The sequence below is a fragment of the Lotus japonicus genome, chromosome 5, assembly GCF_012489685.1.
Source record: "Lotus japonicus ecotype B-129 chromosome 5, LjGifu_v1.2".
In the NCBI taxonomy this organism is placed as follows: Eukaryota; Viridiplantae; Streptophyta; class Magnoliopsida; order Fabales; family Fabaceae; genus Lotus; species Lotus japonicus.
In genome coordinates this window covers 52027587-52169150 of record NC_080045.1, presented here as the reverse complement: position 1 = coordinate 52169150, position 141564 = coordinate 52027587, and the positions used below count along the sequence as shown (strand labels likewise).

The 141564-nt window shown below is 36.2% G+C and overlaps 14 protein-coding genes and 1 long non-coding RNA gene across 23 annotated transcripts; 6 read left to right on the top strand and 9 right to left on the bottom strand.

Annotated features, from left to right (window-relative positions):
• Positions 1-3724: 3724 nt before the first annotated feature.
• LOC130719751 (protein FAR1-RELATED SEQUENCE 5-like) lies at positions 3725-4243 on the top strand. Its single transcript, XM_057570360.1, has one exon. The coding sequence runs from the start codon at positions 3725-3727 to the stop codon at positions 4241-4243; it is 519 nt and encodes a 172-aa protein (XP_057426343.1).
• Positions 4244-4324: 81 nt separating this feature from the next.
• Positions 4325-17880, top strand: LOC130719750 (protein FAR1-RELATED SEQUENCE 5-like). The gene is made up of 3 exons (XM_057570359.1): positions 4325-4481; positions 4588-5520; positions 17828-17880. The coding sequence occupies exons 1-3, from the start codon at positions 4325-4327 to the stop codon at positions 17878-17880; spliced, it is 1143 nt and encodes a 380-aa protein (XP_057426342.1).
• Positions 17881-29975: 12095 nt separating this feature from the next.
• Positions 29976-34305, bottom strand: LOC130721280 (uncharacterized). Its single transcript, XM_057572045.1, has 7 exons — positions 34054-34305; positions 33889-33981; positions 32883-33462; positions 32633-32781; positions 31800-31904; positions 30446-30944; positions 29976-30335 (listed from the first exon to the last, which is right to left on the bottom strand). Exons 1-7 carry the CDS (start codon positions 34168-34170, stop codon positions 30160-30162), a joined length of 1719 nt encoding a protein of 572 aa, XP_057428028.1. The 5' UTR covers positions 34171-34305; the 3' UTR covers positions 29976-30159.
• Positions 34306-37323: 3018 nt separating this feature from the next.
• LOC130721324 (late embryogenesis abundant protein D-34-like) lies at positions 37324-40032 on the top strand. 2 transcript variants are annotated; one of them, XM_057572098.1, is made up of 4 exons: positions 37324-37736; positions 38773-38850; positions 39019-39336; positions 39422-40032. In XM_057572098.1, exons 1-4 carry the CDS (start codon positions 37416-37418, stop codon positions 39587-39589), a joined length of 885 nt encoding a protein of 294 aa, XP_057428081.1. In that variant the 5' UTR covers positions 37324-37415; the 3' UTR covers positions 39590-40032. The 2 variants fall into 2 exon arrangements, with proteins under 2 accessions (XP_057428081.1, XP_057428082.1); XM_057572099.1 differs by lacking the exon at positions 38773-38850 and having other exon boundaries at positions 37325-37736.
• A 970-nt stretch (positions 40033-41002) lies between these two features.
• On the bottom strand, positions 41003-64085 carry LOC130721323 (uncharacterized). 4 transcript variants are annotated; one of them, XM_057572094.1, is made up of 44 exons: positions 63914-64085; positions 63222-63407; positions 62840-62929; positions 61879-61952; positions 61555-61710; positions 61075-61195; positions 60845-60900; positions 60516-60570; positions 60357-60413; positions 60150-60251; positions 59509-59589; positions 59354-59406; positions 58810-58879; positions 58480-58543; positions 56849-56997; positions 56627-56754; positions 56157-56214; positions 55986-56083; positions 55787-55874; positions 55587-55652; positions 55436-55495; positions 54560-54646; positions 54033-54219; positions 53770-53813; positions 53550-53681; positions 53333-53464; positions 53188-53240; positions 53049-53100; positions 50901-50959; positions 50624-50763; positions 50378-50535; positions 49528-49656; positions 49354-49439; positions 47981-48096; positions 47781-47893; positions 47484-47607; positions 47230-47351; positions 45580-45766; positions 45277-45496; positions 44210-44531; positions 43481-43620; positions 42577-42698; positions 42276-42483; positions 41003-41934 (listed from the first exon to the last, which is right to left on the bottom strand). In XM_057572094.1, the coding sequence occupies exons 1-44, from the start codon at positions 64016-64018 to the stop codon at positions 41838-41840; spliced, it is 4947 nt and encodes a 1648-aa protein (XP_057428077.1). In that variant the 5' UTR covers positions 64019-64085; the 3' UTR covers positions 41003-41837. The 4 variants fall into 4 exon arrangements, with proteins under 4 accessions (XP_057428077.1, XP_057428079.1, XP_057428078.1 ...); XM_057572096.1 differs by having other exon boundaries at positions 50378-50529; XM_057572095.1 differs by having other exon boundaries at positions 55787-55871.
• A 7694-nt stretch (positions 64086-71779) lies between these two features.
• LOC130717598 (benzyl alcohol O-benzoyltransferase-like) lies at positions 71780-75140 on the bottom strand. The gene is made up of 2 exons (XM_057567895.1): positions 74598-75140; positions 71780-72840 (listed from the first exon to the last, which is right to left on the bottom strand). The coding sequence occupies exons 1-2, from the start codon at positions 75063-75065 to the stop codon at positions 71953-71955; spliced, it is 1356 nt and encodes a 451-aa protein (XP_057423878.1). The 5' UTR covers positions 75066-75140; the 3' UTR covers positions 71780-71952.
• A 1218-nt stretch (positions 75141-76358) lies between these two features.
• Positions 76359-78175, top strand: LOC130720331 (uncharacterized). Its single transcript, XR_009013040.1, has 2 exons — positions 76359-76986; positions 77396-78175. It is a non-coding gene; the product is annotated as an uncharacterized LOC130720331 (long non-coding RNA).
• Positions 78176-86305: 8130 nt separating this feature from the next.
• Positions 86306-89193, top strand: LOC130716980 (uncharacterized). Its single transcript, XM_057567050.1, has 3 exons — positions 86306-86682; positions 87691-87790; positions 88943-89193. Exons 1-3 carry the CDS (start codon positions 86418-86420, stop codon positions 89013-89015), a joined length of 438 nt encoding a protein of 145 aa, XP_057423033.1. The 5' UTR covers positions 86306-86417; the 3' UTR covers positions 89016-89193.
• Positions 89194-89597: 404 nt separating this feature from the next.
• Positions 89598-92798, bottom strand: LOC130716978 (cysteine synthase-like). Of its 2 annotated transcripts, none has more exons than XM_057567048.1 (11): positions 92640-92798; positions 92352-92404; positions 92138-92247; positions 91968-92025; positions 91055-91318; positions 90830-90967; positions 90678-90729; positions 90506-90585; positions 90245-90304; positions 90051-90131; positions 89598-89953 (listed from the first exon to the last, which is right to left on the bottom strand). In XM_057567048.1, exons 2-11 carry the CDS (start codon positions 92388-92390, stop codon positions 89864-89866), a joined length of 972 nt encoding a protein of 323 aa, XP_057423031.1. In that variant the 5' UTR covers positions 92391-92404; positions 92640-92798; the 3' UTR covers positions 89598-89863. The 2 variants fall into 2 exon arrangements, with proteins under 2 accessions (XP_057423031.1, XP_057423032.1); XM_057567049.1 differs by having other exon boundaries at positions 92518-92786.
• Positions 92799-93476: 678 nt separating this feature from the next.
• Positions 93477-100208, bottom strand: LOC130716977 (cysteine synthase-like). Its single transcript, XM_057567047.1, has 10 exons — positions 100105-100208; positions 99863-99972; positions 99703-99760; positions 99259-99522; positions 99030-99167; positions 98877-98928; positions 94286-94365; positions 94089-94148; positions 93895-93975; positions 93477-93797 (listed from the first exon to the last, which is right to left on the bottom strand). Exons 1-10 carry the CDS (start codon positions 100141-100143, stop codon positions 93708-93710), a joined length of 972 nt encoding a protein of 323 aa, XP_057423030.1. The 5' UTR covers positions 100144-100208; the 3' UTR covers positions 93477-93707.
• A 1149-nt stretch (positions 100209-101357) lies between these two features.
• On the bottom strand, positions 101358-104739 carry LOC130718236 (cysteine synthase-like). 2 transcript variants are annotated; one of them, XM_057568766.1, is made up of 11 exons: positions 104720-104739; positions 104414-104478; positions 103949-104058; positions 103804-103861; positions 103192-103455; positions 102658-102795; positions 102497-102548; positions 102334-102413; positions 102099-102158; positions 101866-101946; positions 101358-101604 (listed from the first exon to the last, which is right to left on the bottom strand). In XM_057568766.1, exons 2-11 carry the CDS (start codon positions 104462-104464, stop codon positions 101503-101505), a joined length of 996 nt encoding a protein of 331 aa, XP_057424749.1. In that variant the 5' UTR covers positions 104465-104478; positions 104720-104739; the 3' UTR covers positions 101358-101502. The 2 variants fall into 2 exon arrangements, with proteins under 2 accessions (XP_057424749.1, XP_057424750.1); XM_057568767.1 differs by lacking the exon at positions 104720-104739 and adding an exon at positions 104636-104705.
• A 9677-nt stretch (positions 104740-114416) lies between these two features.
• Positions 114417-116841, bottom strand: LOC130721564 (2-alkenal reductase (NADP(+)-dependent)-like). The gene is made up of 5 exons (XM_057572366.1): positions 116541-116841; positions 116200-116377; positions 115389-115555; positions 115221-115303; positions 114417-114921 (listed from the first exon to the last, which is right to left on the bottom strand). Exons 1-5 carry the CDS (start codon positions 116772-116774, stop codon positions 114543-114545), a joined length of 1041 nt encoding a protein of 346 aa, XP_057428349.1. The 5' UTR covers positions 116775-116841; the 3' UTR covers positions 114417-114542.
• Positions 116842-118775: 1934 nt separating this feature from the next.
• LOC130720079 (2-alkenal reductase (NADP(+)-dependent)-like) lies at positions 118776-120751 on the bottom strand. The gene is made up of 5 exons (XM_057570682.1): positions 120359-120751; positions 120060-120237; positions 119780-119946; positions 119622-119704; positions 118776-119286 (listed from the first exon to the last, which is right to left on the bottom strand). The coding sequence occupies exons 1-5, from the start codon at positions 120590-120592 to the stop codon at positions 118908-118910; spliced, it is 1041 nt and encodes a 346-aa protein (XP_057426665.1). The 5' UTR covers positions 120593-120751; the 3' UTR covers positions 118776-118907.
• A 7640-nt stretch (positions 120752-128391) lies between these two features.
• On the top strand, positions 128392-138776 carry LOC130718768 (5'-3' exoribonuclease 4-like). Of its 3 annotated transcripts, none has more exons than XM_057569394.1 (22): positions 128392-128685; positions 128797-128899; positions 129564-129640; positions 129736-129927; positions 130106-130225; positions 130321-130383; positions 130475-130621; positions 130719-130883; positions 131066-131143; positions 131311-131397; positions 131508-131588; positions 131877-131972; positions 134412-134482; positions 135128-135256; positions 135332-135405; positions 135494-135534; positions 135630-135704; positions 136313-136464; positions 136560-136664; positions 136751-136826; positions 137107-137189; positions 137529-138776. In XM_057569394.1, the coding sequence occupies exons 1-22, from the start codon at positions 128479-128481 to the stop codon at positions 138136-138138; spliced, it is 2832 nt and encodes a 943-aa protein (XP_057425377.1). In that variant the 5' UTR covers positions 128392-128478; the 3' UTR covers positions 138139-138776. The 3 variants fall into 3 exon arrangements, with proteins under 3 accessions (XP_057425377.1, XP_057425375.1, XP_057425378.1); XM_057569392.1 differs by having other exon boundaries at positions 136557-136664; XM_057569395.1 differs by lacking the exons at positions 128392-128685; positions 128797-128899; positions 129564-129640 and having other exon boundaries at positions 129789-129927; positions 130047-130225; positions 136557-136664.
• A 1043-nt stretch (positions 138777-139819) lies between these two features.
• On the bottom strand, positions 139820-141285 carry LOC130718769 (probable transcription factor At3g04930). Its single transcript, XM_057569396.1, has one exon. It carries the CDS (start codon positions 141177-141179, stop codon positions 139998-140000), a length of 1182 nt encoding a protein of 393 aa, XP_057425379.1. The 5' UTR covers positions 141180-141285; the 3' UTR covers positions 139820-139997.
• Between the last annotated feature and the right edge of the window lie 279 nt (positions 141286-141564).

The following is a 141564-nucleotide window of genomic DNA, read 5'->3' as shown; positions in this document are numbered from 1 at the left end:
CATCCTGACCGAGGATCCTCAGAAACAAACGATCATTGGGTGGGGAATCATGCAATTGGAGCCCCTCCAATCCTTGTTCATATGCATACTTCACCAGTCGATGCGTAGCGCTGTTTCCACCTCTGTCCCAAAACTGAAATATTATTTCAGTGTTGTATACATCCTTGAGTGCCTCTGCATAGTGAATCTTGTAGACCAAAGCATTCAGAACACAATTCGTGCATCTTTTTTTTCATATTAACCCAGTCCATGCCATCCTCGTAGTCCGAGAAGACAGCGCGTGATTTTTCTAAAGAGGTGCGTATGAATTTATTTATAAAAATAGAAGAAGCTAGAAAAGATATTTTGAAATTTTGAAATAGTATAGGTTTTTTTTTTATTTACAGGTAGAAAATCTAATATTGTTATTTTTGAACGAAAATCTAATATTGTTATCCAAAATGTTGACCGCACAAGTTGAAGAAAATTGCCACGTTCAGAAAAAGTTGACAATAATCATTCTTAGAATGTATCCGATTAAGCTCCAATTCAGTTTCAAATGGTTGTTATTTTTTTCTTTACTTTCTATTTTAAATTTTCAAATATAGGTTTAGTGTATAATTTTCAAATAGATAGGTTTAGTGTATAATTTCATGAATTAGAATAGCTTGACACATGTTCCTCAAATTGTGGTAGCTCTTTATTGATGACACGCAAGATTTTGAAAACACTCAAATTATATTATATTAGATTAGATGTCTTACTAGAATTGAACTCAAATTGAGTTGCAAAAGTTAAACAAGAGCTAGCTATTCACAAAAAGTTTCTTTCCTCATATAGGACCACCCAAAAGCTATTCACAAAATTTTCTTCCAATAGCTAGCTATCTTAAAACACAGTATTAGCAACATCAATACTAGTAGATAATGGTGATGGAAGAGGTGCAATGTTCAGAGTTGTCCTGGCTCCTGAAAATAGAACATATCACAGTTAAGAAATCAATCTTAAAACCAATTCACGTTTTTGACCTATTTTTAGAGTTTTCTGGCCATTTTAGAGGTTTTGGCCGCTTTTTAGGGTTTTGTGTCGACTTTTTAGTTTTCTGCCGATTTTTAGGGTTTTCAGCTGACTTTCGGGTTTTCGGCCGATTTTTGGTTTTTCAGCCATTTTTTAGTTTTTGTGTCGATTTTTGAGAGTCGGGCTGATTTTAGGGTTTTCGGCCGACTTTTCGGGTTTTCGGCCGATTATATTAAGATAAAAAAAGTAAATGAAGGAAATTAAATTATATTACCCAAACAAAGAATTTTACAAGGGAATTCAATTGAATCAATTGAAAATTCCCTAGAATTTGAAATCCCTTGGATTTTTACAATCCCTCATCCAAACGCAACCTTATGTTTCTATATACATTTTCATATTATAACGGATCAAAAAAGCTTTTTATAATAAAGGATTGTAGTAAGTTTTCACAAGCTATTAGCACAAATGAGGCTGATATAATGGCAAGGAGTTGTTACGTGTAAATAGAGCTGAACAATATAGAAACTGAGTCGCACATCATTTAAACAAAATAATTTTTCAAACATCAACAAAGACAGGTTTGTTTCCATACCCCCTCTTTGGTTCTGATCAAGCCAGCAGTAAAATCCTTCTGTTAGGGAGGGGAGTCGTAACTCCTCCTCAGCAGCAATGGCAGAATTCAAGAAAAGATGATTAGACCTAATTTGAACTTTTGAATGAAACGAGAAGATACGCGACACAGTGAATTCAGAATGATTAAATCAAAAATTGAATCATGAAATAAAGTAACAGTAAAGAAAATGAGAGATAGAGAGAGAGTTGTGAGAAAGGAAATGGAGAAAGAGGAAACAGGGTTTGAATTACCTGAGAGAGAGAGAGAGAGAGAGAGAGAGAGAGGAATAGGGTTTTGAGAAGATGAAGCGAACCAAGGTATGTGACTTGCGTGAGAGAAATAGGGTTTTGAGAGAGTGTTTATACATTTCATAGCTGATGGAGAGTGCGACCTCTCTTTAACCAGAAAATTAAACCAGCTCTGTTTTAGACCTAAGACCATCATTATCCAATTTAAATTTTGGTAATGTCAGGTCATTTAAACCACTTTAATCAACTCTGCTCACTTTTTACTCCAACCCAGCAACTCTAAAAAGTTTCTTGTAAATCCAGTTATCTTTTTATTTGTTTTTTATTTATTTTTTAATCATTAAATTTGGAAGAGAAAAGTTTATCTAGAAAGAAAATTTGGAGCAAAGTTGCGGTGCCCACTAGGGTGGGGAAGTTATAAACTAGTCCACCGGTGGACCACTCAATTTGACCGGATTTTACAGGTTAGTGGGTTGGGTGGTGGAGTTTTGAGTATTTTGCAAATGAGGGCTTAGTAAATACCCAAAATTGTTGTCCCCAAACGCAATTAAATCCCCTTAGGTCAAATAAATCCCCATAGGTGAATTGAATTAAATTAGCTGACATTAAATCCCTACTTCGTCGACATTTCCTTCTCCGTCGACATTGATACACTGGCTCCAACCCTTACCCGAGTTTTGTCGTCGAACTTTTCTTTCCATTACCGGTTGGTGTTGCTCTCCGACGTTTCCATCCACAGTCATCCCCTCGTCTACTCTTCTCCTGGACGTTTTCTGTTTCGTACGACATCTATTCTGATCTGTTGTGTTATGTTATCCTTTCCGATCTCAGTCACAGGTTAGTTGAAATTGGAATTGCAGATTTAGTTGACATCGTATTCGTATTGATGATATGTATTTGGTTTTGGTTGAGGGGCATTTAGGGTTTAGATCATTGAAAGGATTTGGGTATTTATGTCAGTGTGCATTCTTTGGTTTGAGTATGTTTTTAGTTTAGGGTTTGAGTTCATTAAATGGATTTAAGTATTTATTACTCTGGGTGCATAATCATAACTAGCATTAGTTGAGCATTTTTGTAGTCTTGGTTAGAGGTAATTGAAAAAATTCGTTCATTGATGTCTGTGTGCACAATTTAAGGATTCATGTGTGTAATTATAATTAGAGATTTGGGTTTGACTTCATTGAAACGATTTACCCAGTTAAAAAACGGTCAGTATTTTGCTTTTGAAAGACTGTGTTTCTTTCCCTCATAAATTGTTTGAATAGACAGTGACATTTTCCTGCTGGATTGCACGAATTGATGGAAGACTCACAAATTCCTAGTTGGTGTTCAGATGAAGGTAATTTTTTTTTGCTCTTTGCTGTAATAAATATGATGTGGTTTTTTGTCTGAAATGAAATAAGAGGTCATCCTTGCAACCTTAGTGTCCAATATGAGTTCTGACTTGGTTTGATGGTCTAGGGTTTCATGCAACGGTGAAGGAAAAAGCAGTGGTGTTGCTGGAATTCTTTCATCACCGACACGTAGCACAACAGACTCAATTGGTGAGGATGAAGTGGGTGAAGGTGTTGGTCTGAATAGTATGGATAATGCTGCCAATATTTTGTGGGATTCTTAGAACGAGACAGAGTTTTTGAAGTATCATTTTATTGATCGGCAAGTAGCGTATGAGTTTTACAACTTTTATGCTAGAGTGAAGGGTTTCTCAATAAGAAGAAGCAAGATTTTGAGAAACAAGAAATATGTAATTATCAGGCAAGACTTTGTGTGTCACAAGGAAGGTTTTCGTGAAGAGAAAAACAGAAAGAGGCAAAATCGTAAACGTGAAACTAAAGTAGAGACATGGTGTGGATGTAGTGCAAGAATGAGGGTCCGGTTGTTGGCTAAAAGTGGTCGGTGGCAGGTGTCAAGATTTGTGGATGTTCACAATCATGCAATGTTACAGGGAAATCAATCTTCAATGTTACCAGCACATCGTAAGTTAAAAGTAGGCGATATAGTGGAGATGAATAGTATGCGAAAAGCTGGAATTAGCACCACAGGCATCTACAATCTGATTGCTGACCAATCTGGTGGTTTTGATAAAACTAATTTTTTGAAGGTAGACATGTTTAATCAAATGACAAAGCAAAAACAGAAGGAGCATTGTGATCCGAAGGCTGTTTTGGTGTATCTGAAGGGACTTGCTTTCGGTGATCCTAGGATGTATTGGTCACACCATGTTGATGAGAAGGGGAATTTAAAACAATTGTTTTGGGCTGACGGGATTAGCCGAATGGACTTCCAGGTGTTTGGTGAAGTTCTTGCATTTGATGCTACATACCGGAAGAATAAATATGGTTGTCCCATTGTTGTCTTAGTGGGAGTGAACCATCATTGTTAGACTATAGTGTTTGGGACAACAGTTTTGACAAATGAAAAGGAGGAAAGCTATGTTTGGGTCCTTGAGCAATTTATGGCAGCAATGAAGGGTAAAGAACCTACTGCAGTCATCACCTATGGTGCCCCTGCAATGCGAAATGCAATTACTCGAATATTACCTAAAGTTCATCATCGGTTGTGTGCGTGGCATCTCTTACAAAATGCTCAAAGAAATATTGGGGATACTAATTTTGTGAAAGGTTTTAAAAGATGCATGTTGGGAAACCTTAGCGTTAGCCAATTTAAAAAAAAAATGGTTTGAATTGGTTAGCGAGCTTAATCTTCATGACAATGCATGGGTGCAAGGATTGTATGAGAAGAGGCACATGTGGGCTACTTCTTTAATGCGGGGAAAGTTCTTTTCTGGTTGCCGAACTACATCACGCTGCGAAGGTATGCATTCCCAAATTGGTCGCATTGTGCGTTCCAGGAACAACTTACTTGAATTTGTGCAGTATTTTGAGCGCTATGTGGATTACATGCGTTGGAGAGAAGTTGATGCAGACTATAAGTCAGTGGTTGGAGATGCTACATTGCAGACAAACGTACGAGGGTTGGAACGATGTGCTGCCAATGTATACACTAGGACTGTTTTCCTCAAATTTCGACCCTGGCTACATAGTGGAAGCGTAATGAAGGTAGCAGCGATAAAGGAGACGTCATCATGTGTCATATACTCGCTGTATAAGTATCCTAAACCGGGTAAGCTGTGGCATGTGGCTCATGACGAAAAGCTGTCTACGTTTAGATGTTCTTGTCAGCGGATGGAGACTTTTGGGCTTCCCTGTGATCACATAATTGGTCTGCTGGTGCATCTTGACATTGACGTCATACCAGATTCTCTATTATTGCCAAGGTGGAATAAGGCAGCAAAAGAATGTATGAAAGTGAACGGTGAATCGGCCTTCAAATTCTGGGAGTCAACAGTTTTGGCTAGGTTGGGTTCCTTGGTCATGAGAAGCAGAGAAATGTTTAACTTGGGCTGTGAATCTATGGAGGACTATTTGGATACGGTGGATGTAATGGCGAAGCATGTAGAGAAACTGAAGACAAAAAATATTGCTGCCAAGGGAGCATGCGATGATAACGGTGACACCCCAAATGATGCGTTTGACAATGTAAAAAATCCTAATGTTATTAGGAGCAAAGGAGGTGGTGGAACCCCGGGTGGGAGTGGAAACAAGGCCAAAAGAAAGTGCACTGTTTGTAAGATGGAAGGGCACAACAAAACTACTGAAGGTATGAAAAACGGTAGAAAGGGGGGGTTTGAATAACGTTTTCAGAACAAAACTTCCACCTTAAAGATTTTGACAAATCTTTCAAGAACTTAAGTGCTAAAGATAAGAGATAGAAAAGCACACAAGGATTTTATCCTGGTTCACTTGATAAATCACTCAAGCTACTCCAGTCCACCCGTTAAGGTGATTTCTTCCTTCTTAGAATGAAGGCAATCCACTAATCAGGTAAGAGTTACAACTGCACTTGAAACCTACAAGTGACTAACAATTACACTGACTTAGCTCACACTAAGATTCACTCTCTTAGTCTTCTCTAGGATCCGATCAACCTTGATCTCCTAAAGGCAAACTATACAACTGTATATGAAGTTCTTGTTTACAAAGAAATTGCTTCTAAAAAGCTTATAGTAAACACAATGAATTTCAGGATGAAAGAAAGCTTAGAATATTTTGAATATGTCTTGCGCGTGTATGTTGCTTCTACTTAGTTTCTTCGCCGCTTCTTTCAATCTTCAGCCTTTATATATACTCCAAGGATTAGGGTTGAGCGTTGCATGGGAAATGCTACCGTTGGAGGGCAGTTCTGGAAAATCCAGCTTCTGCTGTGGCTGAGAACGTTAGGTAGGTCGTCAGGAAGGTACACTTGCTTTTGTACTTGGATAGCGACTTGACCTTTTAACCTAGGAGACTTCTGATCAGGGGAATACTTCATATTGGAACTTGTGAAGCTGGTTGATCAGAGTCAGAGGGAAAGCACAGATCCTCTGACCATTGTATCTTCTGATTCTGAACTCAGAGGGAAGAACATGGCCTTCAGAGTTTCTTGCTTCTGGACTTCAGAGTTTCCACTATTCAGCTTCTGGATCTTCAGAGTCTTCTACACCATCAGAACATCTGAACCTTCAGTGTTTCTTGGTTATCAGAACTTCTGGATCTTCAGAGCTTCTAGCGACTGAGTCCACATCAGAGTTTGTATAGCTTCAGAACTTCTGAAGCTTTTCCACTGTTCATACTGAACATGATGAATGCGAAAGCGTTGCTTGGGTCACTCTTTATACACAGTGCTTCTGATTTGTGTGAGATTGAGTTGAGGTCAGAGCCTGTAAATAGCACACTCAGAAAAACACGTTAGAGTACCACAATTGTTCATATCAAAAGGTTAACTTGTAATCATCAAAACATAGAGTTGTACTACTAGATCAAAACTTGATCTTACAATCTCCCCCTTTTTGATGATGACAAAACTAAGATTTTTGATGAACAATTCTTAAACATTAAACTGAATTCACTCAGAGTTTAGAGATATAGAATAATACTTATCCTGATGTGAATAGTTTATCTTGCTCATTCTGAATTCAAGTCACTGCTTGATTCTGAGCTTAGCTCCCCCTGAATCTAATACTTGATGAAAACGTTAGTAAAGTCTAGATTCTGAGCTAAAAAAATATAAGAGTTCAGAGTGAGAAGCTTATGACATAGATGAAAAACGAATAATCAGAGCGCATAAGTGATCAGAGTCATGGACAAGGTATCAGAGTCTTGGGTATCAGAGTCAACTTAGAATCACTTCAGAAGAAGTGAAATGTATTCCTTGTATTTGCCCAGTGACACATCTATGGTCATGAAGGTGGAACTCTTAAATTCTCCAAAAGAAAAATAAATCACACTAACACATCTTACACATCAAAAACTGGGTTTACTCCCCCTTTTTGTCATAAGCAAAAAGCTTGGGGTGTGAAAAACTTAGCTTGAAGTACAAGGTACTCCCCCTTAGAGAAGGTCTAAGTTTAAAGAAAATGAAAACGATGTAAGAATCAGAGTTAGGCGAAAATAAATAGAAGAGTTAATGCAAGGGATGAACGTTTACCACCGGTCAAGTGAGTAAATAGAAGGGTCAGTTACCAAGAACTTAACCTCGAGAAACTGTAATAGCATTAACTTTCAGAGAGAAAGTGAAGCCTATAAAAAGCGTTGGAGAGAAAGGTAAGCTTCACACCTCGAATAATTTTCAGTAAGAAAAAAAATGGCATCATACAACGTAGCACTAGAAGAGCTGAGGAAGAAGGCCTTTGAAGAGGACTTGTTCCTGAACATCAGGCATCCAGAGGGTGCAACTACCATCGCGGAGCTGACACGGACACTGCTGGAAGAGGACCTGCGTCCAGAGTTGGAGAGAGACCTGAAGGAATTTCTTGCCTTCGTGGAGGAGGTGCAAGAACTCAGCCGGCTTGAACTCAAGCTGCTGGAAGAAAAAGAAATCTTGGAAAAGAAGCTCAGGACTTCAGAAGAGATTCTGGAGAAAGATGAGCTAAAGGTCAGACTCAACAACATCCAGCATGTACTGGAGCGTCTGGAGAAGGATAGGTCAGAGCAGCGCCAGGAGTGCAGAAGAATGAGGAGGGATCCTCCATTCTAGATTATATGATGTAAAGAAATATGATGTAAACATAGAACAATGAATAAAAAAGACTTTTGCAAACATATGTGACATAAGTATATAGATATATATGCATATATAATCACAAACGAACAAAAGAGAATAAATAAATAAAAAGAAACAGAGTTTAACAAAAGGAAAACAAAGTTAACGAAAAAGAAGAAAAAGAAGAGATCCTAAAAACTAAGGTTTGTCAGTGCGTCTCAGAAGTTCCATCATCATGTGCTTCATCTCAATCAGCATGGATTCATGAGTGTCAAGACGTTGTTCCATGATGTCGAGTCTGGATGAGCTTGTCTGAGTAGAGCTGGAAGGAACATTCTGAGCAGCTTGAGGTTCTGGAATGGAAGCAGAAGCAGCAGGAGTAAACACAACTGGTGCAAGTCGCTCTGCCTCTGCCTCAGCTTCAAGACGCTCTGCCTCAAGTCTGGCTTGTTCAGCCTGAGCTGCTGCTTCACGTGCAGCTTCGTCTGCTTGTTCTTTCTTTCTCTGGGCTTCTTCAATAGCTTCAAGAAGCTTATTTCTCTGTTCGAGTTCGTGAAGAGCCACCCTCCTAGCAAGCCTTTGCTTTGCAGCCTCAATGCTCTGACTGCCCTCTGCATGCAGGAGCTGCATCATAATTGGAACTTGAGCCACTAGCCAAGTGCTCAGATTGTTCCACTCATCAGCCACATTTTCAGCATTCTCACTGAGATCAGTCTGACCGTGCACATTGCGGAGCCTCAAAGAGGCTTCATGATAGAAGATATTGATGCACTCAGAGAGAGATGTGGGTTGAAGGTGAGTATAGGGAATTATGGAGAGGTTGGGTTCAGGAGAGGCTGGGTGATTGCTGCTATGGGCTTCAGAGGCACCTTGTGGAGAACCAATGTTAATCATGGGAGCATTGGGTTCAGAGGTTCCAAGGTGAGGGTCTGAAGTTTCAACCAGAGGGTGAGGTGATCTAACCGAGGATTGGTTAGACACTGATTGTTCAGGTTCAGGGTCTGGTTGAATGGGCTCTTGTTGGTCAGGGACAGGGTGAGCTTGTTGAACTAAGGGGTCTGCCTCTTGGATAGGATTGGCCAAGATAGGTTCATCTGGGTCAACTAGACGTTCAGGTTTAGGGCCAGGATATCTCCTAGGGCTTGGACAGGTAAGGTAATACTCTTCCAAGGCAGATACCTTTTCTTTTCTAACCTCCATGAATTTTCTAATTGATTCAGAGGTATTGGAGGGAGGAGAGTCAATAACATTGGTTGGGAAGGATACAGGTGTGAAGGCTGTTGAAGAGTCTGTATCCGTGGTTCTGGCAGCAGGACGTGCTGATGCTCTGAGAGCAGAGTGATCAGACGTTCTGGGTTGTGGTTCTGTTTGGTTGGGCTCGGGTTGGTCTTGGACGATTGGTTCAGAAGATAATGGGTCGTACGGAATGGTAAGGAGAGATGTTGGTTCTTCTGACCTAGAGGTTGGGTTCTGAAGCAAATTCCAGAGAGGTGCTTCAGTAGGAGAAGGTTGAAAGAAGGAAGATCTTGGGGAATGTGGTGGAGAGGTGGTTTGTTCGGCTGGCTGGGATTCAGGAATAGGAGTGAGGGGATTTGAGGAGTGTTGAAGCAAGGCAGAAATAGGGAGTGCATCAAATAAATTCAAATCATCATCAGAAGCAAGTGCAGGCTTACTTGAATGTGCTGATGATCGAGTCACTCTGGCAGGAGGTTCAGTCCTTCTGACCACTGCAGCAGCTGGTTCCACCCGAGTAGGCTTCACCACGATTCTGACCTTCTTCTGCTTCTTCTTTGGAGGACCATCCTCACTATCATCATCATCACCATCATCAGGCTTTCTCTTTGTCTTCTTGACCAGAGGGACATCAGATTCTTCAGAGGATTCTTCCAGAACCATCTTCCTCTGAGCTTTCTTCTTTGGAGGAGAAGGAAACTCTGGAGCTGGCGGTAGTCTGCTGATGAAATCATCAAGGTCAATCTCGAATCCTTGAGCCCTGAGGTCTTCAACATAGCATCTGATGGCTTCAGGATGGTCTGCTTGAGTCCACAGAGGGTAGTCATTCAGAGGCATTCTTCTTCCTCTGATCTCAGAAGATGAGTCTTCATGAGCAGGAGCAATCTTCTTCTGGATTAAGCCCATCTTCTTCAAGGAGTTTGCAGTGAAGACATCACTGACAATTGTGCTCAAATCCTCTGTGCAACCAGCATCGATCAAATCTTGCACCAAGTTGCTTTCAATGAGAAAGTCTGAGAGCAGCCTCCCAAAAGGGATGTATTTGATTGCAGACTTGATGGAGGCGGTGGTGCGAGACTTCCGGATGCATTCCTTCAAGTAGGAGAACAGGAAGTAGGGAAGGCAGATCTTCTCCTGATCTTGGATGAAGAACAGCATCGCCTTCTGGTTGAAGTTGATGTAATCTGGGGAACTGCCCTTCGGTCTCTGATTGATGCAGTTGAGCAGGATCTTGTGCCAGATTCTGAGTTTGGGGTGAAGATCCATCACCTTGTAACTCGTCTTGCCCGGTTTGAAGGTGGTGTACAGGGCCTTGTTGACTTTGTCTTTGGTGATGGGTTTCAGCTTGGATTCCGTCAGTTGGAACCGATACCCATAAGCAGTTTCTGCTCCTAGCAGATTCACGAATGACTTCTCAGTGATAATGATCTTCCTGCCAAGAATGTGAGAGACCACCTGAGTGTCATCGCAGTCTGCGTGCTTCCAGAATTCCTTTACCAATTTCTCATACACCGGTCCTCGAAGTCGATTGAAATAGTTTCCCCAACCTTGAGCTTGGACTTCAGGACGAAGATCATACCCATTTGCAGCCAAGTTATCGAGGTTGAATCTCCATTCTGCCAGGACTTGGAGTTCCTCAGGAGCAAATACGCAGTGAACGGCACAGCCCCGTTCTGCAATAGGAACAATCTGCTCTTGAACTTGAACTTGTTCTTGTGTCGGGTTCTCAGAGCCCCTTTGACCCGTTGCCAAACCAACTTCCATGTGAGGGAACTGAGGTGCATCTGCAGTAGATCTTCTGGTTTGTCTCACCATTTTGAAGAGGTTGAAGGTTTGAGGTAGAAGATGAAGTTTGAAGGATGAAGAGAGATCGAGAGAGAAATCAAGAAAGAGGCGGTTTTGAAAAGCAGAGAGTGCGAGAGTGAAAACCGGAAGTGAACGAGAACGTGTGTGTATAGTGGGTTTTATCAAATAACCGTTGTTGATTCAAAAAGCACTGTAAGATCAATGGTTGAAAATTAAAGATAGATAGTAACAGTAAAATACACAATCACACACAGGAGATAAGCATATCTACACGCAATCATAACAGACTGTCACACGGGCACAAGGAATTATGCATCAGAAATTCTGACACACGTGTTGTTGTCTCAGCTTCAGAGTCAGTACCAGTGGGCACACACACTCTGATTGAGTTACCTTCTGGACTAGACATCTTCTGATCAAGAAGTATCATAGTCAGAGGTTCTGATCCATCTTCACTCTGGACAAAAGTCCATGTTTAGATTTTTCAGAATAAAATTAAATCTATCCTCTGCTAAGGGCTTTGTAAAGATATCTGCCCATTGATGGTCAGTATCAACAAACTTCAGAAGAAGTACGCCCTTATGCACATAATCTCTAATGAAGTGATACTTTACCTCAATGTGCTTTTCCCTTGAATGCAAGATAGGATTCTTGCTCAACGAGATTGCAGCAGTGTTATCACAATAAATTGGGATATTGCTCTCAAGGATCTGATAATCCTCCAGCTGATGTTTCATCCAGAGCATCTGAGTGCTGCATATTGCTGCTGAGATATATTCTGCCTCTGCAGTTGATAGTGCAATGGTTGATTGCCTCTTGCTTGCCCATGAGACTAGATTGCTTCCCAGAAATTGACAATTTCCAGAAGTACTTTTTCTCTCTGTTCTATCTCCAGCATAATCAGCATCACAATAACCTGAAAGCTTATACTCTGATGTTTTCTTATACATCAAGCCAAGGTTAGTGGTGCCTTTCAGATACCTTAGGATCCTCTTAACAGCAGTTAAGTGGGTTTCCCTTGGATCTGATTGGAAACGAGCACATAAGTGAACACTAAATAATATGTCTGGCCTAGATGCAGTTAAGTATAGAAGTGAACCTATCATTCCACGATAGAGCTTCTGACATACTTTACCACTTTTATCTTCTTTCTCCATAATGCATGTAGGATGCATTGGAGTCTTGGCCACTGTAGATTCCAGCATATTGAACTTCTTCAGAAGTTCTTTAGTGTACTTGCTCTGATGGATATATGTTCCTTCTGGTGTTTGATCAACTTGTATTCCCAGAAAGTACTTTAATTCTCCCATCATACTCATCTCAAATTCAGCCTGCATCATCTCAGAAAATTCTTTGCATAGAGATTGATTAGCAGAACCAAATATAATATCATCAACATAAATTTGCACAATTAAGATATCATCTTTATAAGTCTTGCAAAAAAGAGTTGTATCTACTTTACCCCTTACAAACTCATTCTCCAGAAGGAATGAGCTAAGTCTCTCATACCATGCTCTGGGAGCTTGCTTCAGACCGTAGAGTGATTTCTTCAATTTGAACACATGGTCTGGTTTCTTTTCATCTTCAAAACCTGGGGGTTGATGAACATAGACTTCCTCTGAGATATAACCATTTAGGAAGGCACTCTTTACGTCCATCTGATGTAGAACTATGTTGTGATTTACTGAGAAGGAGATCAACAGTCTAATTGCCTCCAGTCTTGCTACCGGAGCAAATGTTTCAGTGTAGTCTATTCCTTCCTGCTGGCTGTAGCCTTGAGCAACTAGCCTTGCCTTGTTTCTGACTACTTCTCCTTTCTCATTTAGCTTGTTTCTGAATACCCATTTCGTTCCAATAACATGGACACTCTCAGGCTTCTTCACTAAGCTCCAAACATCGTTCTTGGAGAATTGATTCAGTTCTTCTTCCATGGCCAGAATCCAATCCTTGTCCTGAAGAGCTTCATCTATGGACTTGGGTTCAATTAAGGACACCAATCCTTTCAGACTCAGCAAGGTCTCTTCAGAGGGTCTGAAGGCAGATCTGGTTCTGACTGGTTCATCTTTGTTGCCCAGAATCAATTCCTTAGGGTGAGCTGCAGTGATTCTGCTCTTCTTCAGAGTTTGTGAGTTAGAGGGACCAGCTTCTTCCTCTGGTTCATCTTCCTCTGGCTCAACTTCCTCTGGAGCTTTGCCTTTGTCAGAAACATTAATGCTTAAATCTGCAAACTTTTCAACTAGCTTTGACTGGTCAGAGTCAAGCTTATCATCAAATCTAACATGAATAGATTCTTCAATAGTCTTAGCATCAGTATTATAAAATCTAAAACCTTTAGATCTATCAGAATAACCAAGTAATAGACACTTAGAAGACTTAGCATCAAATTTATGCAATCTATCCTTAGTATTGAGAACATAACAAACACAGCCAAAAGGATGAAAATAAGAAATGTTGGGTTTTATGTTCTTCCACCATTCATAAGGAGTCTTATTCAGAATTGGTCTCACAGAGATTCTGTTCTGAATGTAACATGCTGTATTTACTGCCTCTGCCCAAAAGTGCTTAGCCATGCCGGTTTCTTGGAGCATGGTCCAAGCCATCTCCTGAAGAGTTCTGTTCTTCCTCTCAACAACACCATTTTGTTGAGGAGTTCTGGGACAAGAGAAATCATGTGCAATTCCATAGGAATCAAACAGACTCTCAAACTTGTCATTCTCAAACTCTCCACCATGGTCACTTCTGACACGCACAATCCTACAAGCCTTCTCGTTTTGCACTTGAGCAATGAAGGTAGAGAACACAGCATGAGACTCATCCTTGCGGGTTAGAAACTTTACCCATGTCCAGCGGCTATAGTCATCAACGATAACCATCCCATATCTCTTGCCACCTATAGACTCAGTTTTCACTGGTCCAAACAGGTCGATATGCAGAAGTTCCAACGGCCTTGAGGTTGAGACAACATTCTTTGCCTTGAAAGGGACTTTTGTGAATTTGCCTTTCTGACATGCTTCACAAAGAGCGTCTGAAGCGAACTTCAGATTGGGTAAGCCCCTGACAAGGTTTAGCTTGCTCAGCTGAGAAATCTTTCTCATACTGGCATGCCCTAACCGTCTATGCCATACCCACTGCTCTTCATTAACAGACAGAAGGCACTTCACATTCTGAGCCTCCAACTCAGATAATCTGATCTTATAAATGTTGTTCTTCCTCTTGCTGTTAAACAGAACAGAGCCATCGATCTGACTTACAGCCCGGCAGGACTTTTGATTGAATATAACATCATAACCCTTGTCAGCTAATTGACTTATAGACAATAAGTTATGTGTTAAACCGTCTACCAATAAAACATTATCAATGCATGGACTACTATCTACACAAATAGTACCAGTACCAACAATTTTACCCTTTTCATTTCCTCCGAAGCCAACTTCGCCTCCAGGCTTAAGTTTCAGCTCTCGGAACATACGCTTTTCTCCCGTCATGTGACGCGAGCATCCACTGTCCAGATACCATGATTGGTGTTTCAGTGGAGCTATCAAGGATATCTGCAACATAGATGATCTTGTCCTTAGGTACCCACTTTCTGGGTCCTCTTTTGTTAGTTACCCCAGAGGTTCTGATCACCTTGGGTGTCTCAACATAATATTTTAAAGGAATACTTGCATGATATTTAGTCATAGAGAAAGATCCCTTTTTAAGAGGATGTTTAGCAACTTTAGCAGGTACAGGATCAGGCAATATGGTACCAGAGGGAACAAAGCATTCATACAAGGATTTAGCTTTAGACACAGAAGGCTCATTTCTAATTGGTTTAGAATAGCCAATGCCATGCATTCCATTTCTGCTTACGCCATAGATCATTGAAGCCATCAAGCTTCTATCCACGCTTTTAGCTAGGAATCTTTGAAAAGACTTTTCATACTTAGATTCATTTCTACAATCAGAGGCATCACAGGCAACAATTTCTTCTAACTTAGCAATCTGGTTCTTAAGCACAGAGTTAGAATTTACCAAAGCATGATTTTCATTTTTCAAATCAGAAATAATTTTCTCATGTTCAGAAGGAGTCTTAGAGACAGCAGATAAGTTCTTTTTCAACTTTTTATGCTTAGACAATAAAGAGTTATACTTATCCATGATATCAGACAAAGCATGTTTCAGTTCAGAGGTAGAGAAGGAAGCGAATACCTCATTTTCATCGTCTGAGTTAGAATCTCCTTCTGATTCTGAGTCAGAGTCAACAGCTTCCTTTGACTCTGCTCCTTTGTCTTTGACAATGGCCATGAGTCCTTGGACTTCACCATCAGAGTCAACATCCTCTGACTCTGATTCATCGAATGTCACCATCAGACTCTTCTTGGTCTTGAAGTGCTTCTTTGGCTTCTTGTCTTTCTTCAACTTTGGACAATCACTTTTGTAGTGCCCAGATTCTTTGCACTCAAAACATGTGACTTCCTTGATTGAAGACTTCTTCTGGCCTGAGGACTCATACTTGCCTTTTGCCTTTCCAGAGCCTTTGAACTTGCTCTGCCTGTGCTTCCAGATGCGGTTGAGTCTCTTGGAGATCACAGTCAGCTCATCTTCATCAGAATCTTCTGATGCTTCTTCAGATTCTTCTTCTTCAGCTTGAAGAGCCTTTGACTTCTCAACCTTAGCCTTTTCAGATTTGGATTTCAAGGCTATGGACTTTTTCCTCAGATCTTGCATCTCTGAGCGTTTCAGCTCATGGCATTTCAAAATGCTGATGAGTTCTTCTAAACTCATATTCTCAACGTCTCTCGTGAGCTCTATTGAAGTCACCAAAGGCATCCAGCTTTCAGGAAGACACCTGATGACCCTTATGACATGATCTTTTGTTGTGTAGCTCTTGTTGAGAGGTCGTATGCCAGCTACAAGCAATTGAAATCTGGAGAACATTTCTTCAATGGACTCATTTGGCTCCATGATGAAGGATTCATACTTTTGGATCAAAGACAATGCCTTTGATTCTTTGAATTTCTTGTTTCCTTCATGAGACATCTTCAGAGAATCAAAAATGCCTTTAGCAAACTCACGATCTGTAATCTTCTGGTACTCCTCATAGGAAATAGCACTTAGAAGAATTGCTCTTGCTATGTGATGTTGTGAGTACAGCTTCTTTTGATCTGCAGTCATCTCTGACCTTGGGATCTTCTTGCCATCTGCATCAACTGGACGCTCATAGCCATCCACAATAATATCCCAGAGATCTGCATCGAAACCCAGAAAGAAACTTTCCAGTCTATCTTTCCAATATTCGAACCTTTGACCATCGAACATAGGAGGCTTTGCTTTGTAACCATCTCTTTGAGTTTCACTGGTGGTGGCAGCCATTGTTTTTCACACCGGCCCGGATCACTGAACACTGTTAGGTGTGGTAATCAGAACTTGCGCTCTGATACCAATTGAAGGTATGAAAAACGGTAGAAAGGGGGGGTTTGAATAACGTTTTCAGAACAAAACTTCCACCTTAAAGATTTTGACAAATCTTTCGAGAACTTAAGTGCTAAAGATAAGAGATAGAAAAGCACACAAGGATTTTATCCTGGTTCACTTGATAAATCACTCAAGCTACTCCAGTCCACCCGTTAAGGTGATTTCTTCCTTCTTAGAATGAAGGCAATCCACTAATCAGGTAAGAGTTACAACTGCACTTGAAACCTACAAGTGACTAACAATTACACTGACTTAGCTCACACTAAGATTCACTCTCTTAGTCTTCTCTAGGATCCGATCAACCTTGATCTCCTAAAGGCAAACTATACAACTGTATATGAAGTTCTTGTTTACAAAGAAATTGCTTCTAAAAAGCTTATAGTAAACACAATGAATTTCAGGATGAAAGAAAGCTTAGAATATTTTGAATATGTCTTGCGCGTGTATGTTGCTTCTACTTAGTTTCTTCGCCGCTTCTTTCAATCTTCAGCCTTTATATATACTCCAAGGATTAGGGTTGAGCGTTGCATGGGAAATGCTACCGTTGGAGGGCAGTTCTGGAAAATCCAGCTTCTGCTGTGGCTGAGAACGTTAGGTAGGTCGTCAGGAAGGTACACTTGCTTTTGTACTTGGATAGCGACTTGACCTTTTAACCTAGGAGACTTCTGATTAGGGGAATACTTCATATTGGAACTTGTGAAGCCGGTTGATCAGAGTCAGAGGGAAAGCACAGATCCTCTGACCATTGTATCTTCTGATTCTGAACTCAGAGGGAAGAACATGGCCTTCAGAGTTTCTTGCTTCTGGACTTCAGAGTTTCCACTATTCAGCTTCTGGATCTTCAGAGTCTTCTACACCATCAGAACATCTGAACCTTCAGTGTTTCTTGATTATCAGAACTTCTGGATCTTCAGAGCTTCTAGCGACTGAGTCCACATCAGAGTTTGTATAGCTTCAGAACTTCTGAAGCTTTTCCACTGTTCATACTGAACATGGTGAATGCGAAAGCGTTGCTTGGGTCACTCTTTATACACAGTGCTTCTGATTTGTGTGAGATTGAGTTGAGGTCAGAGCCTGTAAATAGCACACTCAGAAAAACACGTTAGAGTACCACAATTGTTCATATCAAAAGGTTACCTTGTAATCATCAAAACATAGAGTTGTACTACTAGATCAAAACTTGATCTTACAACTACCTGCACCCAGAACAGCCAGAACAAACGCCAGAAACAATCTACAATGGCAGGCCCATTTGATTCACAGACTCAACCATCAGGAGGTGCTGTAGGTGGTCAACAATAGCAAGGTGAGGTAAATAAATTGATAATTATCAAGTCTGTGAGCACATAATTTCCATTGCATCCAGTATAATTGTATTGATTTATTGCAGGTTTGTCAAGGGTGCATGAGGAGAATTATTATTATGTAGTTGAAGCAAAGTGAATGTAGTCTCCTTACCTTACTGCATTGTAATATTTACGATTATTTTTATGTTATTAGTTTAGTACTGGCCTATGTTATTTGTAAGGTGTGTTCCATTTGTAATATTCAGGACATATTTGCTTATGTTGTAGTGTTTAATATATCATGGTTGTAGCAGTTGTCTACCTATTTGTAACAGACAATTTCTTTTTAAATTGTTCATGCTTAGTGGACGTAAAGGATCTTTTTAAATTTTCCATGCTTAGTGGACGTAAAGGATCCCATTATTTGTTGGACTGATTGTCAGCATGTCCAAAATGGGTGAGTTGAGTGCTATAGAGCCAAAGGCACAAGAGAATTGTGTGGGGTTTTTGTATGGGTTCAAATGTGAACATATTGTGGGTTTTCTATATGACAACATTTCATCATTACGAAACAAAGCAATCCTTCAATACTCAGGACATGATACCAAATCTTATTACAGGATTATATATGGTGAACAGGTGAAGGATCAATAAGCGCTTCTTCCAGTTCTTCTTACGTGACCAAATAACTTGTATAGCATTTGGATACCAATTTCAAATATTCCATTACTAAGGATATGATACCAAATGTTAACAGAGAAATAAAAATGGTGAAGGAGCTATAACTACTTCTTACGTTACCCAAGAACTTGAATAGCATTTGGAGCACCCCATTTGGATGACAATTTCGAGTCCTATTAAGTACAATACTTGACAACCACACAACATACAAATTCCGAAGGATATGTTACTAATTCGAATGAGTATAAATAACAACCACACACACAACATAGAAATCAAGATGGTCCTCTTGAATTACAGACATAATCAATTAGAATCTAACATGTTCATACGCAGCATAGACCCCAAGCCTTAAATGTACATGCAAAAGGGCCAAAGTCTTGAACAGCATCTCATGTGTTGTACACTAACTTCTTGTTCCTAAAATTCAAACTTCACATTACATAAGCACAAAAAATGATTTGAGTACCACAGCTCATCATAGCCAAAGTGTATTCTTCACCAATTTGTGATACCCAAAATTGAGTAGCCAATCCAACTACTCCTCATAACCCACTTCATTGGCCCAGTGTTTTTCTGCTTGTCCAGTAACCATTTCCAGAAATTCATTGTGTGGCCCATTCATAAGGGTCATGGTAGCCTTCATTCTCACAACTTTGTCCTCCACCTGCAATGTAAATTTTGCCAAGAGGTCAGAATATTTACAACACATGTGTAATAGTACATGAAATGATGATATAAATTTACCCGAGGAAGCAAATTTGACATGAACACATCATCCATTTGCATCCACTCCAACGTGCATATGGCCGAGTGTTGAGTGCTACAAATCCAAGGGTAATACAAGGAATTATATGTGGAAATAATAGACAAACACAATACAATATATGTGCCCAATTACCTGGTAGTGTTGTCCTTACTAGACCTTGCCTCTTCAATATCCCATGTCCCAAGCTCAAAGTGACCTTTAAGGTAGTTATGAGGGTAGTATGATGAGAACATCATGCGCCCAATGACTTTGCCCTAACAAAAGTTTAATGACAATAATCTGTTAAGGACATTATACTTTGACATCTATAGTATATCTTGATGAAGCTATCATAACTATAATTACATACAATTGCCCTTATAGATTTCTTCCTAGCATGTGTTTGAAGTGAGTTGAGGCAGGAGTCAACCAAGTACACAATTGTCTCATCCATGGATGCAACCATTAAATACCAGTGACCATTTGGCTCCATAACAGGCACATATATATGTACAATGAATGACGAAAAGTTCTTATTTCTCACATTGATTTCAAACAAAGGGTGCCCAATTATAAGTATAACTTACATATTTTAGAGTGGGAAATGATGCCATCCATTTGGTTGCAAACTGAGGAAGGAGATCCTCTGCCATCTTCCCCTTTAATACAGCATCCTGGTATTGAATATCTATTAGGTATGGGTAATTAACGGGGAATAAGAATTTACACGGGAGACTTTAAATATCAGTAAGTAAACAGAAGTATTATAGCGAATTGTGGTGGCAAGATCCAAGCTGGCTAAGCTTTGCAGCCATGAGCTCAATAACCTGAGGAACAATACTGTTAATATGTACATATTAAAGTTGGGGAATGTCACGCAACAAATCAGGGAAATTGTATTTCCAACCTTCTTGTCAATCACTTGGTCAGGGCAAAGACTCAGAAAGATTTCTCTTGTCCCTATGGAAGACCCTATTTTCAATAACTCTTCACTGCAAGTGTCATGATTGTAACATTCCATTGCTAAACCTTTGAGTAAATATATTTTCAACTAAGCATGAAATACTTGTTGTAAGAGTTTGTGCACTAAGTTATACCTTGGGTCACCATGTAACTGAAAGACATAGGCACATAAACGCAGGTCAGTACTTGTTAAACCCATCTCCGGGGTTGTTCGAAACTTAGTATCCATTCCCTGTGAGTAATAAAGGTTAACTTGAAGATTAGTACATATTGTAGTCAACACACACATGACATATGTGAATTGTGTAAGGTCATTTGAAATTGCAAGCATTGTGATGTCACATTTGGAAGTGTAAGACCAATTTTCTTAGAAGATTTTTTCGTGTCTGCTTATTTGTATGATGACCTTCCTATCTTTGTTGGTCTGGATGTTGGGGTGTTTGAGGTGCCCACATTTTTCCCTTTGTTCTTCCATGCCATGTGAGGACAACACCATTAATGCCATCATAAAAAATCAACAAACACCTAAAAGCAGTACCACATGTAAACATATTAAATCAACTTTCCTAGTATTGACATAAGTGAACAACCTGTTTCTTGTCTTCATTAGGTGCTTCCTTGTTGGGTGTTTCATTAACACCAGAAGTCCTTTTCCTTGTTTGCGTGGGTGATTCAACAATTATACAATCCTCATTATCTGAATCAGACACGTCAAAATCAACCTCCAGTGACTTTAACAAACCTTTTCCACATGACAAGAGTTTTGTTGTCGTGGGTTTCTTGACACAAGTTTTAGTTTTTTGGCTGCCAGATTTTGAAGGTTTTGCAGCACTCATATTCAGACCCTGGATAGGTGTTTGCTTAACATTTGCATCATCGCCGTCAGACAATGTCAGGTCCACGCACATGTCTAGCTTCTTTTTCACATCACATATAGTGTTTGCATCTCTGGGTTGTAGTTTTGATGCAAATCGAGGAAAAGCAGCAATCGGTGTCTCAGAGTCAAACCCAGCAACACTTGTGTGTTGTGAACAGCTCCCCTGAAATACGTTGGGTGAAGCCTTTATGCCATCTTTGTCGACTATGGCGTTTTTAAGCAAGCTGCTTAGTTTGACATCAAGAGATTGTAGAACCTTTGAGTTGTTGGCTATTTCGTCATCAATCCTTCCCACGTGCCTATTCATCGCCTGTGGGCAAAAACCAAGCTTAGCATGAGTTGTAGACACCAAAATGTTAGTATTCTGAGTAGTTTTCCACATTAGTTCTTACCTTCATGTAACCAATCAGACTATTCAACGCCTTCAGGAGGGTGAATAAACCCTCAAGGAAATCTTTTCTCCCAACATTATTCAACTGGCAAAAAATGGGTGAGTTACAGGTCATGGAATCAAGTTTGAAGTGAACATAAAGGTTGTTGAACATGTCAGTTGGTGCTAGAAGGGATTGAAGTTTGAAGAATGATACCATCTCTCGCAGGTCATGCATTTCAGCCTGAGCATCAGCTTCTATTTGTTCCTCTGTTTCAGCCTCTGGGTTCCTTGCAGCAGCTTCTTCAGCTTCAACATCCATAAACTCTCTCGTTCCACTGGTTCCATGTTGGTGACCTCTGAGAAAAAACCCCTTGTTTGTTACAAAATCATGTATGTAAATCTCAATAAGCAACGAAATTATATTATTAATCAGAACATACCTTGCCATCTTCAACGCACAAGGAAGGACAAGAGCTTCTGAGATGGTTCTAAAAAATGATATGAGGATAACCATTATGACAATGAAGATCTTTAGGATCTTCTCTTGCACCTCTGTAGCCTAACCCGTCAGTCTAGGAAGTGACATTTACACTTAGACATTAGTTTAAAGTTTATTTGAAGCTCATGTAAAATAACACGGGTATCCACCCAGTCAGCAAAGGTATGAAGAATGTAAGACTAGTCAAGACCTGATAATAACACTACTGCAATGCATGCATTACACGACCAGTTGCATCATAATTTGGTACATATTAGATAGGTTCCAATTCATGAAGTCATACATGATTCAAACTAACTAACTACAAAATAAAAAAACTAAACCTAAACACAATTAACAAGGCAAGTTAATCCTTCTTCAACTCTGGGACTTCACTTCAACTCTGGGACTTCTATAACGCACATAAACCTCATTACTTCAAGGATGCTCCAACATACCTCTCAAGTCCAAATTCTGTTGTCTTAGGCTTGAATTTTCCATTTCCAGGTCAAAGTTTTCAACCTCAAGGCATTGAATTCTTTCATTCTTCAACTTAAGCTTATGGTGGTTGTAGTCCAGAATACCTAGATTATAAGATGTCTCCAACCTTGTTAGCCACTTTAGGGAGACTTGTTCCATTGCATGGTAAGGAGAAGTCTCATAAGGTCCAACTTCAACTGGTGTGCCCTCTATCTTTGGTGAACGCAAATAAAACATATAACTATGGTGTGGTGTGTCGTTCAAAATCTTTGGGGGATATGGATAAAACTCAGGTGTTTCAATGCCCAGTACCTTGCAGGCTTCCACCAACCATTGTTGCATGCTAAATGTAAGGACAGGTTCATCACCCTGCGTCCCCTTTGACTTTCCTTGCGAGGCTTGACAATTCATATCTTCATCTGTACATCAGTAAATGGTGGCTAGTCAGAAATAATAGAAAAACTCAATACATTAGAGACTAATATGGGATCATCATGCTACGTAACTCATTTTGCACGGTGTTTGGACCGGTGTAGGGCTGATGAAGTCGTAGCCAGACCTGGCATGAGCACCAACATGATGTGAGGTATGACTTTGTCCAAACTGGTTATCCTTTGAGGTCTGGCTTGAATCTGCACTTGAAGAGTAAGCATCTAAGGCTGCCTGAGCTTGTCTTAGAGTGGGAAAACTTTCATGCTTATTGTTTTTGAAACAAAGCACTTCTTCTTTGGCTTCATCCCAGGAATTGTAAATACCAGGGTTTCTTCCACGATACACAACGTAAAATCTGTGCCCCTTAGCAGACATGGTTGAGCACTTTGGATCTTAGTGGTAGATGAAGCAAATGGGAAGGATGAGTGTATATCTGTGTATGAACCTAGCAGTGCAATGAACAAATGGTGACAAATGGGTTCAGAGTGTTTATAACAATTAAATTGGACCCACCCACCTTTCTGGCAACTCAATAATGTGAGGTGGAAAAAAGGGTCAACAATCACGTGCTTGGTACTTACTGTGGCAGGCGAATATTGTGCTTTTTGCAGCCGCCCAATGTGTAGTCCCTATCTATCAAGTCACAGTTGCTTCCTTTGGAATCCACTTGAACGTTGGGTGGGAAAAATTGAAATGCGTTGCAGCTTAATCCAAATTGAAGTCCAAATTGATTCTAGAGGTAAATTGATTATGTGGGATAATTGATTACAAAAAATGGATAATTTAACATACACAACTAAGTGATATAATGTCCAAAAATTGATTTTAGAGGATAATTGATTATGTGGGTGTATCTTAGAATAATTGATTATTTTTTGTGGGATAATTGATTAAAAATAATGGATAGATTAACATACACAACTAAGTGATATAATGTCCAAAAATTGATTTTAGAGGATAATTGATTATCCCACATATGAGAATGATACAAGTCTCTTAGGGTTCAAATAAGAGATCGGCAGTGAAAGATAGCACAGATGAGAATGATACAAGTCTCTTACGGTTCAAATAGGAGATCGGCGGTGAAAGATAGCACAGATGAGAATGATACAAGTCTCTTAGGGTTCAAATAGGAGATCGACGGTGAAGGATAGCACAGATGAGAATGATACAAGTTTCTTAGGGTTCAAATAGGAGATCAGCGGTGAAGGATAACACAGATGAGAATGATATAAGTCTCTTAGGGTTCAAATAGGAGATCAGCGGTGAAGGATAGCACATATGAGAATGATACAAGTCTCTTAGGGTTTAAATAGGAGATCGACGGTGAAGGATAGCAAAGATGAGAATGATACAAGTCTCTTAGGGTTCAAATAGGAGATCGACGGTGAAGGATAGCACAGATGAGAATGATACAAGTCTCTTAGGGTTCAAATAGGAGATCGACGGTGAAGGATAGCACAGATGAGAATGATACAAGTCTCTTAGGGTTCAAATAGGAGATCGACAGTGAAGGGTAGCACATATGAGAATGATACAAGTCTCTTACGGTTCAAATAGGAGATCGACGGTGAAAGATAGCACAGATGAGAATGATACAAGTCTCTTAGGGTTCAAATAGGAGATCAGCGGTGAAGGATAGCACAGATGAGAATGATACAAGTCTCTTAGGGTTCAAATAGGAGATCGGCGGTGAAAGATAGCATAGATAAGAATGATACAAGTCTCTTACGGTTCAAATAGGAGATCGACGGTGAAGGATAGCACATATGAGAATGAATCATTTACAGAATTATCTAAGAGCGACCTAACATGAATAAGGGAACATATACCTAAGTGACAAATAACATCAACATAATTAACAATTTGAATGTAACATGTCAAATATTGTCGAATATTCAATTATTATTAAATATTACCACTTACTTTATTTTTCCCATTTTTCCATTTCACATATCGATATCAACATAAACAAGAAGTTGTTGGTCACTTATTTATTTTTTTCATTTTTCCCAGTTATTTATTTAATCCATTGCAATTAGTAAAAGGGCCACTGGACCAGAGGCCCAAGCAGTTTTTGCACACACAAAACGTAAATCGGGTTGCCCGGGTTGCCACCCGTTTTGGCTACTTTTTGTAACGCCACATAAGCCTAAATGGCAGTAACAGGATAACATTCCAGATATTCAACGAAGAAGACAACTCCACCGGTTGCTGGGTGGGTCATTCGTGGACAAGGTTCTTGCTTGGTTGCTTAATCGTCGACAAGGTACCCAATTATTTCTTCTTATTTTACACAATTAGGGTTCTATCCAAAACAACGGTGGTACTTCCTCTAATTTTGACTAGAACTGGGGTGTGTTTGTCTGCAATTTGTCTTCTAAGTGTAGTCAAGATACGCACCCCTTTTACCTGATTTATATAACTTCATAGATTGCCAAAAAAAAGCTTCCTAGGTTAGCTCCTGCATGAAAGGAAACTCCTTAATGTCATTTGTTTCCATTTTAACGTGGGTTGGCAATGCACACCGTTTATCCTTTCCTTGCATGCACTTTGTCTTATACTGGAAAAATGACAAAATCTTTACTTTTTTTTTGTCGTGTCTGTGCAGCAGTTGGGTTGTCATGGGAACTCCAAAAACAGTGGGTCAAGATCCTTTTCGCATGAGATTTGGAATGCACTGGCTACCAAATGAGGTAATTACTCAGTTTCTTGTCAGGGTTTATTACATAACTCCATTCAAGTAGTATGTATAAATCTCCATTGCCATATAGGATTTCAGATTTATGACTTCACCAAAATTGCCTTGTACGATTTCAGTGTTATAACTTCAGCAAAATTGCCATTTAAATGTAGGATTTCATGCACATTAGTAGAAGGTTCTATTCTCATTGGGACCACATCATTGCTGGACATGATGCTTTGGCTATAGACCCAAAAGGAAATACCAACCCATTGAGAGTAGCCTTCAAGCACGGAAGGCCTGCATTTACGACTGGATGGCAGGAATTGGTTGATTTTTACTCACTGACTAGAGAATCCTTGTTTCACTTTACCTATAATGAACCACTAACTTTTAGAATCCGCATATTTGCTAATGATGGAACTGAAATTGCCTACCCCGACAATGGAAATGGCCCTGAGGTTATCAACCTTGACTCTGATGATGAATCTCAAGCTGAAGTTCATGATGAGGTTCAGGTCATGCAAAATGAACCAGTAATTACATGGGAAAAGGTTGTCATTGACAGGATAGATCGGGGTAGAAACCCTTTGGTACGTCCATCTCACTCTTTTAATTTATCCTTTTTATTGTAATGTAATACCCATTTCTTATTTCTACTTCATGTGATGCTCTATATCAATTACATTGTTGCAGAATTTACCAGCAAGGGTGACAGAGAGTCTTGTTGCATGGAATGACAAGATTAAATGTGAGAGTAGAGGACAGACATTTAGTTGCAAATTGCAAGATTAGTCCTACTGAAAGAAACAAGAATGAAGCTTGTCTAATTACAGGATGGTATGAATTGTGCAAGGATTTACGCTTGTGGGGAACGTCATACACTTTACTTTTGTCCCAGATGAACTTCATTTGCTCTTGCGTGTCGTTCGCAACAATTAAGAGACCTCTACACAGGAGTATGGCTGCCATGTCTTATGTTTAACTCACTCTATGTTTAAGTCTTTCTTGTTTTGTTCATGAACTCCCATCCTCATTATGAAAACAGACCTCTTACTACTAGTATTTCGGTTGTAACAATGTTGTTTCCAGTACTATGTGTTATGTTTAAGTCACTAAGAAATTTTAAGTTTGTCCACTACCATGTGCTATGTTTAAGTCACTACTATTCGTTTATATCATCTGATTTTAAACATTTTAATCATGGTGCGTTTTGCATACGTTTTGTTCGATGTTCAACCACTCAATATATGTAACAACCTCACACTCAAAACCCATGTTTTAAGAAAGGAATATGTCATGTTTCTATTTTACAAGGCAAGACATGATCTTCTACTAGTGACAAATCAATACTGGATATCTTCTACAAAATACATGTTCTTAATGGGTCCTTCGTAATGCATTCATCTTCAGCAGCACCGTCTACCACTAAAATGGCACTAAACCGCTATTCTACTCTATGATTTCTATGCCAAAACACACTTAGACATGTTTATATGGGTTATATGAAATTGACACTCAATATTTGGGATTGGCCTAAGGGAAAGAATCAACCAACAACGCATTATTATAAGGTTACGTTCATTTCTACCAAAATGGGTCATATCATTCATTTGGGGCATAAGTGGACACAACCAACTCTTTGGGGCATTTCGTCGAACACGTCAAATGCATCTCTCCCAAACTGATTTATACCCCTCCTAATCCCAATTCTATCCCATTCAATCCTTTCATTTGTATTCATTCCAGATCGAATGGGATTGAACGCGTGTATGGTGGGGTTCGAAACTTGTTGAACGCAAATGAATGGATTGAATGGATTCAATGGGTTTGAATGGGATTGAACGCGTGTATGCACTACCAGCGATTCCATCGATTCAATCTTCTATCTTTGCGTGTTGCACAAATTTTTCCACACATCTCAGATCCACCAATCTCAGTCGATGTTGTGCGGATTCTCTACTTAAACAATGGCGGGGAATAATGGACAAGGGCAGACGGCTCAAAACTCAACTCAGACCTTACACTCCAAAAATGGCGAATGTTTTTTGATGTCTTCTGAGCTGGAACCTGGGACCTACACATAAGACAAAACACATAACAGCCACACGGTAAATGAGAGCGAGGGGTGTCTTAGCAAAATATGAAACTCATCTTAGTGACAGCCACTTGACCTGTTGGCAAAGTAAAAGGTACAACATCCTGACCACAAAACTTAAAATATAATATATCAGCGGCTGGGAAGAGTGGTCCATCGATGGACCACTTTCAAACTTCCCCACCCTAGTGGGCACCCAAAGTAGCTTGCCACGTGGAGAAACTTTATTTTCTACAACAGTTAAGAAACTTTCTTTCAGATGACATGTCATAAAGAAACTCACAAAGTTTCTTTGTTGCAGATGCTCTAATGGTACTGTGTTGTGTACTTATTTTGCAGCAAGCTTCTTGCAGGGAAGGGGTAAGTTTTAAAACACTCAAAACAAATGATATTACTCTTCTATCCCTAACACTTTCAAATAATTACTACCTTTTTTTTCTTTCTTTTTACAGGAGGAAAAATAAAAGCAAAACAAACTAAACTAGCACATCTTGACACATTAGAGGATGAATTTGACTCATTCTGATCTCCCACTATCGACTAAGCAACTCCCTTGCTTGTTGAATTGTTGTATGATGTCAATACCCTATCATGTCTTTACTAGCAACGACTATATCCACCAACACAAAATAATCAAAGTCACAAACAACCTTTCTAAATCGCAGATCCCACACCACAATAAACCTTCGCACAACGCGCAAAGCTCTGCCAATAACACATCCCCAGTCCCGAAGGCACCTGCAAAACCAACGGCCAACCTTATCCCACAAGACTCCTCTACGACTCTACCCATAACCTAAGATCGCAATCACTAATTACAAAATCATTTTTCTAAGCTTTTTTGTTTCATTTTTTTAAAAAAAAATATTATTTAAAAACAAGTGAATTTTTTGGAAAAGCTACTCTCAAGTTATTAATTATTTTATGATATTATATGAGATAAAATATAAAAAAATGATTTTAATTAGTGTAACTTAACAAGAATTATATTATAATTTTTTTAATATCTCAAAAATATATTATTTCTTTTATACCGCTAAAAATCATTACTCCCATCATTTCTCATTAACTGTCAACTTAGCATTTCAAGAAAACATCAAATTATGCTTTTCTAAGTAATGCCCATGTGGAAAAAATAAATTAGAAAAGATAAAATAAATTCTAGAGGGTAAAAATAATAATACTTTTATAAAAATTAACAAAATTAATTGTATTCCTTAATATGTGTGTTCTCTCTTCAGACAGTTAATTAGCAACAGATGTTGTATTTTTTATTTTGAAACAAACGTACCCTAATTAATGCATTGGTTTAAATTTTTTTTATAGAATTTTCTATACTTAAAGATAGTGTTTGACCCGACCTATTTTTTACTTTTCTTGGGCCAAACACACTTGATAATATGATATTAAAAATTAAACTACTTATTTTTTATCAAAGAAAGTATAAAAAATGACCTTTAAGTAAATAATTAAATGATGGAGCTTTTTTTAAATAAGCTGTAGAGACATCACCTCTACCCTCCATCACCACCACCACTTCTACCATCACCTCTACCACAACCGTCCACCACTATCGTTGCCACCGCCACAAACACCACCTCCATTGCCACCGCCACATCCACTACTACCACCACCCTCCACAACCATCACCTCCACCACAACTGTTCACCACCATCATTGTTGCCGCCGCCACCACCGACACCACTGCTGTCACTTCATTGCCACCACCACCACCACCGCGACCACTTCTACCATCACCTCCACAATAACTGTTTACCACCTCCATTTCCACTGCCACGACTACCATCACTGTCACCGCCACCACCTTCATTGTCATCAACACCACCACTTTCATTTAGATGCCTACAACGAGGCGAACAATGAGGAGGAAATGTTACAGCTGGTATGCAAAGATTATTTTTAGTTAATTTAATTTTAACTTATGATAGGAATTCAAAATGTGTCAGAACATGACTTGTGGAAAAAGAGTATATAATAACGGATAACGGAAATACCCTAAAATAAGGTTTCTTAAAAGACACCCCCACAAATATGCAAGAAATCTGAAGTTTTATATTTATGCAATCCGTTTGTTCCACTTTCTTTTCCTTGTGTCTTGGGTGATACTCAAGATGTGGCCAAGGAAAAATTTCCAAGAAATTTTATAATTTCACCCCTTCTTTTTTGTGTGGACCACACACATTTTAACTGCCATATTCCTTCAGAGTTTTTCAAGATGCTGTTAATATTTATAAGTCATAGAATGTAAAGATGGACTGCAGTGTCATTTTAACAAACTTCAAAGTGGAGGTAATTGGAGGTGGTGAAGCTCTGTAGCATGCATTCTAATGAGCAGGGTTTGATGATGATCACTACCTCCTCATTCCCCGAGTTTCATCCCTTGTTCCCCTCCCTCCACCAGATCCCAACAAAAAATAATGGAGGTTAATATAATTTCATCATACATATAATCCTAGTGACATAAAAATCGATTTTTTATCAAACAACTATACAAGTATCTGTTGAATCATACAACATTTGCTTAAATAAATGCATTTTTCGAACCCTTGAAGCTAATCTGATAGTTCCTAATACCCTGCCCTGTTTATACTAATTGACCCCATCATTTTGCTTGCATATATACCAATACCATTGACAATGGAGCTGGTGGTAATTCTATCAGGTCTTCTTCGTCATTGTCATAAGAAATCCAGCCATGGCAAGGTCTACGCTTCTTGTGACAATGCTTCCCCACAGGTCGTGAGGACTTTGTCAATGGAGATGGTGCAGGCTTACAATCTGCAAGGCAGTAATATACAAGAGAATCAATACAAATATGTTTAATCACGCTGTCCGCTGCTGCTTCAAAGTGAATCAAAATTAATTAATGAGGACGAAAAGTTGATTACCAGATTCATTGTCTGCTGATGCGGTATCCGTAGCTTTGATGGGAACTTGATTCCCTGTTACCCTAGTTGCCGATGGAGTGTCTACAGCCTTGATGGAAAGTTGATTACCAGCTTCACTAGTTGAAATGTCATCAGCCTTTATGAGAAGCTCGGCATAGGCTTCACTTGTTGCTGATGGAGTGCCTACAGCCTTGATGGGAAGTTGATTACCAGCTTCACTGGTTGAAATTTCATCAGCCTTTATGAAAAGCTTGGCACCAGCTTCACTTGTTGCTGATATAGTCTCCATAGCCTTAATGGGAAGTTGATTACCAGTTTCACCGGATGAAATGTCATCAGCCTTTATGAGAAGCTCAGCAACAGCTTCACTTGTTGCTGATACAATGTCCATAGACTTAATGGGAGGTTGATTACCAGTTTCACTGGATGCTGATACAGTGTCATCAGCATAGGATGCCTCATTGGGACCATCTCCTGGGTTATCCTCTGTCAAATCATCCTTCACACAACAAAAAAATACCACAGAACTGGACACTATTAAAAATTATAGATAGGCCATTAGGTCGAAAGGCCAGTGACAAATTTTCATGGGACACCCTTTCAGAAGTCGGAGAAAATCCACTGGAGTACTCAGGCAGATTACATTTCCCATAAGCACTAAAATATATATGAATCTCTTTGACATTATAACCCAATATTTTCCCATATTAAATAGGAATGGTTATAATTTACAAATAATATTGGGACTATAAAGAAGGAACCATAAAGAAATTCAATATATACTGGTACACCTAAGAAGCAATGGGCTTTGCTAACATGTATTGTAGGCGATATTAAAAGAACTATCAGACTAATTACAATTAATCTCAACAACTCCAGAAAGAAGAAATATGCATTTGGAGACATAGCAGCTCATGGCATCATCTTGAAATTGAAACAACGTTGAATTTGCAAAGAATTGATTTATAAAAAAGAGCTGAATGCCTGAAATAACAGACATAAACCGGTTCATTGCTTCATATAAGATTGAGACAAAACACTGAATTTGGTAAGATATGATTCATAACAGAGAATGGAGGACATATAAACAGGCGATGCAATTATAAGTGTCAAACTCACAGCAGACAAAACTGGATTGACAAATTTGCAATCATTTTTAGCGGTGATCAAAGTTAAATATCTAAAATAACCAGATGATGATTAACCGTTTGAATTTTAAGCTACCATAAGCCAATTCCTTGCAGAAGAATAAATCTACCCGCACAATTATACCTCCGAATTACAACTTCCCAGCCAAGTGTAAATATTTGTATTGTGATAAAGTAACAATCTTAAAGAAAACAGCAATTTTTACCGTTGCCTGGAACGAGTCATGAAGTTTGTCAATGAGAAGAGCGTAGTCGGAATCTTCATCATTGGAGTCTTCCATGAAGACCCAGCTGTTGTTGCTGCCATAAACCTAAACACGGAAAAAAAAGCACAAACACAACTTAGTTATATTCAAAAAGACAACCCCACAAATATGCAATAAATCTGAAGTTTTATATTTATGCACTACATTTGTTCCACTTTCTTTTCCTAACTCTCTTATGCACTACATTTGTTCCAAGAAATTTATTTCCAAGAAATTTTATCATTTCACCCTCTCTTTTTTTTGTTGACTGCCCACAGTTTAATTGGCATATTCCTTCAGATTTTTCAAAATTCTGTTGATCGTTATTAGTCATAGAATGTAAAGATGGACTGCTATGTCATTTTAACAAACTTCACAATGGAGGTAATTATGTTCCTCATGCAGAGCAGGTGGTGAAGCTGTGTAACGTGCATTCTAATGAGAAGGGTTTGATGATGATCCCCACCTCCTCATTCCTCAAGTTTCATCCCTCGTTCCCCTCCCTCCACCAGATCCCAACAAAAAATAATGAAGGTAAATATAATTTCATCACACATATAATCCTAGTAACATAAAAATTGATTTTTTACCATGCAACTATACAAGTATCTGTTAAATCATGCAACCCTCTGACAAACCAGGTAAGCTACTACAGACACCATCAAGGCATATACAACAATTTTCTAACTTAACAAATATATTTTTCGAATCCTTGAAGCCAATCTGATAGTTCCTAATACCCTACCCTGTTTATACTAATTGACCCCATTATTTGCTAGCATATTTAACAATACCATTGACAAAGGATCTGGTGGTAGTTCAATCAGGTCCTCTTCGTTATTGTCATAAGAAATCAAGCCATGGCGAGGTCTACACTTCTTGTGACAAAGCTTCCCCACAGTTTGTGAGGACTTTGTCGATGGAGATGGTGCAGGCTTAGAATCTGTAAGACAGTAATATACAAGAGAATCAATACATATATGTTTAATCACGCTGTCAATTGCTGCTTGGAAGCGATTTAAAATTAATTAACGAGTTAATTACCAGATTCATTGTCTGCTGATACAGTATCTGTAGCTTTGATGAGAACTTGATTCCCTGTTCCCCCGGTTGCCAATGGAGTGTCTACAGCCTTGATGGGAAGTTGATTACCGACCTCAGTCACAGTGGTTGAAATGTCATCAGCCTTTATGAGAAGCTGGGCACCGGCTTCACTTGTTGCCAATGGAATGTCTACAGCCTTTATGGAAAGTTGATGACCACCTTCACCAGTTGAAATTTCATCAGACTTCATGAAAAGCTCGGCACCAGCTTCACTAGTTGCTGGTACAGTGTCCTTGGCCTTAATGGGAAGTTGATTACCAGTTTCACTGGATGAAATGTCATCAGCCTTTATGAGAAACTCGGCGACACCTTCAGTTGTTGCTGATACAATGTCCATAGCCTTAATGGGAAGTTCATTAGCAGTTTCACTGGATGCTGATACGGTGTTATTGGTCTGATTAATTAATGGTGTACCATCAGAAGTTTGTGTGTCAGAGCAAGGTAGAAGAGTTTTGTTTGAGCACCCGGCAGAGGGTGTCTCATTGGGACCATCTCCTGGGTTATCCTCTGTCAAACCATCCTTCACAAAAACAAAACAATTCCACAGATCTGGAGAGTATTAATAATGATTTTATAAGAATATACAGGCCAATAGGCTGAAACAAATTTTGACGGGACACCCTTTCAGAAGTCTTAGAAAATCCACTGGATTACTCAGGCAGATTACATTTGACCTCATGAGCACTAATATATATATATATATATATGAATCTCTTGACATTATAACCCAATATTTCTCCATATTAGAAAGGAATGGTTATAATTTACAAATAAAATTGGCACTATAAAGAAGGAACCACAGAGAAATTCAATATATACTGGTACACCTAAGAGTAAGAAGCATTGTGATTTGCCAACATAACATTTAATGCAACAATATTAAGAGAACTATGAGACTAATTACAAAGAATCTCAACAACATTGAATTTGTAAACAAGTTCATTACCGTTGGGTGGGACGAATCGAGAAGTTTGTGAATGAGAAGAGAGTAGGCGGAGTCTTGGATGAGAACCCAGGCTTGGTCGCCGCCACCATGAACCTAAAGAAGCAGAAACAGAAGACAGTTAGGTTGATTTTTATCAAGTGTATTAGATCAAATGCACGCACGGACATTGAGGAGATGTTGAACGGTTCGACGGATGACAGTGGTGGAGAAACCGTAAGGGGACATGGCGGCGAGAGCAGCGTCCATTTGCGACATTGCGGGACGTCGTTGTTTTGGCGCCATGGGAGGTAGTGAAAATTAGAGCATTTGCAGTGTGGAGTGTGAAGAAGAGAAGTGAGGCATTGAAAGCGTGAAGTGAGGAAAGGTGAAATTTGAATTCATTGCCAATTCATGTCTTTTAACTTGTAGCGACTTGTTCCTGACACTTTGTATCAAAAGAGAAATAAGAGAATCCACTTTTTCAAGAGATTTTGGGGGGAGAGAGAGAGGCAATACACTAAAAATCGAACAGTTGTAAACATTAGGGGTGCACATGGGTTGGGTTGGATGGATTTTGGTCAAAATAAAATCCGAACCGATCAAAATTGTATGGGTTGGGTTGGATTTCACGAATTTCTTTTTTGGACCCGATCCGAACCAACCCGACGAAGTTTGGATTGGGTTGGATGGATTTATTGGGTCCATATTTTAAAATAATAATATATCTGAAATATTTAAAAATCTTGCAAAAATTATTATAAATTCAGAAAAAGTTATAAAAAATACTAAATATGTTATTATACTAAATAGCATGAAAAAGACACAAAAAGTTATAGAAATAATACCACATAAATGACATATAGCCAAATATCATGAAAAACATAAAACTTAATTACTAAATGACAAAAAACAATCTAATATAAATAGTATCTAAAAAGTCAAAAACAACACTAAATGTCATGTCATGACACTTAGAACTTAGATGTCTCCAACATGCCAAATAACTATATACAAATATGTAACAAATAACTACGAACAAATACTCTAAGTTCAAATTTGACAAATAACTACAAATACTTAAGTCTCAAAGTTTCAAAAAATCATCACTCCGACACTAGCACTCCAAGTATGAGTAAAATTATAAAAATTATTATTATATGTATGGATTCTGAGTTGGGTTGGATGGATTTGAACTGAATCTGAAATCCGATCCGAACTTGGTTGGGTTGTAGTAAAATCCATCCGACTAACCCGATTGCCCGATCCAACCCGCATTTTTTCTATTGGATCAGATTGGGTTGGGCGGGTTCATTGGATTTACCCGGCCCATGTTCACCCCTAGTAAACATGGTACTGTTACCGTGTTTAAGTGTTTTTAAAAACATGAAAATACACTAACAATTTAAAATTTGGCCAATTTGTTCCTCATCTCCGCGTTGTAGGGTACACAAACCCGCCCTTTACAACGCAGTATACCATCGTTTTTTATAGTAAATTGTGATGCCTTCCCTTGTGTCACAAGTTTGCGCCTCTCTATCAATTTTTTTGTCTGTCTCTTGTTTCGACTTTATATCATCCAAGAGCCCCTAGACACCGTCACCATATCGAAGCTCAATTTCCCTGGTGCGAGCTTAAATCCAAACTCAGATCTCGGAATGCATCCAATAGTTCCAACTCCTTGATCATCATCGAGGACGCATGAATAACCTTTCGACTGAGAGTGTCGGCTTCCCTGGTGCGAGCTTAAATTCTTTTCTAAAATTCAATTTATTTTTTAAAATATCAACACATTTTATATGAAAATTAATTAATATTTTTAGAAAATAGGTAACAAAGTGAGTATGTGGCTTAAATCATATAATAGAGATTTTATCTTAGTTTACACTTAAAAAAGAGACATTTTTCTAGTTTTAAGTTTTAAATTTATTTTTTAAACTAATATATATATATATATATATATTTTAACTACACCTAGGCTTTGTCTAGCAATACCTAGCTTAAAATTGAAAAGTTAGTTGAAAAGCTAAAGATTGAAAGCAGAAAACTAGCTGAATGGAATTTTTTTTTTTGACAAAGCTAGGTGTTAAACAAGATAAAATTATAAAATGACATAAAAAGAAATACCTGCATGTAGTGTTATTAAACATCACTCGTTTATCAACTCGGTTGAAGTACCGAGTTAATGGGTTATTGGTCCCTAAGGCTGAGCATCCAACATGCTTGTTTTGCAGATGTCCGACAGCTTCGACCCGGTTTGTTTCCTGAACTCCAATTGATCAGGATGAAGCTAGTGGCCGTGAATTGTGATGGTTGTGTTGGTTCTCTTCACAAGACAACTTTAGGGGGTGCATCCGCAATAAGAATGGTGTTTGGATCGTTGGTTTCTTCAGCGATGGAGAGAATGGTTATATTTTGCATATAGAGCTTCTTGTAATCCTCCATGGGTAGAACGAGGCGTAGTCTCGTGGCTTCGGCCGTGGGTTGTTATTCTAACTCTCTTCATGTGGTGCATGTTGTTGGTTATGAACCCCTGCAAATATTAGGGATTTTATGTGGTTCAAGTCAAAATTGCATTAATTACTTATCAATTGCTTATTCATATCTTATGTGATACTTTAGGTCTACAAGAATAGTGCTAAGAACTCAAAATATAATTCAATCGATTCTACTCCATGATGTAATTAACCAATTTCATCTTTTATATGTTATGAAAAATTATCATAATTTACTTATGCCCTCAATTTCTTTTTTCTACCCACCTGGTGCCGATCGCAGTGATAAAAGAATGACTTAAACTCCTAGGTTGAAAGTGTTTGATTTTTAGAAGTCACACTCTTGGACATATCTTTGACCTTCACCACACCCGGTTAAAATTTTGAGAGCAATTTAACACAATTTTTTTTTCTTTTTTCTCCTTCTTTAGTTCTTTTCACATCATTTGGTTCCCACATAAAAATGCAATCAATCCATATTCTTACATCCATAATTTGTTCGAGCAGAGTGAGAGAGCATTATGGGCAACAAAACTCTCAACAAAACTTAACCTATAGTTGCATTCATCATATTACTCTAATTTAAGACTTCTACTTAAAGTGTGTACGTTACTCTACCTCTTGATGCTCATACATTTCAGACCTTAGTCTAGTCCTTAATTTTATCTCATTTCTGATATATGCATATATAGCTTATAAAATATCTACGGACGTTTCTTTCCCAACATAAACTAAAGTACTAAACTAAGGATAAAAGGAAGGATGCAGATAATAAATGGGGACTTGGTCATCATGGGTGGACATTTGTCTTCGCATTCTCAAACAGACGTCACAAAACCAACCGTGGTTAAGCCACAAAACACTCCTGGTTCTCCGCCAAGTGTTCTCCACCGTGGTTTCTCTCTCAGTCCCTTTGTAACGTGTCAATCCCATCACTGCATGCACGTATATATAATAATCCTTCACCTCTTTATATATACTTTGCATGAAATGCACGCATTAACAAAACACCACCATTGATAGATAAACTGAGAAGAGAAGAGAAGAAGATAGAACATGAGTCAGGAGCAGCCTCAGAGGCCGCAGCACGAGGAAGCTGTCAAGTATGGAGACGTCTTCAACGTCGAGGGAGATCTGAAGAGCAAGCCGGTGGCACCGGTTGACGCTGCCTTGATGCAGAAGGCGGAGAATGCGATGCTCGGGAAGACACAGAAGGGTGGCGCTGCCGCTGCCATGCAATCGGCGGCGGCGAAGAATGAGAGGGAGGGAGTGGTGGGGCATAATGATATGAGTAAAATTGCCACCGAGGGTGGTGTCAGTTTAACCGAGACTGATGTTTCCGGGAGGCAGGTCATCACGGAGTCCGTCGGTGGACAGGTTCATTTTCCATCATTACTATTATTGCTTTTCTAATCATTTTAATACGAAGCCTTTAAAAGTTGAAAAAAATGCATGGTAGGATATACAAGGTAGGCAATGTTAGATATTAATTAAATTAAATCAACTATAAGATAATTATACAACTATTTGGAGGCGGCACGACGATGATGACTTCTGAAGATAATGTTACAACTCTTCATATTAGAAATTGTGGTTTCTTTCAATATGAAAAGTTGTAACAATTATCTTTAGAAGTCATCATTGCAATGCGGCCTTCAAATATCAGTATAATTATCTCATGGTTAATTTAATTAATATCTAACAATATTAATAGTGCTGTTGTCAGACATACAGCAAGTCTCGACCACCAAAATTAATATTTTTATTTGCATTGGTTTAAAACTCCGTTAAACATTTTCTTTTCACTTTTCGTATTGAATCCCCCCTCGAATTTGGAGGTGTGTGCTTTATATATAAATCTTTTTTACCTATATATGGTCCTACTTTACACAAAATAGTCTATGAATTTGTTGATTTCTCAAAGACATAGTTCTGTCTTTACATTATCAATAAGATTGGTCTACACCGAATAGGTCTACAAGAGATATTATCAATAAAGATTAATCATCATCGAATATCACTCTACCAATTATAAAAGATAGGAGTAGATGAGATATAAGTGATAAATGTGAATTTAATATCTTATTTAATCTAATCAAAAGAGTGTAAAGATAGATAGAGAAGAAAAGAGGTCCCAAAGTGTTTCCACGGTTTAGTGGTACACACCTATAATTACATTGATGATCACATTATGAATGCTCAACTAGCTTATATAATTGCAAAATAAGTAATGTGATTGTGTAAGTGTGGTTATTAGTTATTTAAATGGGTAATTTACATGGAATTTATGTATCCTTTATTTGATGAAATAATGAATTTCGTGAAATATTTGTCATATTGTGATATTAATTTATGCACACTGTTTTTTTTAGAAATCACAATAAATAATACTGTTTTTTAATGGGTTTCGTAGGTTCTTCACAACCTAGAAGACAGTGTAACAAAAAAAAATCTAGAAGACAAGGGAAGGAAATTTTGTAAATTAGCTGAGGTACTACAAATCTTTGAAGAAAAATTAATGATGATATCAAGTTCAAAAAAAAAATGATAATATCATGTATATAAATTGTACCAGCTTAAAAGTGGTTAGGTAAATTGATTAATAAGTTAGATAACTCAAGTTGTTCATGTGCCTAATATGTAAACCAATTGGCAACAGGTGGTGGAACAATTTAACCAAAAGGCATCACTGAATACAGTGACACCTCCATCTCTTGTTCAAGAGATGGGCGCCGCCGGAGCTGGTGGAACCGGAGGCATCACCATAGGTGAAGCGCTCGAAGCCACTGTTTTGACAGCCGGAAAAAAGCCTGTGGAGTGGAGTGACGCGGCTGCAATTCAAGCAGCCGAAGTGAGAGCCACAGGCCGAACCAACATTGTCCCCGGAGGTGTTGCCGCGGCGGCGCAGTCAGCAGCTACACTCAATGCTCGAGCAACTAAAGATGAGGAGAAAACCAAACTTGCTGATATTCTGACGGTACGCGAATTGAATTGAAACCATGAATTTTCAATGAAATTAACCACTTTATCAAAGGAACTAGTGAGTTTTTTTGTTGTTGCAGGATGCGACTTCGAAGTTACCAGCAGACAGAGTAGCAACGAGGAGAGATGCTGAAGGGGTGACGGGTGCAGAAATGAGAAATGATCCGAACCTCACTACTCATCCTGGCGGTGTCTCTGCATCTGTGGCAGCAGCAGCTAGGCTTAACCAGCAAGCCAATCATAACTAAGTCATATACCATTTTCTCATTATATATATAGTAAAGTAATGTGATGTAATGGTGTGCTTGTTAATTTTGTAATGGAGTCTGCTTTTCTCCCTAGCTAGAATTTTAATTTGTTTTCTCCAATGTAATGAGAATTTTGAATGAGAAAAAAAAGAGAATAATTATAATGTACTGCCATGTAATTATATCACAGTATTTTGTCATGTTAATAATTTGAATTAGCAAACAAAATTTAAATCAAATTAGAATCCTAATGAACTGTAACTGCATTCAAATTCTGCACTGCGTTTTGTCGGTTTTCAGTTTTCATCTTAGTCCACGTTCATTTCTTCACCCTCTCCAGGTTGAAGAAGAAGCACATACGAGCACTCATCAAGCAGCTCGATCTCTCAGTCTCTGCTCTGTTGCAACAACTTTCATTAGCGATAAAAGATCTCTGATGGCAGACACTGCTGCACATCCATCAATATTGACATTATCCAAGACCTCATCATCCTATTCCTCACTAGGGCGTTCATGGTTGTGAAGATGCTGAAACAAATTGCTAAGAGCGGTAACATTATCATCATGTCCATTCATCAACTCAAGTGCATAATTCTCGCCCTCCTGAATCGCCTCATCTTCCTCACCCACAGCCAAATCGTCTTCAGTGGCTCTTTGACGAGCCTCCCCTTCTTCTCCGAGTTAGTTCAAAATTGGATTTGTGATCAGAGTGATACCAAGTTAGGTGCGCCACTTGATGGGCTTAATCTATTAAAGTCAATACATTTATCTCACTAAAATGTATTGAGTTCCTAAAAATTAAATTGAATACGTTGAAATGTGTTCAAAATACTATTGCTAGGGATAGATCCTCTCACTTGAGAGAGATCCCATCCGCTTAAAATATATAACGAAAATATTAAAAAAATGATTGTTAAGATATTCTTCAAGTGATCATCTCAGTTTATAGTAGTGTTTAAGGATATAAAAGTCGTCTAAGCTTTTATTCCGAAATTACAACAGACAAACAATGCTCTATTTTAACCGATGGATAAAATTTTGTTCACACTTTAATCACACCTCCATCAAATGAAACAAAAGAAGAAATGAGAGTTTTGATAGAAGATATTATAGGAAAAGAGGAGATAAATAAACAGAAAACATGTAAAAAACAAGATGGAAAAGAGTTAGGTGTCAACAAATCAAAACCCTTAACCTATCATGCACACGAATTGAGATATTTGTTTGAGCATTTAGTAAAAACAATAGTTTGAAGTCAATTATGTTTGAGCTGTGAACATCACATAGTGGAGTTATTTCTCGATAAAAGTTTATTTCATTCACAAAACTCGGACCACTTGAACCATCCATCTATTGGTAATAAGTGGTTATTTTGATAGCCATAACAGTTTTCCAAACAATAAAATTGAGAAATGAGGCGCCAAAGACACTTGTATTCGGAAACATCCTACAATAATTTTATCAGTAAAATTACAATTAGGGGCGGGGATGGGATTCAAACTATTTCAGTATTTTTTTTTTCTCTCTGAAGAGAAAGAAAAGGAAATCATTTCTTCTCTTTGGACAATAGAGAAAAAAAGTATTTCTTCTATGGGGGATACGTTCTAATCCAAGAATTCTATAATGTATATCCATTTGTTTGTCAGTCTAAAATCAATCTGATACTTTTACTTTTACATATCTTTCACCATTGAAGGTCGGAAGAACCGTTAGTATAAAAATTTCAAAAAAAATAAAATAAAAAAGCCTGGGCTCATGTAAAAAAACAAAAACAAAAAAAGCCTGAATGAAACGTCAGACTCATACTTCACACTGATTGGGTACAACAAAATTGGCAAGGCAAGGGGACTGTAGATCCTCTCACTAATACTCTTTTAATTGGTTTCTTCATCTCCCTTTTGCTGTTAAACCACACATAATTCTATAACCTGCTCAATAATTTTTCAAAGATGTAGGGTTCTCTTCAAGTTCACGATTTGTTTTCCAAAGGGACTGCATGGAATACTTTGATATGTCGAAAGAACTTGAGGTGAGGTATGGGAAGGTGGCTCACGGAGCTGGGACAGTATGGTTGACCATAATTCATGAAAAAGCAATAGCAAGAGTAGACTGGGCAAACCTCTATTGGTGGTTCTAAGTCTAGTCTATACAAAAAAAATATACAATACTTGCCAAGATAAAGGGGTGAGAAAAAACACACCTTTCTATAAGCTTAAATTTTTTAAAGTAAAGGACTTTAAGAGTGAGCTTATCTGGATTCACTCACTAAGCTGAGTTTTTCCAGAGACAATTCCTTGGTGACTAATCGAAGTAGTACTTGCACTAGCTCCCGTATTGTTAATTCTCTGTCCATAAAAGAACAAAATTTAGAAACAGAAATGGAAGAAGAAAGAAATATATAATGAAAAGAAAAGAAAAACTAGGTTTTCTCAGTTTTTGCTAGAGGTCAAAGTCCCTTTCAAGATTATTTAGTCTATGTTTGGAGAGAAACACTTCATAGGATTTAAAAAAAGATGACACGTAGGCCAAACTATGCTTTGTCTGACATTGTCAGAATCTAGCAGGCATTTATTTTACATTGTGAAATGGCTTAGCATCTTTTGAATTTTTTGTGCATTTATATTGCAAAAGGTTCCAAATGTGTGCGGGCCGAATATAAAGCATGGCCGCTCAAATTTATACTTACCTCGATGTAACAAGCTCACAAAAGGAAGGTAATAGCACAAACAGATGGGGACGATAGTCATGCTTCTCTTTGTTCTCTGCTAGGCCAGTTCTCAGCCATGGCTGTAAAGGGATAATGGATGCCGCATCTGGATGAATTACAAGACGGGCCAGTTCTTGGAGAACGTAAACAATTTCTTCAAGTCTTGCTTTTGGTAATGGACACTCTCCTGCAGGAAAAAGAAAATAGTTAAGCGGCAAATAGTGGGAGGTAGAATAAAGATTATGAATGACTACTATCTTAGATTAAAGAAGAAGCTCACCTAAGTTATTTTCATCTGTCAGAAACCTGCTCAAGATGTATTCACATCTGGTCATGAGCACTGTAATTGAGATTTTGCTGACTTCAGATCTTGTCAAATTCCAATGGACTTCATCAGAATAACTAAGAACATTATGTAAAATTGGTCAACATAACCAAGATAACGTATAGTAAGATCAGAATGTATATTAAAATAAAAGCAAGGGGTAACTCCCGAATAGATGGCTAGTCCGATTTTTATCAAGGGTGAGTAGATAAGATCTCATTAATAGAAATTTACGAATAGAATGCATGAGTATAGCCTCGTGCAATTAGTTTATATTTGTATTTGTACACTCTAAAAAATGTACGCTATTATTAGTGAAGCCTCTAGAGTCTAGACAGCTGTTAGATAGCTGAAGACTGAAGTAATTAATTATTATTCTGTTAGCTAGACTAACGGACCAATAAATACGGTAATTGTACACTGTTTCTATTCATTCAATCATAATTCAGTTTCTGAAATATTAGATCTCTCTCTCTCTCTCTCTCTCTTCTTTGAAATTCTAAACAGAATGAAGCCTCTATTCAGGTATTTACCGGTGTCCCTTTAAATTCGGTGTACTAATCAGGCACCTAAACTATACCAAGAGCATGGAATATAACAAAAGTTGGATTGGGAACATTTTTCTTCTGATGAAATTATACATACTATGGTATCATTAGAAAAAAAAAAATTCCGGAATAATCAGACAATTCTATACAGGATATTCACATAAGAGGTAGATTAGAAAAGCTTTCATGACACCTAAACCATCATCATAAAAGAGAAATTAGTGCTTCCCTAAACCCTATACTTTATGCTCAGATATTAGAAACTGATGTCTATTAATATGAATTAAAAATATGCATTCAAAGGATGGCACCTGCTCAACAAAAATAACTTCTGTAAGCAAGTCAACGAAAATCTGCTGCAGTGCGGAGGCATAAGCTCTACTGTCTCAACAGGCAATGAGCAAGTACGTGATGCACAACGATCCAATGTGGAGACCAGTCGCTGCAGAACCTGAGAACACGCACAGTATTAGAAAGGGAAAAGAAAATTGCACTGAACCACAAGATAATGGAAGCCTCATTGGACTAAATAAACCGCAAGTGCAAGAAAAGCTCAAAATAAGTCCATCCACGAGAATTTTGCAGCAAAAAGAGCACATTCCCCACTTGCAAGCAATGTTTTAAAAACCCTATCAATCATTAAACCAGAAAAGGTATCGACTGGTTCACGGTTCAATGGTTGGAGCTACCATAATTATATATGTGTGTGTGTGTGTATATATATTCATATTAAATATACTAAATGAAGGCAATAAAATTTAAAATAAGATAAAGAACCAAGTGAATGATTTTAAATTATATTTCTAACATGCAGTCACAGGAATATAACAACATAAAACATACTCCCTTGGAGTTTTGTTTTCTTCCTGCAGCCTCGTAAGCCTTGGTCAAGCTTACGCCTAAACAAGCAACACACCACCTGATGCCTACACCAGCCAAGCCTGTCTTTCTTTAATACACTACCAGTAATACATTGGATGTGCATGTCCATAACATGGGGTACCAACTACAATTATCAATATTATTGGTGAAATACTTACATCGAAAGGGGTGTCAATTGGCAATTGAAGGACTGAGTCACCAAGAATATTTAAGATAGACATCTCTAGGGACTCATCAGCCTCTAAGACAACTGCTGAGAGAGAATTTGAAGGAAGAGCTCGTCCACAATATCCGACAAGGAATATTTCATAAACATCAGCAATTTCTTTCCATATACGTGTTCTGACAGGTTTACTAATGCTTGAATCTAGCCCTTTGTTGGTTAATTTGGTGACATAGTCAACAACAACACGATTGAACGCCTCAACAGCTAACCTCCAAAGTGCACTATCTGGATTTTCTCTTCTTGTTGTCATACACCTGAAAAGTAACAACAGTTTTATTCCACAATACTCACACAACTAAAGACAAAAGGATGACATTAAACACACATCAAGTAATCAACAGGGTAAATATCTTCAATCCATCAGTCTGCTAGAAAATGAACAAAACATTCTCAGATGGGGTAAATATACTGTATAATTCCTCAGAGAATACTAGTACCAGTATGTTAGCAGTATCAATGGCTTACAATATCGACAAAGACTGAAACTATTAAAGAAAAGGATAATACGTGGATATTCATGAAACCCTGCACTCTCCTCTACTTATTTCCCTGCCTCTATCTTCTCCCCCATCTTTTTTCTTATAACCCACGTGGCTAAACTTTCCCTCCGGATTTCCCTTTGATTGTCTAATCATTTAATTATCCGTGACCGTGATAACCTATTTGAGCCCTTTCCTAATACAAACCTTAGTAGTAGGAGGTTTCCTAAAAGAGTCCCATATTCTACGCAGTAGAAACCAGATCTGATCAAGTGGTAGAAACTAGAAAGTACATAGCTGTCAATTCCAAGGGTAAAACTTACTTTTAGGAGGAGCTACTATAGAGGTTGGAATGAGTAGAATTCATCCCAAGCTTAAGTAATTTTTCATTGCCCTAGTTTCCAATAAAAACTTAAATGAAAAAAAATGCCCTCACCACCCATTATGCAAGTTATCCTACCCTTCCCCTTAACAGCAGAGTAGCAGAAAACAAGTGAAAATAATTAAGAGCAATTAATACCTTCCAAGGCTTTGGATAATTTCAGGGTATATAGTATACTTTTCAACCGCAGGTGCCTGCAGGAAAAGATCAACCAGCATAGGAACTAGCTTTTCTGCAAATATAAAACTAGGAATGCCTGCATTTATAGATGCGGTTGATCTAGAACCTGGAGACACTACAACTTTATTAGGCAATCCTGGGGTAGCCCCATTTTCTGAATCATGTTTCACCTGAGAATCTGCAAAAAATAACATAGATATTACACTTTCACCTAAAGGAAATACTGGAAACTAACTTAGGTACAGCCAGATTCTTTGATACCTGGGATAAGGTCTGATCCTCTTGCTTGATCTATTTTACCATCCTCATTCTGTACATGAGAATCCTGTCTAGGAAGATATTGCAGAAACTCTTGAAGAAAAACAGGCCACATAGAAGAAATGTGCTCTGTTGGACGTAACAGTGGTATGATTTCCAGTATTGTCCGCAGCACAGGTGGAACACTCCCCTAGAAAAATGGAAAAATGCATTCATGTGAAAGTTGTTAAAATTGAAAATTCTTTCTTTAAAACTTTTGAACAATAATGCAGATTCTTTATTTAAAAGCAAAGCAAGATTTGAAGAAGCATTGGCATTGAACAACTAGACTAGAAGAAGTCCCTCCAGACATAAACAAGCTAACATGATGGAACATCAATATAAAAGGCCATACTCATAAAACTTATGGAATTTTTCCTAATGATAGTTGGTGTAGATCGCATAATTAATTTATTTCCCTTTCTTCCATTGTGCAATGAACTGAAAATAAAAGTGAATAATGCCTACGGATACTCATAGGTTACCGTTCCAAATTCTGTATTTACATCAACTATAGCATCTGACCGTCTGTTGCTAAGTTAGTACTACCTCCGTTCCTTATTAACTGTCCACTTAGAAGAAAAAAATTTGTTCCTATATATCTGTCCACTTAGCATTTCAAGAGAGTTCCTTATTAATGCCTTGTGGGAACAATAAATGAGGAAAGATAAAATACATTCTAAAGGGTAAAATAGGAAAACAAATAATACTTTTATAATAATAAACAAAATTAATTGCACTCCTTAATGTGTGTTTCTTCTCTCTCCGGACAGTTAAATACGAACGGAGGTAGTATGAACTATGAAGCATTATTGAAGATGTCAACAAAGTTAAAAGCAATCAGAAGTTTACAAAAAGTAGATAAAAAATCATCATGGAACATGACTCAAAAGCATTGATGCTCCAAATACGAACAGCTTTTAATTTTTGTGCTGCATTTGCTTGCTAATGTCCAAACTCCTCTTCACCTGTTAACAAATTTTAACTTCCATATAATTTGCTTTGCGTGCTTTCTCATGTCAGAGAGAAGCACGGTACAGGAGAACTCCAGTCAACCTTTACAATTTGTTAAATATTTCTACTACACCCAAATTAGTACCCTGGCCTACACCTCGTTACCGGCGAGTTAATTATTGGTTAACAGTTACAGTTTGAAGACAACAGCATTTAGTTGAGTAGTTACATCTTTTCCAAGGTCACAAATCACAACATAAAGTTCACAACTTCATAATGCCACGTAATCTGTTAAGCAATATTTATGTGGTATACTTCATTTATGTTATATATGGATACTTGTTTGCTTCATATTTTCTGGGGATAATTATTTGTTGACACCTCAAAAATGAGGTGGAATGAGGTGGGGGAGGAGAGAGATAGAAAGAAATATAAAAAGTAAGAGAGATAAAATATAAGATGTGATAAGTGATAAGAGGAGAGAGATAGAAATAAAAATATGTGAAAATGAAGTGTATAAAAAAGGAGGTGTGTATATATCATTGTTGTATTTTCTGGTGTTGGTGGAAAAAGTAATGAACACAACAATAACAGTTCCACGTTACAAGAAAGCAAGACAAAATAATTTTAACAAAAAAAGTTATTAAATTATAGACTTACAAATTCTATTTCAAAGTTATCATTAGTTAACATGGCTTGCTTCACAGCCAAATCTATGATTGCTATCAACTGTGTGTACATGACATCATTGAACAATCCTTGAGCCTGCACATAAAGCTCCCCTGATAGAATTTCAAATTATCAAGTAAAATCAGTCTCATGCGAATATCACTATTTGAAGCTAACTTTGCTATGGTGTAATGTACACAGATAAATAAAATCTTAATTAACAAAATGAAATATAAATACATTACCAAGGCCATGCAAAATCTCCTGCTTCACCTTGTCAGTGGAATTGCCACTGAAATTGGAAGGCGTTTTCAGAACAAGCTCATAAACATCAACCACTGAAACAAGGTAGGGCATTGGCATATTTCCCTATTCAGAAACAATAATCAGTACATTAAATGAGTATATTTCAACTTGTACTGCTTTCTTATATTTGTTAATTGATTAAAGATGAAGGGCATTTGAGGGAAACTAAATTCCTCTGCCTATTCTCATCCAAAAACAGAAGATTAGCTCTAATCCAGACCATCCATCATCACTACCTTTGACGAATGGGAGTTAACAGTTGTCTGCAAACAATTAATTGCTGCAAGTGCTACTTCTTTACTACGATATGAAATGCTCTTCTCAACAAATTGAAGCAATGATTCCCACCCTACACAGCACCAAAATAAATTAGGACTACCGGAAAACTACGCCAACTGAAACTACCATTTACATCAAATTTAAATAATGTACCGACCAGACCAGAAGTTACTCAAGGTTGTGAAAAAAGGAAAGAAGAAACGTAATATACGTGCTATTCCACCAAGAACAAGCACAAGAGTTTCATCCCACTGCTTCTGAGCTGTGTTACGACTGCAAAATTGATTGTGATATAAGTATAAGTTGAAAGAGCTGAAAATAATCACTCAATTGTATCATTATATTCAATTACAAGAATAGTACTATCCTCCGTAGTTGAGTGGAGGAAGGCATCAGGGGAAAGGATGACAACTCAAGGTGCACAACTTCTAGGTTAATCTCCCCCTAAAGATGAGAACTACCACAGAAAGACTCTGTTTCATGAAAGGTTCCATGGAGATAAAGACATGATAACTCGGAGGATTATAACATGTGTATCCCTTCTTATCCGTGCATAGCTAGTGAAGATACATTTGACAAAGAGTTAGGGGTATGTAATGTGTAACTGTTTCAGAGTTTTTAATCCTACATTTCTTTCTACCTTTTCAGTCTCCCTATACCTCACCATGATATTGTAGCCATTTTACCCTGCTCTCTCTGTTTCTAAGTCTGTTTTGTGGATCAAGCAATCAGGTTATATCTCGTCTTTCTAGTGGTTTACCACATGAGCCTTTGTCCATTTCAAGTTCTTTGTCGAGTTTGTTAGTTAGTTGGCAGTTATTTTTTAAGCTTATTAGTTATTACAAGTTGTTAATACTGGAGTCAAATGAGTTACCCGTAGTTGATTGAACTTATTAAATTGTGTGATTCTTTGTTTTTTACTGAGTTAAAGTTTTTAGTTTGTCAGGTTTGGTTTATTCAAAGAGAAATTTAAGTAGTACGAAATGAATTTCACGATGTAACACCGCTTCTGTTTGTTTTAAAATTAGTTCACGCCATTTATCAAGTATTCAACCTGTGATTGGTTAAAATGGGTCCAAGTCAGCAATTCTTACTTTTCTTCGACTATTTTTTTCGTAATGAATAGTAGAGCTGCTATTCAAAAGATGCTGTAAGCTTATGTAAGGAATTGTGTTAAGCAATGAAGGGAAATTTAGGAAGTCCTGTGGGATAAAGAAAACAGTCAGTTTTAGGGCACCCAAAGTTCCAAACAAGTGTTATAATTTAGTCGAAGTTATACTATCATGATTATGATTGTTTTTTAGTTTCATTATGGAAGAAAATAATAGTGGTAATGGTATAATAAGTGAATAAAAGTTCAAGACCTACGGGATCAGCATTATGTACACTGCTCCGGAGTATTTTCAGTGAGTTTATTTCCCTTACTTTTTTCGTCCACCTTTTATTCTTTCTATTTTCTCAGACAAATGTATCACTGAGGCCACAAGTAAACAAAATAAGTAAAACAAAGTCAATGTCAAGTTCAAATACCTATGATGTATGAGCATGTGAACTGCTTTTCCTCCGCGAGTTCCAAGTTCTTTACCTTGCCATTCATCTTTTGATGAAGTAGCAGCCTACTTATCAAATGACAAATTTTCAAAATACATCAGCTTCAGCTGAAAACAAGCTCTCAAATATCGACCACCAATAATTTCAGCTTACCATAAAAGAAGCACGATCTAATGTAGGAAATACATAATTCCAAAGACAATCTTCCCACATGCTCTTTGAAAGCTTTTGCCCATGAGTTCCTAAAGTTTGGAAAAGTGTCCTCACAGCAGAATTCCTAACCTGCAAAACAAACTCTCAGTGCCAGAATTTTCACATCCAGAACTCATAGTAGAGAGTAATGCCATTGTATTTAGGTCATAGTACTTAAAGGGGGGTAGGGCATGCTTGATGTAAAACCATTTGTATGCTTTCACCCGATAGGTTTAACTTTTGGAATAGTTGGTCTGGTCATGACTAATATCCCCATAGAAACATCCCTGGGCTTATATGAAAAAAGTTCATATTCACACAAACCACACGAGAAACAGATTAATTTAACAGGATTGCTTGAGAGTTTGAGCTCTCAGCTCCTTGAATTTACATTGACAAGGATACAAAACTAAATCCCTTAGTTTTAAGGAGTGAAATTATATGCACAGCTAGGGAAATCAATAATTCAATATATACAATGAAAGAACAACATTAGGGAAATAAAGAAATAAGGAATCATCAACAAAAACAAAGGAGAAAAATTTGTTATCACCTCTAAAAATTGCTTATGAATATCCTTCAAACAAATACATTATCTAAAAGTCTCAAAAAAGATTTATGAAGGAAGGGACCAGCAAAGGGAGAGAGATTTATATGCACATCAATGGTACACTCAACAAGATTCAATGGTTGATAAGCAAAATGGATACAGGGAAATCTGTCGTTAGGCATGAAGAAGAATGTTAAAAGCACAGCAAAAAGAGGGGGAAAAGTGGAAAGCAAAACAAGATTAGAAATTTATTCATTGTACCTCTGGTCTCTCATCTGCCCCAAGGTTTTGAAGTAATGAGAAAACTGAGAATAGAAGCTTCTCAAAATCAGTACAATCATCCCTCACATTATTAGAAAGATTATGTGTTTGATCCCCCATCTTTTCATTGTCTATCTGCTTCACGATGGAACCTGCACCTGACAGGTAGGACCATTATAAAAGACTCCGTATAATTTCAGAATAATGCCAGTTTATGAGCAGATGGCTAGACAACAAGATCTGAACCTGTTTCCTTTTCTTTCAAAGGCCCATCGAGAAGACCCTTGGCTATGAAATCAGTCATAGTCCACAGGAGTCCAACTGCTGTCAAACTTATGTTTAACTCTGTCTTTTGAGCACTGTATGCTCCAGTCACATCAACACACCTGTAAAATATGTAACAATCCACATAAAAAACGGAAACAGCCCATTTACAACCCAAAAATGAGTAAGAATGTAAAAGAAATCATAAACACGCATGTATGAACAATGCACGTTGGTAAGGTGGAACTCGAAATCTCACACTTGAAGGCAGTCTGAAGGTAAGGTGGACAGTCCATCATTCATTATCACTCGTAAGCTCTAGGAAGAAACAAATACTTTAAAATTAGATATTATAATGTCACAGAGAAAGGATGATACTTAAAAGACATAAAAGCAGTTCTTTAATAGCACATGAATCATCTAGATCAAATATGTAAAGAGAGCTAATCATGCAAGCAAAAGGATTCAGAAAGCTTTGATATGAGCAATAAGCACCAAATAAAGAGACTAAGAAATGGATAAATGAATAAATAATTAACATGAGAGAAATGGAATAAACTCATGTGTTTATTATTTAAAATGATTCCCCAGAATTGACTTGTAGATTGTAAAGTAGTGAGAATTTATGCACATCAAACACTTAAAAAGTATACGCTGATCAAATGACCGATTAGATTCATGCCTCAAAAACATCATAAAGCGTAATGATGATGATGATGGGTGTGCCCATAAATACTTTTTTGACATGTAATAGTTCAAAAAAGAAAAAAATGAATATGGAGTATATTGGAAATTGGGCAAAACTTAACTCTACCCCAAAAAACAGCTCAGGGGTGAAGATTGATCTACCCTTTATAATAATTTTTAGCCATATTTCTAGTCAACAACCTTAACAAAGTACACAGGAATTTGGTGAAAAACTGAAATTAAAAAAAATGCCAGTCCCAAACAATATAATGCCATATTTATCTGCTAACATTTTAAAGTTAATTCACTGAACTCACTTTGCCAGTAATATGCTTTGTCATAAATTTAATCGATAAAAAAAGTAGAATGAATTGTTATTTACAAAGCCTATGTCAAGCTCCCTCATATGCAGTGAATTTGTTAAAAAACAAATCAGAAAAAAGGGGAAATATAAGCTTGTTTGGGTAGGAAGAAATCTCAGTACAATTGTAGTACCGAAAACTCAGTACATCCCGTCTCACATTTTTATATTTTAAAAAGGGAAATAATGGACCATAAACGCCAGATCTATTCATTTAAAGAGTGAGAGGGAGATTTGAAAATCTTCCCTAGAAAAGAAATGGAAAGAATGTAAAAACAAGGAAAATAGAGGAAGGTTTAGCTGATTTACCTAATAACTATATTTCCCTCCTCCTCATATTATATGTCTCTCAAGGTAACGCACACGTCTTAAGAAAATGATTAATTACTCAAATTCCTTTGATGAAATAAATTGTTTTGATTAAATGCCTTTATTAATTAATAGTAGATATTGAAAAGTTAAAAGAATATAAAGCATCATGCTTCACTTTGTAGTTATTGTAGAAGTTAGGTTAGGTGGTAAAAATACCAAACTTGAAAAGGTATGAAGAATAGTAATTTTATTCATTAATCATTTACATTATACAAGCTCCAATACTTTTAGGCAAATGTGCATGATTCCTAATTAATGAAAATAAAGAAAGAAGAATAAAAAATTGTCCTAATAATTCCACTGCAACATGGTAATATTTGCAGAAGAAATAAAAACTATCGTATAATAGTATTTCCAACAACCAGCCAATAGATCAGGGTATTATTGGAAAAAAATAATTAATATCTTCTTAACATTCTAAAGTGACAAATAGTTTGAGGCAAATCAAAAGTGTAAACTAGTTCCTTGAAAAAATTAAAACTAAATAGCAAAGGAACTAAAACTAAAAGGTTTACTTATATGAGAGAAAATTTAAAGGAAAATTGAAAGTGTAACTGGAACCAGGTAGTGTAGGACAAGTAGTACGTCTTGAAATTAAGGGATTTACTCTTTTAGTTTATGAAGAGAGAAAATGGAAGTATTTTAAATAACTGTTGATACTTAATTAATTATTGACTCAGAAGTACAATCTTTATAGACTAGATTTTTAGAGGTTTCCAAGTCTAAACAATAAAATCTTATCTTATCCTAATCTATCATTAGAAAATCATAACAATTTAAAATCTAATCCTAACAAACCGTCTCAACAAGATATATCCTAATAGATATTCAACAGAATAGATATCAATAACTTTTCTACTGAAAAGGCCACCATTTGATAAGAAATTTTCAAAATTAAAATTGTAAGAGGCTGCAGAGAATTACTAATAATAGTACACTCAATCTACCGATAGCCACATCGCAATAAATGCTGCAATTTTAATATACCTGGAAACCGAGAGTAACAAGATCCTTCTCTGAAACATCTGCTGCTACATACCTTACAGTAAGACAAAAGTACAGAGATTATCAGATTAACAAAAGGGTTACCAATAGACAGGTGCATAAATGGCATAAGAAGGCCAACCTCAACAATTCAAGTATATTAGGCCAGCTGTAATGAAGTTTTTCTCCATATCTCTGGAAGAATTTGTAAAAATAATATCATATGAAGAAACAAACATAAGGAAATAAAATGAAAACAAAACTTGACCAGCCAACAAAGGCATTACCTCCAACACATGCAAAAGAATTTTCAAAGATCCAACACGAACGTCTATGCTTTGAGTAGAAAAATAAAGAACCTTTAGTGGAGATATAACAGAACATTCAAGGGTCCTCAACTTATCAAGATTAGCTTCCATCTGCATATCATGGAGACACATTAAATCCTGCTATTAATAAACTGCTGGTTGCCAGCTCCATATAGAAATTGTAGAAGGTTCTCACTTCCGGAGATGTTTCAAGAGATTTTGATTGTTTGTAGTCTTGGAATCGATCAGAACCTAAAACTGCAGACATAGATTGATCAAGTGCATCCAGTGCCATGTTTTTCAAATGTGGATTAGAATGATCGGCAAGCTGCAAAAGCATGTCAAAATATCAAGAGGGATGAAAATGAGACGACCATTGCCACATCAACGAAACAAAAAGAGAGAGAAAAGCATACCTCAAGAAAGTGACTAACAACTTGATCCCAAAATGGCTCCACTCCTATGGCGAAAAAAGGATAAGATAACATTCTTAATACCTTCATCCAATAAAACATGCAAGAATGAAAATAATCGTAATATCTAAATACATAAAAAGAACCAAAATATCACAAGATCTACCAATGAAAAATGGACCAATGGAGGATGAAAAAATGTACAATTAAACAACATCCACATAAGTCTATTCACTATTGTGCTCAGAATTATTGAAGCTACATACTGTGAACATTATTCACAAGGATGGATATCATTCTCTCCACTGAAAAGCTGATACTTCCAATTTTTTGACTTGTTGTTGGTCCCGGTCCACTCGAAGCATCACACATGCATTGATGTGAAAGTTGGCATAATGCAGAGAGGAGGGATTTTACAGCAGAGACATTCATCAGAGCAGAGCTCTCAAAGAGCTGTCAAATAGAAAAAAAATACAAGGTTAGAACTTAGAACCACTGGTCTATATATTCTGAAAGAAAAAATGCAGAAAGATACAAAATGAATGATTAGTTAGTAATGAAAATCAAACTTGTATTCTCAACACTAAACATGAAAAAGATTTCCATGTAAAAAAAAGTCATTACAAGGAAGACGTATTTTGGCAAGGACTTGCAGATGACAAGCCCACTAGCACATGAAGAATAAGATTATAGGATAATTTTAGTGAAATTCATACAAATCCTAAATTGAGTGCGGCAGTTGAAAGTCTTCTTCCTTGTAGCACATCATACAAAAGTAAATTGGTTTATTCACCTGAGAGTTTAAAGAAGAGAGTATATTGAAGTCACTGTATTGGGTAGATGACTGCCTTGTGAACTTTGGGACAGGGGTTGATACCTCCTGCAAATTTAATGGTCATGTACTCTATAAGCTTTTATTGAAGGCGCACCACAAAGAAATTCAACAAAACTATGCACCATACAAAATTTAATTTGACAAACTTTAAAAAAAAATCACATTAGAAGAAAGAAGGATATAGTACAGCAGGAGAGGATAGAAAAAACATCATTAGTAGAGGGAAAAATAACAAAGAAGAAACACGGAAAAATCAAACTAACAAGTAAAAAACAATAAAGCTGTCCCTTCATAAATTATTCGCAGGAAACCCCATTATTAAAGACACATTTGGCCAAACAATAAAGAAAGGCCTAAATCACTTCATGCTAGATACTCCAAAACCAGTGACAATCACATTAATATAGATCCATTTCATCATTTATGGTACTAACGGCACAAATTGAGCTTAGGAAACTGATCCAGATGGATGGAGCTGTAGGGCAGGGAAGGCATGCAACCTTTTTATAGCTAAAGTCATATGATAACTGTAAGGAGAGCAGACCATTTAGCAATTAAACCAGACCATCTTAGTTATTTACATGTTCATGGCTTGGCCCTATACAAAAATGAGCACATTTTGTCTACACCAAGAAAAAAGATCACGGCTTACATGCTGCTAATTCATGACTTTTGCAAAACTCTTGTGAGGCAATTGAAGCCCAATTTCACTGAATAATAGAACAACAACAATTGCAACAACCTAGTCTCTACAAGGTAAGGTCGACCATATGAATCAAATGACATCATCATATATTAAACTCTACTGAATAATTGAATAATAAGTTAAATTACCTGAGTGGTAGCATGTGGGGAATGAATTGCTCGATCTAAAGCTGCTAGAGTTTCCAACACCTGTAGGTGTTGACCATAATTACTTATTAAGGGGGAGAAGAGAAAGACTAAATCTGCTAACACAAAGCAAGCGAAAAACATAACACCGTACCAAAACCCAGGATGGGCCTAAAACATTATGCAACCGGTGAGCAATGTTGAAAAGAGTTCTCAAAGCCTAGTTCACAAGATCAGTCAGGGTGAAATGTGTAAGTAGTTGCAAAATTTAACATAATCAGATGTAAAAATTCACTGAGAAAAATAGGAAAATGGATAAGTACACGTTGGGGAACACATAACCAGAAGGAACACCTGTACATTCTTGGGAGTAAGCACAATGTTATCCCTCAGGTCAACTGATAGTTCTGACCGTTTTGATATAGGCGATGGCAAAGCACTGCTAAAATCTCAAATTTTAGCCAAAATCTAAGTATTGTCAGCTAGAATGATTGAAAGACAACAAAGAAGTGATAAGCAGAAAAGTAATAGGTCGACATTTAAAACACCTTACCTCCTTTTTTCTGTTTCAACAGGAAAATTGATGGTAAATTTGCAAAGGGATGCAAGAAACGAGTTTAAAGGTTCTACAGCTCGGAGAATCCCGCAAGCCTGTGAAATCATACAATCCACTATCATACTTAAAAGTTCAAAATTAATTTCAAATGCCAAAAACAAAAGTTACCTGAGTGAATGCCTGATATCCCTTTAATATTTCTAATACAATGGCCTCTCCTTGTGACCTTCAAATACACCACAGGTCATATGTTAAGGAGTATAGAGAAATCATAAAAAAAAAGTGTTAGGATTAGTTGAAACCAGCAGAATATAAAATAATCTTGGATAAGTGAACAGTGCCTTATAGGAAGGATTTATCACAAAATCAAGCAAATTATTAAAAGCGCCCACCATCCAGCCCAAACTCAAATTTGAGATGAATAAGAAGGAAGTTTATGATATATCTGAAAGCCTTAAAACTATTTTTTCCTAAAATAACAAAATACTATCCACACTAATTCATGTCTAACTTTTTCAAAATTTCGGAATGAAGACCAATCTATAATTGGTCTATCATTGGTTACTGAATGGAGTAAGAAGTTTCCAACAGTGTCAATTTTTATTTATACAAAATGCACGAAGAAGAAAAAAACAAACCTTGATAGAATAAGGGATAGCGCATCAAGTATTGTCAACCACAGTGAGTCAACCATTGAGATGCAGAGAACTGCAGTTTTACCAGTACATATTACTAGTGGATCTTTATCACATCTAGGGGACTCAAGCTGAATGGACATAGAGAAAGCCGCATTAAGCAACATAACCCAAAGAAAGTTAAAGAATGGCAATGGAAAGAACATAGAGAACGTATAAAATTACATCTCCAACATCTATGGCTTCATCTGTTAAAGTCGCAACAGTGAAAACAACCCCTAACAGGCCTTCAACTGCCAAAGTTATGGCATGTGCTTCACTAGCTACTAAGACTGCAGCATTAGATGCATCATTGTCTAGACTCCACTCAATACCTACAAAAAGAAACATCTCGTTCATTATCATGAATTCTGTCAAATATCACAATGTCCCATACCACTTCTGAACTTAAAAAACCACCAGGGTTAAGTAAACTTAAGCCTAGAACAAAACTGATAACTCCGTTGAGGGCTTAGTCAAAGCAAAATTATATATTTAAATAGTCAACCTTATCAATTGATAACATTATTAATAGAAACCTAAGAGAATTTAGAGAGAGAACTGAAACAGAGAAAATTATGTATATTTCCACTCTGTTATGTTGAGATATCTTGTTCTGTTACTGTAAATAGATTGATTCAACTCAGATTTACTCCTTGTAAGATTTCATTGTTAAAGTTTACCTATTTAGTGGGTTGTGTAATCCCTAAACTTTAGGAATTGACTAGGAATTTTTTAATATAAATATTGTATTTCTGAATCATTTTCATACACATCATTTATTCAAATACAGTTTCAACTTGGTACTAGAGCTTTCGGGCTCAAACTTTTGGGTTCAGCAGCCGGCTGACCCATTTTTCAGTTTTTGTCAGGTGTCCAAGGTGACATAATCAACTGTCTCAGAGACCACCAATTGGTCTCTCCTCCATGCCTTGTCTCCAAAGCCACCTTCACGCGCCCATTTTATTACAGGGGCTTGTCGGCATGTGGGGTTCATGCACCACCATCTGGTTGTTTGTTCCTCGCGCCGCTGGTCTAGTTCTACTTGCCGGAGCTTCCTCGTTTGTTTGTGACATCTTCTGGGTTCATGAATCTCACAATTTAGAGTGGTCTTCAAGTCTAGTTTTGTCAGTCTAATGTTGGTATTGAAGTTTTCTGATTTCGTGGTCTTTTCCTATTCGTACTAATTATCGAGCTTAGTCTTCTTTTGATGTTGTTTACTCCAATGTTTGGGGTCTTAGTTGTGACTCTCTTGTCTCAGGATATAATATACTTGCTACTTTTATTGATGATTTTTTTAAGGTGTCCTTGGCTATCTACACCAATTTAGTTGTTCTCATACACCACAACAAAATAGAATAGCTAAGGGAACACAAACAATAAAAAAGTTTAATATACGTACAAGGTAGGTGGGTCTGTTAGAAATAAAAACCATTCATGCATCTTCACCCAACAGCTTAAGATTTTGGGATAGTTAGTTTATGACATGGTATCATCTACGACCAAATGACCAAGGGTTAGATTGTAATTACATCATGTAAATATATCAATTAGGTTAAACCATAAATCTTCATATTTATTATTTCATGCCTATATAATATAGCTCTGTTGTGCAATAACTTTTGCACACGGAAAGGATATCATTAAAGGATCATTTTTCTATGGTAGAACAAAAGAAACCTCCCAACAGGATTACTATTAGACTTCCCACTCAGCTACTAAGATACTGGGTATTAAAGAAGTCAAAACAGTATTTAACTTCAGAAAACAGAGATAGATCTGAACTAAACTGTTCACCTAAAAAATAAAATAAATACCTTTTGCCTTGCTACTAAACATTCCTGCAACAGCTGCCAGGCTCTCCTCACTTGATTCTTGAACCTACAGAATGCATTTTAAGTTTCTTCTACCCATAATTTTATTTTCAAATACAGACAAAGGACAAAGACCCCTCACCCCTGCCCACATATATGTTATATAAGAGGTGAATTACAAGATGTGTAAATTAAAGTCAGACGTAGACATAGAAAGTAGGCAGCATGCAAAGAAAAACAACCAGAGTTAAGCCATCCAATTTTCCTTGGTATCATGGACCAAGATACATGACTTTGAAAAAAGGATGGAAGCATATGCTGTCAAAATCATACCTGTATACTTGAAACAACCCTGGCAAGAGCTTTAACCATTCCCTCCACAACATTTGTATTCTTAGGGTTCCTACAATTTCAATGAATAGAAGCAACATTACATAATAATGAACTTAGGTCATGTTCTTCTAAATCAAAATCTGATATCTTTACATTAAAAATATATATTCAATGGTTATCAATGCCCAATAAGTAATTGAAGAGAAAAGAATGCAAGAGGTTTGGTTATGGTATTGAGCTTCAACGAATTTGCACTGTATCAAGTTGCCACGACTAACTAGAAAGTCCAGGAGAACTGGAGAACCTTATGTAAGGAAGTACAACTAAAAAAAATCTTATGCCAATAAGAAATTTAAAACTCCCACAATTTAAATTAAATCTTTAAATTTCCATGGATCCGACAAGCAATAAGCTATCTTGGCAAGTTTCATGAGGCACACATACTAGTAGGACAGCATAGTAGGTATAAGGCATACCGATAAACCAATACTTCCTACCATAATGCATACAACTTTATGAATGTTTTTGTGTGTATTTTACTTACATGTCAAAATTCTGGAAAAGAATCCGCAATGTCCGAGCCTCAACACAAAACCCCTACATACCATCATTTTTCATTGTGAGGTTAAAGACTTGCAAAGTGGAACAACAACCTTATAAAAGAAAATTAAAAAGAATAATACTGCACGACTACATTACCCTCAAAATCTCAAGAACAAGAATGCGATGCCATAATGGCAAGTCAAGAAAAGTAACCTTCAGTAACATACTAAGAAAAACCTGCCCATAAAACAAAAAAATTAGCATCTGGTTTTGTTGAGATGTTAAATAGGGTTGACAACAAAGGACAACATAATAAAAGTTTCGTATCTTATATTATCAACAAAGAATCAGATGTCAGCTGGGAAACAAACTTTTTACATGCTTAGGGTACATTATAGAATACTCCCTCCATTTCTGATCTTTTGTTGTTTAAGGTTATGCACATTGTTTAAGAGTGCAATCATTGATATATTTGTTGACATAAACACCCCTATTTAATGTTGAGTTAGAGTGAAGAGAGAGAATCATAGTTATTGGTTAAGAAACTTGTTATGATTTTGATTGGTGAAAATAAGAGGTGGTTGGTGAGAGATATAATATTAAATGAGGGTTATACATGGAATAAATTGAGAAAAAATGCATTGGGTTGGTAAAACAACAATAGTTTTGAAATTTAGGCCAAGAGTTAAAACAACAAAAGATTAGGAACGGAGGGAGTACAATTATCCAAAAAGTCATCTGCACTGACAATTTTGATAGCTTAGTTGGCATGAGCCATGTGGAAATAGAAAACTTACTTCACATTCAGTTATAAGGGAAGAACTGTAAAGTCTTATAATATGAGCAACCGAGCGCAAGACCAAACGACGAAAGCTAGGCTCACCAGTTTCTCCTTCAAGCTGATTAACACAATGAAAATCAACCTTTTTACACTTGGAAAAGATAATCTCACTAGTGAAACATCATCATAAAAATGTTCATACATGCTTTGGGGCACTAATTACCTCAGCATTGGTACGAAGTGATGTCATGAGAAGAGAACATATCTGCCGTCGTAAAGCCTGACAAGTTTTGAGCAAATATATTGACACGAAAGAACAAAAGATGTGGTGCCGGTATGACTAAAGACCAGCAACATTCTGAATTAAAATAAGCATACCCACTTGTTCATAGGGTAACAGGATTCTGAAAACAGCCACATAATTTGACAAAATGAACCTGTAAAACATGTTTAAAATATTATAATGAGGATTAAAGAGCAATGCAGACTAATATATTGTTTCAGACTTTCAGTACAACAAGAGACAAGTAAGTTGATGTTGCAACATATTATGTTTCGTATTTTTGTTTCAGTGGATAAGAAACACATGAACTTCATAATTCAACCTAAGAATAAACAAAGATGTGATTGAATCATTAATAAATAAACATCGCATCCAATTAGTAAAAATAACATAAACCACACATTCCAAGAGTATTTCTTAGTTCTTACTCAAGAATATCAAGTGCGAATGTCCTGTGAAGAATATTAACACGTAACCAGATCGCCTGTAGAATAGATGGAAATTAATGTCATACAGTAAGAAATGGCATTTAATAAATACTAGCATTAAAACCATTTTGTTGGAGTATCGTGTCTGTGAGTCACAGACAGACACGATACTCCAACAAAATGGTTTTAATGCTAGGGGGAGAAAAAACAAGTTTCAAATAAGCACATACAGATCCACCTGCGGCAAGAGATGTCAAGTCTTCAAGCAAGCGCAGCCCAAGTTTTCCAGTTTCAGTTAATGTATCCCTCCTCTCAGGAGGCCCTCCAGAAATAGATTCATGATCTAATGAACTGTGCATAATTTTAAAACACAATATATAACTTGAGACAACACCATTAAACAATTCTTTATTTACAATCCTGTCAATCCATTCTAATTATCATAGAAACAGAGAGAGTGAGAGAAACAGAAAAACTGATTCTGTTATTGAAAATGATTGGGCAGTGACAACTGTGTGCATACTTAACTAAAACCTTGACACTACAAGTGTATACCATACTCTATCACTTAACTAACAACTTGATACTACAAGTTTATGCTATACTCTATTAAATAAAAAGTAAAAATAAGATACATAACCATTTCATCAAGGAAAAAGGAATAAAAAAAACAGTAAGCTGGAATTGTGTTCATGAGGGGGAAAACATACTCGGATAAATTGATGCTACGGTTAACATCACCAGTAACTGAACTTGTCCGAGAGAGCTGGCCTCCAAAAGAAAATTTTCCGGCAGGAAGAGACTCAGCCAAAACTACGCGATCGAAAATTAAGGCCACAGCTTGCCTGAAGGTAGCTGCAGCAGTACTGTAAAACAATTGCATAAGAATAGAGAGATAAAAAGGAGAATTATTACATCTCTATAAACATAAAGCAACTGGTGAAGGATGTAACATTAATATGGACAAAAGGTCACCATAGTGAAATACTGAACTGAACTGCAACATTATAACACACAAACACACACATGCTTACTTCCGCACGCTGTCAGAAGAACGAGTGTTTTCAAGAAGCCTGAGACATATACCGAGAGCTTGAGACATAGTATCCTGAAATTAACAAGATATTGGTGGTAACAAGTCAATCAAATATCCAAAGGTTATTCCAGTATGTTTATTTATTTCAGCTAAAAACATATAGTTGAACAAAATTTGGACAGCATAATGTTGCCATTTGCCACACTATTATTCCATTTCCTGTATTTTCATGAATCACTTAATGATCTGGATCCCAGTATATAATAAAATTTAACCGCAGAATCAAATAAGCCATTTTTATAATGATGTTCATCTCTTTCTATGTGCAGAACCAAACAGAACCCGCAAGAAAAATCATAAAACAATAAAAATTAATTGCTATTCAATATACAGCTTATATAGGGTTTTGTGTAATATATGGCCAACCTACAGCGCTAGAAAAATGCTAGATGGTTCAAGTGGAATATGGTCATTTAGCAATTTGGGCAGTAGGTCCACTGTCTGCTAGTATCGCACAACCTAGTCATGTAGTCCATCTTTGAAAAGAAAAAAAAATCAAATTTGCTAGAATGCTTTAATTTAATATGACAGTGATTTTTCTTTAGTTGATGTTGAAAGAGAGGAACCGAAAGATATGCAATTTGATATCCATGTCTCTCTATTACACAGCAGAAAATATATACTAAGAGTCATAATAGAAGGATTTACAGTAACCATAATTATTGTAATCACGTAATAACATAAAACACATAATCAACCCCATAAGTACTTTATTTACACTATTTCCAACACTTTCCCTCAAGCTGGCTTGGAGATTATAAATCATATACACCAAGCTTGTTACAAATATGACTAATCCGATAACACATTATAGTCAGCATATGCCAACTTCCAGGTCCAACTATAATATAGAATAATTGTCGTGAAAAGAAGCACCTATAGTTCATGCTGAAGCTTACCTCGTTTTCAGGGAGTAAACGTGACTGAAATATTATTGATATTGTTTGAAGTGTCTTCAGCTGAACACCCTCATCCACCATTTCAGCATGCTGGCCAGGGGACAATGAAACGAAAGATTATAGAATATTACATGAATTTAACTCCCACAAGAATGAAACTTAAATATTATGTTCCAGTTCTTGCAAAATCCTCAATATTTAAACCCAAATCATCAAACGGAAGTAAGAGGATTCGAAAGCTTCCATAATCAAACATAGCTAGGCCAACCTTAAATAAAAAGTATGACGCAATATGGCCAAAGGGCAAAGAGTAAAGCCAAAAGTAAGATCCTGCTAAAAGTTTTGAAACCTTAATACGATAAAACTATATATCTATGCTCACATCTTTCAGCGTAGATAAAATCTCCCTCAGAGCTGATGGAGAAACAGCATCATGAGATATCAGTTTCTGCAGACACGAAAGCCCAATAATGCTAAGCTTGACTGTTCGGACCTCACACGCCATCAAAAAGATTCGTAATATGTCCTCATTATGCGCAATTTCATCAGGACTTGATAACGATCGAAGCTGCAAGGAACGTAAACATCTTAGAAATCCCGTATTTATCTAGAACGAAAAAAAAATGAACAAAAACAAGCAAACAAGCGCCACTTTAAAAAAAAACTGTTTCACTTCTTAGTATTACACTTGTGCATCGAACAAGATAATTTCAGACCGTTGCATCGAACAGTATTGAATTATAGGCTTCCCTAAAAGCATTGTTCAAAAATTGAAGGAAACAAAAATTGTCATGTTCCTCATTTTCCGAGCATCCAAAATTTCAGCATTGAGCTTACTCTAAGCTAAAACCTACAATTCAATTCAATTCAATTCAATCCTATGCCATTACAATAATCACGATGATCTACAAGCAAAGTAGTGGAAATTGAAATCTAATCACATTTTCCTACCTTCAAACTCAGCTCCTAGACTAACCAAACACTCAATGCAAGCAGAATAACTAACAGACAAAACCAGATGCAATTCAGAATCACTACTATGAGAAGAAATGTGTGGAGTGGAGAGTGTATAACCTTGAGGATTGCGTGCTCGGCGCCGTCTTTGACAGCAGGGTAGCGACGGCGAGCTTCGGCGGAGAGGGCGCGGAGGTCGGATTCCAAGACCGCCATGAAAGCCATCTCTCGGAAGTGCGTCGATGGATGGAAGCGCGGTGCTCGTAGATCTTGAGCAAAGGGGAGAGAAGCATAGATCCTCTGTGATGTGAGTCGCACACGTGTGGAGGACTTTTTTTTTGGTCGAAATGTGGTGGGCTGGATTGAGGAATGAGAAGAAGATTTGGGCTGAGAAACTATCCAGGCCCAATAATAAATCGATTATTGATGAGAGATTTATTTTTATAGAATATTACTTTTTATTTTACCATGCCACATAGCCTTTTTTTTTTGTCAAATCCATGCCACATAGCCTAAATATATCTATTTGAGAATAAATCCTATCTTGGGCTTTTTGGCCACCTTTTAATGGATATCCATTATCTTTGTCCAAAAACAAAAGAATAAATCCTATGACCACATTCTTCTTGTTGAGTTCCCATCCGACATTCATTCAATAATGGGGACCAATTTGAGATGGTCCAACTTTAGACTCATCGAACATTAGTATAACATTCCCAACTACCACCAACATTCTCACTCATTGTCGTCATACTTGACCACCCATCGCATCACCCTCATCCACAACCCTAGCAGAAACCATTCCCTAGTAGTACAATACTCATTGTGGTCCTCTCTCACCTCACAATATTCACCACGGTTCGCCTCGTCCGAACTAAATCCAGCAGCTCTAAAAAATCCAAGCTAAGTTTACCTGCAAACCACCGCACTAACCTACTTAGTGATCATCCTTCTCACATATTAATTTGGCTATCTTGACACATCCAAATATTGCACCTGCCAGTTAACAAAACCTCCACAAGCGACAGTGATGCAAAGAGCAAGGGTGACACAGGACACGATGGCTATAAAGAGCGCGACGGGGAGCAAAGCACAATGACCATGGAGAGCACAATGCGGTAGAGAGTCCAGTAGCCTTCGCGCGCTACAAAAAGGATATCACCATAAGAACAACATTGTTTAACATTGGGTAGTCTGGAAGGAGACGAAGGCGAATGCAAGATGGGAGGATGTGAGAAAATATATTTCTCCTAACTTTTGGTAGAAATTTTGATGATGACAAAGACACGTACAAAAAGTGGGTAGGTCTCTAAACCTTACTTCATAATTTTAATTATTTTTTTATCTAGAACTTTCCAACAACATCACTCATGATTAATCATCTCTCTCTCAAATGTATTCCACAATCGATGAGACTAATCATTTTTGAACTCATATATCACATTAAGTGGGTAAGTCCCCAATACATTTTTTTTATTCACATTATCTAAAATAAATTAAACCATAAACTAAATGCTTAAAGAATTAAATTAGTGTCATTGGACCTTGTTGGACTTTTTCTCTTTCTTACTCTTGGTCCCTAAAGATAGCTCAAGTGGTAAGAGCTAGAGACATAAGAGTTGGGTGAGTTGAAGGGTGAAAAGTCCCGGATTCAAACCCGAAAAAAGAATTAATTTACTAACATTTATAACAACTAACATTTACATTTGCCCATAAAAAAACATAGTTTATGAACATAACAATCTTGAATTTATTGCATATATATAAAGACAAAAAGATAGTATGTCTCTATGAACGGTCTGGAGCCACATTTACACCTTGTTGGTTTAATAATGATAGTAGGACATTAACCTTTGACAAAAAAAATACACTACAAGAAATTTGGCATATACCAACGGATATTTTTAGTGACACTAAAGCAAACCGTGGGTATAAACATTTTTTACTGACAGAAACATTTGTAACCGTGGCTATATGTATTATATACCTACGAATTGATATTACTGTAACTAAACTCATTAGTGACAAAACATAAACTATAGGTAAAGGCATTATATACCAACAAACATCTTATTTTGTCACTATATCTTTTAGCGACAAATTCAAAAGTTGTGGGTATATATTACCTATACCTACATATGTAGGTTTCGTCACTATATTATATAGTCATGGATATATAGCATGTGGGTATAGAAATTTTTTTACCGACGGAAAAATTTGTAACCATGGCTATAGGTATTATATACCTACAGATGGATATTACTGTAGCCAAAGCCATTAGTGACGAAGCATAAACTATGGGTAAAGACATTATATACCAACAGACATCTTATTTTGTCACTATATCTTTTAGCGACAAATTTAAAAGTTGTGGGTATATATTACCTATACCTACAGATATAGGTTTCGTTACTATATTATATAGTCATAGATATAAAGTATGTGGGTATTGACATTATATATCAATAGAAAGTTGTTTACCATGGCTATAGGTTTCATATGCTGACAAATTCTTGTGTCGTCGCTAAATCATGGCCGCCAAAATTTTCACAATTTAGAGCCTTTTATTAAGGTTTTGTTTTCATTAAAAACTTATAAAATGTACAAAGGAAAAAAACCATTTATTATCTCTATGCTGAAACGCAAAACCTATCACTTGATTCATCCATCACCAAACCAGGTACATCACCACCAACTAAGCCTCGACCCCCCCTTCAACGCATACAATTGAGCATCTTTTATTTTGGCAAAGGCTAATTTTTCATTAAAAAATTATAAAATGCTCAAAGGAAAAAAAAAAATCTTTACTATCTCTTTGCTGAAACGCTGAGCCTAGCACTCGATTGATCCATCACCAAACCAGATACTCCACCACCAACGACCACCACTAAGCCTAAATCCCCTTTAGCGCAGACAATTCACCGCCTTTTATTTTGGCAAAGGTTAATTTTTCATTAAAAAATTATAAAATGTACAAAGGAAAAAATACCTTTATTATCTCTCTTCTGAAACGCAAAACTTAGTACTCGATTCATATCCATTACCAAACCAGGTACTTCACTACCAACGACCACCACTAAGCCTCGACCCCCCCCTTCAACGCATACAATTGAGCGCATTTTATCTTGACAAAGGTTAATTTTCATCAAAAACTTATGAAATGTACGAGGGAAAAAAAACCCTTTACTATCTCTCTGCTGAAACGCCAAACCTATAGCACTCGATTCATCCATCACCCAACTAGGTACATAATCATCAACGACCACCACTAAGCCTCGATCCCCTTCAGCGCAGACAATTGGCCGTCTTTTTATTTTGGCAAAGGTTAATATTTCATTAAAAAATTATAAAATGTACATAGGAAAAAAAAACCCTTTACTATCTCTCTGCTGAAACGCAAAGCCTAGCACTTGACTCATCCATCACCTGACTTAGTACTTCACCACCAACGACCACCACTAAGCCTTGACCCCCGTTTAGCGCAACAACGACCACCGTCCCTCGACCGAGCACGAGGCCCCTCCGCGGTGAATCGCACAACCCGACCACTATGAATCCCTCATTGAGAGCCAAGTTTCGGCGAATCACGGTCAACAACACAAAACCTATTTGAAACACAAAACTTCTTTCCAAAATGCAAAGCTCGATCAATGGGGTAGTCCACACTTTCTCTACCTCGCATGTGTTGTCCCTCGCCTCCTCAACCTCGCGCGTGGGTGTCCTTCTTCTCCTCCACTTTGTGCGTGCAGTGTTCCTTCTTCTCAATCTATGTGACCGTGCGACTCCTTCACCTCTGTGCGCGCGACCCTTCTTCTTTGTGACAGCCATCACCGCTTGTACGATAAAAAGTGTGAGTCTTAATATTGACCGTGACTATAGATATGACATACCTAACTAAAGTATAGATTGACGAAATTGAAACCATGGCTATAAACATTATTTTATACTAACCAATATTTTAATTCGTCACTATTTGTTTTAGGGACAGATTTAAATTTGTGGGTATATATTACATATACCTACAAATTATTTATTTCATTAGTATACTATTTTGTGATATATAAACAAAAAGATGGTATAAACTTTGCCCGCCAAAATTTTCACCTCTATGCGCCTTTTTTTCCTTGCCAAAATTTTATTTTTCAAAAAACACTTAAAAATAATTATAATTAATAATAACTAATGTTAACCCTTTTCTCTTTGTACCAAAGTAAAACCCTTAATTTACCAAACACGTTCCAATCACCGTTCTTCTAAGCAGCTATGGATTCCTCTCACGGCCCTTCTTGTTTGCACCACAACGAGTAGCGCGGCTTCTCTCTCATCGGCGACCTCTATGCCGCTTCTCTCTCACCGGCGACCTCTGCAAGGCTTCTCTCTGCTTTCTCTTTACTTTAGGTACACAAATCTTCTCTTCCCTTCCTTCTCTGATCGCAACTTCTCTCTTCCTTCAGTTGCCTCTTTTATTTGAGAGTTGAGACTATATTGGCCAGATTTCAGAATCAATTGATATACACGAATGTTTCCTCTGTATGCCTTGCTAAATGTGACATCATCACCAGTTATAACATAACTAAGTCCATTACATTCATTGTCCAATTATGGTCAATGCCTTGCTACACGTGAATCCCAGAATAAACATACATTAATTTTGTCATTTTCTTGTTGATGGGATACACATGCATATGCCCATTCTTTGTTTTGGATTTTGCTGTTTTAATGCTACTTCTACAGGGAAGAGACACTTTCACTAAGCTTTAGTGAACACCTTGTATAATCATAGAAATTAACCACTCATCAATCGAGACCAAAATTCCATTGCATTTTTCTTTACAGTACAAAGAATACCATGTTATGTGAAAACTCAATGTTCTGCTGAAAATTTGTGAAAGAATCTGAAATAAGGGATGATTAAAAAAAAGAGTTTTCTTAATTTCTCTTTTGTATGTTTGTGTGCGGTTTTGTTGTTATTTGAGCAGAGATGATGACACTGTGCAGAAAATTTTATTACATCCTCATTATTTTTTAGAGAACCCATGGGATTTTTTTCTCTAATTGGTAACCTCTTTGCTTCTATAATGCAAGTTACTTCTGACTGCGAAATCAAGCCAAGGAGAAAAACACCAACACAAAGACATCACCCAAGCGAAGAGAAGAACACAAACGACTTTAAATCAACCTTTATTCTTCCAGCAGCAGCACAACTACAACGGGTAATGTCTCTACATTATGGTTATTTTAATGTTCTTTGTTTTGTTTTGTTGGGCTTTTTGTGCAGCATCCATGAGGTTACTTAGAATCCTTTCTAAGTAAAGTGTCAATATAAAATGAGACTGCTATGAATTCATTGAATTTGTATATGAATGGTTGTCACTTTTCAAACACTTGAGTGCATGTCCTTCCTCTTTTCTTCTAAATTTGATTCAATGTTTTGGATTTTGTGTTTCGTTATTGTCTAATGAGTCTGGATGCCATTATCTTGTACTCTTCAGTTTCTGTTTTGGATTTCATTCCTTTAATCAAATGTATGTATGTTTTTGCTAGACAATGTTGAGAAAACGCTTTTGATTAGTTAATTATGTGGTGATTATGAAATAATTTATAGAATTGCATATTTTTTTTTTATTAGGTTGGTGATTTTAGAACTGATAGCAGCCAAACAGTTTTGAACTAGGAAGCAAAATTCAGTATCTTCTATGATTGACATTTTACTTAGAATCCTTTCTAAGTAAAATGTCAATATAAAATTTGACTGCTATGAATTCATTCAATTTGTATTCGTCTAAGAAGTTATTTTTGTCCTGGTTAATATTTTTAGATAGAGTCTAGAGAGTGGATTCGTGATCCATCAAAAGATTCTTTATCTAAACATGAAGAGCTAAGTCATCGAGTGAATTATTTGGAAAACTTGTTGACAAGTTTTGTGTCCGCGGTTCAAAATCGTTTACCTGGAGAAGAGTTTAATGATATTGCAAGACAGGTGACTTTTCCCACTTCAATGCTCTTTTTTCTACACTAATAATATAAGTTTACAAAATAAATTTAGATACGTACAAAGTGACAACCCCCATCCATGTTAACGCTCTGAATGTTTGTATTTTACAAGTTAGGGTAGCTGAATGCATCTGTAACTGGAGGTTTGCTTCATGAGTTTATTGCTGCCACATGAGTTTTTGTTTCCTATAATTGATATGATTGTAGCTAAAGTTAGAATGGTAAAACTAACTGAAAGTTTGTATGTCTTAGCTATAACTTGTTATCTCCATGTTCTTGCACTTGATATGGGTCCACGATGTGCTAATGTACAAAAGAGGCAGATGCATCTTTGAAGTACATCTTTTCATATTTGCTTTGATATTGAACACGCCTCTCTAGCATGATATTTTAATACATGATGAGCCTTGGTTATTTTCTTTGAAGCTAAGTACTTTGTTCTCATGTTCTCATAAGGTGTTTAGATCTTCTTCTTTAGTTTACGCAGATTACAATCCGTAAGTTGTATTCTTTTACTTTTAATAGGTTGCAGATACTTCGCGTGCTCGTGACCATTTGAATTCTCCAAGTTCAAGCTCCAATGAAGATAGTGAATATGGTATATATCTTCTTAGCATGTACTAACTTGTTACTAATTTAAATCAACATCTTCTACTATTCTTTGTTGTAATAGGAGCTTTGAAATTGTTATTATGTTTTTCTTGTTCTGTTTTTATCCTTGCATTGGGTTGGAGCACACTTTATTGATCAAGCTTTCACATACATTTAGTTATTTGGCAGTTTACTTTTGTTGGTGCTTATTTTTTATGTGATCATTTTATATTTTAATGTAAAGCTTTGTGTTTATATTTTAGAAAAAAAGTTATATTTTGTTAATGATATGTTCTTTTTTATACTTGCAGATGAAGATTATTAGGAAGCGGCTACTTTGTCCTTGGAGATTAAACATGCATATGATTTTGTGGAACCTTTAGGATTTATAATTAAGTTGAGATTTCGTCTTCTGAATTGTTTTGATTGAAAAGCTACTTATGTGCGTACTTTATATTACTATGGTACTTTTTGGTGGTGATGATCCATTATGTTGTATTGTGATGTTTCCAAGACAATGATAATTTTTATGTGATATGGTTGTGTATAGAACAACCATTTTAATGTCTCACTTCATATTATGATCTTCCAATTTTTAATGTGAGATGCAATTGTATTGGTGTTTTTATCTTCTGAAAACAACAGGGCCACTGAATCCCATAATAATAAAGCTATAATTGTGATTATTGCAATTTAAAATGAGTTATTAAAATATATAAAAAAAACCGTGAGTATAGAAAAATTATGTATATGTAGTATACTTTATACTGACAGTTAGTTTCCGTTGGTATATCTTAATTTCAAAACTGTTACTAAACTCTGTAGTAATGGCACTGAAACCGTGGGTGTAGAAAATTATGTATTTCTAGTATACCTTATACTGACAGTTAGTGTCCGTTGGTATATCTTAAAGTTCTATTGTAATGAAAATAGAACTGTCACTAAAGCCTATAACATTAGCAGTTAAACTGTTGGTATTGAGAATTTGTGGGTCCCTGCTAATACTTATACCGATGGTAAAAAAAGCGTAGGTATATCTTAAAGTATGTACCTACAGATGCTTAACCGTAGCTAAAAGATATACCGACGGAATTTTACCCGTAGGTATAGCGACTCAAAGTCTACGGAATGAATTGACCGTTGGTAAAAGTTTTTGGGTCTATACCTACGGTTTTTAACTCTTTAGTGACAGTTTGCTGCCGTTGGTATATGGCAAATTTCTTGTAGTGATAAAGACAAAAAATTTATTGAACAAAGTCACCCGAGGATGATACCTCAAAATGAGGTGAAAAAATGTTGAGGAGGAGAAAGATAGGAATAAAAGAAAAAGTAAGAAAGAGAAAGTAAAGATGTCAAAAAAAAATGTAATAGATAATGAGAGAAATATAAATGAAAATGAAGTGCATAAAAAAGAGGTGTGTATATATCATTGTTGTATTATTGCATATATAAAGACAATATCCTCTTACATTAAATAAAAGCCACGACGCATTCATGGCATGCCCATGAAACATAACAACTTAATTATAATTAAGTAGATCAAAGGGCCACCCACTCTAGCTCTTTTGCTGCTGTCAAGCATGCATGTCATCCAACTCCTTGGCAAACACACTCATAATCTTAGCAGGCAAGCAAACCAAAACCAAAATCCCTTCCTCTCCCTGCGCATTCTGACTCGGCACGTGAAAGTTCACCGCTGGAAAAGCCCCTGCCCCAGCCTGAGCAAGCCCACCATACACCGCCTTGCCCCACCCAAAATCCAGCTCTCTAAACCCAGCATACGTCGTGTCCAACACCACACATGACCTCACAACAGTAAACAAGGGCTTTCCCTCAGTCACCATCAGATCCGCCAGAGAGTGCATGTACTCCTCGCTCATCTCACCGCTCGCTTTCTTAATCAGCCTCACCGCATGCTCCAGCGGCTTCTCACAAAGCTCCCCCGCCGTGGCAACCGCCGCAGGGAACGCGAAACAGTTACCGTAGTAACCGGTTGGGAAAGGAGGGTTGAACTTCCCACGCGCGTCGGTTATGCACATCATTCGAACCTCTTGGCTCGGGTCTAACTGTAAAGCTTTGGTGCGGCAACGCCAGATGTATGATGTGAGGACCTCGTATGTGGTGGACTCAGTGTCAAGGTGGTGCGGGAGGTGGCGGCGAATGGCGGCTATTTCGGCGGGTCCGAAGAAGAAGGATTGTTGCACGAAGTCTGTTCCGGTGAGGATGGGGTCGGTGATTGTGTCGTCGGTTAGCTGTTCGTATTCACGGTGGTTGTGTGTGACGCGTGGTGGGTCCCTCGCATGGAGGAGCTCCCTCTGCCAGACGGGGAGGATTGATGGTTCATTTGCGCCTCGGGCTATTTCTACCACGGCGTACATGAAGTGAACTATGCCGGCTCCGTCTGTCATGACATGGTTAAAGCGGAGAGCAAAGATGAAACCGCCGCACTTAAGCCGAGTGACCTAAGATTCAAAATTCAAGGTGACGAGGTTAACAAAAAAATATACAAAGTAGTTTAATGGAAAAAAGTTCTTAAATCCACTAACACGCACCAAGAGATATAAGAAGATAAAAAGAGAGAAATAACAAATATAAAGAGTGCAGAGAGATGTAAAGAGAAAATATGTGAAAATTATAAAATGTAGAAAAACTTAGAGATGTAAGAGAATTAAAAAAAAATCCATTATGCAAATCAAATCATGTATTTAAATAGGGATTGTTTAAACTACTATGCCATAGTAAAATTAACCTTGTCTAACGGCCAAGTAATATGTTGGCACCTTACATATGTTCAAATTTTCAAAGATACTTATGTCAAAATTAAATATTACTAGTCACCTCAGTGATTTTACCTCGCTCATATCTGCTTATAGTAAATATTGATCATAATATATATGTTTTTTCACCACTAATTTAATTTCGATCACCCTCACCTAAAGAACCAAATTAAATAGCGATAATGATACATATGAAAAGTGATGACATAAAATGAATATCAATTTTTTTTATTAAAACTAAAATCACAACATTTTAATTTAGAGATATTTTCCATTTCTTAGATTAGTTACATTTTAAAAGTACAATAAATTAGGTGACTACACTAATCTATAGTTTTTATGGCTAATTTAACCGATACAAAGTGGAAAGAGTTTAATGACGATGCATTGACAGTGTAAACTCACTTTATACATACATCCAATGACATTCCTTCTTTTTGCCATGTCATTTTAATATTTTAAATATTCTTTTTAATTAAAAAATTAAAAACTCCCCTCAACCATGACTGCAAATGTTTCACGTCTGTGTAAAACCTCCAAGGCTCCACCCCATGTTCTTCATCCTGCCACAGATCCAATGGTGGTGTACTGTTTTCAATTCATTGTCATGAAATTGTGGAATTCTCCAATTCGTCATATCCACAAGCTTTGCCCTCCTCACGTCCATTCCCCGGTGGTGGCATGACGACACCCTCGACGGCGCGGTGCACCAGTTTGTGTCACGACGATCTGGTAGAGATTTTCAGTGGCGGTGCGCGGTGGCTTTGGCCGCGATTTAAGGGTGGTGACTCAAGCTTAGGGGCCGGAAAGCTATTGACAGATTTACGGCGGCTGCTACCACTACCAGATGAGTTTCAATCCAGAGATTTATGGAACAGGGTGAAAGTACTATGTTTTTGCCCTGATATTTTATTATTAATTAAAAAAATATTTTAAGATATTAAAATGACGTGGCAAAGTGAAGGAATGTCATTGGGTGGGTTTACACTGTCAGTGCATCCCATTAAACTCAAGTGGAAATGAGTTTTTTTAGTTATATATTCATTTTTTGCCGATAAAAAATTATCACCAAAGTGTGTGTTGAGGGCGCGTCAAGAATTGTTGTGCGGTTCACTTTTCCAAACGGTTTCAAGTAACAGATCTTTTAAACTTCATAGAGCATAACACTAGTAAGGAAATTTTCTAGCTTCTTAAATTAAAAAAATAAAATTTTAAAGAATTATGATACAAGTACTATTATATACCCATATTTTTCATCGCCTAGAAAAAAAATCCATATTTTAATTTTCATCTAACCTGTTTATTATTGCTGATTGTATTATGCATAAATTACTCTTTTCCTTTGCATGGGTTATATATGTCTTATTGAACATTTCTTAAATGAAGAACTGAATAAGACGACGACTAGCTAGACAATATAATAGATATGGCAGATGTTGGACCTGTATCAGTATAATTGGACTATTTATAACAACACCTTCTGATCCTGGAGCTTCATGAAGCAGTTCTTGGAAGCACGGGAAAGGAGGTTTCAGAGTGTCACCAAATTGTTCAAACGTGATGTCAGCATCAGCCTCGATGAACATCACCCCCTCCTCGTTACAATCCACCACGAGATTCCCACCAGCAGCTTCCCTGAGCCTACCGGCGAGCGGGTAGTAGAACACGAGCGCTTTCGCGACCGCGTTCCTTATGATGTCAACAGGGTCTTTCCCTGCCATTGATGGCTCGTTACGGTAGAATTGTATGATGGGAACATTGGCACGAAGACCAGCTTGGTCATCTATGTCAGATAGATGCTTGGTTTCATGGGGTGTGGACACGGCCGGAGCCACCAGCTCTGGTTCTCTCCTCCTAACTGAGAACACTAGAGGCGGAGAAGATGGTTCCAGGGTGTGAGAAAAGGCCATGGTTGCTGACTGAAGGAAGAGGTAATGGGTGCTAAGTGAGTTGTATATTGCAATTTGTGAGTGTCTATATAAGTTGTCCGTTTTCCATAATTTATAGCCAATCAAATTTATAGTCGATCGTATGCATTGATGTCACCCGAACTCTGCAAATTTTTTTTTTTTTTTTTGTCTTAATTAAGGTATCCCCACAACGGATAGCCGTGAGACTAATCCCTCGTCCCACGGTCAGCGCATTAAGCGGTAGGGGGCTGGTCAATGAGTTTTTTCTATTCGCAAGAGTTGAGATTCGAACTCTCAACCACTTGCTTAAAGGATGAAGTGCTAAACCACTACACCAACTTACTTGGTTAAACTTTGCAGTTAAATGCATGTTACAATATCTTTTTACATTTATGCAATTTCTTATTTTATTGTGAAAAAAAAACTTTATATGAAAAATGTTTGGTTGATAGGTATTTCATCTCCATTCTTTAGAGAAATATAGATTTAAAAAATGAGAGATATAATAAGTGATGGGATATAATTGAAAAAGTAAATATAAAAAAATGAAAATAAGATTACAAATGAAATATATATATATATATCATTGTTTATAGACTTAAATGTAATTTTGGTCTCTAATATTAGCTTTGAGCGATTTTAGTCTACTTACTTTCGTCACTTGCATGATTTTGGTCCCTACTATTAATTTTGGGTGATTTTAATCCCTTCCTACCAATTGCATGATTTTAGTTTAATTTAATTTCTATATTTTTTTTAGATGATCAAGTCCCTTTTAATTATAGAAAACATTTATTTTATAAAATAACTCGATCGGTATATATAGGACAATGGCATGCAGCTAGATGAATTATTTTCACCTATAATCATAATCATATGTTGAAAACTATAAATTAAACCAGCAGCATGATTGTAAGATGCAGGAATTGTAGAAATGATTTATTTTATATATGGATGATATTTATTGTTAGAATAATATTATTTTTAACTAGAATTGTGTATAGCAGCTATCAGAATGCAACAAAATTGTGATCGATCTTAGACCATGTTGGTCTGACAAAGGGATTTAATTTGAGGATCAAGAAATATAGAGACTAAAATCATGCAATTGAAAGGTAGGGATTAAAATCACCTAAAGTCAAATGGGTCATGATCATCAATTGAAAGAAAGTAAGAGGATTAAAATTCTCAGAATTATAAAGAAACCAAGACTGACTTTAAGCTTTGTTTATAAATTCATGCTCATTTTTCTTCTATCTTTTATTCTCATCTATATAATTTCCTTTTTATTACATTATCTATTCTAGTATTATGTTCTCATTAAGATTTTGGATGATTGACCCTTATTTTTCCATAATCGAATAAGCATATTAAATTCGTATCTACTTCCTGTAATAGAAATGATTATGATGATGATGGAATGAGCCATGTGATGTACTACTAATGAATTATTTCGGCACAGGACCATTTTGTCCATACATCAATAATTACACATTAATTTACATATCCACGCTTGACGCGTGCAACTATATATAACATATATAATAATGTAATTAAGTGCGTGTATTATGTTTATACTATGGATATATTCAGGGGCGGACCCACGTAAGGCCCAGGAGGTTCAACCCCCTGAAAAAAAGAATTTCAACTTACTCTCCTATAATATATTTTTTTGAACCCCTGAAAATTTAAAGTTGCACCCTAGACCCCAACTCCTCTCTCTCACAGTCACACTATAGTCAGATCTCTCTCCTCTTACCAGTCACGCACACACTCACGCTCTTCACTCTCAAGTCTCTCATTCTCTGATTTCCCAAGCACCACCACCGGCCACCACCACGCCGCCGCCGCACCACCACGTGCCACTCTCCAGCCGTGCGCCCTGCCTTTGGCTCTGCCTATGCGGTTCTAATTTCTGAAGGTATGGGCATGGCTGATTTTTTCCTAAACCTGATTTCTGTTTTTTCCCTAATTTCTAAAGGTTCTAATCTTCTGATTCTTCTCACTGCATAATCTGTTAGTGTTTTTATTCTCTCTAAAGTCTAACCTGTTGTTTACTTGTTTTTTCCCTGCATATTGTGCTTCTGTTTTATTCTCTCACTGCATAATTTCTAATGGCCGTAAGTGGACTAGTGGTATACTGGTATTGTGCTTTGTTTTTACTTTTTTCCCTGGTAGTGGACTAGTGGTACTGGTACCGTGTTATTGCTGATTGATGAATTGGGTAAATATTAATTTAGTCTGTTATGCTTTCCTATACTGGACTAGTGATGAATTGGGTAAATAATTGAGGATTGATCTGTTATGGTAAAATATTAATTTGGTTGAAGGTATGGATGAAGGTCCTGAGTGTGGATTAAAGCTAAAAAGTGTGTATGTGTATACTCTGTGTTCGAATGGCTGTAGAATCCGTGGGAGAGCATAACTCAGATTTGATGTGGGTTTACATACTGAAGTTATTTGGCAGGATGTAGAGAGGATCAAATTGTTGGCTGCAGGGTGTGTTTTATTCTCATGATGCCATTGAATTTTATATGGCTGGTTAGGCTGTGATATTAATTATAGTGCACAAAGTGGTGGTATGCATGGTGGGGACTTGCTATTGTGTCTGCATAAGTATTAAGGTGGTTTTCTTGCAAGGTGCTGTTTAGGCAATAAGTTTTGTTTGTGGTGGAATTAAATTCAGCTATGAATTGACACCAATTTATGATGATTGCACTCAAATGGAGATGGCTACTGCTACTGATACTATTATGGAAGGAGCACTGCAAAGGGGAGCTGATTTCGTGCAGGTCTTTTACTGCGCATTGTTTTAATTTGTGAGGCAGGTTCTTCCTTTGGATATATTCAGGCTGAAGGCATTTGGACAGTGGAGTGTTGGAGGAGGCTTATAATTCTCTTATCTGCTTTTATTCCTTCTTGGTGGTTACCTTTAGATTTTAGAAATTGGTACTATTTTTCCTTCACTGGGTTTTTCCTAGTAAGGTTTTAATGATGCCTTTTTCTAAAGTCTTTCCTCCAAGAAGATGGTGGGATATCATTAGTATATGGTTCATGTATTGCTGTATTTTTTGTCGCACTTATCTTGTCTTATTTCCTTCATTTCCTTACTTGTATTTTGTTCTCTTGGCTTCTTTCGTTCTTGTTATTACCTAGCTCAATTTAAGGTAAGTCTCTAAACTGCTTGGTATACCGATGTGTTCATTTGAAAAATTTGAACCCCCTGACCCCGGGGTCCTGGATCCGCCACTGGATATATTCACTCACACATAGTTTTTTCAAAAGTATTTTGTTAACACCTTTACATCTCACCCATCTAGAGATAGAGATAGATGGATAGAAATAGAAAAAAAAGAATTGAGTAGTATAATATGCGATGTGATAAAAAATGTAAAGTGAAATAAGAAAAAAAAAAGAGTGAAAATTAAATGAAAGAGAACATATAGTGTGAATGTATTATTATTCTCATTTTTGTTACATGTCATTTGCACCAAATTTTCTTCATATCAAAATACATATGAATTTTTATCTTTCTCTAAAGCAGAGGCAGTACCAAAATTCGTTGTTTAGTGACCGATTTAGTAACCAAATTATTTCAGTCACAATTGTGACCGAATTAAGGTTTTTTTTACTCCCTCCAAATCTGCATGGGTAGTGACCGATTTAGAGACTGAAAAGTTTGTGACAGACTATTTCGTCACTATTCTAAGGAATTCATCAATTGATAATTCGTCGCTATTTTTGTGACCAATATTTTTGTTGCTAATTCACGTTAAAATTCATTGTAAAATTAGATTTGTGAGTAGAGGGGGATTCGATTCTGGGCAAGGGCGGACGCATGAATTTCAGAAGGGGGGACTAAGATCTAAATGAATATCATTTGCAATAAAATTTTAATTCTTATGAAATAAAGAATGTGCCAAAAAAACATAGGTATTTTGGTGAGAACAAAAAATTAGTTTGAGTGGAAAGATATTTTATATAAAGATAAGAAATATAAGATTAGTTTGAGTGCAAAGAGGTACTAACCGACACATAAGTATTTTATGAGAATAAAAAAACTACTACAACTTGTTATCTGTTTGTTACTCCACCCCTAATGTGAGGAACCAGTTATATTAGTTCTAATGTCATCATTACAATCACTCAAATTTCTATGTGGCTCCGCCTCTGGACTCCTGGGAGGAGTTGCACTTACCTTGCTTCCACTTGCTAACTGGACTGAAATATCTTGAATGAGTTTGTTTATATAAGTCTTTATTTAATATTGGAAACGAAATCATCAATTTACTAACTAACTTATGAGTACTCGAACCCTAATAGTTTCTTTCTCAATACACCTTTTTCTTTCTCTCAAAAACCTCCGCCGCGGCTGCTGCGTCCTCCGAAGCCCTCTTCGACTACTCGCCATCAAGGTAAAATTGGTGTGAGCAAATTATTTTTCTATAATATTGTGGGAATTAATTGTGATGATTTAGGAATTAAAAACATGGTTTATGTTAAGTATTCTTTTGATTTCATCGAAGAATGGTGTGAAACTTCATAGAACATACCGAGTATATTTGGTTTGAATCTTTCAAACATAAACAAGACGTACTGTTTTTTATGAAAGATATACGGATGTGGTGTATTCAATCCCAACTATTTAGTATTTTATTATGAGTTAGTGTTATACATCTTATCAGTGTTGAGAGCAATATTGACTTTCTTCAAAATTGTCACATAAATCTCCAATTTACAAGGTTTACACTGCTGATCATTTCTCAAACATTTTCATGCCATGATATGCCACTTTCGCTCAGAATCTATATGCACTTGGGGCAAGGAGGATTGGTGTTACAACATTTTCTTCCAACGGGTTTGCTGCCAGCAACCACCACCACTCTTTTTGGCTCTAATAACAATAAATGTGTGGCAAGGCTAAACAATATGATGTTAATTAATAAATTCAATAGAAAGCTACTAAAACTAATTAACTCTAGGAAGGTTGTTCTTAGTAGTTAATTATGTTATTAGTTCTGTTACTAAATGCTTTTAGGAAACAATTATTTTTCTCTCCCTTTTCTGTTTTTTGTTTATAGCTCTCAGCTTAGGCACATCAATATAGTTACAACTTATGTGATCATATGTGTTCAGTTGTATGTATTTGGATCATTAACTAAGAATGAAAATCAGTTCTTCATTTTTCTCTCAAGAGTTCTCTTAGTTGTTCTTTAGCTTCTTTTCTTCCTAGATTTCTTACATTATAATATGGTCTCAGAGCTTCAATAGAAGTTATGCTCCTCCGCAGAATCCATCAAAGGATCAAGGTGCTCAAAATGCAGGTCCGTCCACCATGGATCCGTTCAAGGTTTCTCCCTTAATTGCATTGAGGTACGTCGCAACTCACAAATTTGAGAAATAGTATTATGGTATATGCTAGACTTAAAAATATGATTATTTTAGGGCTTTGAGTATATAATTGGGGATTTCGTAGTTGCTCACGGGTAAAATGACATAAGATAATTGTGGCTGAAGGCTTGATGTTCAGATTTGCCGGTCGGAGGTTCGTTTGCTTGTCGTAGAATTATTGAGGACAGTGCAGTTGATTCCTCGTAGCTATGAGTGATTTTCCAATCACTGTGGCATATTTTTATTTATCTTATAACTGATGTTTAATTATTCTATCATATTGCTTATTTAATTGATCTAAATTGGAGAAACATGCATGCTTTAAAGTTCTTGAATCCTTTGAAAGCTGATTTTATGAAGTTGATTTTGAGTTTGTTTTTGAATTGATATGAGAAGAGTATTTACATTAACTTGAATTTGAAATTATGTGAAATTAACTGTGAACTTGAAAAGCTTTGTTGAGCATTTAAAAGTTGATGTTGAATTGTTATGAGACTTGATATGTTTTGAGAAACAGTTTTTGAGATCCTTGATAGAACCATGTACCCGTTAGCGAAGGTAACGACCTAGGTGCACCTAACTACTTCAAATTTCGGGAAGAGAGGGCCCAAATCCCCTAGCCGCAATCGGCGCCCAGACTATCACCCTAGCTCGGAATTAAACTAGCTAGGTGCACCTAGGCCTCCGCTAACGACTACGAGTTCTACCAAGGATCCAAAAACAGATTCTTAAACCATATCAAGTCTCATCAACAATCTCAACATCAATTTTTCAATGCTCAACAAAGTTTTTCAAGTTCACAATGAATTTCACATAATTCTAAATTCAAATCAATGTAAATTCTCTTCTCATATCAATTCATAAGCATACTCCAAATCAACTTCATAAAATTAGCTTTCAAAGGATTAAGAACTTTATAGCATGCTTCACCAATTTAGATAAATAAGCAATATGATAGAATAATTAAAACATTAGTTATATGGTAATTTAAAATATGCCTAAGTGATTGAAAAATCATTCACAGCTACGACGAATCAATTGGGCCGTCGTCAATAATTCCACGACAAGCAAACGAACCTTCGACCGGAAATCTGAACACAAAGAATAAATTTCAACTCTTCAGCAACAATTATCCTATGTCATACTACCCGTGGGCAACTACAAAATTATCAATTATATACTCAAATCCCTAAAATAATCCTAATTTTGAGTCTAGCATATATCATAGTACTATTTCTCAAATTTGTGAGTTGCGGCATGCCTCAATGCAATTAAGATTTAGGACAAAAACCTTGAACAACTGTCACTCCTTTCCTTCCTTAAAGAACCAATCTTAATAATTAACCAAGTGTCCTTCCAATTGAATGCCACAAATTCGTTCCTGGGTGGGTATGCTATAGAGGGATTGGTAGTGATTTTTGGGAAGGAGAAACAAATGGTAAAAGAGAAAGGAGAAAGATGAGTCGTTGTTTCAGAGGCATGGGAGATTGGGATAAAATTGTAGAGGAAGGGAAAAGAAAGTTACGGCTGGAAGAAAAAGTCATGATATTCTCGGCTTTCCAAGTAGTCTTATCGATGGTCCTCGCCAAAGAACTTTCATTAAACCAATATCCTTAGAGCGTAGATGTTTAACTTGTCTATCAACTATAGCCACATGATGCTCTGTGTAAGATAAATGCTAATCTAGTTGTACATCCTCATGACGGATGGCGCGAGAAGGATCATATATAAAGGTACATCCGGAGCATGGAAACATGAAAAGTTGGATGAACTGCAGAGAGATCTGGCGGAAGTGCCAAACGATAAGATACAGAGCCAACCCTCTCCAACACCTCAAATGGTTCAATGAATCTTAGACTCAGTTTTCCCTTTTTACCAAACCGTAATATAAGGACATGGTGTACGTGCCTTTCATTGAATAACTACATTTTTTAGAAAATGTTATAGATGTTGCTTCAGTGAATGAAAAAAGTGTAGAGGGAAGTGTCACTACTATGCCAAGATTTACACAAGAAGAACTTCAGGCTTTTAAAGCACTTCTCCATTCAATCAAAGGTTCAAACAGATACACAGGTTAATCAAGTCACTATGAGTAGGCAGCAACACCATGTAATAGAAGGTATGGCGTGTGCCTTTCACATTCCTCTAGTCATATTGAATCAAGTTCTTGTTTAATTGATCCAGGAGCTACAGATCGATCACATATGTAGTTCTTTGAATTGATTTGTTAATCATAAAGATATAGATCATATTACAGTAAAATTGCCTAATGGAAACATGTTCAAGGCAAGTGTTGTTGGAACTGTGGACATTACTGCTTCTATAGTCCTAATGTTTGTGTTATACATACCTACATTCAAATTCAATTTGATTTCTATTCCAAAGTTTATTCCATAGTTACGTGGTTCTCCATTTTTTGGTGGAACCGCGTACCAGTTCGCGCGTACCAATTCACGGTACTTTTGCGAACTTGTTCTCTCCCATACGCGTATTGGTACTCCATTTTCAGGTTCCGGATTTTTTTTTTCCTTTTTTGAAGATTTTTGAATTCCAGAAGACATATTTGAAAAGGTCAAGTAGTATAATGGTGCCACAAATCTCGTGAATCTCTCTTAATTGATTCAATTTCCGTTTTTTATTAAACTACAATTAATACTCCCTATATATTAAACAACAAATCTGATTATATATATAAACAACAAATCTTTCCAAAAAAAAAATATATAAACAACAAATCACGTTCAAATAATGGAATGAAAATTGTTACTTAGGTTCTCAATTGGCATTAATTATTTGACTTTTTATCATAAAATTTACATGAGCGTACTAATTAATTAATTAAAACGTATCACGTACCAAAATGACAAACTGACTCTATATACCCCCTCGTACCACATATTTCTTTAATCGCGAACCACGTTCCGGTACCCGTATCGCGTACCGCAACGTATGGAGAACCAGATAACTCATATATTCATGACACGAAAGGTAGCTTGACTTTTACTGGGACAACTTGCATGATACAAGATCACAAGAAGTGGATACTTGGTTCGGGTAGTCTTCATTATGGATTCTACCATTTGGATATGAAAGCAGTTGATACTACTGCTTCTAACAATAAAAAATTGTGATAGTAAGAAATGTAGCAGTTGTGCCAAAGACAGCTTTGTGGTACTTTGAGTTTGGTCATGTATCTCATGAAAAATTGACTGCTCTTTCTAGAGTTTTTCCTTCAATACGGAGATGTTAGTTCTGATGTGTGTCACTTTGCTAGCCAAATGAAGCTTTCTTATTCTTCTACCTATAATAAGAGTACACAAGTTTTTTAGATGTAGCATATGGATATTTGGGGGCATTTTAGAGTGATTCTCATACAGTCTGTTTGTTATGTAAGAGATGGAGAAGAGAGAAATAAGGGAGAGAGAAGTTGAGAGAACTATCTCCGTTTGGTTGTCAAGTGAGAGAGAAGAGAGATTGATTATTATGTGAGACCCATAGATTTTTCTCATCTTCTCGTTTTGAGAAGAAATGAGGAGAGAGTGTGCATGCTTTTTTAAATTTACACTAGCACCCCTCACCAACTTCAGCTAATGCTTTTGGTTATTTTTTTATATTTTTTTACTAATGGGTAAGTTTGTCTTTTGTGATAAAATAATATTCTCTCTTCTCTTTCTCTACTCAACCAAATGAAAGGAGAGAGATTTTACATCAATCTTTCTCTTCTCCACTCTATTTCTCTCTACTCATCTTTTCTCTTCTCTACTCTCTCTTCTTTACCAAACCTAGTGTAATGCTCACAAATATTTTTTTGACAATAGTGGGTGATTGTAGACATTTTAGATTACTCTTATTTAAAAACTTGCAATTTGCTATGAGTTTTGTCATCCAATTTATTTTAAATCACACTATCCTTTTCATATTAAATTATAGTAGTAATCTTTTCAAAAATTAAATTGTAGTAATTTTGAAAAAAATATATTGAATACTTCATTAGTATTATAAAGTGATTTATATTAAGTCGTGATCCACTCTACCTACCGCAGTTTTCCACTCTTTGGAGAAGAGCTAGTTTTTTCTTCTTTCGTTATTTGTCTTGTTGTTTAAATTTCCAATTTACCAAAAATAAAGTGATTTCTTTTTGTTACATCGGAAAGATAAATTGTTCTCTCCAGGGATTGATCCCGACCTCCCCACCTCAACCGGCCTTCTGTTTCATAACTCTCACCACTTGAACTATCTATATAAAAGGGGCATAAATACTATATTGGTCCCTGAAATTGAAAAGGGAATCAAACCTAATCCTTGTAAAATTTTCGCAACAAATTAGGTCCATAATATTTTTTTTAATCTAATTGAGTCCAAAGTGTGTTTGAGTCTGATGTGACTTCTTTTTAATCTTGGTCAGCTTTTCCATGTGGGGCTTTTTCTTTTTTTTTTAATATAATTATTTGTTATTTTTTTTAATTCCAACTCATATCATTAAAAAAACCTAATCTAATCATAAAAAATCATCTTATAAATATATTTTTTAGTTTTTGAAAATATAAAGATAATTAATTAACATAACAAATTTGAAATCCTTATCTTTCTGCCTTAAAAAACAGAAAATCCTTATCTTCATCATCTTCATCTCATGTTAGTTCACTCCCAAAGTTCATCACACTGGTTTTTAGTTTTTTTTTATGGTGGCTGATGATTCTCTGGGTTTGCAAGAAGGAAGAAATAGAAGAAGAAAATGATGAGGTTGTGCTCTGTGTCGACGCGGCGGAGGAGAATGCGGATCGTGGCCACTACATCGCACTTCTACTGGAATCTCAAATCTGAACTAAAAAGCTTCGAGCTTTCACTTTTTTCTCAGCTTTCCCGAAAACTCTATATCTGAAAAAATTTCAAGGTTGAATCACATCATAAAGAAAGGAAGAAGAAGTTGAAGGTTGACTAAGAATCTGAGTTGTTTAGCATAACTCTCTTTGCTTCTCATAATTTTTGGGTTATCAAAGATGGAGATGAATGATAAAAAGGATTTGGCGTTCTAATTTTTTCTTTTTATTTGGTCTGAGTTATTAGTGTTTTTCAGAAATTGATTAATTAGGTTTTTCATTAATTATGAGTTGGAATTAAAAAATAATAATAACAAATAATTATATCAAAAAAAGCCACGTGGAAAAGCTGAGTGAGATTAAAAACAATCAACATCAGACTCAGACACACTTTGGACCCAATTAGATTAAAAAAAATATTTTAGGGACCCAATTTGATACGAAAATTTTACAAAGACTAGGTTTGATTCCCTTTATAATTTCAGGGACTAATAGAATATTTAAGCCTAAAAAAAGCTTCTAAAAGTAACCTATAAATAAAAACACATAGAATAATAATTTTTTATTAAGGTATACCTTAATCGGCTACCTCGAAGCTAATCTCTTGTCCACGGTCAACAATGCTATGTTGGACATGTCATTTCAGATAGCTTATAGCTTATTCGACTAGCTTAAAACTGATTTGACTAGCTTAAAAGTCATTTAAAAGTGTCTGGTGAAAAAGCTTCTTTCTGTCCAAAAAAGAAGAAGCTTCTTTCAATAGCTTAAAGTTTATTAAATATATTCTCATTTTTATCCATTCGAATTAACCTACTTATTCCCTGAATGCATTAAAAAAAATTTATTCATTCTTTTTTTTGTACATCAGTCAGAAAGATAAATTACACCCATCATCAGTAATCGATCTCTGAATTAACCTACTTATTAGTATTTTCATATTTCCATTTTTTTTTTTATACATGGGAAAAGTTCCAAATTTATTATGAAACTGTTGAAGTCTTTTTATTTGATTCAGTAAATTGGGTTTTTTCTATACATATTGTTGGAATCTCATCTGCCAAACAAAACCCGATCCAGCTTCCCTGTTCTTCGCACACTCACCAACTAGGGTTTTGGAAAAGCTTGAGTAACCAAACAAACAATGGCGTCCAAGACGCTTCTGAGAAGTGGATCTACATTGCTGAATCGCTTTTCAAATTCAAAATCGCTTCTCAACCCAAATTTGCATCCCAATCACCCTCTTCCTCAGCTATTCCAAATCCCACCCCTCTCTAAGCTCCCCAGTTTCCCCCAAAACGACGCCGATTCACCCAGCAAGCTTCTCGCCTCCCAAGGGTTCCTCTACCCGTGTGGCCTCCCTGATCTCAGCTTCTTCCTACCTCAAGCCACAGTCGATGTATCCTATGGTATATATATACATACTTTTATTTGAATCATAAATTTAATTTCACTTCATGGGTGGTGTATAATTGCATTTTGGAATTCAATTCACCACCAGTAACAAATGCTGGGTTGATGATTTTTCAATGTCCAGTTTATATGGATTTTTTTGTGTGAATCTTGATTATGCTTGCTCTTGATGAATATCAATGTTGTTAATTGCGGATGGCGAGTCATGGTCGAAAGCTAAAAATGGCGGGATATCGGCCATGAGAAACCGCCGTGGTGGTGCGATGGCGGATATTTTATAACACTGATGAATATTTTGGCTTTAGGTTTAAATGTGAATTGAAGTTCTTGCATAGAAATCATACTAACCATAACCTTTTTTTTATCCAGAAAATGAAGGAAAAGTAGGATTTGGTTTCATTTTGAATGCATTTTTTTATCTGTATGTTTTATTGATTAAATGCTGGATTGTTAGCTGCTTATAGTGTGGCTTCCTACTTTGTTATGTACATGTAGGATATATGTATGAAAAACAATCTAATAAGATATTATAGTAAGGTTTTGTGGAAGGAACCTCAATAGTGAGGTAGGATGCTACTGAGTGTGCACGCGCGCGCACACACACACACATCATATATGGAGACGTATCAAGTGAAGAGTGTGAGGAGGCGAAATGCTAATCATAACCACACAATCACACACTGTTTTACTTAAATCCAATTCTGTCTATCCATTTATATTGTGTGATCAGGATTATTCTCTTTCATGAGAGCATTTTCTCACCTGATACACTTATTATATAAAGAGTTAGATAGATTGATAGGTGTTTTACTGAAGGAAATAGGAGAGGACCACAAGGATGCAATTCATGTTTATGGTGAACTGAAATTGTTATGTGATTTTTTGTACCTTTCATTTCTATTACAAAGTATATTTCCCGTACTAGCTTAAACACGAGACCATGTTTTTATGAAAACTTGAGACATCCCTCTAGAATTTTAATTAGTATAGTTCTTGTTCTGCAGAGTGTCCTTCCAATGAAGAAGACCCTATGCTTTTATTCCCCAAAAGGAGCTATCAACCCAGCACTCTCCGACGAAAGCGGGTTCATGGATTTTTTGCTCGGTAAAAATCTCATCTTTTTGTCTAGATGTCTCTATTTATATATTAAGTATAAAAAAGTAAATTGTATTTACCTCCCTTCAGCGAAGTTTAAATTACATTGTCCTGTTCTTATTTTGAAAATTACACTATGCTCTCCTTAGAGATGAATACGAATAGTTTAATCTATTTAATGTAGACACTAGACAAGCTTCTTATGGCCATTTTTATAATTATGTCTATTTGTGATTTTCATCATCATAAATTTATAGTTTTGAACCTCTATTATCAGTTGAGAGTTGAGGCGTTAGAAGATGAAATACATATTTTGGAAATTTAGAATTCTATAAATATTAACAAAATGTTCAAAATTAGTTGCTATTGATATGGAAAGTTGTTAAGAAAAGTAGAATTTTCATCAGAAGAATCATTCACCACCAGTAAGAAGTTTGTTTATGTTAAAATGGATTATACTGAAAAATGTTCATATCTTGGAGAAAGGGAGTTTATGTTTCAAAATAAAAAAAGAGGTAAGTATGATTTAAACTTTTCTTAAAGGAGGGGAGTATAATTTACCTTATAAGAAAAGATGACAAGTAAACCCTTCTTTGTGTTCTACATTGTCCATCAGTCAATGTTACTAAATTTTAAATTCTTGTGGAGAATGCCACTGTGCTTCTGGATACTCAATGTCAATACAGGGGGATTTGAAGGAATTAGATGGTCAATTAATTTTGACACATAATATGATTTCATTATAGCTTCTGCTGCTTAGATCCATGGGCCTATTAGCATAGATGAATAGATGACTAGGAAATTGTTAAGTATACTGAAACACTTTCAATTGAATAAAGAGTAAATTGTATACAGATCGTTGTATCTTGGACTGTGACAGCACATTGAATATTGTTTTGCCTTATGTTGCCAGTCTCTGTAAGTTGATAATGTGAGCTTATAGCACAATCCAGATTCTTCTTAGAATTAAGAAAAAAAAGCTAGATAAATGGGTGTTGAAGTTTAGCTTATGATCAGGCAAAGTGGCATATTTAGTGCATGCTTTTCTTACTGGGGTATGTTTTTGGTTTAAAATTATCACTGACCCTTATCATTGGGTGAATGTTTAAAATTGACATCAGTTATCTTGTAGATGACACAATTTTTCTTTTGCTTGAGCAGGAAGGCAACCAAGGGTGGCAGAAGAGTAATTGCTCGTAGAATAGCCAAGGGTAGGTCAAGGATTACAGCTTAGTGTCATTGACTCTTGGATCTAAAGATTCAATGTAGGAACTTGGTGCACTTTATGATGTAAAGTCTGCTATGCGCAAATTTTCAGGCAACTATAGTGTATGGATGTTATGATTCCCATTTTGTCTGTTTTGCATTCTATTCGATTTCAATAATATGACTGTGTTTGATGTAGTATAAAATGAAGGGAGGATAATGGAGCGGTAAATGTTTTATCGTCAACCCTACCGAATCCAACTCATTGGTTTCATACGAAGAATTTCAACTAAATCTTTTAATTTCTTATTTAATTGTCCAACATGATGTTTATGACACAGAATTAAACACTGAGGAAATGTAACACACCCTAAGTCTGTAAGTGGGGGTTTATTTTCCAGCTAATTGGTAAAAAAATCCACAATAATTCCCCGGCGCTATTTAGACAAAATTATGTCTTCCACTTCATTTCTGTACATTTCAAGACATTGTCATCGTGTATTGCCCAGCAATCACAGTTATACATGGTAGAAAACTTTTGCTTAGGTTAAAAATCTTGAGACTACGGTATTGCACTGTCACAGCTTTTGGATCTCTAAATATTGTGAGATTTTGGACGAGTTAAGAGTTTTTTCCATTTGGATGAGCCCTAAACAATACTGGAAATTCATATACAAGCAGTTGCAAATGCAAAAATCAACTAAGTTAATATTTATGATTTATGAATATTCCATTTCAGCACCAACACTTTGTGAAGTCCCTATACAAAGTGTAAATCCAAACGTGATTCAACTTATTGGAGACCGTGCTTATGATAGAAGAGCTTGCTTCACGAGTACTTGATGAGTACTTATTTCAGCTGTTCATGTATGCACCTTATTCAAATGTCATTTGTTCAGCTTCATGCCTAATGGATTCAAACAGTGGGGAAGATAAGTAACGCTCTCCAAAACTGGGAAAAATTGCCTGCACAGCAACATGATTCAGAATTTATATTAACTAATAATATTTTGTAAATTCACATCACATGCATTGGTATCAGTATTATGGATTAGAAACTTACAACAATTAGCTTTCCTGCATTTTCTGGTCTCTTCCCCAATTTTATTGCTGCTGCTGCTGCAGCTCCTGATGAAATTCCCATCTGCACAAGGCGTTGCATATTTCCAATTATAAATGCAGAAAGTTCATATTTAACCAAACTAATTAATCAATGTATTGAATACTTGTAAAGTTAACAAGTTATCCTTGCCATACCAGTAAACCTTCTTTCAAGGCTAGCATCTTAGCAGTTTCTATAGCTTCTTCACTTGAAACCTGCAGCTCATAAAACCTTGTTGTAAGTTTCTAATCCATAATCCCTTAATAGAAAATATTAAGGTGCATCATGAATCAAAGATTCAGAATTAATTAGGTTGCATTTTGGCCAAAAAAAAGAAACAAAGGTCTCATTCTAAATGAAAGGAGATGGCCAGTTTCTGGATCAAAATTGAAAATTGAATACTAGCGTTGAGTTACCTGAATAACTTCATCTATGAGATTAACATCCAAAATTGGGGGAATGACACCAGCACCAATCCCTTGGATTAGGTGCTTGCCTTTGACATTGAAAAAGGAAAAACAAATCAGTAAATAGCCTCAAAGTAGTTGTCTAGTGAGTTGCTCAAAATAAAGCATGATAATATCACACCTGGCTTTCCTCCATTCAAAACTGCACTTTCAGCAGGTTCTACACCATATACCTAGGGGGAAAAGCATCGTATACCATCAGTTCATATCAAGAAAAACTGTTCACACAATCATTCCCATCCCAGACAGTATGCATATTGGTAATAAAACAACCTTGATCTCTGGGTTTCTCTCCTTGAGGAAAGTCCCAGCACCTGTTATTGTTCCTCCAGTTCCTATCCCTGCCACGAAAACATCGATTTTCCCTCCAGAATCTCTCCATATCTCAGGGCCAGTGGTCTCATAATGAATCTACAAGGGTGTGAAATTAATTAATCTGATGCAATCTTTCTCAACCCATTAACCAAATTAAGAAATATCTATGAATGATAAGAATACCTTGGGGTTCGCAGGATTTTCAAATTGCTGGAGCATATAACTACCGGGCGTCTCAGCTACTATCTCTTCTGCCTTCTGAAAAACGCCGTCAACTCCTTTGGCAGGGTCTGTGAGATATACCTCAGCTCCAAAGGCTCTCAGTATAATTTTTCTCTCAAGACTCACATAAGATGGCATAACCACAATAACTTTATAGCCCCTCAATGCTGCTATGAATGCCAACCCTATGCCGGTGTTACCACTTGTAGGCTCAACAAGAATAGTCTTTTCAACAATTGCCCAAAAAGATTAAACTTAGATCGTGTCACCATATCAACAATACAATAAGTGGCTGAAGAGGCCCTCACTTCAATATCATAAGTAGTAATATTGTAAAATCTCCATAAAACATGGCCATTATAGAATATGATGGAGGATTTATAGTAAGGATTGATAAAGCTGTAAGGCATTATTGTTTTTTCAGCAAAAAGAAGATTACATAATCATTTATAGTTCATAAGGGCAATCAAACCTATATACATGCAAAAATCTTAAAATGCATTAAACTTTGTCAGGATTGTTTTAAACACTGTCAAGGACACCTACAGCAATCTAAAAATATTCCAAACCCCATCTGTTCTAGCTGAAAACCACATCCAAGATACAATTTTAATCAGGTCTTAAATAAGATCAAAACTCTACAGCTTAAACATGATCTCATTCTGGTAAATCCAAATAGACCACACAGCTAAGAACCTTACAAGCACCCATGCCTGATTTTCCCCTTCTAATCACAGTTGAAAGAAATTTAGTGATAGAATTTGAATAACATAGTTGTCCATTTAAAATCATGTGAGTAGAAGTGTATGGCTGTCCTATTATAGGCCTAACGCCACACAAAAAACTCTAGATATGTATCTTTAACACGGCTAACCTTCCCACGCGTAATGAGGCCTTTATTCTCAGCATCTTCAATCATGCTCAATGCTATCCTGAGTGAGAAAAAAGAAGATTATCATTACAAATTCTTAATTGCAAAATGAGATTATTAAAACCTAAACTTCCAGACAGCTATCTAGTTTGGGAAAGAAAGGAATTCCATACCTATCTTTGACACTACCACAGGCTTGCATGTATTCGAGCTTAACAGCGATACGGGCCACGCACCCTTCAACTATGTTCTTCAGATATACCATTGGGGTATTCCCAATTAACTGCACAATGAAGGAAAGAAGCTAATTATTAACTTAGAAAGCTAAAGATAAATATAAAAATACAACAAGCTAATTATTAGTCAGAATGACAAAGTATTAATTACTTCAGTGACATCCTTCTTGATTGCACATTGTGACTCCATGTTAGCTACAATATCTGCAAGCAGGACCAAGTAAAAGACTAAAAGGTGAGAATTCAGTTGAAAAAGTGAATAAATTGCCAATCAAATAATTGATCACCAACAATTACAGGGTTTGCCTATTGGTTACCTAAAATCTGCAGTAACCAAGAAGCACCAGCAAAGGAAAATATCAGCACAGTTCAACAATCAATGAGCAGATATGAGATGAAACCAAAATTGAAAACATGGAGATTAGAAAAGTAGAACTACCCAAAACTCAGCTTGAAAACTTGTCTTCAATGTCAACAGGAAGCTGCCAAAGTGTAGAAGACGAGGAAGTTTAAGACACAAAAGAAGAATGAAGTCAATCAACTAGTTGTGGTTGGAATTTTTCCTAACATTACGGTTTTTAAACATTCAAGGGTTATATCCATGCACCATTTTTTTTCTCATCATCTAACATTATCACATTTATCTTTTTTTATTCTTTATTTTAGTCAGCTTCTTCTTGCAATGTCTACTCTTGATTTTAGGTATAAACTATCCAATATTCGGTCACCATTCCAATGTTCGACTATTCCAGATTTAAAATTTAGTTACAGTTGTTTGGAGATTGAAATCGAGAGCTCTTTTCAAACATTCAGCCTCCATTACTAACCGAGCTAACGCGAGTGTCTACTCTTGATTGAGCTTACCCAACATTTTTTTTTTAATTTTATTATAATAGCATCTTCCGTTTGTGATACCTTTTTGTCTCGACAAAAAAAATGTCACCTATTTGTGTTGATGAAAAGCTGTCATGTTTTCTTTTCTTTAGTTAAAAAATACCACTTGTAGGATGCCTTTTTATTTTCATTTTGAAAGAAAAAATTATTTATATTCATCTTTTCAGCTGAATGTTATTTATGATTTTTTATAATGATTTATATTACATCATCATATGGCTTTTTAGAGGATAACACCATAGAAGTCCCAATCATTGTGTGCTTCCTAGCAATGAATGAACTAGTCATCCTTTCATCACTACCAACAAGCATTTTGGATCAGTTTGTTTTTAACTTTTCTCCTAAAGCATTTCTTCCGTTTGGATGGGCTCAAAACAATACTTGAAGTTGAAATTCATATATAAGCAGTTGCAAATGAAAAAATCAACTAAGTTATATTCATGATCTATGAATATTCCATTTCCGCACCAGCACTTTGTGAAGTCCCTATACAATGAAGTGTAAATCTAAACATTATTCAACTTATTGGAGACTGTGCTTATGATAGAAGAGCTTGCTTCACGAGTACTTGATGAGTAGTTATTGACTTATTTCAGCTATTCATGTATGCACCTTACTCAAATGTCATTTGTTCAGCTTCATGCCTAATGGACTCAAACAGTGGTGAAGATAAGTAACGCTCTCCAAAACTGGGAAAAATTGCCTGCACAGCAACATGATTCACAATTTATATTAACTAATAATATTTTGTAAATTCACATCACATGCATTGGTATCAGTATTATGGATTAGAAACTTACAACAATTAGCTTTCCTGCATTTTCTGGTCTCTTCCCCAATTTTATTGCTGCTGCTGCTGCAGCTCCTGATGAAATTCCCATCTGCACAAGGCGTTGCATATTTCCAATTATAAATGCAGAAAGTTCATATTTAACCAAACTAATTAATCAATGTATTGAATACTTGTAAAGTTAACAAGTTATCCTTGCCATACCAGTAAACCTTCTTTCAAGGCTAGCAGCTTAGCAGTTTCTATAGCTTCTTCACTTGAAACCTGCAGCTCATAAAACCTTGTTGGTCAAAACATAATCCCTTATATTAGTATCTACAAGAGGAAACATTTCATAAAACATTAAGTTACTTCATGAATCAAAATTGAAAATTGATACCAATGTACTAGCTCGGAGTTACCTGAATAACTTCATCTAGGAGATTAATATTCAGAATGGGGGGAATGACACCAGTACCAATCCCTTGGATTAGGTGCTTGCCTTTGACATTGATAAAGGAGAAAAAAAAATCAGTAACCAGCCTCCAAGTGGTTGTCTAAAGAGTTGCTCAAAATTTTATTATGTATAACGACATCTGAAGGAAAAATACATTCTAACAGATCAAATCAATAACAAAATACTGACAGAAAAAAAAGAAGAAAGAACAGTTTGATATTAAGAATTTAAGAATACTTTTCCTGATAGACAATTCAAGAAACAGTCTACAAAATAACAACCACACTTGAAACTTGCCATTTTTCACTGTACAGCCTAATCGTCACTTATTCTCATGGAATCGAGAACCATACTCCAGGTAATGGTATGGTTATCTGTTGGGAAATAATCTGTTGGGGAAGATGCTGCAACACTTGGATTGATGAAGATGTTGACGACGGAAGCACTTGAAGATTCAAAGCGAGCACTAACCTTTAGGTTCAATTCGCCCCCACCAATTACTGTGTATTGGATGCAAGTGAGAAAACCGGTGAATTCCCTTCAGGATACTTTAAATTCCTTGATGTGGTTTGCACTAACACACCAAGCGTATCTTTGACAATAGTTTACAGAAGTATGATTCCCACACTTCACTCATGCATTAGTGAAGTGGAGGATGATTTAGTATAAAGTAAATGGAAGAGAAATTGGCCAAAATGAAGACCAATTTCGTGCATATGTTCTATCTCAGTTTTCTACCCAAATATCTCTTTATATAGAGATATTAACATCCCTTGGTGAAGAGATATATCTCTTGGAGAAACAACTGCAGAAAACTGTTATATATTATTAATGTTCACCAAATGACACAACCTTCCCATGGCTCAAACGGCGAACACGTCCTCACACAAAGGACGCGCCTCGTGGGTTCGAATCCCGTCCATTGCACCTTTTGGCTAAAATTTTGAATTTCTGAAAATTCAAAATAATAAATGGAAGAAGGAAGCCACCAAGATTCGAACCAGGGAAACAAAGGTAAGTGGAGAATTACCCAACCACTACACCACTATCAGCATATTGATGATAACTCGAACATTAATAAATATAACAATTAATACAAACATATTTCCAAGTTTATATATTTTGGAAATATTTCTCACAATCCCCCACCATTTACAAAATATAACTAAATCCATATTTCTGGAAATATCATGGTTTCAGATAATGGTATCTTACGATTTGAACCATTACTTAGTAAGAAATGGGTTCCACTTATCCCGAATAGAAATTGGTAGACAAGCTTTGAACCAACTATTCAATGGAACAAGTGTGCATAACTTACACATGAAATCTCGGTATTATCAAAAGAATTTTAATTTGACACATTCAATAAGGCCTTGTGTCACATATCCTTTTCATGAGAATTTAAGAGTCAAGCCCTTTAACTCCATGAAGCGGCACCACTTCATTCTCATATAGGTAGACTATATCAGAAATGCACCCATAATTATGCATTCCAACAAATATATGTTATATGTTCATTAAGAAGAAAACCTTCATCCTACCACTTTATTCTTATGGTCCAAGTACTTCTATTCCTTGGGATGTATCGATAATAAAGTACTTGCAATCACTCTTATAGTGTACTTTCACCATTGAACTCAAGACTTAATTTTACTTAAGTGTGAGTTGAGTTTCCACTATTGGTGATCAATTCGATATGGGCTTGAAACTCATCCCCAATGATGTCTTCAACACCATTTCCTTTGTCAGACCTTTCGTCAAAGGATCTGCAAGATTCTTTCTCAGTTCTTACGAACACTATGGAGATTACTCCATTTGTAATTAAATCCTTCACATAGATATGTCTTAAACCAATATGTCTAGATTTTCCATTATATACTTGGCTGTATGCTTTTGATAGTGTGCACTGACTATCACAATGTATGGATACTTGTCTCATTAGTTTTGGCCAAATAAGTATCTCATACAATAAATTTCTTAGTCATACAGTCTCTTTACTACATGCAGCAAGAGCAATAAACTCTGCAGCCATAGTGGAGTAAGCAATGCAAGTTTGTTTCTTTTAACTCCAAGAAACTGCACCTCCACCAAGGTTGAAGATCCATCCACTAGTGGAAGCATGATCTTCTACATAAGTTACTCAACTGGCATCTGTATATTCTTCCAAAACTGAAGGATAACCATTATAGGTCAAACTATAATTAATTGTCCCTTTCAAGTATTTCAATACTCTATTAACAGCATGCCAATGGTCTTTACTATAAACACATTTGTCAAACTCATTTATTTTATATTCATGAGCAAGCACAACTTGATCAAACTTTTGGTGCCATTTTTTTTTTTGGGTGTTTGTTTTAACCCATATAACGACTTAGTCAATTTACACACTTTCTGTACTTGGCCTTTGATAACAAACCCTTCAGGTTGTTTCATATACACCTCCTCATCCAACTCTCCATTTAGGAAAGCAGTCTTAACATCCATTTGATGGATTACAAACTTATAAAGAGAAGCTAATGCCAACAACACTCTAATTGTTGTAATTCTTGCAACAGGTGCATAGGTATCAAAATAACCAATACCTTCCTTTTGTGTAAATAATCATGGTAATAAAACTTTCCTCCTCTATCACTTTCTAACATTTAATGAAAGTTTCATGGTGATAAAAATTATTTTCATAATTCACTAATTTCACATAATACAAGTGAAACACATTTATTTTAGTTTCACCATAATATAATATATATGAAAATGATAAGACATACAAATTCGATTCAAAAACAGTAATGATATTAACATTTAATATCAGAGACTTGACAAAAACTTATAGCTGGTTGTGTGGTTTGTTAATGCACATGGAACATCATGTCCTGTGTTCGAATTCCATTGAAATCACACGATTTCATTTTTTAAATTTCACAAAAATGAAAACCGGTGTCTGGTGGGATCGAACCCACACACCCACAAAACTTCCAGCAGAGAAAGACCACTCTTGCCAACGTTCATATATTGTCATCAGTAGCAATTATAACTATTTTAAACGTAACAGTTTGTTTTCCATTTCCACATAACAAGCAATGATAGAAGTCACAAATCATAAAATTATATATGAATATATGATCATCATTTATCATCCTTATGAAGCGGAAATCATAAATAAGGATTCTCTTGATACAAACACTTAACTCTAATTTTAAAAACATGATACATGCATTATTACTTGCATAATAAATGAAACTCAAGACATTCAAACATGAACAACAATAATTTAGATTGTTGCAATCACATAATCTCAACCATTCATTTTGACATCATATTCATGCAACGGAAAATTAATAGTTAAGTTCTCAAAAACATCAAGAATAATTTTAAGACATCATTCATGGATCAAATCACCATTAAAGAAAAACTACAAATTCTCTAACTCATGCTTTGCTACCACATGTAAACTTAATCATATTAAAGCATGTAGAAGATATATCAGATCTTAAGAATTCATAGTATTCACACAATACGAATGTTGTGGGGTACTAACCTCTATTCATACGTGTAATTGATCTCATTTGATCTTCCTCTTGTTTCAGTCATGGTTTCATTTTCCTTTTCTAATGATCTTGTGGTGTTCAGAACATACACCACTTTTAGGGTTGTAAGAAGGAATTGCATCTTCTTCTGCCATCGGTTGAACTTTCCTCCATCAAAATTGTCCAATTTCACAAAATTAGACGTCATGTCTTTGAGTGATGCAGCCATTGATTACGAATAATTGAACCTAAAGACTGTTGGGAAATAATCTGTTGGGGAAGATGCTGCATCACTTGGATTGATGAAGATGTTGACGACGGAAGCACTTGAAGATTCAAAGCGAGCACTAACCTTTAGGTTCAATTCGCCCCCACCAATTACTGTGTATTGGATGCAAGTGAGAAAACCGGCGAGTTCCCTTCAGGATACTTTGAATTCCTTGATGTGGTTTGCACTAACACACCAAGCGTATCTTTGACAATAGTTTACAGAAGTATGATTCCCACACTTCACTCATGCATTAGTGAAGTGGAGGATGATTTAGTATAAAGTAAATGGAAGAGAAATTGGCCAAAATGAAGACCAATTTCGTGCATATGTTCTATCTCAGTTTTCTACCCAAATATCTCTTTATATAGAGATATTAACATCCCTTGGTGAAGAGATATATCTCTTGGAGCTAAAATTTTGAATTTCTGAAAATTCAAAATAATAAATGGAAGAAGGAAGCCACCAAGATTCGAACCAGGGAAACAAAGGTAAGTGGAGAATTACCCAACCACTACACCACTATCAACATATTGATGATAACTCGAACATTAATAAATATAACAATTAATACAAACATATTTCCAAGTTTATATATTTTGGAAATATTTCTCACATTATCTGCAAGTTATGTCCAAGTTCATTACATTTGTACTCATCACCATACTGCAGATTTATAGAGAGTCTTCTTGAACTAAGCTCTAAAATTGTGTTAGGAGTATTAGTTAGTTGGTTGGAAAAATAAAGTATGATAATATCACCTGGCTTTCCTCCATTCAAAACTGCACTTTCAGCAGGTTCTACACCATATACCTGGGAAAACATCATAAAATTAGCATCAATACATATCAAGAAAAATTGTTCCCACAAGCATCCCCATCCCAGATAGTATGCATATTGGTAAAGAAATAAACCTTGATCTCCGGGTTTCTCTCCTTGAGGAAACTCCCAGCACCTGTTATTGTTCCCCCAGTTCCTATCCCTGCCACGAAAACATCGATTTTCCCTCCAGAATCTCTCCAAATCTCAGGGCCAGTGGTCTCATAATGAATCTACAAGGGTGTGAAATTAATGAATGAATCTGATGCAATTTTTCTCAGCCCATTAACCAAATTAGGAACTATCTATGAACGATAAGAATACCTTTGGATTGGCAGGATTATCAAATTGCTGGAGCATATAGCTACCGGGCGTCACGGCTACTATCTCTTCCGCCTTCTGAAAAACCCCGTCAACACCTTTGGCAGGGTCTGTCAGATATACCTCAGCTCCAAAGGCTCGCAGTATAATTTTTCTCTCAAGACTTGCAAAAGATGGCATAACCACAATAACTTTATAGCCCCTCAATGCTGCTATGAATGCCAATCCTATGCCGGTGTTACCACTCGTAGGCTCAACAAGAATAGTCTTTTCAACAATTGTCCAAAAAGATTAATCTTAGATCGCATATTCAACCATATCAGACAATACAAGAAGTGGTTGAAGAGGCTCACTTCAATATCATAAGCAGTAACATTGGAAAATACCCTATTATAGGGCTAAGGTCACAACAAGAAACTCAATATATGTATTTTTAACACAACTAACCTTCCCACGCGTAATGAGGCCTTTACTCTCAGCGTCTTCAATCATGCTCAATGCTATCCTGAGTGAGAAAAAAGAAGATTATTATCATTAAAATTTCTTAACTGAGAAATGAGAATTTTCCAAACAACTCTCTAGTTTAAGAAAGCAAGGAATTCCATACCTATCTTTGACACTACCACAGGCTTGCATGTATTCTAGCTTAACGGCAATACGGGCTACACACCCTTCAACTATGTTGTTCAGATATACCATTGGGGTATTCCCTACTAACTGCACAATGAAGGAAAGCTAGAGATTAAGATAAAGTACATAAAGATAAGTACAAAAATTACTACAAAGCATGGCAAAATAGAGAAGATGGTGAAGGTAAGAGGTGGAAAAAGATCAGTTACAAAATATTACTTCAGTGAGATCCTTCTTGATTGCACACTGTGGCTCCATGTTATCTACAATATCTGCATGCAGGATCAAGTAAGAGACTAGAAGGTAAGAGCTAAGTTGAAAAACTGAATAGATTGCAAAACAAATAATTGATCATTAACAATGACAGGGTTAATTTGCCTATGGGTTCCCTAAAATCTGTAGTAATCAAGAAGCACCAGCCAAGGAAAATATCAGCACAGTTCAACAATCAATGAGAGCAGATATGAGATGAAACCAAAATTGAAAACATGGAGATTATAAAAGTAGAACTGCCCAAAACTTAGTGCATGGAAACTTGTCTTCAATCACAGGAAGCTGCCAAAGTGTAGAAGACAAGGAAGTTTCAGACACAAAAGACGAATGAAGTCAATCAACTAGTTGCGGTTGGAATTCTTTCTAACATTACGTTTTTTAAACACTCAAGCATTACATCCATGCACCAACTTTTTGTCATCATCTAAAATTATCACATAGGGTTGTCCATCACATTTATCATTTTTTCTATTCTTTTTTGTCAGCTTCTTCTTGGGATGTCTAGTCTTGATTTTTAGTATAAACTATTCCATATCCGATCAACAGCAATGCTAGACTATTTCAGATTTTAAAATTTAGTTGTGGAGATCAAAATTCAGAGCTTTTTTCAAACATTGAGTCTATCGTTACTAAATGAGCTAACACTTGCATGTTAGCCGTTAGGTGTCTACTCTTGATTGAATTTTTACCCAACATTTTCTTTTTAATTTTGTCTATAATAATAGTATCTTCCGTTTGTGATACATTTTTCTTTTTGCCTCGAAAAAAAAATCACCTATTGACGAAAAACTGTCATGTTTTTTTTTAAATATACTACATGTATCAGGATCTTTTTTATTTATGATTTTGAAAGAAAAATTTATTTATATTAATCTTTTCAGTTGAATGTTAATTACTATTTTGTATACTAATTTATATTACGTCATCATATGACTTCTTAGAGGATAACACCATAGAAGTCCCAATCATTGTGCTTCCTAGCAAGGAATGAATAAGTCCATGTATGTAGTAGCACCATTAAGCCATTGTGTGGGTGTGGTGTCTGTCTTGCTTAAAATGGACTCAGAGATTTTGGTCAGATTTTCTAAATACATATGATAAGATTGAATTATGTAAAGTATTTGAAGCATATCTCTTTAATAAGTTTTCTTTTGCTTTAATGAAAAAAGGTAGAAACTGAAGCTTAAGAAAACAATCCATTGCAAACTCATTCATTTATTCAAATTCCATTGCTACCAAGAAGTCTCTATACAAATGTTGTTCCACGAAGTGTCAACTCAACACAAACTTGGTCAACTTATTTTAGATCATACTTAGAGCTTGCTTAGTTCTATAAGTGCTTATTTAAGCTTCTTTATATAGGGCCATCATTTCTTCAGCTTCAAGTCTAATGGGTTCAAACAGTGGTGAAGATAAGTAACGCTCTCCAGAACTTGGAAAGATCACCTGCATGACAATGATTCAAAATGATTAAGCATTGATGAGTGTCTCCCAATTATTAAACAATATGGACCAATAGAAGCAGGTTTGGATCAGTTTCTTTTTCAACAGAGTCAATTCTAAAACCTAAAAAGCTACTCACAGAATCCCCTCCACATAATTGATTCTAGCTTTAGAATCAATTGGTGAAGAATTTGAAACATTACAGCCACTTCTTACTTAACCTTCCATATAAAATTGCATTATTATTGAGGATTGCAAACTTACAACAATGAGCTTTCCAGCATTTTCTGGTCTCTTCCCCAACTTTATTGCAGCAGCTGCTGCAGCACCTGATGAAATTCCCATCTGCAAATTACATTTATGTCATCAACATGAGAAATAACAATTTGCCTATTTGGAATCACAAATGTACATACAAAGTTTATTTTTGACAAGAATAACTATATGCATGTTACTAAAAACCAACAATAAGAATTACAAATAATTGACTTCATTACCAGTAAACCTTCTTTTAGTGCAAGCAGCCTAGCAGTTTCCATAGCTTCTTCACTTGAGACCTGTGGTTCATAAAACCTTGTTAGTCAGAATAGAATCTGTTTCATGTTGTTTATGAAAGAAATAGAATTGAAAAACACTACTATATTATTCTAAATGAGAGGAAATTACTAGCTTCTACCTTCTAGGCCTAAAATGAAAATTGAATAGAAATGTTTAGTGTTGACAGTTAATTACCGGAATAACTTCATCAAGAAGATCAACATCCACAAGTGGAGGAATGATACCAACACCAATGCCTTGTATTATATGCTTGCCTTTGACATGTGTACAAATAGGGAAAACAGTAAGTTAAAGGACACGAATCCTCTCAATTGGAAAAAAACTTGAGTGCACTTACCTCGCTCGCCTCCATTTATAACTGCACTTTCAGAAGGTTCTACACCATACACCTGAGGGGATCAATTTGAAAAAGCAACAGAAATTCATAAAGTTAGCATACATAAATAATTAAGAAAACTTGTACCCTCATGTAAAAATGTATGGTAAAAATAAACCAACCTTGATATCAGGATTTTTCTCCTTGAGGTATTTCCCAGCACCAATTAATGTTCCCCCAGTTCCTATCCCTGCAATCAAAGCATCAACTTTCTCTCCAGAGTCACTCCAAATCTCAGGGCCAGTGGTCTCATAATGAACCTACAAGGGTGTGAAACTGAAATTAATTAATCTGATCTAATTTTTCTCAACCCAGCAACCAAATTAGAAAGAGTGAACTCTCAAATTCGTTCCTGAAAGATACAACGCCATGCATGCAGGTTCATTCCTAAAAGAAGTAAATTAAAAACTTTCAAAAGTCTCTTAATGTGTTAATCGTTGGTCATGTTGGTCCTTCCGTCGCTTTTGGTCAACTAATGTAAGTGGACTTTTGAAGTGACGGAGGAACCAACTTGACGGACAATTGACACATTCAAGGACTTTTAAAGACATTTCTTTCTTTTAGTGATGAACTTTCCCGATGCTATATCTTTGTGGGACGAATTTGAAGGTTCACTCAACGAGCAAATATGTATGAATTACAATTTACAAGAATACCTTTGGATTGGCAGGGTTTTCAAGTTGATGGAGCATGTGACTATGAGGTGTCTTGGCCATTAACTCTTGCACTTTCTGGAAAACCCCTTCAACTCCATAGGCAGGGTCAGTGAGATATACCTCAGCTCCATAGGCTTTCTGTATAATTGTTCTCTCAATACTCACACAAGCTGGCATAACCACTATCAGTTTGTAGCCCCTCAATGCTGCTACGAATGCCAATCCTATGCCGGTGTTACCAGTTGTGGCCTCAACTAAAACACTCTGTTCAATCATCACTCAAAAAGAAACTTACATAATTAGATGGTACATTCAACAATATATATGGACAATAAAAGTGTTTGATGAACAATTTTTTTACTTTTCTTTTATGAAACATCCTTCAACAACAAAAATCACTATTTATAGCTAAACTCAATTAGAGTTTGGTATTAAACTATAGCTACAAATAATGAAAATAAATGCATGTGACCCAATATCCGTAAGCACATTAGAAATGAGCATTCTATGTACTTTCATTTAGTTGTACCAAATTCTTTAAAAAATCGTCTTCTAATATTCCTTTTCACTTCATTTCACAACCATTTAGAAACTATATATAGATTGACTAACCTTCCCAGGGGTAATGAGGCCTTTATTCTCAGCATCTTCAATCATGCTCAATGCTATCCTGAGCGAGAAAAAGAAGATCATCAATTCAATTTTTCAATTGATTGAGAGAATCTTAAAATGTATAGTGTATGAAAGGATTCCATGCCTATCTTTGACGCTAGAGCAGGGTTGCATGCACTCTAGCTTAGCAGCAATACGAGCTACACAACCATCCACAATGTTGTTCAGATACACCATTGGGGTATTCCCAATCAACTGCACAGTAATTAAGGGTAAGAAGATCATTAATCAATATCTTTTAAAACTACTGCAATCATCATTGAATCATTGATTTTGGCTTTATGCATTCAGTGTTGGGTCATGAGGGGGAATAAAGGTTTTTCCACGCACTACATTAGGCTAATAAAGAGGACCAACACGAGATAAACACTACATTTTTATCCAAAATAATTAGAGATTGACTTTGTTAGTCTTATCACTTATATACTCTTGAATACGTTAATTTTTTTTAATGTGAGACTTCAAACTCAGAATTAATTTTCTCAAGAGTAACATGTAGTGTGAAGGAAAAAGGTGAAAAAGAAATTAATTTAAGAAAACAAAATATTACTTCAGTGAGATCCTTCTTGATTGCACACTGTGGTTGTGGCCCCATCCCCATGTTATATTCGATGCCTGCAAGCCGGAAGGAGCAAAGGGTTAGAAAGAACTAAGTGGAAAAAGTGAATAACTTGTATGGCATATTGTTTCTTCAAAATCCATCAGAAACAAAAGCTTGATTATTTGATACTCATGTTGGAAGTTAAGAGGGGAAGCTAATTAAGTTGTGTACGTAGTAACCAATAATCGCTGTGCACATATGAGACAAAATCCACACGCAAAGCACAATAACATGGAGATTGGAAAAGTAGAATACCAAGAAATATAGAACTTTGTATGTACTCTTCAATCCTAAGATGTCAAAGAGCATCCCCGGCTATATATAGAGGATCGGATAAAGCGACATTTAGGATAGAGACTTTTTAAATTAATTATATAATTAAAATGATTTAGTAAAACTTTGTTGAAAGTTTATTTTTAATGGGATGTAAAATTACTTCTTCAAGTATCATAATAGGAATATTTAACTAACATTCACTCTAGTTATTATGTTAATTAATTAATAGTGCATTTATTTTAATTTTTATAATATTAGAATTGAGAGATTTAATTTAACATAAAAGCTAGTTTAAAAGTTGAGAATTGTCTTCCCATATATAATAGCTAACTTAACCATATCTCTAGTCAATATGTGAGATTTCTCGACACACCCTCTCACACCTCTAAAAATATATATGAAGCGTGAGATTTACAGGTTTCTATGAATGCATCACCCTCATATATGATAGGTTCGGATACAATATTGGAATTTGAGATGCCTAAATCAACTCAAAAACTAAATCAAGAGTTGAGGATTGTCTTTCCATATATGAAGACTATCCTGACCATATCTCTAGTCAATATAATATAACACTTCTCATTGTAAGAAATATTAATTTCAATTAAAAAGAACATTTTTCCAACTTCTAGTTAGGTGTTTGTCTTAGCTTTTAAATAATCAATAATTTTTTAAAAGCTAAAATAGATTATTGAGTAAATATTTTGATTAGCTCATCAAAAAATGTTATTATCATAGAGTAGAGAGACTGTAAAATATGGTTTTTATTAGTGTAATCAAACATAAATCAGCTTATACTTTCACAAGAATATCTAAAGAAATAATCTCTTTTTTAGAGAGCTAGAAATCATTTTTTATAATCTTCAAACTCCCTCTAATTAGAGATAACACTGTATGGAAAATTAACTAGTGCGAAAAAATAAGGCAAATACAAATTAATTAATGGAGGCTTAGCCCCTCCATTTAAAAGTTAATAATAATTAATTACATAGTTTACATATGTTATAAGGTTTTCATACATATATACCCCCTAAACCGACCATCGTTATTATGAATAGACTATTCTATATATAGTTAGGATCGTTAGGTATATTGTAAAGTATAAAGTCTGATAGTATAAAGTTTGATAATATTAGGCCTGATAGAATAAGGTTTTATAAAAAATTAATATCATACGATAGTTAGTCGTACACTGTATAACTAATCATATCGTTTAAGTTAATATAATCTTATGTTTCACAATGATAGTCCGTATAAAAATGAGAATGATGTTAGTGGCAGTGGTGGTTGCGGCAACGTGGTGGCGACAACGGTAGTGATATAAGTGATGAACGGTAGGTTGTGGCAGTAGCGGTAGAGGTGGCAATGGTGATGTTGAGTGGTGGCAGTGGTAAAAGAACATGGTTGTGGCGGTAGATGGTGGTGGCGATGTGGAGGATGACAGAGATTGTGGTGGTGGTGGTATTGAAAGGTGATGGTGGTGGTTGTAGCAGTGGTGATAACGGTTGCGGCAACGGTGGTAGAGGGTGGTGGTTGAGGCAGCGTTAGTGGCGGTGATTGAGGTGGTGACAGTGGATTAAATATTTTCAAGTAGATTATACATCATACTCTTATCAAGTCTTATTTATCATCTATAAGGTGAATTAAATAATTCATTATTTTAATGTATAAGAGTGAGTTTGATGGATAAGCATGTACAATACAATGTTAGTACCAAACAATAGATAAGTCAATAATATATAAACTTATACTCCCTTCGCTCCCATTATAAGTCAATTTTACCTAATTCTCTTAAATTAAAAAAAGTAGTTATTAATAATAAATTTGTAAAAGAATTTATGAATTTTCTTAGATTACCCTTTTTAATTTCCTATAAATTTCTCTTCTCAAGTTAATATTTTAAAATCCCAACATTTATTTCATATTAAATATGAGGGTAAATTTGAAAACAAATTACTTAATACTTTCTAGATATTACGTATAAAGTGACTTTTTTTTTTGAAACCGGGTTTCGGGTTTTATTTTTGAAACCACCAATATTAGAAAGTGATTTATATTCAGAAATAATTTTTTTCACAAAGAGCGACTTATAATATAAGGAACGAAGGGAAGTACTATCATATTTAATACGGTGTATCAAATAATCTCTTAAAATAAGAGTAGATGTAGATAATATTTTGAAGAAAACCTCTTCAGTCCTTATTTGATTAATTATTATTTAAATATTCACTGCAACTTAGCTTAAAATTCAATACTCAAATTTGAGATATTTAATTAAATGTGATCAATCCCAATCAACTAATTCGCATGCTTTGACTAACGTACGCTATATAACTATGCTATACGTAGTATAATATATACACACACACCAAAGTAGGAAGCCCCAGAAAGTTTCCAACCACAAATATAGACAGGGGAACTATATGTATGTGGCATTTAGTCATAGCATCTTGTGTTTTATTTTTTCCTTCAATGGATAATATTGTTAGAAGGAATGAAAAGGAAAATTACTTTGACGGAAATTACGCCATATTTTGTCGTGTTTGGATTCATTAACAAGAAGAGAGCATTATTTATTATACGTATTGCCTTCCAACAAGAAGGATAACTGTGTTGCCTTTTCGATGAGATCTAAAGAACTTAGGAAATGTTCCGCCCATGGAATCTGGGTATATGATCACACTTTCACACCCTTTATCTTCAACATTTAAAGAAATTTTTTAATGTCAATTTTCTAGCTACTTCATAATAATATGTGAGTATCCAATATTTACGCCGGTCGAAGTGGTTACAATTAATTATTTGAATTTATAAGGTTAAGAGTTTAATTCATAAGACCATATTCTTAAAAAGATATTTGACATTCACCACACTTAAATTATACAAATTGTCTAGCTCAAAAAGATTAACACTTGTGGTTCAAAAAAAAAAATAATAATATGTGAATACTTTCAAATTAAATAAAAATATTTGTAGTATTGTATTTGTTGGATAGGGTGTGCCAGAGGAAGAGAAGGATATTTGATATAGCTTTACTTTATAAAGTTATTTATTAATCTAAGAGGTTGAGTATTTAAAAAAAAAATAATGGTAATTGAAAAAAACTTCATCACAACATAATAATTTATGGATGCATATATGCAGCTTATGATTATCAAGTGCATTATTTATCCTTTTTATTCTTTTTGTTTAGACTAGGTATCCACATAATATGTTTTATTTTCTCGTCGCGAGTGCGCGTACTAATGGCAGTAAATGATCAATAACAAGGTATGCTCAATTTTCATGAGTAAGGATTGAACCATCAATCTCATGATTAAAAGAGAAAGTGAGCAATCTACACCTCCTTCTACGTACCTAATAAGTTATACTCCCTCCGTCCCCTATTATAAGTCACTTTTTGTGAGTTTTTTTTGTCCCGAAATATAAGTCACTTTACAATATCTATGCAACATTAATTCTTTTTCTCCATGTTTACCCTTGTAGCATTTAAAGAATTTTCCTACTTTCCAATATTTTTCTTTATTTTCAATGCCACTTTCATTTATATCTACTCACAAAACTTTCAAAACTTGGTTTTTATTGGTGAGAGGAGGTTTTCAAGATAGTGGAACATTAATATGGAGAGAGAAGTAAATGAGATTAATTGCATTGATATACTTTTAAATGGAGTTAATTTAGGAAAAAAGATACAAATCTATTGCAACTAACTAATTCTAATCACTTTTCTTAATCCTAGAGAATTAGGTAAAAGTGACTTATAATAGGGGACGGAGGGAGTAGCTCATAAGTCCCTGATGGTTAGCTCAAGTAATAAGAGTTATGAAGATATAAATGTTAGATGAGATGAATGGTGAAATGTCAGAGTTCGAACCCTGATAAGTAATTAATTTACTAAGAGCATCTACAATGGTAATATCTAATGTTAAATACATACTCATATGAGTATCTATTACCATTGAAGTACATATTCAATTTCAACATGACAAAGATGAGTATGTGGGAATAGATACTCTACACTAGACTTGAAAAATGAGCTTGCATTTATTACAAGCACTTACAATTAATATAATTAGATTAAAATGAAGATTAATAATAAAATATACAAATATGATGTTGATGATGAGATCCATATAGAAACTTTTAAAAGTTGTTGGGTTGAAGTAAAAAGTTAGTAAAATAGTGTAGATGATGTGACATTATGAAGAAAGTAAAAAATAAAGTGTAAAAATTATAGTGTGTATGATAGATGTAGATGCTCTAACATTATTAACCATTAACAGTTTCCTATCAATATAATGAATGAGGTTGACTTTAATCTGAATCTATAGAGCATCTACCCATGATTATCCATTAATCAGATATTTCATTTCACAAAATACAAAATTGCGTTCTTCCAATACTATGAAACTACTTTACACCACGCAACCACACAGATCCGTTTTGCCGGTTGCCACATATCACGTTTTTATTATATTTTTGCATAGCTACTCAATTTCGGGTAGCGAGTAATTCAGTAAATGTTTTTGGAGTTTAATTATCAATTTTTTTATAGGGCAATGTTAGTGGTTAGTTGTTAGTTATTACAAATGTTCTTCTCAGGAATTGAACACCATTTTCTACTCTTAACTCAATCAAGTGAACTACATTATCATGTATTAATAATGTAAAAAAAAACTATACAATAATTCAATCAGAAATAGACAAATACACCCTCCGGTCACTATTATAAGCAAAAGTTAGTATTTTAGATTCATTCAATAAATGATGTATGTGGTCATTAAAATGGTCACATACATCATTTATTGAATGAACCTACAAAGCTAATTTTTGCTTATAAGAGTGACCGGAGGGTGTAGTTCATTAATTATAAAATCACCAAAAAAGAGTGGTGATATCATTTAATCTAGTGATGTAAGCAATGATGTCACTTTAATATGTAAATACCGGCGGACACAAGGATAAAGTCATCCAAGTATGGTTTTAAAGCTCGGCTCGGACCGGCCGGTCCGACCGGTTCAACCGGGACTCGGTAGTGTGGCCGGTCCGAGCTAGTAATTGGATCGGATATGCAGTGAACCGGAATAAACCGGACTGACTCGGCCGAGTTGATCATTGAACTGGTGACTCGGCCGGTCCTCGGTTGAACTGGTTTATCACCCCTTAAGTTTGTTTTCCAGTGATTTTATTTAAAAAAAAGTGATCTGGGCTGAATTTGAGCATGGACAAGGAAGCATATAAGGGAAACAATCACCACTAAGCCACTATTGTATGTTGTTAAGCATACTGTATGAAAATGTCTATATAATAACTAAATGTAATGCATAAACAATGAAATAAAAAACATATCGGTATGTTTTTAAGTGAAGATAACAAATATTAAAATAAATTTTTATTTGGTAATGTTTAAAACACTACTTGCTAATATTTTTAAATTTTAAATATCAAGTTATTAATCAATGTTAGCTAGTATTTTTATTTTTTTATAATTTTTTAATGTAACCGAGTCAAGTAATCCACCCAGTGACTCACTGGTCCGACCAGTGACTCATTGACTCGGTGCCTCGGCCGAGTCGATGACCGAGCCGAGTTTTAAAACACTGCATCAAAGTAAGGATTTTAGGTCCCAAAAAAATATTTTTACCAAGTAAAAAATGCCCCAATTTTTTTTACTAAGTCAAAAAGACAAAAAAACCAAGCATTAATACTGAGCCAAATTTTGTTTTAACAAGTCAAAAAAGACCCAAAAAGAGTCTCATTTTAAAGTTTGTTTTATGCCTCATTTAGTGTTAACCGACCCTATGAAAAAAGCATGTATTGAAATAAGCTTTATATTTTGGCCAAAAAAAAGTTTTATTTATTTTTTGTAAATTAATCATATAAAAATAACCTAAAACGGGAGGTTGGTTCAAGTGGTACATGTTTTTGATTTCCCTTAAGCAAGGTTTCGGATTCGAGTCTTGTGGATGGAAAAAATCCCCGCTGGGAGAGTTAGCCCCACCATGATGTGGATATTCCCGACTCGAACATGATTGCCTTCGAAGGAGTACATCTGTCTTACACCAAAAAAAATTTAAAAGATATACAAGTAAGTAAGAAAAAAAAATTTAGAATGATGTGTATTGTAAAAGCATAAAGAAAAAAAAAACTGCGGTTTGAATTGTTTTCCTTCAAATTTTCAAGAAGCATGAAGAGCATATCAAAGGGACGATGTGAGGAAGAAAACTATGTTTTGTTTTGGTCAATGGTTAATGTTATGTCATTAAACCAGCAAAGGGTGTTTAATGGAGCTTTTGTGTCTCCAGACTGTACATAAGAACATAGCTGATAGCCCCAAGGGCTAAAAACTAAAGAAGTCAACAAGAGCAAAGCCAGTAGAGATGGACAAATTGCATACGCTTGCTAGTGGAAAAAGGACATGGTGGTACCAAACAAACCAATTAAAAACCACCAGCCTGCAATAAACTCAACACCTACCAAGGTTCTTATTAAAACTGTTAAGAGGTGGTTGGTGGCATAAAAACAAAAACCACACAACTCGCAATAGAAACCACAGACAGTGACAATGAACCTTCATACAACTGAGTTTGTAAGAATATTAATTAAAGAGTAATGATTCATTCACACCTTATTTTCGCTTTCATCTCATTTTCATACATTTTTTTTTATCTCTTCCTGCATTTTCTATCACATCACATATCATATCACTTATTTTCCTTTTCTTTTTCTCATACCTCCAAGGTAGTGGTAGAAAAGAGAGGGAAAGAAAACATAATTCATAATTTAAAACTTTAGTTGATTGTTTTATATTTTTAGTATCTCAAAAGCCCATCTAACCCAACTATTGGCCCATATAACATGTTTGGGCTTCTTGTTTATTTCATAGGTCCACCAAGCCTAATAAAGTTTCATGCTGATTTCGAATATCCATAAGCAATAAGGCTTCATCATAATCCCATATATTCATCCAGTACCAATGAGATTTCATGTTAATTTCAAATGCTCATGTAAGATAATTAACGAAATAACTAATGTGATTATGTAGGTGTATTTAACGATAAGTGATATATTAGTTGATTTTATGAGTGTTCATAAATTTTATGTGGCCCTTATTTGATAATTAATGGGTGAAATTTCGTAAAGAAATTATCATATTCAAATTGATTTTTTTTTTGGTACATCGGAACTATAAATTGCATCCGCCAGGAATCGATCTCTGGACCTCCCCTACCCAACCCATATGCCCCTCAGCTCTTACCACTTGAGCTATTATACGGGAACATTCAGATTGATTCTTATGTACACAATTATTTTTGGAACTACAATAATACATAATACATTCTATATTCCAAATTTTTTTAATTATTGGATTTTTATTTTCTTCATAAACTAAAGACAGGGAGCATGCAAGTTGATAATGATGATGAATTGATGATTACTTTGTGCAAATGAAGGTATGGTTGGTTTCAATTCTAACACTATTAGATATGGATCCATCTTTCCAAAAATAATTATTTATTGCTTTTGTTTAATATGAATCACATCTAGATGTGAATCTATTTAGATTTTTCAAACACACTGATCCTAGTTTGTGTTACGTGAAGGAAGGAAATTGTTCCTTTCATCTCACATTGTTAATGTTGTTCACACATTAATGTCTCATAAATTTATTCCCTAGGAGCCCCAAACACACACTTAACTTCTCATGAATTCATTATGTCTTAATTTTTTTTAGATAAGCCAAAGTTCTATTTAAAAGCACAAGAAGTGCCCAAGATTAATAAAGTACAAGACAATTCCACATGAAACAGGGAATAGAGAAAAGAAACAGAGCAATGGGGAGGGAGAGAACATAAGAAAAAAGAAAGGGCCACCTAATTACACCAAAAATATAGAACTACAGATACAAGAGGTCGTGACACAAAGCAATGTCACCCAACTACATGGACGCCATAATGGAGCAAGAGGACCATAACAAATCTTCCCTGCCAATTGCTGTCATGAGTTTTGCATACCCATCATTATGTCTTAATATTTACGGTTCCTACATCAACTAGCTTAGACAATTTACAAAATAAGCAAAGAGATTGTGTATGTGTAATTAACAAGTAGTAATATTAGTTGTTTATACGCCTCATAAAGATAAGTTACAACCTTCCAAGGTTGATCCTTGGACCTCCTCATCTCCAACATGTATCTCCACTAGCTCTAACCACTTGAATCATCATCCTTATTTGATGAATGGATGAAAATTTGAGAAAAAATTGTCATATTTAGATGTTAATTTTTATGTACATAGGTTCTCTTTTGGATTACAATAATCGCTTTAATGTTTTGTTTGGGTGACAAAAGAAAAAGAGAAGAGAAAAAGGAAGAAGTGAGGAGATGGATGAGTAGAGCAAAAAAAATTGAGAAATGGAGTTAGGTTTTGTAGGTTGTTTGGTGTGCACGATGAAGATAGGAGATAAAAAGAAGAGAAAGAATGCGGTAAAGAAGAAAGACAAAAAAAAATTATAATAGAAATTATTTTGTATTGAAAGAGATTTTGTGTCTGTTTCTCCGTTATTTAAATTTAAAAGACCCCACTATTTAGAGCATAATAGAAAGAGAAAAAAATTGAACAGTGTTGTGTCAATTTCTTCGCATTTTTGCAAAGACCATGGAAAGTGCATGAGATCCATGATTTGATACTCTCTTCTCCCCCATCGATTTCCTCAAAATGAGCTGATGTTTTCTTTCTCACTTATCTATCTCCACCCAAAGTATGCTTAAGCAACCAGAATGTCTAACATTTTTAAGATTTTTTTTTAAAGAAAGATATATTATTAAAAGTAGAACAACTAGGGAACAAGATTCTCCTAGTGAGACCACAACGCAAAATTTAAAATGTTTTTTTTATTTAAAAAAATTGGTTTTTGGAAGATTGTTGATTCAACCATCGAGGGATAAAACACAAGCTAGAGAAATGCATAAAAATAGAGAAACTAATCAAGAATGATAATATTATATGTGTATTCAATCATCTTAATCCAAATATGAGTATGACACTCTATTTTAGTAAAAAGCTTGAGCTATTCTTATTCGAGTAATGATATATATACACCTCATTTTTAAAACACTTCATTTCCACCTCTTTTTGTTTCTATCTCTCTTCTTACCATCTATCACATCTCATACTTTCTCTCCCTTACTTTTTCTTTTCTTCCTATCTCTCTCATCATTCCACCTCACACACCTCAAAAGAGAGGTGTGTGAGTAACATTACTGATTCTTATTCACTCAAATTGGTCCATCATAAGTTCATAAAAAAGTGAGTCAATTTCTCATAACTCACATTTTAATCAGTTAAGAAATAGTTGATTTGACTCCATTCACTAGAGTTGGTGAGTTAAATGAGTTGACTCATCTAATTAAAAATATTAAAAAGTTCATATAAAATGTATGAAAATAAAAATAATTATTAAGTAGATAAAAAAATATAGAAAATCGTGGCTAAGGAAAAAAAACAAAAGTTGGTTTGACCCACCCCAACTTAGTTAGAAGCCTAGAATCTACTTGTAACCTAATAATCGTGAGTGTCTTTTTTTTTCTTTTTTGTAATTCGACTTTTATGTTAGCCGAACTGGCGCACAACCCATAACTCATATCAAATGAATTTATGAAATTTTTACAACACTTTTGAAACATGATTTTCAAGAATCTTATTCTCAAAGATAAAATTCATTACATACTACATTCATATATAGAGGTGAAACAATTAATATTGTAGTTTTTCTCACTCATTTTTTGACGAATCACCTGATCACTCTTTTGTTAAACTTACAATTTTCTTTCCAATGTTATCTCCATTAAAGAGTCCAACAAAAGTAGAAGGGACGCTCTCCACACCAGTTGATATGTCTTCAATCACATGTAACTTTCCAGAACGAAGGTAATATGATGTTTTTGCCAAAAAGTTAGGAAAATCATTCATGAAATCACTAGCTAAAAATCCTTTGATAGTGATTCTCTTGTAAACAATGTCAATCATGCTTGGTGAAGCTGTTGTTCCAACATCAGTATAATGAGAGATTACCCCACAAACAACCACTCTACCAAATGCTTTCATATTACCAATTGCTGCTTCTAGCATCTCACCTCCAACGTTGTCGAAATATATGTCGATTCCATCAGGAAAGTACCTGAAATACAAAATAAACTATTGCATTGAGCAAAAATAATTCATATTTTTTCTTGTCTTTAAGTGAGGTGTTTTATAGCTAGTCGGAGTGAGACTAATCCCTCGTTCCATGGGCCACAATCAACGCACTAAACAATACTTTTTTTCCATTCATAAAAGTTGACAATCGAACCCCCAACCACATGGTATAAAGACAACTGATTGCTTAAGAGACGAACAGCTAAATCACAATCACTACGCCAATGGATAAATTTTGATTTTAGAGTTCACATGCTTCAAAGTCTGTCATGAATCACAAACCTTTTAAGAGTGGAGTTTAAATCTGCTACTTCCTTGTAATTGAAAGCATCATCAAATCCTAGCTTTTCTTTGAGCAATGACACCTATAACAAATCAGTCATGGATTAGATTTATCAATTGGAAACCAGAATTAGGAAAGATAGAGTAAAATCTTAAGTCCCACCACACCTTTTTCTGGCTCCCAGCACATCCAACAACATAGCAACCTAAGAGTTTTGCATATTGCCCCACCAAATTTCCAACAGATCCAGAGGCTGCTGAAACAAATACATTTTCACCACTTTTGGGTCTTCCCAGTTCGAAAAATCCCCCATATGCTGACAATCCACTAAAGCCTACAATAAAGAGTGAACAAAAAATTATATGTATTCTCCAACCATAAGCTATATGTAGAAAACAGAAGTTGCCATATAGAGACTTATTTAGTGGCATTTAGCTTTGCCAAAATGCTTCTAGTACTTTTTTTTAAACAGGAGGAATGCTAAAGACCAAAGCGGCTAAACTAGCACATCAAGACACAAAGACTCAATAACATCCGATGGAGGAAGCTTTCAAACACGACTCGAAGAGCACTCCCTAAAAGCTTGCTGGGATAAGAAATCAGCTGTGGTATTCAACTCTTCTACAATTAATTTTGAAGTCAAAATTTATTCAAGAGAGTTGTTAACTTCTGGTTTCAAAATTGATTGTTATGCAAGAGAAATTGATCCAAATATGCTTGAAGTTACCTTGACAGAGAGTAAATTGTATAACGAGCTTCCCACTTGCTAGTACATGCAACTTGCAAGCTCAATGGAATTCCATTTCACTTGTAACTTGTAAGTGATATATTTCTATCTTTTTAATTTGGAAATGTATTTAGTACAAACCTTTGTATTCGTTTTTTATTAAATAATCCTAATATATTTAAATGAACAGCATTTATAAGAAAATATAGCAAAATACAAATTTATATCAAGCTTTTATCACTAATAACTACCCAGAACTCCTAGATGATAAGTGAGTGGAAATTCAGAGGAATCTAATTTATTGATGATGCTTCCTTCCTTAACCAAACTGTACTCTGCCCAATTGAAGACTCCCATAACCAAATCATCTTTCTCAAACTTGGGATTCCCAGATGCCACAACTTTTCCAGTAGCAACACCATCAATAGCCTGGAAAGTGTCAAATTAAACACAAGCCCAAATAAGACAAATTATCAAAGATTAATAGCGGATCTGTTTATTTTTTCTCAGAATCAATTATGACACTTAAAAGTTGTTCTACTTCTGCTGTTTTCAGTTTTCAGGTGCAATTGTACTTGAAAACAATATTTACCTTGCCTGGAGTTATGGGAGTTGAGAAGCTTACAGCACTATGGGAACTGCTAAAGCTCTTCATGCGATTGATCATGTAAGGATCTAATGAGATATACAGATTCTTGATGATGATATCATCAGATCCTGGTTCAACTGTGAGAGCAAAAATCTCAGTTTTGAGCTCAAAATGTGACTCTTTTGGCGCATCTTCAATGTGATGCTTTATCACTATGTATTTGTTAGTAACCTCCATTTTCTTATCACCTTTCTTTAGCCTTTGTTCTCTGTTGACGATTGCTGTACCTCTCTCTGTATATGCATATTTATAGTTTCTCGAAAGAGAGATAGCAGAGAGAGCTTCGTGAATTTTATTTGTTTTAGCTAATTGCTCCTCTAATTAAAGTAGCAAATCATCTGATTATGTTGAACCTGTTCGCTGCAAATGAAGACATTTACACCCATAAGGTTTAGCAACCGGTAGATGGTTAAACTCTTTAAGCATCGTGAGGTTTCAATTCCTTGTCAGTGTATATGAAGAAAGATTTGTTAAAAGAGACATGCTCACTTAATATAATCTCAGAGACTCAAATGAATTAATCTTATGACTGTCAGCCGTAAGGATACCTTATTAAGAAAAGCTGCATTTACAAAATACAAGAGGTAGGGGGAGTGCACTAAAAGGTTTCATGCATCATGACTCATGAGCTGAGCAACCAAAAGGGTGATTCCATTTTGAGGTTTTGATTTTGTTTGTTAGAAGAGACAAACTTACTTAATATAATCTCAGAGATTCAAAGAAATTAGTCTTATGACTGACTGTCAGTCGTAAGGATACCTTATTAAAAGAAAAAGGCTGACAAAATCAAAGTCCTGGGTGAACATAGAACCTTAAACACGTGAGTTTCCTTATCTTAATTTGACAAAAGTTTGCATAGTTCCAAAAACCTGAGTATTGCTTTGGTCCGGGAGAAATTAGAAAAAAGCTTCAAAATATAGAAAAATCTCATTTTCACTTAGTTGTATCAATAATGTTTGGTGTGCACGTGAAGACACCTAAAAATTTAAGCCATTTACTCACAGCTTTATTTGTTTTGGTAGATCAGAAAACTAATAGATCCAAATATCAGTATTTGCATCACGGTGATAAAAAATCATGCATCCCCCATATGTGCAGGTATGAAGATTTCGATCAAGTCATTCATTTTAGTGTTGGGTTTCATCATAATTGGTAACAGGGTAGATGACTACAAACCACCTAGCATTGAGTGTTATAGGTTCTGTTGATTCATTCACGGATTTTAGAAGATGAGTCTTCAATCTGCTGTTTTATAATGATTGCAATTATCCGAACAGATTGTAATTTCAGTCTCAGTGTGATGTCCATATTTATTATTTTGTGAGATTTTGGATGCTGTATTGTATTGCATCTGTTGTAAGCTGCAATTTTGTCTTTTTTGAATGGCCAACTTAGTAATATGATCAGCATCTTAATTCTACTAATAGTATCTCAATTATTTTATAATCAATATATTGATACAGGTCTAAAATGAGTGAAACCTTCCGTCCAACGCATAGGTACACATACTGGTATATAGAAAGTGAAGAAAAATATCAACAAGTCGGGTAGATAGTTGAGTTTTTTAAGCATTTAATTGAGAGTTCAATCCTCGGACAGTATGTATGGAAAAAGATTTGTTATGAGAAATATACTAACTTAATGTCATCTCAAAGACGGCTGGGAGTGAGATATATTGATTTACACCAAACAGAAAGAGAAGAGAGGCAAGTTACTCTAGAAGTATATATCTTGTGCTAAACTAACCCAACGAGTATAGGTGCGGAGGTGCCTGTGGTTAAAAGTGTATGTGGAGATATAATCAATTCGAGTTTATTCACCTTAGCTTGGTGAGTTAAATGAGTTGACTCATCTAATGAAAAATTTAAACAAATTCATATTAAATGTAAGAAATTTAAAAATGATTATTAAATATGTAAAAAGATTTAGAAAATTGTAGTTAAGAAGAAAGAAAAAAAACTCGTTCTACCCAACCCAACACTTAGCTTGAATAAACTTACCATTCAAGTTAAGTGATCCAACCCACTTGTAACCTAATAATTGTGAGTTTTCCTTCAAAAATAATAATTGTGAGTTTGTTTTTCTGCAATTCAACCTGTATGTGAGCGGAATTGGACCAGGGGCCATAGCTCATATTAAACGAGTTTCTAAAGTTGTTACTTGTCACCACCTTGTATATTAAAGCAAAATTTTACAGCAACAATCTTATTCTCAAAGATAAAATTCATCACCTACAATCATACAGGTGACACAAGCAACATTTTAGCTTTTCTCACTTATTCTCTCGTTCATCACTACTTGATTACTCGATCACTCTTTTGCTAAACTTACAATTTTCTTTCCAACGTTATCTCCCTTAAAGAGTCCAATAAAAGCAGAAGGAACGCTTTCCACACCTGTTGATATGTCTTCAATCACTTGTAACTTTCCAGAACGAAGGTAATCTGATGTTTTTGCTAAAAATTTCGCAAAATCATTCATGAAGTCATTAGCTAAAAATCCTTTGATAGTGATTCTCTTGTAAACAATGTCAAGCATGTTTGGTGAAGCTCTCTTTTCAACATCTGTGTACTGAGCAATTACCCCACAGACAGACACTCTACCAAATGCTTTCATGTTACCAATCGCCGCTTCTAGCATCTCACCTCCAACGTTGTCGAAATATATGTCAATTCCATCAGGAAAGTACCTGAAATACAAAACAAAATACTGCATCAAACTAAAACCATTTAGATTCAGAATCACTAGTTTGAGCTTCAACTAAAAATGGCAGCAAAAGCACCCGCATGTGTGGGGTTCGGAAAGGGTTCCGACTATTTGGTCTATTTTCAAACGGTCTTACCTTAGTGTAAGACTTAAACTTACACAAAAAACTATTTTTCAAGACTTGCACCTATGACTCATATGACAATAATTTTTAACCGTTGCGTCAAGGCTCTCCTTTGAGCTTCTATTAAAGATAGGTTAATTTTGAATTTTGATTTTAGAGTAAACATGCTTCAAAGTCTATCATAAGTAACAAACCTTTTAAGAGTGGAGTTCAGATCTGTTTCTTCCTTGTAATTGAATGCTTCATCAAATCCTAGCTTTTCTTTGAGCAATGACACCTATAACAAAACACTCTTGGGTTAGGCTTATCAATTGTACACCCAAATTAGGTAGTAAAATCTTATGTCCCACACCTTTTTCTGGCTCCCAGCACATCCAACAACATAGCAACCTAGGAGTTTTGCATATTGCCCCACCAAATTTCCAATAGATCCAGAGGCTGCTGAAACAAATACCTTTTCACCACTTTGGGGTTTACACACTTCAAAAAATCCCCCATAGGCTGATAATCCACTAAACCCTACAACAAAGAATGGACAAAACTTATTAGCATTCTCCAAACATAATTCAATGAACAGCATTTGAGAATGAAAAAATAGAAATTTACATCCAAGCTTTTTGACTAATAATTACCCAGAACTCCTAGATGATATGAGAGTGGAAATTCAGATGAATCTAATTTGTTTATGATGCTTCCTTCCTTAACCAAACTGTACTCTGCCCAATGGAAGACTCCCATAACAAAATCATTTTTCTCAAACTTGGGATTCCCAGATGCCACAACTTTTCCAATAACAACAGCATCAATAGCCTGGAAAGTGTCAAAACAGAGGACAACAAAATCTTAGACAAGACAAATTATCAAATAATCAACTTCTAATTCTACCATGATCAGTTTTCAGGTACGAATATAAATATATAATGATCACTACCTTGCCTGGAGTTATGGGCGTTGCAAAGCTTATAGCACTCTGGGAACTGCTATAGCCCTTCATGCGATTGATCATGTAAGGATCAATTGAGATATACAGATTCTTGATGATGATATCATCGGATCCTGGTTCAACAGTGAGAGCTAACGCCTCAGTTTTGATCTCAAAATGGGACTCTTTTGGCTCATCTTCAATGTGTTGCTTTGTCACTATGTATTTGTTGGTCACCTCCATTTTTGTATCACCTTTCAGGCCTTGTTCTCTGTTGAATGTTGTTGTACAGAGTGAGCAGAGAGCTTCTGAAATATATTTGGTTCTGCGAGATCCTGGCCTGCAAGAGGCGACATTTACAAGAGATAAGGGAGTGTACTAACAGTAACAGACAAAATCCGAATCCTAAGTGAACACAGAACCTTGACCACTTAAGATTCGTTTATCTTTTATTCGCTTAAAAGTATTTCATGCTCCTGATGTATCAAGTTTGTGCAATTGTCACCCTGTTCTTTTTTTTTTCCCTCTGTCACTCTGCCGTTTTAAAAGGGTGACGTGGCCGTTAAATGCCACATCAGCATCATACGTGGCGTGACACGTCATAAGGAGGTGGGAGGATTCGAACCCATGACCTTAAATTTGCAAAATATAACCTTTACCAGTTGAGCTACTCAATCAATTGATTAATTATGACCAACGTTTTATTTATATCATACTTATTCATCATCATTCTCCTTGTTCTTCTCAGATTCTTCTCCATCATCTACTTTATCTCATCATCTTCATCCCCAACCACATTCAAACCCATATTTTTCCATCTCTAAGATCAAAGAAAAAAAATGCATTTCTTCGTCATCATCATCTTCATTCTCAACCACATTGTAACCCACATCAACCCAGATAATTCTCACCATTTCATTCCCTTCATCTTCATCCAAAGACCACATCTATGATTTCTTCTTCTTCTTTTTTATGTAAAACTCTAGAATCAACATTGTTTCCCCAATGGCCCTCTCACAAAGTCACGTAACCGTGATGGCATGGCGCGGAGAGGGCAGATCTGAAGTGTCCTTACGGTGGAGCGATGCAGCGGAGAAGGAGATGGCTCGCGGAGGTGCTGGATAGATCGTGTTCATGGCGGCGGTGTGTTTGGATCTGGTGAAGAAGATTTGGGTTTGGTATACTCAGAAGGGAAGACGAGAATTAAGAAAATGAAAAATTGGGTTTTCAAGTTTGAATCTTGATCATCGCACAACAAGAAGAACAAGTTTGAATTGGGTTTTCAAGTTGGAATCTTGATCATCGCCCACCACCTGTTTGTGTAAATGTCTAGCTCAACATGTGTTTGTTGCTTCCTTTGTTACAGAGGCTGCATCATATGGAAACCAAGACACTGAAGTTTGTCTTCTTCATTTTTTTATTAATCAACTTGGAAAATTGAGTGAGTGAGAAGCTTGATTTTGTGGAATTTTCAGTCTTTTTTTCTTCGTTAATTGTAATTTTTCTCTTATTTCGACTAACTGTGATTTTGTCAATGGAGGGAGAGATTGTGGAGTTTGTGTTCGGATGGAGAAGGAGAAGGAAGGAGAAGAGGATATGAAACTGATGATGATGAAGAAGATGATATAAATTAAATTTTCTTGATATATATATCAGTTGTGTTTGTAGCTCAACTGGTTAAGTGTGTGTTTTGCTACTTCAAAATCCTGAGTTCAAATCCTTCCCACCCATTTTTCCTTTTCTGAATTTTGATAATGTTGTTATTATTATCCACGTGACATGTCAAAAAAAAGGAAAATCCACGTCAGCCCTTCCGTACAGAGGGGTACTCGCTACACTTTTCAGTATCATTGAGGGTACAAACATGGACAAAAACAGATGGGGGTGTCTTTTACACAAACATGAAACATCAGGGGCAACAAATGCTTTTAAGCCATCTTGATTTGACAAAAGTTTACACAGTTCCAATAGTGTGACTATGTTAGGACAACCTACAAATACAATACCACGGTGAACCAACTATGGATCTCACGGTCATTTTTCACGTTGTATCCAATTATCCAAATATAGAAAAAGATGATGCAGGGTGTGTTTGTTTTTCAGTTGAGACATCCAAAAGTATTTTCGGGTCTTATGTGACTTTGTGCCACTATGTTTGGCAAATTAAAAATCACATTCACCCAATTCACTTTAAGCCCCAAACCAACTTTCAACTCAACTCTCCAAATTGTCACTTCTACATTCATCCAACATACTTTAAACCCCAAACTCTATTTTGAAATAAAAGAATTCAAACATAAATCACATTACAACCAACTCACTTTAATCCAAACTATGTTTTGCAAACTCACATTCACTTAAACTCTGTTTTGCAAACTGAAATCCAAACACACACGCACTAGTGTAAAAGTTTTTTACCTCGTCAACCAATCAGATTATAAGGATGTGTTACGTCAATTAATGAAATTGAATAAAAAATAGATTTTCTCACATCTTTGAAATCTAATTGGTTGATGTAAAAAAACTTTACACCGTCAGTACATATAAATTAAACTCATCCAAATATGACTAGTCTATAAGTATTGCTCTTGTCTTAAAAGGGACAAAATATATAAAGATCTCTTTTTCACTTAGGGGGGTGTTTGTGAGTTTTTAGGAGATTGAAGAATGTGGAGGAAGACTTTGAGGGGAATGTGTAACACCCCGGTTTCTCAACTGAGGAGTCACATTAGTTACCTAACAAAATCTAAGGACTATTTCGTAATCCTAAGAAAACACAATATTTTCTTTTTCCTTTTCGAAACAATTGAACATAATTGAATACATAACATAGACTTTATTCAACAACCCGTTCCCGACATATAATAATAGTGTCATACAATATCGTAAGCAGGTTTCCAAAATAAGTACGCTCACTGGAACAGTGGCGGAGATAAAGTTTAAACAACAGAGTTTTCAGATGGGGAAAGAAACTCAGACATAGTCCACCAAAAAGGGAGAAGCAACTGCTTCATCCACCTCTACTCGACCGCCCACAATCACAGTCTCCAACTCGAACAGCTAAGCTTCAGCGGAAGGCTCTCCATCGCCTAATAGCTTTAAGCGCCCAAACAACAAGTAGCAAATAGAAAGGGTTAACTCCATGCAACTACCATGTATAAAAGAGAAAATCATGCTATTCGAATTTAATTACCTAGCATGGTAAATAACCTAGCAACATAACTCAACTCATATATCAACAACTTAACATATAACATCAAATCAGATATCAAAAACTTCAACAGTATAATATCAATTCAGATATCAATAAACCAATAACTAAAATCCAACAACATAGGGTTAGGTGTTAGTTCCCTATAATGCAACTATATGCTACTACCAAAATGGATCGATCAATAACGTCTCTCAAGACGGAACGATCACGTGGGACAATCACCACCACACCGCCACTTAACGCCACTACGGACGGGACAATCACGTGGGACAATCACCACCACACTGCCACTTTAGGACATCTCGAAAGATGGGACGATCACGTGGGACAATCACCACCACACCGTCACTTTATAACGCCTTAAAAGACGGGACAATCACGTGGGACAATCACCACCACACCGCCACTTTATAACGCCTTAAAAGACGGGACAATCACGTGGGACAATCACCACCACATTGCCACTTCAAGACCAAGCCTATATGCCAAGTCAGTCAACAACAATGCCCAAACCAATGATTTATTCGGAGTAACCACATGTTATTCCTTTTATCAACGAACATAACTCAATTTAATTGCATACCAACTCAGTTTAATGACAGAAACCAGTAAACGGCCGAAGCCTCTCAGAAAACGGAGACACATGTCTCAATAAGTTTACTCGGCCGAAGCATTCAGAAAACATTTGGCACAAGCCTCAGAAACAGTCAACATAAGCAAGCATACAACATTGCAAGCATAATAATCATAATCCAATGTCAATCAATATAAACATCTTCATCTCAAACGCAGGCAGTGCAATAAAAGCATGCAAGACTCAAAGACGCGCTAAAACTGAGTTACCCTTACCTTCGTGAGTAGAAGTTGGACATGGAAGTTGTGAACCTAGAACAAGGAAACACAATCATCAACACAAGCCCTACTAGAAGTAACACTATCTAATAACGCTAATCGAAGCCGGAAAGAAAGCTTTTAAAGCTTCAGAGTTCCTCTTAAGGCACGAATTGACAACAGAACTTCGTTCGCTAAAACGAGCATAACTCGAGCTACAGAACTCGGAATGACACGAAACCAGCGCCAAAATTTCGACAATCGAAGGAGCTACGCAATGGCTCAGGTCATAGAGACCCAAAAATTATTATTGGACACGGTACCCTAAGCAATAGGTTTCAGCCACTCTCAAAAATAGGGTTCCCGAACTTTTTCTTCGATCTAAATCGATTCCTAGGTATTCTTAGGCGATATCTAGGCCAAGGAAACTCTCAGAAAAATTATCGAATCAAAAACTGTCGCAGGGGTATTTTGGTCAATATTTTTAGCTCGGAAACTCAAAATCAGAATTTCGAAAAACAAATTAGATGGGGTTGATACCAACAACGATTGTGACGACTAATCTTATTAACGCTAAGCTCAGTCGAGGGTTTTAAGCCCAAAGGTTGGAACTTTAGCCAAAAATGGGTATTATGAGCAGAATTGAAATTCGGCGGCAATTCGGCGAGAATCGGCGAAATGCAATCCGCTAAACATGCTCATGGGCACGCAGGGAATAAGTTTAGATAGAAAGATGAAGTTATTTGGATAGTTTTGCAAAAAGCTCAAAACTTAGAGCACAGAGAAGCATAGAGAAAAGCCGCAGAATTTACGATCAGAAGTAAGGATTAGTATCAGTACCTTGAGACCTACGCGTAGCAACGAACTGTGGAACGATCAGGCAAGAATCGGCGAAAAACTCTTCTCCTCCTCCTTCCTCTTGGCCGCGGGTTTGGGTGGGTTTTTGGGTGAGATTTTTGTTTCCTTTTCATTCTTCAAGTTACACATATATATAGGGAATGAAATGGAAGATATTTATCAAAGATCGGATAAGGATGAATAGATATTTATCAAAGATCGGATAAGGATGAATAGATATTTATCAAAGATCAGATAAGGATGAATAGATATTTTGTAAATCGGTACAGATTAGTCTAGATATCGGAGGATTTAAGATAAAAATATAAGAGCGATTCCGATTTTTTTCCGGCTTCATTCTCCGTGAATTCTAAGATATGTTTTGGCGAAAGAATTCCAAAACTAAAAAGAGGTTTCCTTGTATTTTAGGCGACTAATGCAAAGTCGGTGCAAAACTATTTTACCCGATAAGTTACTTTTTGCATCGAATGTCGGATGAGAAAACTTCCTTCTGAAGAAAGATTGAAATCATCGAGAGAAATGGGTGTACGCGTGTGGAATCTTCATCTGAAGCTCCGAATAGAAAAAGTCTTCCTCGACCGTTCATTTTAGGGTTCTTGAACTATCAGGGTTTTAGTTTCGGCAAACTTCCGATGATTGGAATCGGACGTTCGTACATCCTAGAGTTTCGCCTTGAAACGATTGTTATAAAAAAGGAATAAGAGAAAGTCTTATATTCCTCTTGAAGATTTTTGGAATTATTCCTATAGTGTTCCAAGGGTGGAACTTAGTCTTTTCCTAAGGTTTTTGTCCTAGGCGTAAACGAATAATACCTGCGTCATAAGTTCCGTCGATTCGAATCTTGTCCTTAACCTTCTCGTGAAATATCTTCTCCATACATTTATTCCATTTAATAAACGTTTATCCAGCTTCCTTACTTCACGTTACATCGAAATTATTCGTGAATAAGAAATTTCACTAATTTATTCTAAGCTAAAAACTTGGGTCTTACAGAATGAAAGGGGAGAGTAAGTGAGAGGGAAGGGGTAAAATCAAAGTCCCTTGATTTCCTTGGTTGTTTGAAATTCCTAACTCCCAAGTTGGGAGAACTCCACAAAACAACTAAAAAAAAGTCTTTGAAGTTTTTCGAAGAGTTTTTAGAAATTCCTCAAATTCCTCCCTCTTTTAAGATTCCCTTGTCTCCCATCCAAACTCAACTTACAAATACACTCTTACATGTATATAAATGGTGCTAAACCTTTTGAGATTAGTAGTTGAAGCAATTGATTTGGTGTAAATTATAAGAAATTTAAAAAACCATAACATTAGTAAATTCATGCTTTATAATCAACAGGTGGTTGGTTTAAGTGGTACATGTTTGATTCCCGTTAAGAAAGGTCTCGGGTTCGAGTCTTGTGGATGGAGAGAATCCCCGCTGGAAGAATTAGCCCCACCATAATGTGATGTTCCCGGCTCGAACAGAATTGCTTCCGAAAGAGGACATATGTCCCAAACCAAAAAAATTTATGCTTTAAATTTATAATCATACTATTGCATAATTTCTGACTAACAACCAATAAAAAATCAAATGATCATAATCAGTATTAATAAAGATAAGAAAATATAAAAAATCAAATGGTCATAATCAGTATTAATAAAGATAAGAAAATAAGAATGGAATAAAAAGTTTCAAATCAAATAACCACTGCTAAATATTACTTTCATTCTGACATTAACTTATTACAAATACAGAATAACAATTTGTATGCACTACGCTGACAACTAATAAGAATTTAAAGATGTACCACATAATTATTTGAAATTATATAAAAGTTCCATTAAATTAAGTAAAAAAAAGCTATTTCTTACACATCTCTAAACTCTTATTGGTTAACTAAATGAATAGGTGCAGCGGTTTATCATTTTATCCCTCAAGTAAGTGGTTGAAGGTTCAAATTTTAATGTTGTGAACGGAAAAAACTCATTAATCAGCCCCTATTGTTTAGTGTTTAACTGTGGGGTGAGAAATTAGTTTCACAATTGTCAGCATGGTATGAAAAAGTTTATGTGGATTCTGGAAAGTTTAAAGAGAAGATTAGAAGACTTAAAGAGAACTTAATTAGGAACTAAATTAAGGAATGGGAATATGTTGACATTTTGATCCATTAAGGGTTATGTAGCTTCATTGTTAGTCACAATGAGTTTCATTACTAAATGCAAATGCAATGTGTAGAATGGAATTGGTTGGTTGAAATTGGAGGAAATATGTAGAATGAGTGAAATTGTAATTTGTACCATGTGTAGTATTTTAATGAAGTTGTTGTTGAGTTGGTGTACCACATTTGAAAACTAATGAAGTTACTAGAATTTGGTTGTTAAGATAAAATTTATATCAAGATCTTCATATTTATTTTATTAAGTGTTTCAATCATGTAGTGATATGTCACTACTTTTTTATAATTTAACAAGTAAATGTTGATAAATTCTTTTTTATTAGTAAAAAAAAATTATTTGTCATTGTAAATAAAGAGCTTGATAAAATGTATATAAGGAACTTGATGTATGTTTAATGGTTGAATTGTTGTGTTCTACTTCTAAATAAAGTAAATTTTCTAGATCAAATTTAGTGAAGCATATGTGTTTTTTCTTCAGCTTGAAATTAATGTAAATGAAATTTATTTTCAAAAAAAAGTAAATGAAATTTGAAGCATATGCGGTTTTAATCCAAGGCAATCTGTCATAAATTCAATTCATAGGCCATTGCTTTTTTTTTTGGTCAACACACCCACATGCTTGTAACCTATGCATGGGCTCAACCATCACTTGACCTTGATCCTCATGCAATTCCCCTTGAAAGTTACAATCATGCCCCATTAAATGTTGCATAATCCACCCACACAAAATCCCCTTCAAATTAAATAAAATATATGAAATTATAATTACTTATTTTTGTTAAAAAAAATTTATCTAAGATGGGTAGCTCAGTTGACAACACAAGCTTTCGGGTTCAATCCCCACACAATACACTATGGGTTGAGAAATGATGAACCTTAATTGTAACTAAATCTTGAATCTGATGGCATCCGAAGGGTGACGGGATGTTTATAAATAAAAATAACTTACATAAAAATATCATTTATATTTACCTCTTGTAGTTTTATATACAGAACATCTGGGGAAGACAAATTGAATGAAGTACTAGAACTGTACCGACAAGTCGTCCCAGATTCCGAACAGCGCCGTAATTATGGGAGTGCCAGCGTTTTACCGGTGGCTCGCCGACCGCTACCCGCTCTCGATCTCCGATGTACTGGAGGACGAACCCGCCGTCGTCGGCGACGGCGTTCACCTCCCAATCGACCTGACAAAACCCAACCCCAACGGCATGGAGTTCGACAACCTGTACCTGGACATGAACGGCATCGTTCACCCTTGTTTTCACCCTGATGGCAAGGTGCGTGCGGCTCGAATTTTCTGAATTCAATTCGATTTACTGTTGCATAATGTGGTTATTGATTGAACTGGAGTTTCTGATTCCTTTGATTATTGATTCTTTTGAATGCAGCCAGCACCTGCTACCTATGATGATGTGTTCAAATCCATATTTGACTATGTTGACCATCTCTTCTCGTTGGTTCGTCCAAGGAAGCTTCTCTACCTTGCAATTGGTATGAATTCTCATTGTGATTTTGGAGCTAAAGGAGTGTATTGACATCTAGCAGTTTGGTTCTCAAAACCCTTTTTCTGTTTCTTTTCTTTTCTGGATTTTATTGAACAAAAAAACAAACTACCCCATATCCAATTTTCAGAATGCTACAATCTATTTTGTTAGTCTGCGATGTTAAGAGTCTTAGTTCTATAGCGTTTAGGCCTCCTTTGGAAGAGCTTATTTGAGCTTATCTGATAGCATAAGCGCTTATGTCAATGTTTGGCAGAGCATATGCAAACAGCTTACGGCCTACCAAAAGCTGTTTTGAGCTTATTTTCATAAGCTACTCAGGATAGCTTATGAAAAAGCGCTTATGCTTTAAGCGTTTAATTAAGCTGTTTTCCCAAACGGGACCTAATCTTCAAACTGATAATTCCCTGCTTCTGTTTTTACTTTAAACCACTTTCATCATTTTACCTGTTTCAGAAAGCTACTATCTTTTTTTGTTAGTCTGCAGTGTTAAGAGTCTTAGTTAGTTCTATTGCGCTTAATCTTCAAACTGATAATTCTCTGCTTCTGTTTTTACTTTAAACCACTTTCATCATTTCGCCTGTTTCTTTTCACATGTACTTTTGTTGCCCCTTAAGCTTTTTCCATTTGTTTCTTTACTTTGAAATTTTCAGATGGTGTTGCGCCGAGGGCCAAAATGAATCAGCAACGTTCTCGGCGTTTCCGTGCTGCCAAGGAGGCAGCTGAGGCTGTAAGAATTTTAATATGCTACTGCTTTCAAGGGGCTCGTAGTTTTTTTGTGTGTGGTGAAGTTTGAGTTACCATGCTTATGCCTAAACATTGTAGGAAGCTGAAGAGGAAAGGCTCAGGAAAGAATTTGAGGGCGAGGGAAATCTTTTATCGCCTAAAGAAAAGACTGAGACTTCAGACTCAAATGTCATTACCCCTGGAACTCAATTTATGGCAGCACTGTCGGTGGCTCTTCAGTATTATGTACAATCTAGATTGAACCACAACCCTGGCTGGCAGAAAATAAAGGTGTGATTGACATCTCATTCTATTAATTCATTATACTGCTCGATCCCTTCAAGATTGGATAATTCCTGTCTTGTGGAATAATCCTGTCTTTTCTTTTCCTTTATACATCTGATTTTCAGGATGCTTTGTCTCTATATATTTATTTATGGGGCTGCATTGGGTGATTAATTATTTGAAGGTTATACTTACTGATTCAAATGCACCTGGTGAGGGAGAGCATAAAATAATGGAATACATCCGGTTACAACGAAACCTTCCCGGTTTCAATCCAAATACTCGACATTGTTTGTATGGATTGGTGAGTTTTTGTCCTATTTTGAATTTTCATCTTCTTTCTTTGGGGTCTTTATCATTTCCTTGATTTTGAATGCTATTTTATTTTCTTTAAACCAGGATGCTGATTTGATTATGCTCTCCTTAGCTACACATGAGGTTCATTTTTCAATATTGAGGGAGGTTAGTTTCCAATGTGTGAATTTTCTGGATGATATTGTTAGCTCATTGATCTTAATGTATAGTCTAAAATGATTGATAACCTGGTGAACAGGTAATCACTTTACCAGGACAACAGGATAAGTGTTTTTCTTGTGGCCAAGTTGGCCATTTCGCCGCTGATTGTCGGGGTAAGCCAGACACTAAAACTGAGGACTGGAATCGTGCTGATGATATCCCAATTCACAAGAAAAAGTATCAGGTTGGAGGATTAGAGTCCAGCTTCGCGATCCGAATCTTCATTTTACTTTTCGTCGTATTTTTAATTTTAAACTAATTCATTGTATTACTATTCGCAGTTTCTTAACATCTGGGTGCTGCGTGAATATTTGCAATATGAATTGGAGATTCCCAACCCTCCTTTTGAAATCGACTTTGAACGAGTAGTGGATGATTTTGTATTTCTTTGCTTCTTTGTTGGCAATGACTTTCTTCCACATATGCCAACCCTAGAGATCAGGGAGGTATGCATCTTCCGACACCTGTGTTATACTAACCTAACAGAAACTGTGACATTGTCATCTGCTTCTTGCTATCTCATTGCTTTGGCTGTGGGATCTTAACATGCTTTGGTTGTGCCCCTTTTATTTGTCTTTATACTTAATGGTCAGTGCTGTTCTATTTAATAGACGTTATACTATTTCAGGGAGCTATAAATTTATTGATGCATATATATAGAAAGGAATTTACTGCTGTGGGGGGCTATCTTACTCATGCGGGTGAGGTAAATTTCTCGTTTTGCAGTCCTACTAAGTTGTGTTCATCTTTCGCCAGCAATTATCTCTTCACTTCTTCTGTTGCTTGTTTGTGCTTAGGATAATGCTAATCATCAATTTGAAAATCTTTTTTTTATAATGAGTGTTGCAATGTGAACATCGTTATGCCTCCTAGGTTTGCTTGGATAGATTGGAACATTTTATCCAGTCCGTTGCTGTTCACGAAGATCAAATCTTTCAGAAACGAGTTCGAGTTCAGCAGGTATTGTGCTTTTTAATTAACTTCATGAACTGATATGCATTAGCCGTGTTCCTTAAATATGCTTTTATAAGCTGTTTCTTGACATTTAATTCTTGCGATTGCATTTACAGGTTATGGAAAATAATCAAGAGATGAGAGCTAGGGCAAGAGGAGTAATGCCTGAAGAGCCACGAGCCTCACTTGTGGATAAGGTTCAGTGTTAAGATTTATTGCCAGAATAATTTCTGCATTTTTCTTTGTTAAATTTAGCTTTTATATTGTTGACTTACTACTGTACGTCTTGGAACTCCACCAGAATTGTTTTTCTGGATTGTCTAAGTAATTTTATTGGTTTTCCCAAACATGCACCAAGGGTAGCTTGTCTCTGACAGCAATTCTAGGCCAATGTTGGACTACATCAAATCAAATCTAATGACATGACCAAACTAGAAATCCTGACACAATTTTCATAATGAGCTGAATATTTCTTATTTTTTCAGGTTAAGTTAGGGGATCCTGGATACAAGGACAGGTATTATGTTGAAAAGTTTGGTGTGTCAAGTCAGAAGGAGATTGATAAAATTAAGAAGGATATAGTAAGTTTATCAATTTATCGGGCTTAAGTCTCATAAACTTTGTTGAGGTTTTTGTTGTTCTTGGATAACATTATCTACAGATTCTATACTAATTTAAATCTGCCCTATGGATCGCCATGCGCGGTAAACTTTTTCCTCTGAAATGGCATTTCTGTAATATCGGTACAAATTGATCAATTTTGATTGGTGGATCGAGTTGCTTTTTTTTAGTATGTTTCCATGCAATGAACAGGCCTGCTACTCTCTGGTGTGCTTATATATTGTTACAGATATAATATAAAAAACATTCATATATTTTCACCTAGCAGTTTAAGCATTTGTAGTAGTTGGTTCATGACATGGTATTGAAGTCTTTATCACCAAGTGGCCTAGAGTTTGATCTTTGTCGCTCCCATTTTTCAATAAAAAGGTTAATTTAGCATTAAATAGGTGGGGCTGTGCATTGTCCACACTAAAAGTTTAAAACACCATTGTTTTAGGTTGTGTGTTAGACATTGATAGGACTTGTACCAAGCCAGGAAGATGAGAGAATAGAACGAATATGTGTTTTACTGCAGAAAACCCTAATTCCCAACTGGCTCAATGTAGACAGATTTAGGCATAGAGCCAATGATACAATGGTGTTTCTGAGAAACTTTGAGAGGCTCATCCCTCTCCTCATGCATCTCATTTCACTCCCTTCACCCTCTATATATCTTCCTTACTAACTAGCTATTTGCACTAAAGTCAGTCAGTTAGTTTCACATTGATGTTGAGTTGTTGACAGTTAGGGGTGTGGTCGCCTACTTCCCTCCTATTCCTCTTTCATAGATTTTTGTAATTGGAGGCCTAATCCATGGGTTAAGACTATCCGTATCGATACCTCAAGGTGGAGAGTAGGAAATGCTTCAAGTTGGGTAGACAGTCATTCCCAGATGTCCTCAAATTCAGAGAGATTCTTCCACTTCGCTAACACTTTATTTTCTCCAAAATTAGTTCTTTTATTGCTAGCAGATCTTCCTGTTGAACTTGCAATTCACACTCTGCAGAAAACATGGGATGGAGAGTTTGGTCCTGCTTGTGGGCTGCTATTGTGTTAGGACCCAATTGCAAGGTATGGGACTCGAGTCCCACATTGGAAGTATGAGATTCTAATGTGGGGTTTATAAGGCCTTGGGCTCTCCAACTATTACAGCTAGCTTTTGTGGTGTGGTTCTCCCAAGGTTCTTATCAATTGGTATCAGAGCCTTCCACCATGTCTCTCAGCTGCAAACGAGCGGCGCGGGTGGTGACGTCGGCATTGCAGTGTTCGCCCGGGACTAGTCAAGGGACTAGTGCACAGCCAGCCCGCGTGGGCGCCGGGGCTGCGGAGCGTGGTGGGATGTTAGGACCCAATTGCAAGGTATGGGACTTGAGTCCCACATTGGAAGTATGGGATTCTAATGTGGGGTTTATAAGGCCTTGGGCTCTCCAACTACAACAGCTAGCTTTTGTGGTGTGGTTCTCCCAAGGTTCTTATCATATTGCTTTCTTCAGCAGATAAATGTGAAAAACCGGCTGAGTGCTGCTGCCACTGAGAAGCTCCAACTAATAATCTACCTGACCAATCCGTTCTAGCACCTTAAATAGACCCCAATTCCTCTCTGAACTTGTGACTTAAACTCCTAAGGCTGCTTTAGGTTAACCATATCACCAACTTGAAACACCAGTGGTCTTCTATGCTTGTTAGCATGAATCTGCATGTGATCCTGAGCCTTTAACAAATCGGTCCTCAACTCATGTTGCAATTCATCCAGCTGCTGGGCGAACATGATCACTTCCTCCACCTTGGAGGGGATAGTTGTGCCTTTCATCAAAAGGGGAGGATCTTGGCCATATTGTGCTTTGAATAGTCATTTTGGAAACTTGTTAGGCACTTTGGTCTTGTTTAATGCCCTATACTCCTATAGTACAGGACTGGTACCAAGGAACATGAGAGAATAGAACGAATCTGTGTTTGCTGAAAACCTAATTCCCTGCCTGCCCAATGTAGACAGCATCAGGAATAGAGCCAATGATACAATGGTGTTGCTCAGAAACTTCTCGAGGCTCTGCCCTCTCCTCAAATCCCAATTTTACAATCTAGATACCTCCCAATTCATGCCCTTCGCCCTCCATATATCCTCCTAACTAGCTAGCTACCTTTAACTAATTGTTTGCACTAAAGTCGGTCTGTCTTAACTGGTGTAAATCAAACTCAACTTGACACCAAAGAACAATTTTTCACAGGACAAATATTTCACAAAATCCAATGTTGGATAGAAAGTATGCATCATGCATATTCTTAATATTGATAGATGGATTAGTTGATTTTAAATATTTTGCTTTCTTACGACACTTATCCTGCTTATCCCTTTTCTGGCTATTGACAAAATATGTATTACATTAGAATACAGCTCATTGTTCTCATTTACCTTGTAGGTCTTGAAATATGTGGAAGGCCTTTGTTGGGTTTGCCAGTATTATTATAATGGTGTAAGCTCATGGAAATGGTTAGTGGCTTTTTTGTGTGTTAATGATTGACATGGTACATTTGTATATTTACATGCATGATATACTGTTAGTAACAACTATCAGATTTTGGTAAATAGCACCACAGACTCCTTTTAGACTCGTGCTCAGAAATCATGAAGTTATCCCACTGCTGGTCTCAGACGATCAAATTTGACCTGTTGTAGGGTTAAAAGCTGTTTGTTAGGATGTTTAATTGTGCATATGGTTATTCTGTTGCTTAATAATATCCTAGGATAATGGATGCGATGTATTAAGGTGATCTGAACATTATAATGTTTCACTTGAAGTTGTAGAGGATCACAAGATGGTGGAATTATTCTTTTTTCATAATTATGTTAAATTAAATGGTCACTCAATCAATGTCTTGACCTCCAGGCTTCTAAGTTTCATTAAACCCTGTTACAGTCCCAAAGATAGTTAGGTGCTTCTAGTTGTTATTTTAGAAACAATTTAATATAACATAATATAGACTGGATGCCCTGATGGCTGGGATGTCAGATATAATATCATCGAAGTTGCATGTCGACAACGGATGTGAATTGCTAGGAGGTCTCTTTCGTTTTAGTCGAATTATTACCCTTGACCATTGTTCAATGTGCTCACGATTGATATCGTTTCTTCAGGTACTACCCATATCATTATGCTCCCTTTGCTTCTGATCTTAAAGATCTACCTGATCTAGAAATACATTTCTTTCGGGGAGAGCCATTTAAACCATTTGATCAGCTCATGGGGGTCCTACCTGCTTTAAGGTTTCTTCCCTTTCCTGTCCTTGGATGTGCTTTACCGTGCTTTCTGTCCTGATACTTACTATTTTTTTGTTACAGTTCAAATGCACTGCCTAAAAAATATAGGGATTTGATGACTGATTCTTCACCAATTTTACACTTCTACCCTGCTGGTGAGATCGCTTGTTTATTGACTAATTATTCTGCAATGTTTTTACATATTTTCTTATTCTGGTATTATATGGGATACCTTTTTGACAGATTTCGAGATTGATATGAATGGAAAACGATTTGCATGGCAGGTATTACACTTATACAGTATACACATTAGAACTGCCTTAGAATTAAGTGGGAGTTAAGGTTGATTTTTAAAATTTCTGTTGGGGAATCTTTTCAGGGTGTTGCCAAATTGCCGTTCATTGATGAGAAGAAATTGCTTGCTGCCACAAGGAAGATTGAAGACACATTAACGGTCTGGAAATTAAGTTTTTTCTTGTTTTTGTTTTTGTTTGGTTTGTGTGTGTGTGGCAGTAGAGAGGGGTTTTTACGATAGTCATGACTAATAATACTTGATTCGTGATCTAAAATTGTTGGCCTTCAAATTCACCAAAAAATAAACTGTAAGATTAAGCCTGCCTTTTTCTTCTGGAACTCTAGGAAATTTTCAACATTTAGGATAATGCAGAACTTATTATGCAAACACTAATTGTTTATCTCCGGAGATTATTAATTTATTTTACAAGCACTCTTGAAATAAGAGAAGAGTTGGATTAAGGTGTGCTCTGCAGCATGGCAACCCGAAATCCAGCTGTGCAACTCTTGAAATAGGAATTGCTGAATGTTGATCGTCTGTCGCCATTTTTTGAATTGATATATTTTGAAGTGTTAATAATCCTCTGTTGTATGTTTGCTAACCAATTAGTGGAAGATTTTTGCTTCAGATAATTTTTACAATTTTTCAAATGGGTTGATTTTGAGATGCATTTAAGAGTTCTTCATGTTTTACAGAAAAAGAATTCATTAAAGCAGCTAATCATTATTTGTGTCTTTAGTGCTTAATTTATGTTTTGTTATGTGCAGGAGGAAGAACAGCTTCGGAATAGTGTGATGCTTGATTTGCTTTATGTCAACCGGGCGCATGATTTGGCTCCTCATATTTTATTGTACTGCAAAGCTTATAGTCAGTCACCCTCACATGAAAGATGTGTTTCTCCAATTGCCACAAATGCTAGGTTGGTAAATATGCTAACCGTCGTCACTCATAGTTCATGAATTTTGGTAGCTGTTTTGGAGGCTCATATACTTGTTTTGTTATCTTTGTTAGCAGTGGTGGGATGAATGGATATCTTTGGTTATGTGAGAGAAATGTTTTCAGCAGTATTGTATCTTCTCCCATCAATGGATTGCAAGATCTCGAGTCTAATCAAGTCTTGTAAGTTTGGTCCTCTGCAGTCTACACCTACCTAATATTTTGAAATCTTTGGTGGAGAACTCATGTTGAGTGTTCTTGAATTTCAGAAATATTACATATCTTCATCCTAGTAGACATAGACATATCCCTGAACTTCCAGATGGTGTAGTAATACCCGAAAAGGTTTGTATACACTGACTGCTCTTCGCATCTTACTTAAGGTTGATTGCTTCATCTAGTGGATGGAGCTCCATGACTATTAGATTATTCATGTACATAATTAACCAGATCCTTTTGGCTATAACTATGCTCAGATAGTTGTCATGGAAGGAATAATCTGTTCTGCTCTATTATTTCGTCCTACTGTTTTTTTTTCTTAAAAGGAAAGTAGATGTTGATACCTTTTGTTTCCTTATTTTATCAATTTTACAAACCACTTACTTTGCCAGTGTTTTTATTGCAGATAATAAAAGCCATTGATATCAAACCTGTTCCTGTGCTATGGCATGAAGACAATGTTGGTCGGCAACAGCAAAGCAGACAAAGGTGAGAATCTATTCCTACGCGGATGTCAGGTTGCTGCAGTATAATTTTCATGTTCTTGTTGGCTGGGATTCAAACATACAAGATTACAATTTACAACTATGCTAAAACTGATGGTTAAGTTTACTGTTCGATATGATAAGGGCACACCATTATTTCCTTGCCATACTGTGATGAAATTGTGGGAATTGATCATCAGTATTTTCTTCAAGCTATACATTTGTGGAAAATCCTGAAAAATCAATCTCTGAGGAGGTTGAAAAGTTCTCATGGCTATCAATTTAAGCATGTGAGTTTCTTGAAGCAAGAATCTTACCCTTTTCTGTGTGATGCTTCTGACAGGCTGCAAGTACCTGGAGCAATTGCTGGACCTCAACTAGGAGATGCAGCTCATCGTCTTGTCAAAAACACCCTTAACATCAAATTGAATAATACTTCACGTGGATTTTTGGAGCAACCTCCAGCCCACCATACAACGAACAGATTCCGGGCAGCTGGACCCTCTAGATATGAAAGATATGATGGCGAGAACACAAATGGTTATTATGGACAACCTAATCACCATGGTGTTATGGCTAGACCTAGATATCCATTCACATCTAATGGTGGACAGAACGACAGACACAATTTTAGGACACAATTTAGGTCACAGCATCAAGAACAGTCTTACAATGTGAAGGCTGGGTTTTCTGCTTTAACAATGGAAGAAGGAGTGAGACCTAGGTCATCGAGGCTTCCAAATTCTGGACCAATCAATTTAGAACCCCGATTTGTGCAGAACATGGGTCGTCCAGTACCACCTCCAAAGTGGATTACTAAAGCACCGCCTGCGAATGAAATGTACAGTAGGCATCAAGAAGCTGCATCGGGGGCAGTACCTTATGATAAGCAGACAAAGGCTTACCAAGTTAAAAAACAGGAGCCCCAAGATACTCCTGATTGTGGGAATTGATAGTGGTCGCCGTGGATCTTATTTGCCTTGTGTTTGACATGTCTTTGTTGCTCATCGCCCGTTCCTCAAACTGAAACTATGAACTCTATGGGCACTCTGGTTCAATATTGGATTATAGGGGTTCCTCAAACTGAAGCTATGAACTCTTTATGGTCACCCTGGTTCAATATTGGATTATAGGGGCACTTATCGATATCCCAATGCAATTGAGGGAGCAGTGATGTTCAAAGTTTTCTATGACACTTATGTGTAGTGAAGGTGCTGCTCTGATTCGCCTTGAAGAGACGTTGTATGTACCTCACTGATAGTTGTCCAGGCTTTGGAAAGATGCAAGAACCTTGCATAAAAGAAATTCTCGATTTTTCTTGCATTAGCATGGAGCTGGTATAGGCCGATGGAGAACATCAACTTGCTTGTTGTTAATCAGAATCGTGCAAGAGTTATTCTGTTCCATGGCATGGAACTAAGTTGTTGTGTTCTGCATGTGGATCCCGTTGGGCTTAGTAGTAGCTCTGTTTAACAACAGTTTACTTGTACATATCTGATGTAATAAAACTCGATTTGCTTAATGGAGAATGTAGCATTTGTATTTTACATAGGACATAAAAAAATGGAAACGAGGAGGTTGTTGTGTTTGATATTCAGTTCTAACTGCATTGGGTATTTCGGATGGGATTGAAATGGTCAATAAGTTTAGTTTTTTGATAGAATTTATTATGAAAGGATTGTGTTGAATGAACTAATGTTAAAAAGATGATTGTCTAAAAATTATATTTTAAGGATAACAGTAATAATCAAAGTCTCGTCTTACTTTTTTCTCTTACGAAATGGAATGAGTTTCATAGACGAGATGACATTCTGTCAAAATTTGATTAGAATGGTAGAATAAAAATATTGTTGAAAATATGAATATAAGCGTATTTGAAATTTTTTACAAACATCCCAATCAAAATTAATTTCTTTTACTTTTGAAGTTAACTTGTTTTATTTTTGTTTACTAAAAAAAAAAACTTGTTTTATTTTTTAAAAGCAATTGTAAAACTGAGGAACTGATTTTCTTTTGCATTTTTCAGACATAAATTTAACAAATAGATCATAAAACTAATTTCTTTGGCGCAGCCGTTTGGTATTATCAACATCAAACATGCTTTTTTTTTTGTGTAAGACAGGTGTAAGGCGAAATACTTACTGTTCTTTTACATTTACAATATCCATGATTTGAAACAATATATACTAGGAAAACTGAGCTACAGTTGAACCAACATGAAGATACAAAATTCATTTTTGAAGCGCCTTATTTCATTTCAAGTGAGTCGTAGTATAGTCGCGAGTATTCCCGCCTGTCAAGCTAGTGACCTGAGTTTGATCCCCGATGCAAAAAATTTTGATTCCCAACAAACCGCAAAATTTTCTTTTTCTTGTGTAGGATAAGCACATTATGAGCACATTCATGAACATGAATGTGGCTGGACACAAATTCCAGGAGTTCAAAACGCCTTATCCCAAAAATGATGTTTCGAAAATGTCATTTCACATCAAAATGAAGCAACTTTCCCGTAAAAATATATCTCTACACATCAAAATACAATGCTATTCATCTTGTACCAATTCACTGCATTCTCTACATGTACAATTACAAAAAGTATTATAATGCACAGAAAAAGGAAAATCTTACAGAAAAGACTACAAATATTGGAACATTTTATTGAACATCTGTAGTATGCAATTACTAACTGTCCAGCTAACCATATCAACCATACATGGATCAATAATTATTAATTAGCAAGCAAACAACATCAAGATCATGAGGAGTAATTACTCTCTAGCAAGGAATCTAAGCTTAGATTTTTCATGTTGGGTCATCTTCCTCCAGCTCCAGCTCCAGCCGATCGCAACTCCTCCAGAGCAATCTTGATCTCACCCTGCACCAGCTCCAAACGCTTGGAATACACTTCCAGCTCCAAAATATGTTGCTTCCTCCACTTCTCATCCTTCACCATTTCACCAACCCCAAAATTCAACAAACCCAATGGCAAGTGATTCGACTCGAACCCGCCAACCCCAAACCCTCTTCCCCCAAATCCAAAAGGACTCCCCATGGAATTGGCACCACTGGCCAACTCCTTCAACACCGGCGTCACGCAACTCCTCACCGTCTCTTCAATCAAACCCTTCATGCTGCTATGCCTACCATTACCAATGTTACCATTATAATCCTCACTATGATTGTTGAGATTATAATTGTTATCCTTATCCTTATTCAACACTGAATCATCATTCAACTCACGCTTCTCTTCTTTCTCCTCTATTTTGATCACCCCCAATTGAGCAAGAGGCCGCGACCGCTTCCTAGACGGCGGTGTTTTCTTCTCAATCGCCGCCGCCTCGTTCAAATGACCATAATTAGGGTTAGGGTTAGAGTTAAGGTTGATTTCGTCATCATCTTCACCAGGACCAGCAATCGGAGCAGCAACACTCCAGATCTTGCGGGAGATTTCGAAGGTAGCTTGATCATGAGGGCTCTTGAAGGAGAATTCCTTCCCGGAGCTGATCTTACTGAGAACGTTCCGGTACTTCTTCTTCAACCTCCTCAGCTTCTCGACGAGCTGGTTCTTGTTGAACCCTAGCTGAAGCTTCGACTTGATCTGATCGTAGAACAGAGCGGTGTCGTTGTGGTGAGAGGAACCTCGCTGCGATGAGTATTCCAGAAACCCTTGCAGGAGCCCGATCTCGTCCTCGTCGGTCCACAGACGCTGGAACAGCCTCCGTGAGTCGTCGAGGGGGGTTGCTTTCTTCTCCTCCGTGCGGGGGCGTTTTGGATCCGGGGATTCCGGGATGACGGTGGCGGGTAAGGCGACGGTGACGGAGGCGGCGGCGGCGGAGATGGGGTAAGGAGAGGGTTCGGGTTCGGGTTCTTCGTCTTCGTCTTCGTCTGGTTCGCCTAAAACGTCGTCGTCGAGATCTTCTTCGTCTTCTAGGGTTTGGTCGTCGTCGTCGAGATCTTCTTCGGGGAAAACGGTGTCGTTTCGCTCCGATGCCATGAGAGAGAGTTGGTTAGGCGGAGAGCGTGTAAACTGGAGAGTGGTGATAGTCACGGGGTTTATGTGTTTGTTTTGTTTAGTTGAGTTGGTAGGAAATGAGAATAAGAATGAGGAGGGTGGTTTTACTGGTTTTTAGTGGTTTGTGGACCAATCAATTTGGCCCACATGGTTATGTTTATTGCTAACTTCATCATGATACTTGTGGAAATCTTTAATATGCACAAGTAAAAACTTTTGTAGAGTTACACAAGCACCTTTTGACCCATTGTAACAGGTTTCCAATTTTTTTTTTAAATAATTCAAAAATAGAAAATATATTTATTAGCGAATTAGTTAATTAAGGATTTAGGTTAATCACATCTAAGCTCCATCCTCAAATTCATGT

Bases quoted from the DNA above. Each gene is read 5' to 3' on its own strand.
- LOC130719751 (XM_057570360.1), top strand. From the start codon at position 3,725: ATGAGGGTCCGGTTGTTGGCTAAAAGTGGTCGGTGGCAGGTGTCAAGA.
- LOC130719750 (XM_057570359.1), top strand. From the start codon at position 4,325: ATGAAGGGTAAAGAACCTACTGCAGTCATCACCTATGGTGCCCCTGCA. The intron at 4,482-4,587 runs GTTTTAAAAGAT...CATGGGTGCAAG, and splicing joins GGATACTAATTTTGTGAAAG to GATTGTATGAGAAGAGGCAC. The intron at 5,521-17,827 runs GTATGAAAAACG...GATTTATTGCAG, and splicing joins GCACAACAAAACTACTGAAG to GTTTGTCAAGGGTGCATGAG.
- LOC130721280 (XM_057572045.1), bottom strand. From the start codon at position 34,170: ATGGCGCCAAAACAACGACGTCCCGCAATGTCGCAAATGGACGCTGCT. The intron at 31,905-32,632 runs GTATTGTTAAAT...TTCCGTGTTTAG, and splicing joins CACCAGATCCTTTGTCAATG to GTTTATGGCAGCAACAACAG. The intron at 30,945-31,799 runs GTAAAAATTGCT...TGTTGTGTGAAG, and splicing joins ATGACTCGTTCCAGGCAACG to GATGATTTGACAGAGGATAA.
- LOC130721324 (XM_057572098.1), top strand. From the start codon at position 37,416: ATGAGTCAGGAGCAGCCTCAGAGGCCGCAGCACGAGGAAGCTGTCAAG. The intron at 38,851-39,018 runs GTACTACAAATC...AATTGGCAACAG, and splicing joins AATTTTGTAAATTAGCTGAG to GTGGTGGAACAATTTAACCA. The intron at 39,337-39,421 runs GTACGCGAATTG...TTGTTGTTGCAG, and splicing joins AACTTGCTGATATTCTGACG to GATGCGACTTCGAAGTTACC.
- LOC130721323 (XM_057572094.1), bottom strand. From the start codon at position 64,018: ATGGCTTTCATGGCGGTCTTGGAATCCGACCTCCGCGCCCTCTCCGCC. The intron at 45,497-45,579 runs GTATCAAAGAAT...TATTTTTTGCAG, and splicing joins AGGATCAGACCTTATCCCAG to ATTCTCAGGTGAAACATGAT. The intron at 42,699-43,480 runs GTGCCATCCTTT...TAATGTTCTTAG, and splicing joins AAGTTATTTTTGTTGAGCAG to TTATTCTGATGAAGTCCATT.
- LOC130717598 (XM_057567895.1), bottom strand. From the start codon at position 75,065: ATGGCCTTTTCTCACACCCTGGAACCATCTTCTCCGCCTCTAGTGTTC. The intron at 72,841-74,597 runs GTCCAACATCTG...TTTGAATCTTAG, and splicing joins GTCCAATTATACTGATACAG to GTCACTCGGCTTAAGTGCGG.
- LOC130716980 (XM_057567050.1), top strand. From the start codon at position 86,418: ATGGCGTCCAAGACGCTTCTGAGAAGTGGATCTACATTGCTGAATCGC. The intron at 86,683-87,690 runs GTATATATATAC...CTTGTTCTGCAG, and splicing joins CACAGTCGATGTATCCTATG to AGTGTCCTTCCAATGAAGAA. The intron at 87,791-88,942 runs GTAAAAATCTCA...TTGCTTGAGCAG, and splicing joins GTTCATGGATTTTTTGCTCG to GAAGGCAACCAAGGGTGGCA.
- LOC130716978 (XM_057567048.1), bottom strand. From the start codon at position 92,390: ATGGAGTCACAATGTGCAATCAAGAAGGATGTCACTGAA. The intron at 90,132-90,244 runs GTATGGCAAGGA...CGCCTTGTGCAG, and splicing joins CCTTGAAAGAAGGTTTACTG to ATGGGAATTTCATCAGGAGC. The intron at 89,954-90,050 runs GTAAGTTTCTAA...GTTGCTGTGCAG, and splicing joins ATGCAGGAAAGCTAATTGTT to GCAATTTTTCCCAGTTTTGG.
- LOC130716977 (XM_057567047.1), bottom strand. From the start codon at position 100,143: ATGGAGCCACAGTGTGCAATCAAGAAGGATCTCACTGAA. The intron at 99,168-99,258 runs GTATTCTTATCG...ACACCCTTGTAG, and splicing joins ATAATCCTGCCAATCCAAAG to ATTCATTATGAGACCACTGG. The intron at 93,976-94,088 runs GTATGGCAAGGA...CGCCTTGTGCAG, and splicing joins CCTTGAAAGAAGGTTTACTG to ATGGGAATTTCATCAGGAGC.
- LOC130718236 (XM_057568766.1), bottom strand. From the start codon at position 104,464: ATGGGGATGGGGCCACAACCACAGTGTGCAATCAAGAAGGATCTCACT. The intron at 103,862-103,948 runs GCATGGAATCCT...TTTCTCGCTCAG, and splicing joins TGCTCTAGCGTCAAAGATAG to GATAGCATTGAGCATGATTG. The intron at 102,549-102,657 runs GTTGGTTTATTT...TGATCCCCTCAG, and splicing joins AGAAAAATCCTGATATCAAG to GTGTATGGTGTAGAACCTTC.
- LOC130721564 (XM_057572366.1), bottom strand. From the start codon at position 116,774: ATGGAGGTTACTAACAAATACATAGTGATAAAGCATCACATTGAAGAT. The intron at 115,556-116,199 runs GTAGTTATTAGT...TCTTTATTGTAG, and splicing joins TTATCATCTAGGAGTTCTGG to GCTTTAGTGGATTGTCAGCA. The intron at 114,922-115,220 runs GTTTGTGATTCA...TTTGTATTTCAG, and splicing joins TTAAACTCCACTCTTAAAAG to GTACTTTCCTGATGGAATCG.
- LOC130720079 (XM_057570682.1), bottom strand. From the start codon at position 120,592: ATGGAGGTGACCAACAAATACATAGTGACAAAGCAACACATTGAAGAT. The intron at 119,947-120,059 runs GTAATTATTAGT...TCTTTGTTGTAG, and splicing joins ATATCATCTAGGAGTTCTGG to GGTTTAGTGGATTATCAGCC. The intron at 119,705-119,779 runs GTGTGGGACATA...GTTTTGTTATAG, and splicing joins GTGCTGGGAGCCAGAAAAAG to GTGTCATTGCTCAAAGAAAA.
- LOC130718768 (XM_057569392.1), top strand. From the start codon at position 128,479: ATGGGAGTGCCAGCGTTTTACCGGTGGCTCGCCGACCGCTACCCGCTC. The intron at 130,226-130,320 runs GTGAGTTTTTGT...TCTTTAAACCAG, and splicing joins GACATTGTTTGTATGGATTG to GATGCTGATTTGATTATGCT. The intron at 130,622-130,718 runs GTTGGAGGATTA...TACTATTCGCAG, and splicing joins TTCACAAGAAAAAGTATCAG to TTTCTTAACATCTGGGTGCT.
- LOC130718769 (XM_057569396.1), bottom strand. From the start codon at position 141,179: ATGGCATCGGAGCGAAACGACACCGTTTTCCCCGAAGAAGATCTCGAC.